Here is a 144,179-nt window from a genome sequence, read left to right on the forward strand (position 1 = left end):
TAACTTTTTTTTTTTTTTTTTTTTTACAGTTTTACAGTTTTAAATCTCATTGCAGAAGTGGAAGTACACAGGAACTCCAGGCGATTTAGAAAGCTCGAAAAACATGCAATAAATGTATAGTTTTCCTATGTAAACTAAAAGTTTCCACCAGGAAATGCCTCTAAAGTGAGAGAAAAAAAGCTTCTTGCAAATTGGATGTGACCCTTTAATGTATCCTTTTTGTCCTGTTCCCTCCATATAGGACTGTGTATTACATCTTTTTGATATAACCGGGCCCACAAACCTGCAATATGCCTGTTAATATTCCCTCTACATGGAGACAGACAGACAGCGCTAACCTTTGCTCTGTAGGAAGGAAACAAATATGGAATATACACCACCATAAATGAAAACCACGTAAAATCATTGAATTTTTTTTTAAATCATTTTAAGTAAAAATGTTAAGTTACAAAACAGATATAAAGCAAAACCTTTCTATGTCTACATATGTAAAAGTATCTTTCTGAGAATCTTATTTTCTTTACTTATCGGATAGGAAGGAGTAGAATCTGACCAAACAGAACTGTTCCTTGTCCAGTGGTTTTCACAAGCAAATATGTTTTTGGGATACGAGATATTTATGTTTTTGGATGTGGAACTTGGCCGTGTTTAGAAGTAAGTGCTGGACTGGTCACTGGTGGCTAGCTGGAGGTATTCCAATGTACCATTTCGGTAACTTGCCACTCTCGTTGGTATCCTGTTTTTGTATCCATCGGCTTCCCTCCTCTGCAGAGATTCCATTATCATCTCGGCAAAATCAGACTGCAGGCGCTGCTGGTTTTCCCTGTTATGGTAGGTTTTAAGATTGAATTTAGAAACTGGAACTGTTCTTTAAACTATTTGTATATAATGTTTAGAAAATTTGTTCTGCATAGATATTATGATTACATTATGGGAGATACACTAGTTCCCAGTGCTCAGCACCCAAGAGCTGGAACTTCTCCCTCCAACTCTCTTTCCTTCTGGCTTCTCATTGTGTGATTCTCTCTTCTCCATTACTTCTCCACTCATTTCCTTCTACTTTAAACCTTTTCCTCTGCTCCTCCCTAGGGATGGGCGAATTTTTTCGCCTTCTCGAATAGAAGCAGGCACTCAAGGGCAAAAACTTCCACCAGGCAGATGTTCCAAAAGTGAAAAAGTTTGTGTGAAAACAGCCTGACGCGTTTCGTGTTCCAAACACTTAATCATGATTAAGTGTTTGGAACACGAAACGCGTCAGGCTGTTTTGACACAATAAACTTTTTCACTATTGGAACATCTGCCTGGTGGAAGTTTTTGCCCTTGAGTGCCTGCTTTTATTCGAGATTTCGGTTTATCCGCCCCTTGTGCTGAGGGCCAGGGGCGGTGCACCTGGGCCACTTTCTTGATGTGGTGAGTAACCATTGTACTACTAAGAGACCCTACTATATATAAGATTTTGTCAAATTTTTTCGGCTTGTTTCGCTGCGGAATTGACGCCCATAGAGTTTAATGGGCATCAGCGTCATTTCGCCAGAGGCAAATTTTTTAACAAAACGGGTCAAATTCGCCCATCCCTACTCCTCTCCTCCATGTTACCCACCATTCTTTACCTTTAAACCTTAATTTTTCACATGTGGCCCCATGTCCTAGTGTCTCTCTAGACCACTGGTCCTGAGGATTTATTTTTTAAATGCCTCTGCTAATGGGGAAAAGCTTACTCAGTATTCAAGCCCTGTACATCTGACAGTTTGTCTGGCTGCAACTGGCAGCTTGGATTGACAGTTATGCTGGGTTGAGTACCCCAGTTGCGTTATTACCGGGGGTGTGATTGGGCCAGGGCCCGCACCCCCTCAGGGCCCCCCGGCAGCTCGCGCACCACTGTGTTTTTACATAATGCGGCTGTAAATGCAGCCGTTTCAGGGTGTACGGAGGGGGGCGGGGCCCGGCTGCACGTCCCGCCCCCCTCTAGTTACACTGCTGGAGTACCCAATTACCTTTTAGGTGGTTGTAGCTCTCAAAATAGAATTTTTTTACCCAGTGGGTACTGGACATACACTAGAACCCAGTTTTTAGGCCCATAACTTAACCCTCTGCTGATACACATGCGTTGGTTCCTGACATGATGTGTAAGCCAGTGTTGTATGTCTATCTTTAGAATATTTTGCAAGGGATTGTTGTCAGAGTTCATTGTATTTAAGTTTTGCCCTTTTATAACCTGTGATTTGTGTTCATAGTACTTACACAGATGGTGGTGTGGGTATGTTATATTTTTGCTCTGTCTCCCCAGTCAGCCAGTAGGTAGTCTCTGTGCCTTTTCCCTAAAATGTAAAGCTAAATGTCTGAGAAATGCAGATAAGGGAATAAAACAAACTGACACAAAGCTGATGTTCTTAGGATACATAGTAACATACAGTAGTAAGTTAAGTTGAAAAAAGACACACGTCCATCAAGTTCAACCTTTGAACTCTATTTTAACCTGCCTAACTGCCAGTTGATCCAGAGGAAGGCAAAAAAAACCCTCTTCAATTTGCCTCAGAGGGGGAACAATTCCTTCCTGGCAATTGGACCAGTCCCTGGATCAACTTGTACTATGAGCTATCTCCCATAACCCTGTATTCCCTCACTTGCTAAAAAGCCATCCAACCCCTTCTTAAATCTATCTAATGTATCAGCCTGTACAACTGATTCAGGGAGAGAATTCCACATCTTCACAGCTCTCACTGTAAAAAAAACACTTCCGAATATTTAGGCGGAACCTCTTTTCTTCTAATCGGAATGGGTGACCTCGTGTCAGCTGGAGCTAATAGTAATTAAAGCATTAGAGAGATAATTATATGATCCCCTTATATATTTATACATAGTTATCATATAACCCTTTAAGCTTCTTTTCTCCAGCGTGAACATCCCCAATTTGGCCAGTCTTTCCTCATAACTGAGATTTTCAATACCTTTTACCAGCTTAGTTGCCCTTCTCTGGACCCTGGATGGTCTTATGCTAAATTCCCTTTAGATTTTTTAACTGCCATTGCTCTTGACTTGTTTTCAGAATAAAATCAAGGTTTACACATCTGCTGTTGTGTTGCTTTGACTTATGCATTCAAAACCATATGAAGAAAGCAAGGCCTTGAAATATACTTGGCTTTTAAAGAGAGACATCAGAAAATAACCTTTTTCATTATCTATCATAACATTGTCTTTGAATGCTATTCATAATTTTGCCATAAAAGTATTTGCCTGATGCTTTTACATTACCTTTACATTACCTTTCTTACTACCCTGTTCCTCTATGAGGGGGCTGCCATATTTGTGCAGCAGGAGTCCGTTAGCATTAGAAACTGACAGGTTCATAAGGGTCAGTCAGGTTGGCAAAACAGTCAGGTTTAGGAACTTCAAGTGACAATTACTTACAAAAGCAGAACTATCAGCAAAAAATTATCAACATGACCTATAGGCAACTTTTAGGGTCACACTGGCAGATTCGGGGAGATTAGTCGCCTGGCGCCAAATCTCCTCTTCTTCGGGGCGACTAATCTCCCCAAGCTGCCCCCCTGCCTTCCCATCAGCTAAAATGTAAATCGCTGGTGGGATGGCACTCTGAGCGCTTCGTTTTCCGAAGTTGCCTGACGAGGAGAACCAGTAAACAGAGAACCAGTTAATGCTGGAGGTTAATTATTTATTTAATTTTTGTCCCACAAGGCATTTCTATTCAATCAGTATTTTAGTTTTAGCCAGTAAGTTTCCCCAGGGTCACTATATAATGACTATTTCATACCTTTAGGTAGGTCTCTCCTCTTACTTCATACTGGAATTCACAGTCTGTCCTTTTCAGAATGGAAATTGTTGATTTATTCACATGTATTCGTAAAGCTGCAATGCAAATTGAAATTAAACGCATCCATTATATCTGGTCTGTTTTCAATAAAAAACTTTATATCAATAGGTTTCCTCCAGGCATTCTGGTTTTCATCTCACGATGCAAAAAGCTACTGGTTGGTAAACCACCATTAGCTTCAGCATACTGAAATAAGAAACTTTCTAAATACAATCAATTAAAAAATTCTGTACCATTTCTGAAATAATCAAGTTTATCTTCACTATCCCTCCCTCATTATCTATTTCTCTTCATTCTGTCTTCATGCAGGAGTTGGGTGTCAGATGTACCGTACACTGACAGTTAGATCCAATATATCTTATAGGGGGGCTCCTTTTGCCTAGAACAGTGATCCCCAACCAGTAGCTTGTGAGCAACATGTTGCTCTCCAACCCCTTGGATGTTGCTCTCAGTGGCCTCAAAGCAGGTGATTATTTTTTAATTCCAGATTTGGAGGCAAGTTTTGGTTGCATAAAAACCAGGTGTACTGTCAAATGGAGCCTCCTGTAGATGAGGAGTCCACATAGGGGCTACCAATAGCCAATCACAGCCCTTATTTGGCACCACCCTGGAACAATTTTCATGCTTGTGTTGCTCCCCAACTCTTTTTAAATCTGAATGTTGCTCATGGGTGAAAAAGTTTGGGGATCCCTGGCCTAGAAGAGGTATTGGAGCTAGTGATGGGCCAGGCGCGAATTTGCGTAATTCGCCACCAGCGAATAAATTCGCGAAACGCCCGCGAAAATTTGCGGCAAAAATTCGCCAGTGAGACGCTGGCGCCGTTTTGCGAATTTTTCGCTGTTTCGCGAATTTCACGGCGAAGCTCGCGAATTTTTCGGCGAAGCGAAACGGCACAAATTCGCCCATCACTAATTGGAGCTTGTTCTATTAAAATCACCAGACATCATGTCTCTCTACATGCAGAATTTGTGCAAAAGGCAGTTATTATGTGAGATTTTGTTTGTACTGGAATCAGTTATTTGAGTGAGCTCTAATATATCTGCTAGAAAAGGATCATTCATCTGACACCCAACTGCTACATGAAGACAGAATGAAGAGAAACAGATGCTGAGAGAGGGAAGTGAATATAAACTTGATTATTTCAGAATTTTGAATTGATTGTATTTAGAAAGTTTCTTACTTCGATATGAGGAAGCTTGTATTGAATTTTCATTTTCGCAATAGTTCTCAGATGTTGTGTTGATGCTTATCGTAAGGGTATATAACGGATGAGTTTAGTCATTAAAAAGTGTAATGTTTTGTAAGACTTTGCTGTGTATTAATAGTTTTGTTTCAGTTAGGACATAGCCCTGCCCTTCCAGTATTCAACATAAATTAGTGTAAACTGACTCAAATTCACATCCACTAACCTCACCTAATAACCTACACCCCCTTTACATACAAACCGCATTTACTTAAAACATAGATAAGACCGGTCATATGAAAGATAACTGGACATAATGTAATGCCTTATTCTTACGCAGGCCTGTAGATTCCATTCGTGAGGCAGTGTTCACTGTATCCCCAAACAGACAATATCTTGGCATTTTAATTCCAACGACCCCAGCAGCGCATGGCCCTTGGTTAGAAAAAAGGGGGGGGGGGAGAGAAACCCTCTATTTTAGTACAGGTATAGCTTTTAAATATCAACAATATCAGTGAAGGAGAAGCTTCTAGGCATAGAATTAGCACAACAGTATCCTTCATAGAATAGAAAGACAGTAGGGCTCATTACAACTGCAAGCTCAGTGGGCAACTTGTGCTTTTCCATGTTCTCAGTTGCACATAAAAACACTTTCATTAAAGGCACATGTTTCAAAATGTGCTAAACGTGCATCACTTGTGCACTGAACACTGGAAATGACTCCAGACGGATGGGACATGCACAATTGCGTTAAACTGGTTGTTCATCTTCCAAACACTTTTTTTCAGTTCACTTAGATTGTTAGACCAGAAATAAAAAGATTTTCAATTTCTTACCATCTTTTATTTTTTTTTACAGTTTTTGCAAAACTGAAGTTTAATGTAAGATAAGAAATGTATCAATTAATGTATCAATTTAGAACAGTTATAGAGTCAGCGACCTCCCCTCCCAGAGCTGCTTTAGAATGTGAAAAATTAAAATTTACATTTTGATATTAGAAAAACAGTCACAAATAGAAAATAGAAAGTAATTGGAAAGGTATTTATTTCTTGTGAACAATCTAAAACTAAATGAACACAGTGTCGGACTGGCCCACCGGGATACCAGGAAAACTCCCGGTGGGCCCTCCTGCTTCTAAACATTTGGCATATTTCATAGCAATTATCTCTTTCTCTGAGAACAACGAGGCTAAATAGATGGAATAATAGATTAAAGTATGTAAAGAAAAGAGACTAGGAGAATAGAGTTTGAGTGAGGAGAGGAAGAAAAGACTGCTGAGAGTGGGCTCCTGGTCAAATACTTTTTTTGAAAGGCCGTCTCAGGCAGCAAAAACCCCAAAAACGACCCTAGGGATGAAGCAAAACAGCAAATGTTTGTGTTGAAGATCATGTAATATTTGTACCTTTCTCCTTAGCACTCATTTTACTCTTTTTAAAATACATCACATCACCACAAATCTAGTATTAGCAGTTAATGGTAAAATATGACATTTACACAAAAACCACACTGGTGACCCGTCACACACTGTACTTTGCAGTGCTGCCGCTGGAGACCTGCTGTTGGGAATGCTTTTATATGATTTCCATTTGAAATTGGATTCATGTATAAAAAATGGAATGGTATATCTTTCCCATAGATCCCTTACAATTAACAATAAAGTGCTGGAAAACAATTTAGTCTCTGCAAACAACCTTAATTTCAGATCTCAAAGAAGTCCACAGGCAATTAAATCAGGGCATCGATTTGAGCAAACTGATGAGCTAATTTGATCTATTCAATCAAAATATGTTCTGAAAAACTTACAGGGATTTATCTCAGACCCACAAAATAACAATAAGTGTTAAGGTGGCCATAGATGTAACAATTACGATCTTTCTTGGAAAAGATCTTTCCAAGAAAGATTGTTCGTATCAATACACACGTGTAGAGCTGAATCAACAGATATACACATAGAAACAATAGAATTCTACCTGTATCTGACAATTCAGCACTAACAATTGCTGATGTTTGGGGCCTTCAAAGGCACCCGATCAAAATTTTCTATCCAGCCTGATCGACGAGCCGACCGATATCCAAGTCTTCTGCCGATATCGGTCAGCTCATTTGCCACCATACACGCAACGAATATTGAATGAAAATTTTTCGTATGATATTATCTGTGTGTCTATGGCCACCTTTAGGTATTGATTCCCATGTTAGACTATGGGTAATGTTAATTAGTTCTTTCTGGTTAAATAGATCAATATCAATAGACATCAATGTAACAAGGTTTCATTGAAGTAATTCAGAATATTTTAATATAAATCTGTCCCTTGGACACAAAACGCGTAAGGCTTGAGAGATGTGAGATATATATATATATATATATATATATATATATATATAATATATATATATATATATATATCCTTGACAAAGAGCACAGTTGGTGTTCAAAACTTTGGATTTTTTCAATAAATCTTGGGGGTTTTTTTCACAAGTATCCCCGTTGAGTGCGGTACTATGTTACTTTATTTACCTTATTTACCAGCACCCGGGCAAGTTGCTAAATATAGTTCTGAAAACTATAGTGAATGGGAACAGGCATTTTAAATATTAGACTCAATAAATTGCACCCATGTACTTAATAAAGGAGATAAGTGTGGTGATAAGGAAAAATAACCATCTCTTATATATCATGTGCCTGCTCCTCTAGGTTATATATCTTAGTGCATAAATTACTGTTAATAATAATAATACATTAACAGCCAGGTGCTTTTCAAGCACCAGATTCAGAGAAAGGCACAACTCTGTGTACTCCATCTTGTTAAAAAATTCTGAGCAGATGGAAAGGTGCAAAGGTGAAAAAATATATGGCATGTTTTGTAATAAAAGGCACTGTTTACCCAGGAGCAATAACCCAAACCAATCAGCGGGTAGGATTTACTGGTCACCTGTTTAAAAGCAAACTTCTAATTGGTTGCTATAGGTTATTGCTTCTTGGCAGACTTAAGCTGGCCATAGACGCAAAGATCTGATCGTACGAATCGAGGATTCGTACGATTTTCGAACCGTGTGTGGAGAGTCCCGACATTTTTTGTCCGGCGGAGATCGGTCGTTTGGTCGATCGGACAGGTTAGAAAATTCCTGTTGGCTGCCGATAATATCTCTGCGTGTATTGCCGATCGTAAGATTTTCAGTGGGAGACTGTCACTAGCTTTGGTTGGACATAGATATCGTACGATTGCTGTCAGGGGCAGAACATTGCTGATCTGTTCTTTTACTAATCTGACTGGTAAGACTTTGATCTGAATGGTTAGTGGCGGGTCGGGAGATGGGAAAGTCCGATCGTACGATGATTCGTACGATCGGATCTTTGCATCTATGGCCAGCTTTTTAGGGAGAAATGTAATAAAATTCACAAAGAGAACAAATGTGTGCACAAATAAAAATCTGCATGTTGCAATATAATATTCTTCATTATGCTTTAATTGCATTGTGAATCTTAATTGCACATTGTGAACTTTTAACACCTGCTGGAAGGCTGAAGCTTTTGGAGCAAATGTAACAACTTATTCATTAAGAAGTTTTATTTCATATACTGCTCACTATCTTAAACGATAACATTTGCAAACTCTAACCTACTTTCGTGTGAGGGGCAACGTTTTCGCAAAGGCAAAACTGTTCACATTTATTCACGTTGCAAACGATTTGCAAACGGTTTTTGCGTCAGTGAACAATATTACATCACCTCATTAATGCCTATAACATATGGGAGTATGTGCCTATTTTGCACTTTGCAAATACTTTGCACTACTTTTGTAAATGAGACTCACCATTGTGGATGAATTACTGGATGATGACTTATTTGAAAAAATCGAAAATATTTATTACCTTTTCCATCTTCTTACTTTATATCGTTTACTATTAACAAGATTCATACCTGAGTGAATTCCGATCCTTATCCAGACAGGTAAACCGGGTAAGTGTCGTAGCTCAAAAGAGCCCATGAAGCAGAGGATATCTAAAGCCATCCTTGAAATATCCACTGCATGGTTGTTCCCATTTCGATTTGGCAAGCCACTCACCACCATATAGGCATCCCCTATTGTTTCAACCTGCAGAGAGACACAGTCAGGTACAAACAAACAATGGAATAACCAAATTCTTATTATTAAACACAATATTATTATTAAATACAATTATTGGCAGATTTCGTTATTGGACCTATTTGTACAATTGCTTTGTTTCATGAAAATCTAAATCTGGATCTACTGAATTGTATGATTGTTCTTTCTCTCTACATTTCCTGGTATTAATTCTTCCTTTTAATCACCCTCCCTATACATATGGCAATTGGATTGGGGCACTAGTTATGAGAGAATGTTATTTTACATTGATACACACAGATATACAGTATCCTACCTTGTACACATCATGATGGTCCAAAATATGGTCAAAGTTCTTGTACATATCATTAAGCATGTCCACAACTTCCATCGGTGCACTGTACTTGCAGATGGTAGTAAAGCCCACAATGTCGCTAAAGTAAATGGTGACCTCTTCAAAAAACTCTGGTTCTACTCGGCCTGTCTCTTTCAGTGACATAACCACAGGGCTGGAATTAATTCAGAAGGATATTGTCACCTTCATACACGGATAACCAAAGATCTGTATGCTTTCAGCGAAAAAAATGTGCCCAACTGAATGTACATGGCAGTAGTAACGATGACTAATATTTAATCAGTTTATATACATGTATGGGATCCGTTATCCAGAAAGCTCCGAATTACTGAAAGGCCGTCGCCCATAGACTCCATTTTAATTAAGTAATCCAAATTTTTAAAAATGATTTCCCTTTTCTCTGTAATAATAAAACAGTACCTTGTATATGATCCAAACTAAGATATAATAATTCTTTATTGGGTTTATTACGTTTATATGATTTTCTAGTAGACATAAGGTACGAAGATCCAAACTACGAAAAGATCCATTATCCAGAAATCCCCAGGTCCCAAGCATTCTGTATACAGATCCCATGCCTGTACAATCTTTAAAGGGATACTGTCATGGGAAAACATGTTGTTTTTTTTCCAAAAACACATCAGTTAATAGTGCTGCTACAGCAGAATTCTGCACTGAAATTTTTCAAAAGAGCAAACAGATTTTGTTATATTCAATTTTGAAATCTGACATGGGGCTAAACATATTGTCAGTTTCCCAGCTGCCCTCAGTCATGTGACTTGTGCCTGCACTTTAGGATAGAACTACTTTCTAGCAGGCTGTTATTTCTCCTACTTAATGTAACTGAATCAGTCTCAGTGGGACTTGGATTTTACTATTGAGTGTACCTTCCCATTGTTCTGTTGTTAGGCTGCTGGGGGGGAGGAAGGGGGTGATATCACTCCAACTTGCAGTACAGCAGTAAAGAGTGACTGAAGTTTATCAGAGCACAAGTCACATGACTGGGGGCAGCTGGGAAACTGACAATATGTCTAGCCCCATGTCAGATTTCAAAATTGAATATTACAAAATCTGTTCGTTCTTTTGAGAAATGGATTTCAGTGCAGAATTATGCTGGAATAGCACTATTAACTGATGCGTTTTGAAAAAAACATGTTTTCACATGACAGTATCCCTTTAATATTCAAGCTCAATATTGGTGCATACTATTTAGACTGCTTCTAGTCTGTACTTTGGCATTATTTGAATAATGATATTATTATATGTATCTAATACATTTTTCAGTCATTTTCAGATGTATTTTTAACATGACAAGTCTCATATACATAAATATTAGTTTATTTTGAGGAATCAGCCAATAAAGTGACGTGTACAGTATTGAAGCACAGGTAAGACTGTGTAAAAACTGTGACTAGCACCAGGCTCTAACCTGCCTAGGGATCTGTCCCAGTTGTTAAAGCAGAATGACCACTTTTTTGGCCTGAACCTTGATGACCCATCGTATAGGATTCAGGTGTAACTCCGCAACAGTATTATCCAGGCAGCTACGGTGGAAATTGAACACAAATGTTCTTCAGTCAGAGTCCAATGAGAGATATAATCACCCAGCTATACCTTCTCAAAACTATAGTGAATGGGAACACACATTTTAATATTAGACTCAATCAATTGCACCCGTGCATTAAGCAGTGCATTACTGTAAAATTTAATTATCCTTTCCCTCATAATGAGATATATGAATGTTTTGTATTAACTTGGATTGAACTGCCCTTTTTTCCCATTAGAACACTCACCCAGGCAGCAGCAAGTAGTTCAGGCGATCAGCACGGTCTCTTTCAGCCTTATAAAGCTGAGTGCGCTCCTCTACCAGATGCTCCAGATTTTTGGAGTAGAGCTGAAGTCGCCGTATGAGGGTGTCCATGTAACTCTCAGTGGTTTGGCTATGGAAGTTACTGCATTTGAAACATGAATGGGAATAATGAGCTCTTCTTAACGAGGCGTTTCATCTTTAAATTAACTTTTTAGTATGTTATCGAATGGCTATTTCAGTTGGTCTGTACTATTTTGTTTTTTATAGTTTTTTTTAATTAATTCTTCTGACTCTTTCCAGCTTTCTCCTTGTAAAAAGCAAATGTTCTGTAAGGCTACAAATGTATTGTTATTGCTACTTTTTATTACTTTTTATTACTCATCTGCTTCTATTCATGGCCTCTCCTATTCATATTCCTTTCTCTTATTCAAAGCAATGGCTGCTCGGGTTATTTGGACCCTATTAATTAGATATGATCCAAACTATGATATAATATTTGCTGGGAGGGTGCCCCTAGGTCGCGCAGTCCTAGCGCCTGCGCACACTACCTCACGCAGGCGCAAGAGCGCTGGTGTGCAAGTGCCGGAGCACTGGGGAACAGCGCATCCCAGTGCTCCCCATAGAGCGGCTGGGCGGCATGCTGCCCCGAAAAATGTGCCGCCCTAGGCCTGGGCCTATGTGGCCTCGCCACAAATCCAGACCTGACTCCATGTTTTTTGCACTTTGCTGTATTCTTGAGGAGCAGGCAGGGTTTTGCATGTAAAACTCCTGTAGGGACAATGCTGCTTTGCAGCTGATGAAATACTTTTTGAATGAGCACTAAGGGGCACAGTTTTGTTGGGGTACCAGGTACAACTATACAAAGTGCATTTTGATGCAAGTGAGAGTTTTCATGCAACTGACTGAGAATAATTTAGCAGCCCAGCAACTGCACCTCAGCTTATAAATGACCATTATTGTGTGTATAACAGTATTAAAAACTAAACATATTGCCTTAGTCTACCTTAGTCTTTGTCATTCTCACTCTACCTCAAGGTATTATCATGGGTCACCAATACTTTTCTTTCCATCCTTGTAAATTGCATCTATAGTCTGTTGATCCCCCAAATCTCTCCTCTTCTAGGCAACATTTTATTGTTTTTTTAAAGATTTTTCTATTGCATAAAGTATATTCTAACCAAAACTGACTTTGTACTAGGTCTCATTTGCTCCATCGGTCTCTGATCTTTAATCAGTATTAAAGAAAAACAAAGCAGTCTATTTATCATGCTGTGTAAAATGTGGAGTGAAACATTACCAGTGATCTTGCTCATAGGCACCAATCAGATCTTTGTTTTTGTTTTCTAACTGTTGAAATCTCATTGCTGGTAGTTTGCTGTGGGTTTCACTCTACTTTTTACACAACATTATAAATAGGCCTCTTAGACCTCAGTTTTATGCATCAGACTAAGGCACTACATACAGTAAATCTGCCTAGTTCTCACTACAATGACAGCTAACACTTTTATACATTCTCCAAACAGTAGACTTCTGGCAGTACTGTAGATTAATTACCTAAATATCTTCGAAAGAGTATTCTCGATTTTCTTAAAGTCTGGTCTCCGCTCAGGATCTTCCTCCCAACAGATCTTTACCAGCACATAAACCTGAAAAAACAAACATTAATTTCAACTCACTGAAATAAATAATATAGATTTTGTTCTGTAAGAATAAGAGGCAGAAATAATTTATTAATGCAATCCTAATTTTTTTCCCCTTAGGTCGAATATAGTATAAAAGATAGCAAATGGATATTTTTATTAGTGGTGCACAGGCCAAAAGCCTTCCTTTGCAGCAGTATAGTGTATAACCCACAGTCTCTTGAGCATTGAGTAATAGTAACCAAAGTCAGGTTTACTTTAGAGACCTTGAAGCTTGAACTGTTTAATACAATTACATGTGGATATATATATATATATATATATATATATCTAAATATATCACTTTGAAAAACACCCTCACCTCAATCTCTTTTTCGTTTGCTGTATCCAGGTTTAGGTCTGGTCGGAAGGGACATGCTCCTTTATAATTCTGAACTCTGGATATTTTTTCTGAATGTCAGTAGACAAAATATTATAGATAGACAGATAGTGAGAGAGATAGATAGAAAGATAGATAGATAGATAGATGTAGATAGAGGTAGATAGATGAGAGGTAGATAGATAAATAGATAGATAGCGTGAGAGAGATAGAGAGATAGAGAGATAGATAGATAGATAGATAGATGTAGATAGAGTTAGATAGATGAGAGGTAGATAGATAAATAGATAGATGAATAGATAGATAGCGTGAGAGAGATAGAGAGATAGACAGACAGACAGACATACAGATGATAGATAGATAGTGAGAGAGAGAGAGAGAGATAGATAGATAGATAGATAGATAGATAGATAGATAGATAGATAGATAGATAGATAGATAAGGTAAAATAATAAAATGAAACAGTTTGCTTATTATAATTATTCATATTGCTTTACAGCACACATTTCATTTTGCAGCCTGTAAGGTAGGCATAGTTTATTCATAATATAAGACAATAAAAAGATGTGGTTCTTGCCAGTCAGTCACCTATGCAGAATGTCAGGAGTGAAACATGGGGTTTAGTGGTTGTTCTCCTTTGTTTTTTTAGATCTATAGGCCCAAGGGGTACTGTCTCTGCAGTGTGTAAACATATAGTTTTAAGTAAATCCATTGAAAAAGACAATGGGCCAATGACACAAAACCTAATTGTAGAAAAATACATTTGCAATCCATTGCTGAGCTAGTGGCCTACATGTTCCTAAGAGACAAGAAAGGTGTTTGTTCCTTAATCAATACAATGCCACTGGTACAGAGCACACTTCACAACATATCTGAATTTGTTACTACTCTTTCTTTTGGTTCTTCCAAATATTAATATTTACCATTACCTTTTGTATCATCACACTGTTCAGTGTAGAATGTCTCTTTCCTTAGGATGATCTCTTGTGCTATCACACCATAGCTGTAAACATCTCCCTTTTGAGAGAGGCCTTCTTGACGTAGGTGCTCTGGAGAGGTCCACAGGTCTTTGTAAAAACAATATTGACCGTTAGATATAAAACAGTATAGGTTTTGTTTTGCCTTTTTTATTGCAGATTATCCCTCTATAACAACTACAGGATTAAATAAACTAATTTTTAAACAAAAGAAAGCTTCCTTATAATTATTTAACTATTTTTATTAATTACAATCTTTATGGAGTAAAAATAAATAAAATCTGCATAATGATATTCATGCTGCTGTTAAAAAAACATTTTACCTTTTTTAGGATTGAGTATTGATTTCCCAACAAAGTCAGTGATTTTTACAACCATACGGCCATCTACTACACAGTTTGTTGATTTCAGGCGACCATGAACTTCACTCTTGCTGGCATGCAAATAAGACATACCCTGCAGAAAAACATTACACTTGATATGCTACGTAAGTACAGTCTACCAGATACTATTCTGGTTCATTCCTGCAGGTGAGTGAATACAGCTAATAATAATAATAAAAAGTATTTGTGAGCTTTATTGTCTGGTGCCTATTAGCGATAGGACAAGACTGATGAAGACTGGCCAAAGTAAGATAACATGGGATGGTTGTCTTGTGTAGACTTATTAGGAGGAGAGCATAAGTTAATTAGTAGATTCAAATTATAATCAATTATAATGGTGTTCTCCATGCCTTATGTATAATACAAGTTAATGTTTTATTTGGAAATCTGAAATGCTCACTTTTCATTGTGAATAACACGCCTACAGTTGAATGCAAAGCTTTGGGCACCCCTTGACAAATTACATATTTATTTAATTTTGTAAGAGAAAAGCAGTAAACAAATACACCAGGTATTTATAAATGTTAATGCACAATTTAAGAGCAGATTTACTAACGTTTAAATTCTAATTCGAAGTTTTGAGTTGGGATTTTTGGTAAAAATTCACAATTTGAAGTTATAGATTTCCCAGTAAGATTTATCACAGTTGAAACCTTCAAAAATTAGACTTCAACTATTCTCCACCTAAAACCAGTTCATGTAGAAGTCAGTGGCAGAGGTCCCTTGAACTATCTGCAGATGTTAATAGTAGTGATGAGCCAAATTTTTGCTAAGTTTCACTTAGAAATTGACACCCCATAGACTCCAATGGGAAAAATTAAAGTCACCTGTGAAAAAAAAATTTGACGCCCAAAGTTGAGTTCTTATTTTCCAGAGTAAAACTCGATTCGAATTCAATTAGAGTTTTCAGATCGGGACTATTCGATTGAATTTTAGACAGTCACATTTTTTCATAAATAACTTACCATCGAAATGTAAATAACATTGAATTTATTAGTTTTAAAAAATTCACATTACTCTAAATTTTGACCTTTGATAAATAACCCCCTATAGCGATCCCCAACCAGTAGCTCGTGAGCAACATTTTGCTCTTCAACCCCCTTGGATGTTGCTCTCAGGGTCCTCACAGCAGGTGCTTATTTTTGAATTCCAGGCTTGGAGGAAAGTTTAAGTTTTAAAAACGAAGTATAGTGCCAAACAGAGTCTCCTGTTGGCTGCCAGTCCACATAGGGGCTACCAAATAGCCAATCACAGCCCTTATTTGGCACCCCAAGGGACTTTTTCATGCTTAGGTTGCTCTCCAACTCTTTTTACATTTGAATGTGGCTCACGGGTTAAAAAGGTTGCAAACTCCTGAAAACATATGATATATTAATTGTGGCATATGCAAATGTTTGGACACCCTTCCACTTGTCCTGTGATACCACACCATTCCAACAGTTAAAGGGGATCTAAAAAATGAAAATTTAATACAAGCTTCATCATCGTGGACTTTGGTCTTTTTTCAAACCAACTTATCTAAGCCACCATGAGCTGCCTAAAGAAAAGGAAGCTGAAGGTTTTGGAATAACCCTCATACTCCCCTGACTTTAACATGACTGGAAGTCTGTGGGTAGATCTTGGAATTAGAAGGAACATACAAGAGAGTGGGCAAACATCAAAAAAGGCATTTACCAGCTATGATATGTGTTACTAAATACTGACTTACTGTGGTGTCCAAACTTTTGCATGCTGCAATTATTATTTCCTTTGTTCCTATGTTTTAACATTGAAATAAAATGTGACTGTGAATTTGCAAATGTGTTGTTTTGTAACTCAGTGATTCCTGCAGTAGTTGTAAACTATGTTTAACTTACAAAATTAAATCAATTTGCCATTGGCAAATGTTTGTATCCAACTGTATAGGATGAAAACGTTTTTCTTATACAAATAAGATGGTTACGTCCAAGAAATGACAGAATTGATCTCAATAACAACATAGGCAATAACTGCTATAGTTTCTTACCTTTGCTATATCATACATTACAGAGATTTTAAATTCCCAATCCATAAATGTTCCATCAGGATAGGAGATGTTATCATTGAGAACATCCTGGGAAGAGGAATATTATGTTGTCTGTTAAATATGTACAAGTTATATGATTCATTAGCTGGAAACCCACTAGAATGTTCCAAGTTATGGGTTGGCCATCTCCCATATAGTTCAATTTAAGGAAATAATTATATATCTTTTTAAATTGTTCCTTTTTCTCTGTAATTATAAAGCAGTACTTTGTACCCGATACCAATTAAAGTGGTTGTTAAACTTTAAATGAACCTTGAGTATGATGTAGAGATTGATATTCTGAAACAATTTGCAATTGGTTTTCATGTTCTATTATTTGTGATTTTTGAGTTATTTAGCTTTTTGTTCAGTGGCTCTCTGGTTTGCAATTTCAGCAGTCTGGTTGCTAGGGCCCAAATTACCCCAGGAACCAGGCACTGATTTCAGTAAAAGACTGGAATATGAATAGGAGAGGACTGAATGGAAAGATGAGTAATAAAAAGTACCAATAACAATACATTTGTAGCCTAACAGAGCATTTTTTTTTTAGACAGGGGTCAGTGACCCCCATTTAAGAGTTAGAAAGATTCAGAAGTAAATAATAAAATAGCTATAAAAATAAATAATGAAGGCCAGTTAAGGTTGCTTAGAATTATCCATTCTATAACATACTAAAAGTAAACTTAAAGGTGAACAACCCCTTTAAGATATAACCAATCCTAACAGGGGGAGAAATAATCATATTGGGTTTATTTAATGTTTAAATATTTAGGGGAAGACCATTTATCCAGGCCCTGAGAATAATAGGTTCATATTCATGCATTTAGCATTTTGTGTTTTCATCAGTAATCTAGAAATTCCACACCATAAAAATATTTAATTTAAATGTTTAGTTCAGAAATAGAACCATTTGTTTTCGAGGCTTGTCTGCTATGAACTTCAACCTTTGTAAAATGTAAATCCAATCTTTTATGAATCTGAGGTGTTGGTACGGTATTTGGCCAGAATATATATAGAGTAAATTCACATTCCACATTAAGGCTCGTTATTATTTGAATTCTTCTCAGATTGTTTTCTAGTGACTTTCACAGTCAGGGTAGGCTGCCATAAGGCAAAGAGAAACACTGAAGCTCCTTGACAGCTGTAGGGATTGTGCTAAGACAGTTCAATTATTTGATAAAATTTAAGTTTTGTTGAGAAAAAGGAATCCTGGTTGTGGTTTTAAATCAACATGGCTTGATCTTTCCTTTCACAATTACCAGGCCCATATTTCTGGCAGGCCTCAAAAGCCCGGGCCTAGGGTGGCAGCATTTCAGGGGCGGCCTGCCGCCCAGCCACATTCAAATACAAGCATTGGAGACTGGTGTGCAGAAGATTTGAAAATCTCCAGTATGTTTCCAATGCCGAACCAGTTCTGTGTCTGCCTGTGCACACTCTCACACCTAAAGGAAGTGGACAGATAGGAGATGGGGAGGGGAAGAGGAAGTTACGGGGAGGGGAAGAGGAAGTTACGGGGAAGGGAAGAGGAAGTTACGGGGAGGGGAAGAGAAAGTTACGGGGAGGGGAAGAGGAAGTTACGGGGAAGGGAAGAGGAAGTTACGAGGAGGGGAAGAGGAAGTTACGGGAAGGGAGGTTACAAGGAGCGGAAGGCGAAGGTACAGGGAGCAGAAGGAGACGTGGGAAGGAGAAGGGGGAGCGGAGCCGGCCTCAGGGTGCCTGAATAGTAAGTCCTGCCCTGACAATTACTCATATGCTTACTTTAATAAAATAGGGCCCTTGTCACATTTATCCTTTGCAGTCTACAAGCACGAATTAACATGTGCTCAGATTTCTATTGTAAACATGGTAAAAGCATTTAAGTTAATAGCTTGTCCTTACTCTGAGTGATCCTTTATCGCAGTACTCAATCACAGCGTATATCATATTCTCCAACTTCACCGTACCATAGAACTTGGTCAGGTTGTAGTAATCTATTTGTAAAAGCTGCAGGTAGAGAGAAAATTCAGTGGTTTTGTCATTTGTCTGCTTAATTAAGTCACAGGCAGATTACAGAACTAAATTACAATTTAGGAGCAAAGTATCTGTTATGTTTAAAAGTTATATTTCAATATTTTAAAAAGGGATGCAGAGTTGCAGCCACTGCCTTTTATTCTAGCGCATGTATGGGACCTGTTATCCAGAAGACCTGGGGCTTTCAGATAACGCATCTTTCTGTAATTTGGATCTTCATGTCTTAAGTCTAGCATGAAATCATGTAAACATTAAATAAACCCAATAGGCTGGTTTTGCTTCCAATAAGGATTAATGGTATCTCAGATTGGATCATGTACGAGGTACTGCATTGTTAGTATAGAGAAAAGGGAAATAATTTTTTAAAATGTGGATCATTTTGATAAAATGGAGTCTATGGGAGTAGGCCTTTCAGTAATTTGGAGCTTTCTGGATAACGGGTTTCCCGATAATGGATCCCATACCTGTATTGAAATCTGCAGAGGAGTAGCCCAAGACAATTGTGTTACTACTGTTTCTAAGGCTAGAGGAACAAGGGGCATCCATTATCTGGTGGAAAAAATGTGGTGGTCTGCTGCTGAATTTATTAAAAGATCCAAAAAAAAGTTAGAACAGATTTTAATTGACAGTTAGAACCAATATATCTTTTGGGGGGAGGTTTCCCTTATCTTGCAGATGGGTTAGAGCTTACTAAGATAACTGACTCCAACACAAACAAAATATCTGACTTTTACACAAATCATGCATGTAGAGAAACAGGTGATTTTAAAACAGTGAGCTCTAAAACTTCTTCTAGGCAAAAGGAGCCACCAAAGGCTGCATTGAACCTAACTGTCATTCAAAATCAGACTGCCAACTCCTTCATTGAAAACAGAATGAAGATAAACAGATATTGAGAGGAGGAGAGTAAAGAGTAACTTCATTATTTCATAAACAGGTCAGAATTTTTAATTGATTTTATTTACATAGTTACATAGTTAAATCGGGTTGAAAAAAGACAAAATCCATCAAGTTCAACCCCTCCAAATGAAATTTGCATTTAATTATAAAATGTCTTATTTGGTATGACGAAGCTTATAATAAATGTTAATTTTTATGATAGTCTCCCTTTAAGCCACAAAATCCATTTAACTTCTGTACAAAACAATGTCACCAACAAATCCCCATCCCTCTCCTCCAGGAAAACTGCCATCATTGCATTGTATAAAGTGCCTAGACACAGGACTGTTTCTAATACTTCTTTACAACTGTGTCCAATATGCTCACACATCCTGCATTATAGAGACTGAATTGTGCAGCCACATAGTGAAAACCACAAGTTGAGCATGTCAATAAATAACATAATTTGTAGTACAATTAGAATAGAAGTGAGTCTCATATGTTTTTCCGGTCAATGTGCTCTTGTGAACACTTAGGGCCTTATTTATCAAGATCCCAATTTTTCTGAGTATTTAAGTTAAAAAAGTCCAGCCAAACTAGAATACATGATTTGACCTTATTTATTATTAAAAAAGCACAAATTAATCGGTTAGAGGGAAAACTCCGAATCATACGATTTTTTTTGGATCTTTGCACGAAAATTAGTTGGATTTTCGAGCTTATTACAGAGCAGACCACAGAAATTTCCAAATAGGATAGGGACCTCTCCCATTGGCTTATATGTCTGTGATGCTAGATTTTCGGATTCTGACTTTTTGCAGCCTCGGGGTTGAATAAATCCTGAAAAATTCAAGTTTTTTTTTTTCCAATAAAAATTCGGATTTTATAGCTAAAAAAAACTTGAATTTTTTGAGTTTTTGGCATTCGGACTTTGGTAAATAACCCCCCTAATATCGGTACAAGTTACACAGCGATGAGCTCCTCATAGACCGCCAATTCGTCTTCCTGGGTTCAGTTCGCAATAAGGTCGGAAACAACATATTGCCCAAAGTTGTGCCCTCTGTGACATAAATTTGCAGGACCTTTGAAAGGCCATAATCATTGTATAATACCAACATCTCAATAATTTTCTTATTTTGTAAGTGACTTTTATCTATCTATCCGCAGGGCTTTCTGAAATGCCCCCTTCAACAGATCTATGGCATAACCACAATCTAAAAAGTGATCACATAAGTCAATGGCACATAATAAACATCTCGCCAGTACTGCAATTCCACCGTAGACTATAGAACTGTTCCAAAGAGATTCCTTTAAATAAATATCCAGGATGACACGAATCAGCCCTTAGAAGAGAATTGCCAGTGCAAGCCTTAGTAGAGATATAGTAGTGATCGTAAATATTGAATTAAGTAAATTATTGATGAGCTCTGATACCAAACAAAAAATCGAAAAATCCACATTATGAGGGGGAATGTAATTAAAACTCACAAGTGTTATTTAAAATGGCATTTCGAATGTTTAACATTGCTCGCAATATAAAATCATTCGCTGGCGAATATTACATCACTAAGAAAAAGTTAGTGTTAACTCCTGCTCAGGCGTTTCGGTTCAAAATATGCTTGAAATTTAATTTTAATACTATTTTTTTAATTTTATTATTTTCACTTTATTCACTGCAAATGTTCGCAAAAGCCATTTGGTTGCAAACTTTGCAAGGAAGTCAAAAAGGACACAAACATGGTTGCTAACATTCGCAATGGTCTTTGCAAACATGTTTTGTGCTAATAAAAAATATTACATGCAAGTGCTATCGGTTAAAGATGGTGCTGGGTACCTCCATGGATGTGGGACTCCTTCAACCAAGCCATGTTTAGGTTGGCAGATGTGAGCGTGAATTTTGCCCACATCAAGGTCCTATATCTCTGGAAGTATAACACACCATCAAACTTGAAAAAGTTGTGAGACAACAGATATATAATCAAATCATAATCACTATACCTGTCCAAATGGTAAGTTATAGCTTGTATCCCCTTGTCATGTGGGATGTAGGAATATAAAGAAGCAACTTCAAACGTACCCCAAATATGTATGTCGCCATTTAAACTTGCACAAAAATATGCTTTGTGTCATGATAACACCAATCATTGTACTAACGGCTGCAAATATAGGGCTATAAGCTCAGAAGCCACTCATTCAAAGATGCAATGCCTGAAATGATTGGTCTGCCCCAAGGTGGAGGTTCACTTTTATGTACTTTGGGCAGGTGATGGAAGTCAGGAATCCTGTGATTCGCTGGAATTAAATTATCCCTGATCTTTGCACTAAATAAACCATTTGCATGTGCCTCACTAACAAGTAAGAAAATCACTTTTGTGAAGGGCACAGCAGTATTTGACTTTAGGACTTGTTATGTAGAGGCGTCTGTTAATTGTCGCAATGCTTCTATGTTATACATCTCCCTATCCATAACCGCAACCATGCCCCCTTTATTGGCATCCTTAATTATAAGAGACGTATCACTCCTCAACTGTGAAAGAGCCACTTCACGTGTATGGCGACAATGAAATGGTCTACCATCAACTTCTGCTTTTAGAGCCAAAAGGCTCTTTCCACTAAGTCCAGAAATGTATCAATCAGAGTGTTAAGCCATACCTCATCATTAAAGTCTAAGGCCATCATCGTATCGTTCACAACAATGCCTGTCTGTTCAAAACCCATATTAACAAGGGACCCATTAGCATCTTGTGTTCCTATAAGGTTATCCTCCCCTAAGAAATATTTATTTAAAGTGAGTTTGAAAACCCCCGCTCATTGAACACACATATTTGAGGTCACTGCCATTTAATACAGAAAATAAATATGTTAGCTGCTGCACTAGTCATGGGATAAGGAAGTCGATAGCTGCAGACAGGGACTCTGTATGAGGATACTTTTCCCATGGACCAAGGTTTTGAAACACTATATTATTAACACCTATGACATCATAACAATCACATATTAAGTGGTAAAATACTATACACACTGCCGCCTTCTTTATTATGTCAATCAGGACTGTTAAATATGCTTAATTCACTGACTGAAGTCAAATACACAGCATCACATTTCTCACTACAATCTTGCCTTGTTCAGTTCCATTTTCTGTTTTTCTGTGAAGTTTCCATCATGTTTCAAGTCTTTGAGTATTACAACCTATAGAGATAAAAGGTTTAGTAAAGATAATATGGCTGACATGTTACTACCATCATTTGGGTTTTGAGCTGTGAAATTTATTTTCTACTTAAACGATGCACTTTTAGGATGGCAAATCCTATAACGTCACTCATTAGAAATCCTCAGCTGTGCGTAATGCACATTTTTATCTTTGAGCTTCTGTTCAACCTTTGAATAATTGTGAGCGTCCCTGGCAATAATTTGGCACATCCACGTAATCTCTCATTCTACATAATCCTACAAAAACCTAATGGAAGACAAACATAATAGTAAGTTCTGGACAATGTATTGGAATGACTGGGGGATTGGCAGCTGTGCTCTCGATCTCAGCAGGGCACCCCCGCTCCAGGTGTAGGAAATGAAATCAATTAACAAGAGAGCTGAGAGAAAAGCAAACGAAGAGGCAGAACTTGCTGCTAGGTGCTCTTAATTACACACAACATGTTTCGGGCCAAGAGCCCTTTATCAATAGTAAGTTGTCTGAATTCACATTTTACCTTTTTGTCATATTTTCTTCTTTGTAATCTGGGCCCAGAGTCTCTTCTCTTATCATCATCAATCTAATAAGCAAATTACAAACCAGATAAAATAGTTTACTACCGTTCATCAAATAGAAAATAGAAGTATTTGTATGGTATTTAGGTTGCTGAATCAGGGCCGGAACTAGCCCTCAGCACGGGGAGTGGAAAAATTGAAAAAACTTTTTGGAGCAGACACTCAATGAAGGCAATCTTCCACAAGGCAGATACATTTCAAAGTGAAAAGTTTATTGTGTCCAAAGCCTTACGCTTTTCGTGATAAACACTTAAACAATAAACACTATGATTAAGTGTTTATCTCGAAGGCTGTGGACACAATAAACTTGGTGGAAGATTCATTGAGTGCCTGCTTGAAAAAGTTTTTTCGGTTTGTCCACTTCCCGTGCTGAGGGCTCAGGGCGGTGCACCTGTGCCTCTTCCCTAGTGTGGTGAGTTATCAATTTCTACTTGCAGACCCTAAACTACAGATTTATTGTTGACAGAAGAGGCACCTGCCTAGGGCGCAACAACAGAGGTCAAGTTCCCCTCCCATCTGTCAATCACCCTTTGTTCCCCTGACTTCCCCTCTGCTACTTTGCATAAATGAAGTTCGTGTTCGGGTGTGCATGCTTGCATCCTGGGGGGATCAGGTAGGCCGGCCCATGCTTAGGGTGCCTGGTTGGCTTGGCTGGGCACTGTGCTGAAAAAGCAGAATGACTCACACTAAGGGGCCAATTTAATAAATGTCAGGAATTCAGTCTACAGGCTGACCATGATTCTACATCTGGCCCAGAACATTATATATAATCACAATTTATAGAATCTGTAACATCTTAGTACTATAAGTATGTTAAAGTGGACCTGTTACCTACACATAAAAAACTGCATATATGAAAGCCCTTTCCAAATTAAATATGGAACCCCAAAAAAATTTTTCATTAAAACATCCATACCTGTTATAAAGGTGTTTAAATATCTAAACTGTCAATCAAATATTACCTGCCCCGCCTCTATGCCCGTGGCATAGAGGAGGGGCAGTCAATTACTTTCACTTTCCATTCAGCACTTCTTACATGTCACTGCTCTCCCCACATTTCCCCTTCCCTCCTCAGGCTCTATAATTGTGTACGGCACTGCACATGGACATTAGGTCCCTCATTCTGGTTTATACACAAGATTTTGGGGTGATATACAATTTCCCTTAATAACCGTGTCCACAAAATGGCAGCTGTGATTGTATAATTCCAAAACAGAAGGAAACAAAATTTAAATAATAAATACAGTGTAAGTAAGGTCCCCTTTAAATAAAGTGCGTAACCTGATTAAAAAGTGTTTATTGAGTAAATGACCTTTAAGCTGACATGAGAGGTCTCTGTCATATTGAGAGGTAAAATCTTCTCTGCTGAGATATGAGACCACTTCTTCTGTCTGAGCTCATTTTCTAGACGATATCTTCTAAACAGCAAAGGTGATAGGGTTAGCGAAAAAGATGTCTTTATCTTAACAGTATATCCAAAAGTCTGATTACATTGATAAATATTCCACACAAAAGTAGAGTGCTCCACCTGTTGTTCAGTTAAACCTTTGCAGGTGTCAGGCGCTAAACAGCATCAAAGACCCCCTGCTTAGGGACAGAAAAATCTGCAACAAAATCCAAAACGCTGTAGCACACTATTCTTTTTAGTGAATGAAAAAAGTGATTTTTTAATTGACTTCAGTTGCCATGTTTTTGAAGTGAGCCAATAAAAAATCACTTTTTTCATTCACTTAAACGAATAGTGTGCTACAGCATTTTGGATTTTGTTACATTTATAAATATAACTATGTACACTGCACATCTTATAATATGAATGTTTTCCCATGTTCTTTGCTCTCATTCAGAGATAGTCCTTTCTCTAAAGTGAGGCCACCTGTGTTTGCTTTTGATCCATCTCACAGACATCGCTTCAGGTTGTAGCACCCACGTTTCCAGGGGGGACAATAACCAGCTTCTGGTAACTTCAATAGCCGAAATTTCAATGTACTAGCTATGCAGCCCTAGGGTTGTTATCTGAAACACTGCCACGGGCCCAGGACCACCCCTGTGTATTTCTGTAAATGTTAAATGAAAAAGCATAGAGATATTGAAGAGATGCATGCACTGATATTGAACTATTCACCTTTAAGTTAACTTTAGGTATGTTACAGAATGGCCAATTCTAAGCAATGTTTCAATTGGTCTTCATTTTTTATAGTTTTGAATTATTTGTTAATTCCGACTCAGCATCTAAAACCAAATGCTCTGTAAGGCTACAAATTTACTGTTATTGCTACTTGTATTACTCATCTTTCTATTCAGGCCTCTTCTATTCATATTCCAGTCTCTTTTTCAAATCAATGCCTGGTTGCTAGGGTAATTTGGACCCTAGCAATGAGATTGTTGAAATGGCAAACTGGAGAGCTGCTGAATAAAAAGCGAAATAACTCACACCACAGACAATACAAAATGAAAATCAATTGCAAGTTCACTCTCTACTACTATCATACTGAAAGTTAACTCAAAGATGAACAACCCATTTAAAAGGGACACTTGCAAAAATGAAAATGAAATTTAAATTTCATCCCGTGGAAATAAGAATCTTTCTAAATCTAATCAATTAAAATTATGTTTTGTTTTGAAATAATCTAAATACCCTTTAGTATCCCGCTCTCAGCAATCTGTCTGTTTTCTTGTAGCTTTGTGTCATTTGTTTTGAAAAACAGTTAGTTCTACTACAATGTCTAGGCAAAGGAAGCATCACATCAATCTATTTGACCACCTGCTTCTCAGAATGACTCCAATGTTTCCATGACAAGAAACAGACTACTAAAAGGGTGTTCTGAAGGGAAACTTATTTCAGTAACGCTACATCATTTTGTATAATTCCATGACATGAAGTTCATATTAACAGAGTAATTTATTAGTTATATTATAATAGTATTATTTTATTAGTCCAAATGCAAAAATACTATTTCACACTTTTCGGGAAAAAAATCAAGAAATTTGGGGGAAAAATCTGAAAACAATTAAGATTTTCGCTCAATTTTAGCGAGTTTTCGCCAGATCCGATTAAATTGTGTTTTTTTAATAATAAATAAGCTCCAATCGTGGGTTGTTTTTTGTTTTTTTTATTTAAATACTCAATCTGAAAAATTCAGGTTTTGATAAATATGGCTCTAAATGTTGATTTTTGTAAAAATTCGAAATTAAAGGAAAACTACAACCTCCCCCCAACCTCAGGCCTCCTCCCAACATCCCTCCCACTCCAACCACTACTGTTCAAACTGTCTCTAGCTTTGTTCCTGCTATAAACATCAACTAGGGGATGAACAGTTGAAGCTTGGTAAAGATAGACTTCAACTCCTTCATGCTCAATGTCAGCTAAAAGACAAGAATCTGAAGCAATATGTGATGGAGCCTGCCAATAACACTGCACAACTCTATATTTATACAGCAGGTACAAAGATAAGGACACCTTTGACAGTAATGGCTGGTGATGGGATGAGGCCAATGGATAGGCCTGGGATTAGGGGGAGGGTTTAGATCTCCTTTAACAGAAGTATATCTTTCCCAGGGAGAAATGGATAAATACCAAATGAATAATAAGCTAATATCAATAGGAACTTTAGGATGATGAAATCTCTGATGAGTCACTATATCAAGGCCTTGCTAGAAACCTCATGTTAGATTGCATCGCTGGACTCTTCTTGCATGAAAAGCTTTAGGACTGACTTACCTGAATACAAGAAGCCCAATGATGAGAACAAGAATGACCACTACAGTGAGAGTGAATACAGCAATAGTCAGGATATTAGGTCCTTGAAAACAAAAATTTCAGATTGTAATTAAAGTCCAAATTCATATTTTCTTGAGTACTGTTGCCTGGTGTTGATGAACTTTTCCTACGTTAAACAACCTTCTAATATAAAATCTGCCCAAACTGTTAGGTCCTCTGTGATCTGATTGTCCCTCCCTTCCTTTTATCTGTAACTTTGTACATACTGTGGGCTATGTAGGAAAGGTAAACCAGTACAGTAACCTAGCAGGTTGCGATGAACTAGAAATCTGTAGTGTTGCCAATGCCATATGTGCCGATGCCAGAATTATCACTATTTTGAGCCCATACTTTTATCTTTGGGCTTAGTGTTTTAACAGATTTAGGATTTTACAGGATTTCCCCCATATGTAATATAAGGCACTTAGTTTTGCCCATGAGAACTTACAATTAGATGTTTGTTTTTAAACAGATGACCAGTAAATGCTACCTGCTGATTGCTTGCTATAGGTTACTGCACCTGGGCAAACTTAGTGCCTATGATTAAGTACCAGGGGTATGAAACACGTAAAGCGGAATACCATGTGGTCTGTATATATATCTTTTTAACATGATTTTTGAAAAAAGACTATTTTTTAATATAATATAGAGTTTTGGGATAACTTGTTTTGGTTTTGAATGATTATACCTTTGTGAACTGGGTGCTTTATCCCAAAAATCATGGGCCCTTTTTGACAGGCCCTGTAGAGATTAGCATCCTACTAAATACATTTTTCCTTTTATTTCATAACCCCAAAAAAACGCAATTGCTAAATAAATTAGAATTATTATTATCTCCATAATTTATATGCTATAGCTATGCAGTGCTTTGCAACAATAGTATACATTATTCTAACAGGGGACTTAGCATAAGTAAACAAACACTGCTTATAAAATGAAATAGGAAATAATAAATTGTTTTATAACAATTGATACAGAAGGTTGTTGGAAAGGATTGGTGATTTTCCTTTAAGGTACATTGATTTTGGATTAACCATGGTGGTTATCCAAGAGGTTTCTTTTATTTCTTTAAGTCTTAAAGGGTTTGGAGGGAAGACGAAAATCGAATTGATCTGGTTTTAGCAAGACATGCCAGAGACAGGTAAAATCTCAGCATAGAGAGTAGTAGGGCGTATAAGGAGAATGAAGGAGAGTAAATAATGTGCAGGTTGGAAACCCATGTACATAAATGTATTAAAAATGTGCTGATTCCTGCACTTAGTGGAAATGCAGAATTTTGGATTCTTCCCTTAAAACCACAGACAAATATCATTAACCTGCCTTAAAAAGTTGCTTAGAATTACATTTCCTTTCATTATGCCAAATCATTTAATGGGTGACAATCCCCTTTAATAACACACAATGCAAAAACTGCAGAAAATACCTGAATTCCAATATACTGTATGTACTGTATATATGCTTTAAATATCTCTTCATGCCTTTTTACCACTATTTCTTTTTGACTCTGTTTCACACAATAAATATCAAAACTAACTGTTAAATGAACTCCTGAGAACTTACCACTTTGAGGAACGTCACTAGGAAGTTGGTGGTTCTTCCAAATAAAGTTAGGGATGGTGTCCATCACAGTGGTTTGGTTGGTCCTTGTGTCAAACTGAACAAGTTCTGTATACTGCAAAGCAATGGACACTGGTCTGAAAATATCCTAATATGAATCCAGAGAAAAAATTGCACCCAATGCATCTTTCTCTCCCCATATATGCCACACCACATTAATTAATATACCATCACTACTGCACATATTGACAGTAGACTCTTCTTTGTAGCATTCATTGCCTTAAAGGGTCACTTCTTCCAATTATCTTTATTTATGCAAATCAGAATAACTTAATAATGTGTTTATTTTTATACCCAGCTCATAAATGTAATCAACAACAAGTTGTAGCATCCAGTCTAAACTAACAGCTAAAATCTTTGGAAACCATCCCTTCTCAGTGTTTATATTACTCTACATTTATATACGTCTTATGTTACCAGCACATGAAGTGTTTTGGTGATCAGTGCCCTCTATTTGAGAACAGTGGTGATCAGAGCATCCCACACTCCCCCAAATATCACTTCTTATGTTGCTCAGTGAGAGAAGATGGTTCCAGTGCCTTTTTTTACACCATATAGCAGTGATCCCAATCCAGTGGCTCGTGAGCAACATGTTGCTCTCCACACCCATTGATGTTGCTCCCAGTGGCCTTATAGTAAGTGCCATTTTGAAGTTCCTGGCTTAACTATCAATTTTGGATATACAAGTTTACTTTATCAGAGCCTCCTGCAGGCTTGCAGTTCACATGGGTCTATCAATGAACCTATCACAGCCCTTATTTGGCATCCCCAAGGAATTCTTGCTTGTGTGGCTCCCCTGCAGTTTTTACACTTAAATGTAGAACTCATGGGTAAATAAAAGGTTGGGGATCCCTGCATTATACAATACAAAAGTTATACAGAAGTAAATTCAAAAGTAATAATGTCAGTTTTCCACTGAAAAAAGTGAAATCAAAAGTGAAAGCTTTATCAAACCAGATAATTGTCTCTTGTTTTTATATGGGTTTTTTTTTAGCAATGGCTTATCATCATTCTATTATAAAAACAGTTTTGTGGAAAATCCATGCTAGACTTGTCCTATGGACAGTTTCTCCTAAATCAATTGTGGATCTCTCCAGCTTCTTCAGAGTTGCAGTTGGCCTCTTTTTTTTACTTCTATGTAGCAATCGTTACACGGTCACTGACCTTTGGTGTAAAGTTGTTTGGTCTTTTTCCAGAACTTTCCCGGGCATGTTTTGATAACTAAGTTGTCATAATGCTGTTAGTTTATATATGAGGTTTTTAAGTATTTAGTATGCCACTGGAATTTTAATTTTGGCAACAGCAGAAAATGCTGAGCCACATCATATGTTTATGCCATTAGGAAACATTTCTTACATTATCAGTAGCAGATGAACTGTAGAGCAGGGTCAAATTTAGCTCTCGATCACCAGCCGCATCCAATATAAGTGGCCCTAAAGCCCCTATTGGAAAAATTATGAGTTATCATACAGATCGGGTAGTTTAAGTACTATAAATATAATAGTAGAGCTATGCAATGTTATCCAGAAAACATCTTGTTCAGAAAACTCAATTTAGGTTGATCTAATACATTGTACATTTTTTGTACATATATACAGACATATATATATATATATATATATATATATATATATATATATATATATACACATACACTTTTATACAAATTTATTTTTTCAGATGCACAAGTTGGGGGAGGAGTCTCTAAAGGAACAGGGCGGTATATTTGCATATAAAATAGTGTAATGGTTAACCTAATATCGATATGTTCCGAAACTGATCAATGAAAGTGAAAGGTCCCTTGCTGTTGGTTGATCCAAGAAACTTCTTTAGGATATGGCCAAAGAGAAGGACCCCATCCAAATACCCTGCTGCATAGTCATTCTCAAGCTGAAATTAGAGAGTACAATTAGCAGCTGTATGAGCACAGACAACACTGGAGACTTGCATGAAGTAGAAGCCTAACCCCCTTATATAAGGTACTATTGGGGGAATGTAATAAAAGTCGCAAAGAGCAAAACAATTTGCACAAATAAGAATAAAAATTCACATTTCACAATGTAATACTCTTCCTTAAAATCTTATTGCATTGCGAATTCTAATTGTGCATTGCCCACTTTTAAGAAGTGCTTGAAGGTATCGTAATCTTTTGGAGCAAACATAAGAACTTTTTCAGTAAGAAGTTTTATTACATTCACTGTGCACTGGTGCAAACTATAAAATTTGCAAACCTTCTCTCCCTGTTGGAAGTGGTTGCTAAACAGTTTCCAGGTTCGCAAAAGCTATATTAAATTTGCATCAAGGCAAATTTGTTCGCACAAAGGCATAACTTTTCACATTGCAAATATTTTTTCTGTTACCGACTTTTATTACATTCCCCCATATATAAGGTACTGCCCAGGATCAGTAACCTATGGAAACCAATAAAATGCTTGCATTTTAAACAGGTTACTAGTAAATTCTAACTGCTGAATGGTTGCTATGGGTTACTGCACCTGAGCAAACTTATTGCCTTTTATTACATAACTCCATAAATCACTAATAGGTTAGAATACATTTCAGGTCAAGTGAAAATTTATATTTTTTCAAATACTGGTTCAATTTTATGATTTGCGTCAAATTAGCTAACAGCTAGACACAAGCATCTGTACAGGATCAGACAAGTCTTTCCCATGTTTATTTGTCTCATCCAGCCTGGTTACAGATTAGAGAGCAATCCATTGACTGGGAGTCCCAGTGTATCTCTGGGAGAGGACCCAGGCAAGTGCCTTGCTTTGGAGCCAAATGTACAGGGTTACAGAGTGCTGATAAAGGGGCCCCTGCTGCTGCAGCCAGCCAATGCCTGAGAGAGGCTGAGAAAGACAGCAGAGATGGTGCAAGTGCTGCTTGGTAAGAGTGCCCAAGGAAAGCTTAGAGAGGGCTGCAGTGTGCTCTGCTAAAAAGAGACATAAGAGAAACCGTTTTTTTGCGAGTGGCCATGTGTAATCCCCAGGGTGAGGACAGGTCTTGCTTGTGTACCTGCCACCTGGGAGCGGCTGCTAAGTCCAAAGGGAGCGGTACCTTGGGGCAGGTAGCGCTAACTGGGGACATAAGAGCTCTTGCGGAAGGGGACAAAGTGCCACGGTGCCGCTTGCATTAACATTTAATATTTCTTTGCTATATAAAGTTATAGTTGTTTTACTGCAAACTGTGTGTTTTATTTTCCTAGTGAAATTCCCCCTGAGGTGCGCTCCTCAGTTTTCCCTAAGTGGAAGCACTGCACTGTAACTCCCAGTCCCCAGTAGCTTTCATATGCAAAGAGAATTCAAGGCCCTGGATTACAAAGAGTAAATTGCTATTTAAGAGAGAGAGTACCAAAATAGGGTTATACCATTTTTCCTTCATAAATTAATATAATTATTCAATCGTAATGGAGCTTTTTTCTGGATCTACTAGCAAAAAAATGTATATAAATAGAAGGACATACAATTTTAACGATTCCAGTCTTGTTAGATAATTTGCTCATATTGGACGGACGCTGTGTCACCACCAGGACATTCTGCATATAGCGAGGAGACGACTTATTATCATAGTACACAGTGCTGTGAGAAGAGTGAAAGAAACAGTAAGTGCTTGTTTTACCATCGACAGATGTTTGGCCAGTCCTGTCTGTTTTCATGGAAAAGTTAACAGGTTATACAGTGATGGAAGTTTTTACATTTTGTAAAGGCTTCTGAGACAATGCAACATACATGATACCTGCAAGGTTTAATGGTCATCAGTATTCTGTTTATCCATGGACAATGAATGGGCCGAAGGACTGAGTGCACAGTACTGGGGTTCTTAGCAACCAGCGATCAGTGATTAGCTTATTTTTCAGATAGATGCATGTAGAACAGTCAGATAAAAAATTTGATTGGTTGCCATTGGTTATTAACCAGGTGCAAATGTAGCCAGTGTTTATAATTGAGCCCCAATAAAATCCTTTTTTATGCAGGACACAGTGTGCAAAGTACAAGACAGACAGCAGAGTACTGCAGGTGGTGCTCTTCCTGCACAGGGCAGGGGGGGCATTTAGGCACACAAGTTAGGGATCAGCAATTGCTACATGAACAGACCCTGATGTGCCTCTGCAAACTGTTCTCTGCACCAAGTGCTGGATTTTTAATCTGGTGTTTAGTACAATGAGCAGCATTCCCCAGGGTACAAGTGTTTGGTATGTGAGCAGTAAAGGGTACACTCTTGCACCCCTTACCACTCTAGCACTTGCTCTCCAGGGATTAAAGACCCCTTAAATCTTTGGTCAAACAGGTGACTAATACTTCTATTTGGGGACATAATGACAAGTTAACTTCAGTGATATCAAACCTGTTGAAACCATGTCTGGGTCAAAATCGAGGTATTTGGTGCAGGTATATGCAGCCCCGTGCTAGCTTTTCCTGCTAGAAGTGCTACACACTCTCCTGAAGTGTACACTGGACAGTATGACAGATTGTTCCCTTGCTTGTTTTACACAATGATTTATGTTTGCAGAGCCCTCCTATTGCTTGACTATCCTCATGGATGATCCACTTATCATAAATTTACTGCATGAAGATAAACATTTGCACCTCCTATCTTTGACTAGTCCAAGAGTGGCTTCTGTTTGTGCAGGGCAAACAGGCAGACAAAGGAGCACTTCACAATGTCAATGATAAGGTTAATAGGAGCAGCTGCTTTCTCTGCACTTCCAGTCATCTGGAAGCACCTTTATGCATTACTCTAAAAAAATTGACTTACAATTCGGCATCTAAAAACTGCCGATTATATAGTATATGTAGAAGTCAATGGGAGTTCTGATGCAAGATCTGAGTTTTTTTTTCAGTTAATATGCTCTATTTGAGTTGGGTGAGTTTTTGAGGGGTTTTTTTTCGACATAAAAATCCTCACAATTTAAAACTTTGATAAATAGTTTTCCCAATCATGGTAGACATCAAGAGAATCTAAGGATTTGCGATGTAAAATGTATTCAAGTTATGTTTGAAATAGGAACTGTGAACGACATAGCTCATCCAGTTTTATGCATGTCATGTGCATGATGGGGGGGGGGTTTCCCTGGTGGTTTAATGGTAGAGAAGTAGCCATTTTTATCCTCTTGCCCTCTGCTTGTGGAGAAGTATAGGCGGTCCCAGGATTCTGGGTCACAAAAAGCAAGAGTGGAACCTTGATGGAAATTGGGAAGGAGGAACCTATCTAGTAGTAATAAACTTAGCTCACTCTTGAAATGAGAGATAGATTATGATTATTTAGCAGCACGATCAAAAGTTCCACCACTCCATATCATATCGACTTAAATTCCACCTAGATTTGTTTTATGTGTGTGTTCTGTTTATTTGCATAGAACCAAATGAAAATCAAAAAACTGGACTAAAAAATTACTATTTTAATTTGTATTTTAATCCTCCATGATCTCCAGGGCCTGTGCCTAGGGCGCTAGTTCTCTGGTGCCTATGTTAAAAAAGCATTTACAAATAACAATCCCAACCCACCACCAACCACTAGATTCTAAATCTGGCAATGGAGCTGAGGGTGGGTACCCCTCACCAGGGAAGGAAAGGGAGTGGCCAGCCAGTGATGCCTAGAGCAGCATTGGCTGGAAATAAAGTCTGATGACCTAAAAATTCTATGTACAAATTCCCAAGTATGTAGATTACAGAACTACATGATCGTGACTAACATTTCCCTTCCCTGCCTGCCATTCAATATGTTAGAGGAAATGTAGCTTAATACTTACTTAAACATATCAAGCAGAATAAGGACCATATCTTGAGGTATTGCTACTTTGTTGTGAAGGTTCTTAATGTCATTGGGGGTCCCACACATTATAATTACTACAAAACAGAAAGAAATGTATATTTTAATTAAAGCTGTACACTTCAAGTTTAGGTGTATTAATCTACTATACATAAGGACATAGCCATGCTATAAAAGAAATTCTGAACACTTTTCAATGAAATATACATCTTTTGTTTTACAGCAAGGTTTAAGAGTGCAATGGTTTATTTATCAATTTGCTTTATTATATAGATTGTATACAGGTTATATATACATACGTGCATTGTATAATAATGTGTAGCTCATACCATTGCTTTTGGGGTTATTTTCTTGGAGCACCTTCAGTAATTCACCTTCTGTCCTTAAGATCTCTTTGAAGTTTAATGCGTTATTAAAATAAGACACTCCAGTATCCAAAGCATTAATATACCTATAATATAAGTTACACAATAATACATTACAGTAAAGTCAATTGTATCATATTGCTTTATATAAATAAAAACAAATAACGTCTTTAACATTCTTAAGGAGGAGGAGGTTTCCAGATAAGGGATTTTCCCATAATCATATAAAATCATGTACATGTTAAATAAACCCAGTAGGCCTACAATAAGGATTAATTATATTTTAGTTTGGATCATGTACAAGATACTGTTTTATTATTACAGAGAAAAGGGAAATGGTATTATGTATTATTTGAATAATATGAAGTCTATGGGAGATGGCCTATCCTTAATTTGGAGCTTTCTGGATAACGGATCCCATACCTGTACTGAGTTTGCAATTGTGAAAAAAACAAAAAACATTCTTAAAGAGATATTATATAACTATTTCCTTGCATCAGTCAACCATGCAACACCTCTTAACAGGGAACTGATGGACTGTAGGGGACGGCTTACAGACGGTGCAAAAGTGATGAAAATAGAAGAACATTAAAGAAGGAGTTTAAATGAGCAATTAGGATTATTGAATGTTATTCAAGAATATAATTAAGATATTATACAAACTCAATAAAAAGAATTTGAAAAGAAAAAGATATTATACATGGGACAAGGAAGATGAATTGGTATTAACGGGCAAATTTGCAAATTTACTAGTGGAAAAAAAAAAGCACAAATTTTTTGGAATTTATTATACACGAATGTCAAAAACCTGAAAAATTTTTAGTGGAAAAAAAAATTAAAATTTTTGGAATTTATTATACCCTGTGGATGGAAAAAGTCTGAATCCGAAATCCGGCATCTCAGACCAGCCGAGGTTGCATATACTGTAAGTCAAGTCCCAAAGATTTTTTATCTGCGCTGGGTTTCATGCAAGAATCTGAGTTTTCAGGTGGAAATAATTCGTAAAATTTGTACTTTTCATAATTTTTTTGAATTTTTTCCCGCAAGCAAAATTTTCGGGAAAGTATATTAATAAATAAGATGAAAAAAAACAGTGCGGATTTGGTCTGACTATTTTTAAGAACTAGCCCCTAAGGTTCGAATTGTAAATTCGTTTTTATTTGTCAAAACTCACAAATTCAAATTTAAAACCACCAACTCAAATGTGAGATTTATTACACCTCGACCCTGTGAACAGTTTTAATTAAACTATTCTCCACCTAAAACCTGCCGAGTTCATGTAGAAGTCAATGGCAGAGGTCTCTTGAACTATTTGAAGATGTTAATAGTAGTGATGAGCCAAATTTTTGCCAAGTTTCGCTTAGAAAATGACATCCCATCCACTCCAATGGGAGGGGAAAAAATGTTGCGCATCAAAAAAAAATTTGACGTGCAAAGGTCAGAAGGAAAACTTGATACAAATTCAAATCGAGATTTCAGGTTGGGACTATTAGATCAAATGTTTTTTTAAAGATAACATACCATTCGAAATTGTGAATAAAATCAAAATTTATCTCTCTGGGACCATAGGTGGATCTATCATTTAGTTTGTTATTTGTTATTAAAATATACCTTGTGTTATTAATATGCTTTATCACGCAGGACTGGTTATATTCTGTTAGCTACTGTGTTTGGTCTATTTGTACAGATGAGATCCTTTGTATCCTATTACATGTTATCTGTATGTACCATGTGCCTTTCAATGCAGTATTCTTGATTTTACATCTGTATAATGGCCGTCATTTCCATTTTTACTGCTGTATGCTACCTATGTATCCTATGTTTTGTAAAACACAATAAAAATTATTGAAGTATAAAATCAAAATTTATCAGATTTTTAAAAATTCACATTACTCTAAAATTCGGCCTTTGATAAATAATCCCCTTCCAAGAACTCGTAAAAAGAGATATGTGTGTTTATATCTTTTTCATTTATTTAAATACTTTGTGCAAAGTGCTGCAGAAAACATAAGAATATTAAATGTCACTGAGGAGTTCAAAGACCGTAAAACAAACTTCAAGTTGACTAATATTCTTATATTTTAATCATAAAGTACATTATTTTTAACAACTATTCAGGTAAGTCAGACTAATATACCAGAAGCAGGACTCGGTGTTACCATCCTTTTTATAAATATATACAGATTGCCATTTCTTTGGTTTGATAATGCCTTCAAATTGCCAGAACTCTTTAAAAAAATAAGCCATCTTTCTTGCTGGCAACAAGATTCGGGCCAAAGATCCGTGGAAGTCACAGGACAGCCCAAAGCTTCCAGCTGAGATTAGGGGGACACCAAAGGTATTCTTTAACCTGAAACAGAAAAAAAAGCAAATAACTCAACACTCTGCAGAAAAAAAGCCAAAATGTTCACAACAGTACAATGGTTATGCCTTATTACTCTGGGGAGATTGTCCGAAAGTGTGGCAATACAAAATAAAAAATTATTTCTACAAAACTTCTTGGCAAACCATAGGTTCTTGAGAAGAACAGGGGGTGTTTATACTGAGTAAATCATCACCAAGCCAAAGTTTTTATATATAATTTATATAGTGCGTTCTAAGGGGCAGATTTATAATGTGGTGTAAAAATCGGCCGACTAATGCACCACTGGTCACCAGGCATTGCAGAGTAAAAAACGGTGTAAAAATTGTGTAATTTTTTTTACAAGCTTTTTCTTTGGACAACTTCCGCCAGAACTTACTTACAAAGGTCTGAAGCAGTGTAAAAATCTGGAGCTCGCATGGGGTAAAATAGAACACACGTTGGTATGTTCGTCATTTATTTTACACTGCTTTTTACACTAGTTTTTTCAGTGAAATTCGTTTTAAACAGCATAATATATAGGCCCTAAATATTTCTTTAGTTTAAGCAGCAAATCAGTTTCCCCAAGACCCTGCTCATCTTAAATTGTTACAATTGCTTCTTTGCTTATCTTAAATAGTTACAAATGTATCTATAAGTGCACCTGCCACATATTCTGGTCTCTCTGCCAAAAGCCAATTAAGTTAAAAACTATGTATCTTTTTCTGGCTGTTCAGTGCAGGAGATCAAAGAGAAAGTCGGGACATTTCAGTAACGATTGGAGACTGCGGTTCAGCTGTCAAAATCGGAACTGTTCCATGAAAAACAGGACAGTTGGGAGGTATGAGACAGTGTATATTGCCAGTAGTACACAAAATTCCACAGCACTTTGGGAAATGTAATTTAAAAGTCCATGTTTACAGTTCTTATTAAAACTATTACATGCCAGTAAACAAAGAGTAAAAAGGGACAGCCGTTATCAAAGTATTTTTCAAATAATAATTGTCCTGGCTAATTAATAAAACAAAATGCTAACTGTCTTAATTTGAAATTTAATAGCATAATGTTATATTGAGCAAAATTGTCCTCCTTAATTGTATTTGCCATGCCAAATTTCTGTTTTTTCCACAAATCTCGAAAAAAATTGTATTTTTTCGTAAAAGCTCTAAAATTTAGAAATCTATTACATGTAAAAAGCATGAAAACCTTGAGGTGCTATGGAAGTCAGTTGGGAGCTGCACTGAACTTATTGGACTGCTTTTAATCAATTCAGACTTTTCAGAGGTTTTTAGATTTTTTTTGTCTAGGAATTAAAAACTCACATTTTTTAAAGCTTTTAGAGATATTTGTATTTTTACTTTTTTTTTTGTTTGTACTTTCGGATCTTTTAATAAATTCCATGACAACCGTGGTTCTAGCGGCTGGGAGTTTAGTTGTGGTTTAAAAAAACCTCTATAACGACTAAAATTAAAATGATGATAAATAAGCCCCACGTATGAATGTGAGGGATAATGTTTTAAGCAAGTGCTTTATGAGATGCAAAGGATTATTGGACTTTTTTCACTTCTGAGGAAGGGGCAGGATAACATAAAATGCATTTGTCAGGTCTGGCCACAGGTGAGTGATCAGGAGGTAGGAGTATGTGCTGAACCCAGGAAATAGGATTTAATGAGTGAAAATAAGGAAAGTAACAAAACAAATTGAAATGCAGACTGTGTCCAAATACAGGCCTGTGGTGAGCTTGACAGAAGACAAAGGCAAGGTCCAGAAACAGGCAGAATGGGTCAGGTCTGTAAGGCAGGCTGAGGTCAATGGCAGGTAGCAGATAAGCAAGGTTGAGTAATCAGGCTGGAGTTTAAAACCAAGAAAATAATAGGAACAATAGGAATTGGGTAACAGACGAGTACAGGAGCAAAAAACTGGGCAGGGAACACGGAACAGGCAGGAAGCAGGTGGGGACACAGTAACGAGAAGTTCACAGGAACAAGGAATCAGGAATCACAGGCAAGTTCAGGCTCGGGAGCTTTGATGTTCACACAACTGTGAGTTGCACTGGGCAGGCTTATAAAGGTCCTTAATTACTTGATCATTAACAATCATTAATGAGGCAGGAGATGAGACTATGATGCAGGAAGAGTTATGGTGAGCTTGTTCAGGAAACTGGCCATCATGAATGCTAAACCCACCAGTAGGTCACCACAGTAAGGCTTTGGGCACTGGCGTAACTATAAAGTTCCAGACCCCACAGTCGCAGGGGGCTAAGGGAATAGGGGGCCCCTGCTTCCTCTATAGTTAATTAAAAAAAAATCTCCTCCTTGGCAGCTCTCTTACCTGTGGCGAGGAAGGGGGATGCAAGTTTGGCAGGAGTGGGTGCAGTAGGGATAGGAAGGCAGGGTGATGTGGGCAGGGCGGAGGCGGGGCAGTAAGTGGGCCTAATGCAGGAGCCAATCACGCAGTCCTTGAGTTTAATTCCTTAAAGTTCCTGATAGCATTAATTGTATGGTCCTTTTTGTTCCCTGTGCATGGGCACGTGATGTTTTTAAGGTGGGCTTTTAAATTACACTTCCTTCTTGGCCTCTGTGGAATTTTGTTTAGTTAACCAACTGAATCACAAACAAAGAATTATAGTTTCATTCTGGTGGTATATGGAGCCAGAAGAATGATTAGTTCCGGGGAAATAATAAGGGCTCTTACACACGGCCGTTCCGACCTGCGCTCCCCTGCGTTCCGTTTTTTGGCGTTCAGCCGCAGGGGAGCGCAGGAATAGACGCAAGTCATTATTTGAAATGGGGCTGTACTCACACAGGCGCGTGTAGGCGCCGAACGCAGGAAAAATGCAGCATGTTGCGTCTGAACCTGCGTTCGGCGCCTACACGCGCCTGTGTGAGTACAGCCCCATTTCAAATAATGACTTGCACATGTTGCGTCTGAACCTGCGTTCGGCGCCTACACGCGCCTGTGTGAGTACAGCCCCATTTCAAATAATGACTTGCGTCTATTCCTGCGCTCCCCTGCGGCTGAACGCCAAAAAACGGAACGCAGGGGAGCGCAGGTCGGAACGGCCGTGTGTAAGAGCCCTAAGAAAAGAAATACCCTGTCTAAAGCAAAAGGTTTGTTCCATGAAGAATGTAAGATTGTTTTCTTAGACATTCAGAGGAAGGTTAAGAAAAGGTAATATATATATATATATATATATATATATATATCTGTAATAAACCATCATGAACCATCCTGGTGGAAAATGTCTCTTCAATTCCATTTACCGGTATTCCATAAGGCTTTATACTCACGAAAGCATTTGGTATGTGGCATAAGTGCATGTTGGACCGAGGATAACACAGCCGAGTTTTCTTGTATCCTGAGGGAAATAAAAGGTGAATGCTAATTGGTCATACTGAATGTTCTTCTGTAAATCAATATCTCCATAAGCTTTTAACAAGCGTATTAACTTACACGAAGATTCTTGAGCTTCTCCACGCCTTCACAGCCACTGGATACACATCCGGGATTTGCATACAAGTCAGTATTAAATGTTTGAAAATCAGCCTTGATAGTCACATTAATACCTATAATATACCACAAATAAACACAAGATGAGTTAAATGCGAAAATATTTCCAAGTTGTGTTTGTGAAATGATAAGTGCTCTAAATGAAAACAGCGAAATCAGACTTATTTGACTAAATCTGAAACTGGATATATAAATAAATACATTTATATACATTCCAAAATTATAATACATGAAACTAAATGTATTAAAACTTAACCCAAAAAATAGCTCAAGATAATAAAACAATAACCAAAAAAATGCAACAACTTAAAGGGACCTGTCACCCTAAGAAATAATTCCAAATCCTTTTCTGTCAAGTTAATTGAGAAAATAAACTTTACTTACACTATGGGGCTCATTCACTGTCAATCGAATTGCAATTTTTCCATGTATCTTTAAAAAATTTCTGGTTTTCCTATATTTCTAAAAAGCTCTAAAAATACAATATTTATTAAGTGTAAAAACCACAAAAACCTCTACGCAAAACTCTGCCAAGTAAAAATTGTCGAGGTCCCATACAAGTGAAAGGAAGCTGCAATGATCTGATTGGACTTATTTAAATCAATCTGAAGTTTTAGAAGTTTTCAGATTTTTATTTATTTTTAAAGGATTTTGAGGTATTCGTATTTTTTAGAACAACATAATTTTTTTATTATTTGGACTTTTTATATTTGGATCTTTTAATAAATTTGATGACAATTGTGGTTTTAGAGTTTGTGAGTTTAGTCGTGGTTTCAAAAACCATTAAAACCACTAAAATCAGACCTCTAATAAATAAGCCTCTACATACATTATTAACATTTTGTTCCCTTTAGACTTTCAATTTACAGTCACAGCATACAAGTGGGTGCCATTTTGTTGACACTGTTATTAAAGGAAAACTATACCCTCAAACAATGCAGGTCTCTATAAAAAGATATTGCATAAAAAAGCTCATATGTAAAACCCTGCTTCATATAAATAAGCCATTTTCATAATAATATATTTTTTAGAAGTATGTGCCATTGGGTAATCATAAATGGAAAATTGCCATTTTAGAAAATAAGGGCCACCCCCTGGGATCATAGGATTCACTGTGCACACAAACTATACATGTTAGGTCACATGAATCAATTAACAGACAGAGTTCTGTCTTTTGCTTCAACACTTCTTCCTGTTACAGTTAGAGTTGCATAATTTCTGGTCAGGTGATCTCTGAGGCAGCACACAGACCATGGTGGTTCAAGGCAAGCAGGGGCGCTCCGCCAATGAGACGAGCTGAGCCGCTCGCCTCAGACGGCAGCGCCTGAAAGGATTCCAGGGGCGGCAAAAAGCCGCTCCTGCACCTTTAAGAGCCGAATTTCCGGTTTTTAAACCGGAAATTCGGCTGTTCTATTGCGAGAGAGCGCAATTGCGCTCTCCGCAATAGTGTTTCTGCCTCCCCTCCCGACACGTAAGCTGGTGAGGGGGGGCGGCATTGCAGGAGCCGCCTCAGGCGGCTCCTTAGTCAGAATCGGCGCTGAAGGCAAGAGATTAAAAAGGGCAATATTTATATATATATAGACCAGTTTGGTAAGATTCTTTAATATTCCACTTAATTTGATATAAACTATCTGTTGCTTACTTATTCATTTTGGGGCTATAATTTTTCTTTAAAGGAGACGGAAACCCTGTAGAAAAAAAACCCGTACCCCCCACCCCACATAGACCCTCCCCCCAGGCTAACTGCCCCCCCCCAGGGAAATGCCCCATACTTTAAACTTACCCCTCGTCGCAGATTCTGGCAGCGGACTTCACAGCATCCATCTTCCGGGTCCTTAGTAAGGTGACTGGGAGATCGGTATGTCGGCACATGCGCAGTTGAAACAATTTGCTGGTTTTCGACAACTGTGCATGTGCCGAAATTGACGGAGATTGCCAATCTCACAGTCATTTTACTGAGGACCGGAAGATGGATGCCATGATGTCCGCTACCAGAATCTGCGCCGAGGGGTAAGTATAAAGCAGGGGTGTCCAAACTGTGGCCCGAGGGCCACATGCGGCCCAGGATGAAACGCTTGGTTCCCAAGGAAATAGGAGGAGGGGGGACTCTGCCCATTGCCCAGTTTGTAATAATAATATAATAATACGTCTATTTAATATCCAGGTGTCCCATATTCCAGTGTTTAGCTCCATCTGGTTATCCAACTGGAATTGTAGTTCTTTTCTGTGTATTTGCTTTACTTTTACAAATCAAACATGTTTGTGTATTTCATGTGTGGCCCAGACAATTTTATCTTTTTCCAATGTGGCCCGACGAGCCGAAAGTTTGGACACCCCTGGTATAAAGTATGGGGCATTTCCCCCGGGAGTTTTTTTCTACAGGGTTTCCTTCTCCTTTAAAGAGGAATTTCGGCTTACAAACCAAAATAACACAGAAACCCCCTAATATATCCATCACAGCTACCTGTTTCTCCAAAAAGTATGAATAAATGGCATTTTCTATGCTGCTGGTTAACAGTTCTTCTCTTTCTGCATCATTTGAAATCCTGGCAGGGAAGGAGGGACTAAAACACTGATGTTACAAATTCCACAGCTTACAGACATCATGCAGGAACTACATAACCCTCAATGCATTGCATTGTAATGTTCTTTTTCTTTTTGAAATTACTTGTGCAGGGAAATGTGGGGTTTGGAGGATGCAGGCTGAGGACAGATGCTGATACAAAGTAATGTAGTCGGCCAGCTCAGCAAAGTAGTCAGACAGATCAGCAGGAAAGCAGAGGCTAGGCTTAGGAAACTGTCAGAAACCATTACAAATCGTGAAAAGTCTGCATATTTTTTAAATGATGAATATTGCAAAGTTGCTTGAAATTATGTTTCCTTTTCCAAAAGTTTAAGTTATGTTTTTGTAGAGTTCCCCTTTAAAGTAGCCTGGGGGTGGGGGAAGAACATGACTTTTGCTTGTTGTGAAAATTCTCTTTTTTCCTTATTTCTTGCACAAAACAAGCCAAAATGTGAAACTGAAACTACTTTCCTTTTTGCAAACTCCTGGATCTTCAGAATAATAGGAAGGAAGACATAATATCAAATTATCTTTCCACTGTAAGGGCAAGGACACACATAAGGGCTTGTGTGGCGCTACACAGAGCAGACATAGGAGCAGAAATACATAACTGAGCTCAATGGTGCTAAGGGGATGACCACATTAAAGCAAATCCAATTTCGTCAGCTTGTATACAAACACAGGTGGAGGAAAGAGGATAATCTACTATGTGTGTCCATGCAATGGAGCTATGGAGTCAATGTGCTCTGAACAAATGAACACCCCACCACCACCACTGTAGCTTGTGTCTTGGCTTTGCAGATATACATTAGTTTCTTAACAATAGCTTGTCTGCTGGGAGCACATTATTCTTCTGATTACAGAGGTAGCGATGGTAGGAGGAAAAGGAAAAAAAAAACATAAGTATAAAAAAAGGAAAATATGTATTTTTAAAATGAAAAGAACTGAATATTATTAACACATGCTCAGTCAGTCAGTATCATCTACTTTTTTAGCAGTACATTGTATTATTATATTACAGTGACATCTATTGGTGATATTTTGAATTGCATCTTATTAATAATGTTAACTTATTATTGTAATGACCAGTGGTTAATTGAATACATTTTCTTTCTTTCTTTTCAATTGTTTTTATTAGCATTTTAAAAAACAGAAAGAACAAAGAGCAGCAAAGCAATAGCTTAGCATAACATTAGCCAATTACACAATAATAAGAAATATTATGTAGCAGTTCAATTGTTAACAAAACATCAAGTAAGGACATCAACAAAATTCATCAAAGAAAAACAAAATTAAATAAAATAAAATAAGATAAAGTCTTCCTCTCTATCAACAAACATAATAAAATAAAATAATTACCCAAATAAACAAAATTATCACATCTTCAATCAATCAATCAATCTTAGACTTACAATGTGCCAAAGAAGAGGAGTTTTCATCTGAAGAATACATTTTCTTTCTGAGTGAGAAAGATTAGTCTGATACCTGAAAAGGCTGAATACCCTCCTGCTGGATACTATTCATGTACATTATATCATTCTATGGTTAAGCAGAATCGTATTTCTTCCACTCGTTTTGAGTCTGCAACCTCTGAGGTCTGACCAAAAACTATTCAAAACTTATTCCAATAAAACACTTTTGTTTTGTTACTAAGACTTGTGCGTTGGGTATACTTTGTTAATATATATATATATATATATATATATATATATATATATATATATATATATATATATATATATATATATATATATATATATATATATATTCTAAATAACAGGAATGACATCTTAATTATGGGTTGCAGTTTATCCCAAATACATTCTCTATACAAAATTATCCCTAGGTCTCTCAGGGTACATAAGTATTTGTGACCATATAAACAGATACAAAAATGTACAAAACAAAACAATTTCTATGAGAGAATGAGAATAAAATCTGGTTTGTGCACAAAAGGATGTTGTTATATCACAAACTCTATTCTGTAATTCTGTTAACAAGCGCTCTGTCTCACAAATGTATAATGTTGATATAACAGAAGAATACAGTTATGTGTAAATTTACTTACAGAATCGATTGCGTAAATATATAATGGTGTAACTAACTTGAGCATGACAAGCTAGATTTTTATGACAAAATAGATGCTTGTGACAGAAAGCAAGATTTTATAGCACAGGATTCATTCTATCAACAAAATGATAAAACTGATAACATATCAATTCTGTGAAGCAATACTGGCAGTCACATTACTGAACCAATAAGAACAAAGCTGATTGCCCTATAACAAACAAGATGAAAAATCGCCAAATGACTGCATCATCCCTAATGCATAGGATACTGTGTGGCCTGCTATAGAAGGCTTCCTGCAATGTTCCCTATGCTGCATAACAATACACAAAGAGAAAAATTTCCTAAAAGGGCTGCTGTTAAACACCAAGGGTTCTAAATTATACAAAAAAAGCATACAAAGCATATTATAATTTTATTTGATACCGTATGTCTATTCTTATTATCTTGCAACCTTACCCATCATTATAATAGGCCTAATAGCAACTTACTAATGTCTGACAAATACTCAAAGTCAATAATAAGCTGTGTAGATGATTGTCAGACTCGAATGTCTCCTCCTAGCTGTAATCTTGTACCAGTGAGCTGTTAGCAGTCCCTAACAAGGGTAAAGCTGGCCATAGACGCAAAGATCCGATCGTACGAATCAACGTACGATCCGACTTTCCCATCTCCCGACCCTCCACTAACCATTCAGATCAAAGTCTTACCATTCTGATCAAATAAAGTAGAAAAGAACAGATCAGCCGATGTTCTGCCCCTGACAGCAATCGTACGATAGTTATGTCTGACAAAGCTGGTGACACTGAAAATCGTATGATCAGCAATACATGCAGAGATATTATCGGCAGCTGACAGGAATTTTCTAACCTGTTCGATCAACCAAACGACCGATCTCCACCGGACAAAAAATGTCGGGACTCTAAACACACGGTCTGAAAATGGTACGAATCCTCGATTCGTATGATCGGATCGTTGCGTCTATGGCCAGCTTTAGATATCCTGGCACATAATACAGTGAGAACAATGGGTGCTGGCATACTCTGAAATGCAGTGTCACCGTGGTTAGAGACTGTAACACATAACTTCAATCAGAATGTGCCACAGGGCAGAAAGGTGTTTGCAGTGAGTTGTGTATACTGAACTATGGATAAACTATTGGTACATCACTCACAGGGACCTGAACTAAAGAACACATGGCAGTCCACAGCCATAAAAAATACAACATCCCACGAAGAGTCTCCCAATATTCTTACACATTCAGTACTTTGTTGCAAGTTTAATGTGAGTTTTTATGACACCTTTTTATGTTTTTTTATATTCCATCCTTTTCCTAATTATTGTAGCTTTTCTAAACTTTAGAGTATGTCCATCCAGTTACAGGTTATTCTGGTCTATTGTAAGACTCCACTGTTGCTTCCTCCCTCTCACCTTCCTGCTCACGTTCCCCTTTTCTACTATTTCTGTTTGTCACCCCTTCCTCTTGAAGTTTTCATTCCCCCAACCTTATACTTTGCCTTTTAAACTATTCTGCTCTCTCCTTCTCACCCTTCTTCTCTCCTCCTCCACTGCTCAAGGGTCTCTTTCCAACCCCACCAATTCCCTTCCATATTTGTTGACTTTTCACATATTATGTCTTGTCTTTCCTTGCTGGGGTTCAATGGGGAGTGAACACTGGATGGCTTGGTACAAAGGCTATATCTTCCAGCTAAAAATGCCTTGCTTTGTTATAGAACACACATTATATATACATTTTATAGTATATCCTCCAATGAGTTATGCAATAAAATACACTAAATTTGCCCAGGAGTAGTAACCCATAGCAACCAATAGGCAGGTAGGATTTACTGGTCAGTTGTTTAAAAACAAACATCTTATTGGTTGCTATGGGCCACTGCTCTTAGGCAAACTTAGTGCCCTTCAAAGGATCTCCAAAGGCAGTGTCTTCTTTAATTGGGGAAAGCAGTAGTGAAATCTTTTGAGAGGTTGCTGTGAGAAGGAGATTTGGGGAAAATTCAATCATGGAAACTGCAGCGCCTGTCGAAGGGTATTGGGTGGCCTATGGTGGTAGGATAGCCAATAAAAATGTTGAAATGTTGGCTTATGAACATAATTATAATATTGTGTAAAATTAGAGAGAGAGTTTCATTACAAGGAATTTTTATAATCCATTACAAAAGAGCGAATAAAAAACAAGAAAATATGGTATTTCCCCCCACAAAAAAAAGCTGCACTGCACATGAATTCTATTGTATATTTAAGAATCAAGGATTGATGATACTGTACTTGCAGTTCTTTGCACTACACAGTCCCTATGCCCCGTACAGACAACAAGCCTACCCAGCACAACTAGTGCTCATTTATCAACACTGGGCCTGTTTGTGCCTGTGGGCAGTAACCCATTACAACCAATCAAATTGTTGCATTTATTGTTTTACCTGCAGCTGGATGAAAAGGACAGTCACTCACTGGTTGCTATGAGTTAATGCCCATGAGCTAATTTGCCCAGTGTTGATAAATGAGCCCTGTATTTTGTTTTGATACTACACTGTGCCCCTCATATCCTGACAGACATGCTGCAACAATGTATAAATCCCACCATCTCCTCGAGCACCATGGCCTGTCATAAGCACATATCTTCCCTACAGTGCCAGTATGTATAAGCTAAACCCTGTGGTCAACATATCACCAAGCCATGTGCTTCCTGTATGCCAAATGTGCCATATTAAAGGAGATGGAAAGGCTTGGTGCACTTAGGGGTGGCAAACGTTAGGCACCCCAAGTGATTGTATTGACTTACCTGAGACCCCAGGCTTGTGCTCCTATCAGCAGAAAACTGCACCGGCCTGGGGTTATACCAGTGAGCACCACAGAACGATCCTCTTCTGTCTTCCTCCTTCTTTGCTCGGCTGCACATGCGCAGTACAACAAAAAACTTCAACTAAAAGTTGGCTATTTTGTTCAACCGCGCGTACGTTTGCCCAGGGAAATTTGAAGAAAGAAGAAGCTGGAAGAGGATCGCTGCGTGGTGCTCACTGGTATAACCCCGGGCTGGTTCAGTTTTCTGCTGATAGAAGCACCAGCCCGGGGTTTTAGGTAAGTCAATACAATCACTTGGGGTGCCTAACATTTGCACCAAGTCTTTCCTTTTCCTTTAAAGCGTTAATTAATGACAAGGTAATCGTAATATGTTTTACAAAACTCATTACAGACTCATTTTAGCACATCACCTAAGCTTTATATACAGATACATGGTAATATACAGAACCATATACTGCCTGCAATTATAGCAGTTATCCCGACTGTTATTATGTACAGATGCTGCAGATATGAAAATCAAAGCTTTTTCAAAGAAAAGAATATTCCAACTCAAACTGCCTTGAGTGCCACGGGTATGCCATAAAAGTTACTGTTTCCTGAAAAATGTAAATCTTTACTAAACACATCCAATAAATAAGCCTGTCAGCCTAACAGACAGGAGACCTTCGTCATCACACACTTATCTATGTATTGATTTAAAAAGCTCACGTGACAAAATACTGTCAAATCTCCACCATAAAACTGAATGGTTTAGCCACTAGATGACTAGATGTGTGGTCAATTAGCCAAACTTAGGAACAGTTGCAGTCAACAGGCTGTCTGTATGACCAGGTCAGAAGGCTACCATGTAGCTAGGATGACTACTGACTCCACAACAGTGTCTATGTGATATTTGCTCAACGTTGATTTTTAAGCCAGTGTGACGAAACTCTCTGATTTGTCAGACTGATCATGTGGAGTCCCATATATAGTGAATAATGTACCACCTCTTGTAAATTATAAGGATATTATAATATAACAGGGGGTACTTTATTTATTATAATACAGAAGATTCAGTGAGTCATGTGACAAAAATGACATCACTACTCACTGTTAATAACTGATGACATCAGAACTCAGTTTATTGGGATATAATTTACAAGATATTGATGGCTTTTGTGTATTATAACGCAATATTGGGCAATTTGCTAACAGACCAGCAATTATTATATGTCAGATCTAGCACACAGCACATCTTTGTACTGTACAGTGCAAGCACATATAATAATCCATACTCCCATGTTCAACCAGTGACCCATATTCTCCTGCACAGAAATACATGCTGGTACGTTTTTTCCTAATTCTCATACGAATAATAAATATGATTTGGATGAAATCAAATGGCCATACCCTCTCGCTCCAGATCCTTGGTCACGACATGAATGCCAGTGTATACTGCTGCTTGAACTGAATCCATATTCCATTCTGTCATTGAGTCATTCAGCATGATGATATTGATAGTGAAGCTGCCATTCTTACAGTTTGCTTCTAGAAGGTCTGTCAGCCATAGTACAGTTTGTAAGAAAAGCCACATCTGTTCCTTCCACATGTTTCCTCTAACTTAGCTCTTCTGCATGGCATTAGTCTGGAGAAATAGAGCAGATGCTCAAAGGCAACTAAGGAAAACAGGAACTCATCCTAACACGATGATTTTATGTCCCTCCCTACTACTGCCTCTTCTTGCTAATCTGGTCAACTATTAACCGCCCTACACAAATGAAAGATGAATTCTGTTTCTAGCTGAGCATTGGCAAAGAGAAAGGTCAGAGCTGTTAAAGTTGTCACAGATGTGTACATCTTCCAATAAAAATGTCACATTTAAAGCAGCAATACAACTATATCTAAAGAAAACTGGCGTAAAGGTCAACGTATTTATATGGTACAGATATAGAATCTATTATCCAGAATGCTTGGGACCTGGGGTTTTCTTGATAAGAGATCCTTCCATAATTTGGATCTGCTAAAATTAATTTAAACATTTAATAAACCCAATAGGATTTTTTTTTGCCACCAATATAGATTTGTGCGGCTTAGTTTGAATCCAGTACAAGCTAATGCACAACCCATTTTAAATACAGTATATATATATATATGTGTGTGTGTGGGTGTGCAGAGAGGACAACCCTGCAAAACTGCCCTGATGGTCAAATAAAAGGAATAAAGAAACAGAGTACCGCACTCACTGGGACTTAATACAAAGAAAAAAGTTTTATTACAAAAATTCCAACGTTTCAAGCACAAAGAGTGCTCTTCCTCAGGGGCTTTCAACAGAAATTTTGCAATAGCTGGAGTGACTGCCATGACTGTTTTTATGCATTATTGAGATTCTGGGGTCTCTAAATGCCAGATTCTCTGGTAAGTCTGATTATACTGGGTCTTAACTGTTAAACGCAAGCTTTGAGGTGAGTTTCAGAATTTTCATTAAAAAAATCAAACTTTACCAAAGCTTTGTGGCTTGGTAGTATGTAAAAGAAAGACATATTTACTCATTTTGGATTTGGCAGAATGTGTACTTTCTAAAAATATATGTAATTCTGGGGTGTATCTATTTTTAGTGGCTTTTCCCCACATAAAATGCAGTAATATGTCAATTTTTCAGCTGCTGAAATGACAACCATGACAGTGTGTTGGTAAGACCCTGGCATTCCTATGTTTTATCTTGGATCTTCAGGTAGAAATAAGAATTGGGAAAAATGTTAGATGGGCCCCTGATCACAATGGGCCCTAGGCTATAGCCTAGGAAAGCCTGTGCATTAATCCACCCCTGGACAAATGTCATTTAGATGCCTTTAGATCTGCTATGTAATGTATTTTCGGGAAAATATGATAATAAATAAGCGCAAAAAACCTGAGCGGATTTGATCGGAGTTTGTAGCAGAAAATACTGAGATAAATTTGGACTTTGATGAATAACTCTCTAGTGCTATATTTGAAAGAGTATAATGCACTGGCACATTCTTGTTTTCAAACAATGTCGCCTTTAAAGGGCACCTGATGCGGGTTAATAGAGCCCTCACTCCGGTTGCTGAAGATGTGTTGTAGCCCAACAGCTGACAGCCTCACTGATGATGCCAAAAAACTGTAAAGTTTGCTGGCAGAAGAATAATGGTCATGGGATGTTTTCCATGGGTTTATATAGGGCTCTAGGATTCCCATTAAACTGACCCTTAATGCTAAAGCTTATCATCAAATTCTTGACAATTCAGTATTTGATATTTTCTGGTAACAGTTTGTGGAAGGTCATTTCAGATTTCATAATGACAATTAGGGATGCACCGAATCCACTATTTTGGATTTGGTCGAACCCCCGAATCCTTTGTGAAAGATTCTGCCGAATACCGAACAGAATTGGAATCCTAATTTGCATATGCAAATTAGGGATGGGAAGGGAAAACATTTTTTACTTCCTTGTTTTGTGACCGAATCCTGCTGAAGAAGGCTAAATCCCGAACCGAATCCTGGATTCTGTGCATCCCTAATGACAATGTCCTGTTCACAAAGCAACTGAATTGGATTACAGAGTACAGTCTGATCACTCTAATACCAGTACCAAACCTCACTAATGCTCTTGTGCCTGAATGAAAGCAAGTCCTACAAATATTGTTCCAGTATCTAGAGCAAAGCTGTTCTATGTCTAATTTTACATCTTTTCCAACCAACTAGCCATCTTGAAGTGTAGGTGCACTGTTTTCATTGAGCTTCAGCACAGCCCTTAAACAAGTCTGTAGCCAAAAGCAAAATCAGGTCAGTTTTTGAAAATCCCTCCATCCTATAATATTGAGACATATACAGATGCAGCCACTTTGGTTTGTCTGTTTGACACAGAATAACTAAACACAGATATCCCATTTATCTCATTTAACACAGAAAACTGCGTCACAACATCCCATCTAATTAAAGCATTCACCATTGTTCACAATGGTGCTTTGGTATGCTAATGGAAAGGTTAAATGCATTAAATGAGTTAAGATGACTTTAGATAACGCAGTTTCTTCAATTAACCATGAGTCATGACGCATTTATCTCACAAATCCAAGTGGCTTCATCTGTATTAATCTCCCTAAATTTACGCTACTTTCTTCATTTATCATGTTGCATGTGTACCCTGGAATACTTGCCTTTAGCTTTTCATCTATTTTTCTGAATATTTTTACACTTTTATTTGTACTATGACCACTCAATCTCACTCCCCCCCAATAACCTATCCTTATTCCAGAGGTCCCCAACCTGTGAGCCACACTCAATTCTAATAAGAGATGGGGAACAACACAAGCATGAACAAAGTTCCTGGGGGGGTAGGGTCAAATAAGGGCTGTGAGTGGCTATTTGGTAGCCCCTTTGTGGAAAGGAGCAGTTTAAAGAAGACTCTGGCAGTACACAAGGTGCCAGGAGAGCATGACCATAAATTAACTCTTAGCACGGACAATTCCCTATGTTTTCACATAACCTAGACATAAATTTTCTACACCAAGAGAAATACTTTTATTTACTACAGAAATAGTAAGGGTGTAATGGCCCTTTAAAGATTTTTTAGAAGGCATAGAAACTAAGCAATATGTTGCCATCTCCAAGCATATGGCTTTTTCAGCCCTGCCTAATTCTAAAGGATTGTATCACAGATACAAAGCTTTCAGATTGTAAAAGCAAATTAATCTGCGGTGCCTAGGATCTCGCTGATCCTCTGCAAACAGATTTCTTGTTTGTTTTTGTTTTTTTTTTGGTCAACTTCCTCAGTTGTATGATAATAAAACTTCCGCTTTTATTCTATCACTGTGAGAACATTGTTCAGTTATGCATTTAAAGTAACATGAAATATACTAGGGATGCACTCAATCCAGGATTCGGTTCCCTATTTGGCCAAATCTGAACCTATTTCCAAAACCGAACCAAATCTGAACCCTAAAAAATCTAAGAATTTCTAGGCAGAAGAGTCGAGAGCCGAGGCTGGGACTTAGAGGTTTTTTCTGGGTTTGGGATACTTTACATAACAGTTAATGCCTTTAAGAGTGACTTGGATGATTTCTTGGACAAACATAATATCAAAGGCTCATCAAAAGAATAGTGAAAGGATGCCATAGACTGCAGAGCTCTGCTGCGTTAGTGCTTTATTGTACACAGGACATGTTTCGAGTCACACGGACCCTTTCTCAAGTGTAACAATCACATGCTCAAAACACCTCTTATAACCTTAATTACCACACAGTGTTCCTCCTCCCACCAATTACCTCATTAGTCCAGGGTAATAGTAAAAGTGTAAAATAGGTAGAAAACGTAAAACGTATAAAACGTTTAAAAGTCCCAGTGATCTCCAGTGAACAGGTAGTGTCCAAGTGCCAAAGTTCCATATCCTCAGGTTCACTCTATAATAAAAACAAAAAACCCAAAAACCCACATCACCTTAGTCCACTGAAAAATGGACAACTGCTATTTAGTTTAAAAACAATTAAATATACATATTCACATAAGAAAGGTGGTACTATCCTTTTTTGGATCTACCTGTCCTGACGATCCAAGACTACATGCATAACTGTGCCTTTCCACAATTATGCTAGAAATACATTCATATTCGACTATTACACTTTACAATACGATTTACGTATACGACTGTAGCCCGACATTTTAATAAGACAAAACATAGCCACGGGCAATTGAAATGGGTGGTCCTCGAAGTAGTACAACCATTAAGTCGAGGTGGTAATTTCAAGCAAAAGATGCTACAACGTGAAGCCAAATGGATTTCAAAATTGAATTCACTAGCCCCAGTTGGGCTTAATGATGCCTGGAGTTTGAAATGCTTTTTATAAGAATTGTAATGATGTACTCTTATTTATTTCAGATATTAATTGGTGCCTATCCTCTCAGCTGGGGGTAAGGTAAGGGAGAAGCTATTGTTTTAATACGTAAATCGTATTGTAAAGTGTAATAGTCGAATATGAATGTATTTCTAGAATAATTGTGGAAAGGCACAGTTATGCATGTAGTCTTGGATCGTCAGGACAGGTAGATCCAAAAAAGGATAGTACCACCTTTCTTATGTGAATATGTATATTTAATTGTTTTTAAACTAAATAGCAGTTGTCCATTTTTCAGTGGACTAAGGTGATGAGGGTTTTTGGATTTTTTGTTTTTATTATAGAGTGAACCTGAGGATATGGAACTTTGGCACTTGGACACTACCTGTTCACTGGAGATCACTGGGACTTTTAAACGTTTTATACGTTTTACGTTTTCTACCTATTTTACACTTTTACTATTACCCTGGACTAATAAGGTAATTGGTGGGAGGAGGAACACTGTGTGGTAATTAAGGTTATAAGAGGTGTTTTGAGCATGTGATTGTTACACATGAGAAAGGGTCCGTGTGACTCGAAACATGTCCTGTGTACAATAAAGCACTAACGCAGCAGAGCTCTGCAGTCTATGGCATCCTTTCACTATTCTTTTGATGTTAATTGAGGTCTATACGGTGTGACCTTTGGAAGGAGTGCCTACTATTGCAAGGATTGGGGATAAACTGATAATTCGTTTGTTGGATAATATCAAAGGCTATAGTGATACTAAAATCTACAATTAATATACAGTAGATACTGGTACAGGTATGGGACCCTTTATCCAGAATGCTCAGGACCTGGGGTTTTACAGATAACAGATCTTTCCGGATCTTCATACCTTAAGTCTACTAGAAAATCATTAAAACTTTAAATAAACTCAATAGACTGGTTTTGCCTCCAATAAGGATTAATTATATCTTAGTTTGAATCAAGTACAATGTACTGTTTGATTATTACAGAGCAAAAGGAAATCATTTTTAAAAATTTGGATTATTTGATTATAATGGAATCTATGGGAGATATCCTTTCCATAATTTGGAACTTTCTGGATAACGGGTTTCTGGATAACGGATCCCAGAACTGTATATATAGTTTTAGTGGGTGTTTGTAAGTATTTGCCCTGGGTTTTATTGGAGGGGTTGTGCTTCACAGACTTTGTGTTTTTTCAACCCAACTTAAAGGGATCCTGTCACCAGTTAATAGTGCTACTCCAGCAGAATTCTGCACTGAAATCCATTTCTCAAAAGAAATGACAGTATCCCTTTAACTATGTTATATTTTCATTACCAATCAATGTCCCTGCACAGGTAAAGCACCAACTTCAAAGTAATCACCCATTTGAATGGAGAGATACCTACATCACGTATTTAGGGATTGCTCTTACTAAAGACCCAGAACTACTATACAAGTACAACTATATCCGCCTCCAGAAGTCTATTCAAGAGAGTTACTCTAAATGGAAACCTCTGTATATTTCTTGGGTGGGTAGGATAAATGCTGCCAAAATGAATATCTTACCAAAAATGTTATATTTATTTAGGACAATACAGATTGCTCTTCCTTTGTACTATATTAAAACATTGCAGAAACAAATGAATGTGTTCATATGGGCAGGGAAGAAACCTCGTACAGCTGTTAAAGTACTACAACAACCGGTTGCAGTAGGAGGATTGGGGCTTCCAAATGTCAACAGCTATTATGGAGCATCATTACTGGACACAGCCACGAAAATGTGCAGTCCAATCTCTTGCAGACAATGGTTAGATATGGAGAGAGCAGAATCATTCGCTACCAGTATTCCCCTACTACTGTGCAACCCACCGCAACTCAGACCTAAGCAAAATCTGACCCTACCCACGACTGAGTTTATAATGAGAACTTGGGACAAAGAAAGGTCTAAGACAGAACATGGTAAAATCATCTCTCCCAGAACTCCATTATTAAGTCTTCAATTCTTTCTACAGGACTTGCCTATACAATCGTGGATAACTAAAGGACTGACCCTAGTTAGAGATTTATATGGTATAAACAAATACCTACCATTCCAAGACCTCCAACTAAATACCAACTTGCAGACACTGATAGATTTACCCACGTGAGAATAACGCATCTGCTTATGACTCACATACCTAACTATAAAAGTTGCCCACTGCAATCCAACTTTGAGCGGCTAACAGCTTTAGGGTGGTCTTAAAGAGGAACTCTTTCTAGCAGCTACAAGCTTTTAGTTACGGATACTCCAGACTACAAATATCCCTACATGTTAAAATGGGAAAGAGACCTACAACTATCCCTAAATGTGGATCAATGGCACGATGCAGCGCAGATATTATCTGGGACAACCAGATGCACAAATCATATTGAATCTCATAAGAAATTGTTATACAGATGGCATCTGACCCCAATGCGACTACACAAGATCTCGAATACACATTCACAGTTGTGGTGGAGAAACTGTGGGAATAATGGAACTTTACTACATTTGTGGTGGGACTGCCCACTTTCCCAACAAATATGGAAGTCGGTATTTCATTTTATATTAAACAACCTTAAATAGATATTCCTTACGAGCCACATGTAGCACTATTGCTGCTGTTTCCAGAACAAATCCCCAAACCTACTAAAAAATTGCTCTTTCACCTGCTTAACTCTACTACAACTATGATAGCTAAATACTGGAATCCAGGGGGCCCCATCCAGTTAGAACAAATTATTGCAGCTGTTGATACCAGAGCAGCAATGGAACATATGGCGGCCCGTAATGAACAAAGAATGTCAAAGTACGAGGAAATATGGACACCATGACTAACCTACAGAAAAGGGCAAACTACAACCTTGTGATATCGTTGATATGTTATGATAAATGAATCCACTTCTGAGTTTGGATTTTCAATACCATAATGTGACTGAATGCAGCCTGGATTAGGGTTTGGAAATATTTGTATAACTCTATAATTTTCTATTAGAATGCTTTTTGGGTTTTATTTTATTTTTATTTTCGTTTATTATTATTTCCATTTTTGTTATCAATGGCGATAGATGTCTCTTCTTATCGACTTGTTTCCTAAACTTGATCTACAGAATATTGTACCTATTCACCATGGTGACCTTACTTTTCCCAGTGTGTATAAGGTCTAATACATGTAAACTATGCTATTCTGTTTTTCACTGATTACCTCCAAATAAAGAGAAGTTATAAAAAAAACTATGTAATATTTTGTGCAAGGTTTTACTTTGAAAAGGTATAAATTCTTTGGCTTCATATTAAAAACCTTGGAAAACACAGATTGAAAATGTCATGAATTGCCTGATATGTGGCTAGTTGCTGAGGAAAAGTTTCTCAATTGGAACTGAAGGATTTTAGTCATTTCAAAGAAAACCAACATCTAAGTGGTTCATTTATGTCTTAGCACTTGAAGAATAACACCACAAAATTAAAGTGTTTTAAAGTAATTAAAATATAAAGAACTGTTATCTTGCACTAGTAAAACTGATATCTTTGCTACTATTGTTTATATATCAGTTTATATATTAGTAGTTGAAATAGGGCTACATGGCACAGATAACAAATAAGCTCTGTAGAACACCATTATATTTTACAGAGCTTATCTGATATCTGCAATGTAACCTGAGTCCCTTCTCCTTTAAATGACTGCCTCATGGCTATACAGCAAATTGTTTATATAAACTATAGTTGTGTTTCTGAAGTGATATCACTCCAAGAGCAGTCCAGCATTAAAGAGTGACTTAAGTTTATCAGAGCACTAGTCACATGGCTGTGGGCACCTGGGAAACTCCAAGAGCAGTCCAGCATTAAAGAGTGACTTAAGTTTATTAGAGCACTAGTCACATGGCTGTGAGCACCTGGGAAACTGACAATATGTCACCATATCCCCATGTCAGATTTCAAAATTAAATATAAAAAAATCTGTTTGCTATTTCGAAAAAATGGATTTCAGTGCAGAAGTGTGCTGGAGCTGCAATAATAACTGATGCATTTGGAAAAAAAAACTGTTTTCCCATGACAGTTTCCCTTTAAATGGGAAAGAAAGTCGTTTACCACTTGGGGGTGCCAAATGTTAGGCACCCCAAGTGAATGTATGTAGAAAGAAGAAGCCGGAGGAGAAGCGCTTTGTGGTGCTCGCTGGAATACATTACATTGGAGTCTATGTGGGACATTCACTAAGATTCATAGTTGCACCAGGCGTAACTTCGCCGCACTTCGCCAGGCGTAGTTTCGCCAGCGCTCTGCAAATTCACTAAAATCCGAAGTTGCACTCAGGGGTAGCGTAAGGTTGCGAAGTTGCACTAGCGTTGATCCGCTAAGCGAAGCGAAGTTACGCTAGCGATGGTTAATTTGCATACGGCGCCAAATTCAAATTTCAATGGAGGAATATGTAGCAGCACTACAAATGCCTGGGAAACCTTCAAAACATGAAATAAAAATTTTATTTTGCCCTACACATGTGCCCCCTGTATAATTAAGTTGCCATGAGTTAGGAAATGTAGGGGGGAAGGAGGGGAGCCCCAAAATGCCAGCGTTTTTTGGGACTTAGAAAAAATTTAAACTTTTTTTGAAGAAATCCCTATATACTCTATTGCGCTTAGCCTGGTCTGAGGTGGCGAAGGAAGTCTAGCGTAAAAGGTAGCGTTCAGAACAATGCGCGCGTTAGTGAATTTGCATAGTTACGTCCGTTGCGCAAATTCGCCAGGCGTAAGGGTTCGAAGTTACACTAGCAATGTTACGCCAGCGTCCGTTAGTGAATTTGCAAAGTAACGAAAATGCCCAACGCTAGCGAATTGACCCTAGCGTTAGGCGCTTCGGCGCATAGTGAATTCGGTGAAAATATTCGCTCATCCCTAGTGCCTAACATTTGGCACCCCCAAGTGGTAAAGACTTTCTTTCTCCTTTAAAATACTTTAATTGTTTGGTGTTACTGTTCCTTTAAAACATTTGAGTTTTTTTAGCCTAATTGAAAATGAATGGAACAATGTGATTCTGCGCTTTTTTAATGAGAAACACAACATGTGGGAATAATTAGACACATTTTTTTCTTATATAAGCCAGCATTCGAGAAAAAAAGCTGCACAAACATTGGCACAGTTTTTTTCTCAACCTCAAAAATGAATAAATAAGCTTCTTAAGTTGCTTCTAGCACCACAAGAAAAACACACTTTTTTTTCCTTGTGACATGGGAACGCCCAGGAGATACCACACAATATGCTTGCCTTTTCTTTCTTGCCGATTCACTGCTGAATTACTTGGAGACTGAGTTTTTTGTGATTTATACAATTTATAGTTCTAGAGACACCAATAAAAAAAAGATATAAAATACAATAGCTTGATGCATCTTCTTTCATTTGACAAGTGGAATGAATCATGTGACAGATTAAAAAAAAGTTAATCAAATGTAAAATTTTAGGCCAGACTACATTCCACACAATTGCTTTTCCCAACATCGCCCCTTTTGGAATCAGTTAGCCTAAACCCATGAAATATGTGTTAGACCTCCAGGAAAGAGACAACAAAACACAAGAAAAAGTCAAAGCACTATTTGATAATGCAGAACCCATTGATATTAATCGAAATTGACATTTAGATTAACTGAACATCTAACTCACTGTTCATTTTATTCCATATAGCTCTGTTATCATCTGCAGGATATATAACGCCACAGTAGCATTTACTTTTTATTCTCAAAAGCTGGTTTCCCATGTTATTCTATTGACATATTTAATTACATCTTCTTTACATCTCTTTTATAGCACTGCGTGTCTGTTTATTGCCCTTCCTTTTGGTATATTGCTCTGATAAGACTGATAGTATATTGCCTGGGTATATTATCATGTATATTATATTGCTGTGCATGATGGTATATTATCCTTTATCTTGTTTAGTGCTTTGCAGTTCTCGTCTTAAATCACAGTAATGTTCCTGTGCAGTGAAGAAACCCATATCTTGTTGCATCCTGTCTTTATCAGTGTTGCACAACCTGCAACAACTGAAGGGCCATAGATCTGACAGGTCTTCACTGTCTAAATAATAATTTCCTGCAAAGTCTATTTCCACCCCAGGCCCCATATTAGCAATGCAGTCTCGGAACTCAGTAGCAATAGTGATCTCATCCTTGAGGGAGTTATAGATCGGAAAACTACTATACTAAAAATGGATAATAATATATTTCAAATCAATCTAAATGTGTATAAATAAGACAGCATTCAACAGACACAGAAATGTAATTTACACCTATCAACTCATAATATAAGGGTACTTTGCAGTCTCTTGTTTATTAAATTAAAGTTACAAATTATAACAAACATCTTTGATTATATTATATCACACCACTCAATTTGTAGGCAGCACTTTGTCATCTAAAATGCATAGGGGTAAATTTATCAAGGAGTGAAGTTCCGCCACTAGAGTGAAATTCCGCAGCTCTCAATTCATTTCTATGGGATTTTGAAAGGCGTATTTATCAATGGGTGAAAGTTCACCCTTTGATATATACGCCTATAAAAATCCCATAGAAATGAATGGAGAGTGGAGGAATTTCACTCTAGTGGCGGAACTTCACTATTAACTTCACTCTTTGATAAATATACCCCTTAGGGGCAGATTCACTAAGCTCGAGTGAAGGATTCGAATGAAAAATACTTCGAATTTCGAAGTATTTTTTGGGTACTTCGACCATCGAATTGGTTAAATTTGTTCGAATTCGATCGAAATCGAACGATTCGAAGTAAAAATCGTTCGACTATTCGATAGTCGAAGTACTTGCCCTTTAAAAAAAACTTCGACCCCCTACTTCGGCAGCTAAAAGCTACCGAAGTCAATGTTAGCCTATGGGGAAGGTCCCCATAGGCTTGCTAACATTTTTTTGATCGAAGGATTTTCGTTCGATCGTTGGATTAAAATCCTTCGAATCGTTCGATTCGAAGGATTTAATCGTTCGATCGAACGAAAAATCCTTCGATCGTTCGATCGAAGGATTAGCGCTAAATCCTTCGACTTCGATATTCGAAGTCGAAGGATTTCAATTCGAGGGTCGAATTTCGAAGTATTTTTTACTTCGAAATTCGACCCTTAGTGAATCTGCCCCTTAGTGTCCTATACTACAATCAGGCTGCAAGTGCCCTATTAATACAGTGATCCACTAAAACAACAAACAAATCCCACCTTTGCTTAAATCTGCTATAGAACCAATATTAGTGCATCATCTACCTTTCCTACAGTTTAGAAAACTGTCCACTAAAGCCATTCATTCAATATACTATCATGTTTACATTCAATAGCAGAGGAGGAGTCTTGCTCACTTTCAGCTATGCAGGGTAAAGGGGTTGTTCACCTTTAAATTAACTTTTAGTATGATGCAGAGAGTGATATTTCGGAGACAATTGCAATTATTTTTCATTTTTTATTTGTGGTATTTGAGTTATTTAGCAGCTCTCCAGTTTGCCTTGGCTTCCTTGTGTTGGCCAGGGCATAGGATTTAATAGGAAGGGGCTGCCAAGACTCCACCTAGGGTTGCCACCTTTGCTGATGGCTAAACCTGAACATGGGTGATGATGACATCAGAGGTGGGCACAATTATGTTGGTGGAGTTGTGACACCAGGACAAGGTTATTGCATCACTTAGATGCAACTGGCTGGATTTCTATTCAGTATTTCTATTCAGTATTTCTATTCAGTATTCTCAATGTTTAGTGTTGATGCTCAGTTCAAAACCACACAGGTGGCAACCCTATCTCTAGCTATATTGTGCTTGATGATTAAGCCCAATCCTTTAATTACCAGTATGAGATCTATTATACAGAAATCAGTTATCCAGAAACTCTGAAATACAGCAATACTATTTTTAGAAAAAAAAACATTCTTATTTTTGATTGATTTGCTTTTTTTGTATCTGTAATAATAAGAAATGAACTGTACTTGATAGTAACTAAGCCATGTGAGTATTTTAGTATTTAAATGCTTTTCTTGTATTGGGCAGATTATTGTTCGGGTTTCATAAAAACCGAACAGAAAGTTCAGACCCAAACAGGCCTTACAAAAACTGAAATGTACGGGTCAAAACCGGTGGCAACCCTAACTCCACTTGGGAATGTACCGAAGTTTCCTGAGGCTGCTGCTTTTCGAATTTACCATGAAATTCTGCAGTAATCGTACTTTGGAAACAGACGCGTTGGTTTTTATAAATACATCTTTCCTCTTCCTACGTGATGCCTCACCTGAGCATATGCCTCAGCACCACCTGACGGAACAGGTATAACAAAGGCTCCAATTAGAGTTGCCACCTTTTCTGGAAAAAAATACCAGCCTTCCTATATATTTGTCTTTTTTTCCCTATTAAAAACATTGGGATCAGTCATCATTTTGTAAATTAGAATTTTCTAATTTTTTTTTGGTCAAAACTCACTAATTTGAATTTTGAACCACCAACTTGAATTTGAATGTGAGATTTATCCTCGTAGTAAGTCTGCTGCAGTTGCTGTCAGACAATCCAAAAATGAAGCTTTGACTATATGATTACATATTTGAACATGGATGTTATTTAGAATCTCAGATTCATTTTTTCATGGCAAAGAGCAGGTTCATGTGCCCACACCTGCCCTTTTCCAAAATATACAGTGGTGCCTGTGTTCACCCATCCTACCCCTAACTTGTGGCCTATATAAGAGAAAACGGGAAGACTCAATCGAGTTAAGTTACAATATACAAGAGAAAAAGGGAAAATGTTATGGAGCGCTGTTACAAATACAAAAGCTTTTTATTAATATATGTTATTGTGTGCACAGAATATTTGACTGTAAGAGGGAGTGGCCCTACATAGAATACCATACTATTTGTGTATCACTGTCTGAGCTGCTGAATTGTGTTCAGAGTCAATCCTTTGTGCATTTGCCATTGTACACCAGTTATGCAATGTCTGCTACATTCATTAAGAACTATGTAATTAGCACTTGCCACAAAGGTGGTGGTTATGTGGTTCTGTGTGGGTATACCTGCTACCATGTTAGGTGTGTGTTTAGGTAATTAGAAGCAGGGCCCTGAAACTTTGTATGTCACCCCATGTTGAATAATTTTAAATTTTAAAAAATAATCGTTGATAACCTAAAAATATTGCCTTGTGCTACACACCACCACCAGGTAGCAGTTGGCTGAGGGTAGGGAAATTAGTAGAACATTGTATAATGATACTGATGCTTTCCTGTACAAATATGAAATTGTCATTATCATCCAGTTTCCAAGCCAACTGCTCCAGGAGTAGCATAGTACACAAGCTTGTTGCCATATTCAAAAATAAGGTTTCAGTCCATATTTTACTTTTTTCTCTAATACTGCAGATGTGACTTGAATATAAATGCATGTTATGTCTTCATTACTCTTGTAGTTCTGAAGATGTCTGTTTCATAAAATTTAAAGCAGTACAAATCTAGGACACCATATTCAGTCCCATTCATTGAAACCTTTAGGTTAATGCCACATGTGGGCTGATCTCCGCCTACATTAAAGAAAACTGGCCAAATATAAGACTCTACGCTGGCAACTTCTTTCTTCTTCTCCTGCACCCAGAACAGGTGCAGACATAGGCGACACATTTTGGTGAAGAACTGCAAATTAAGAAATGCCTTTCTTTGCCAAAATCTGCTGTGTGTGACTTCACCCAGTCAGATGTAATTGTTCCAGGTGTAGGCGAAGAAGAAGGAAGCTGCAAGCGTTCTCAGACAACTAATGCCCTCGTGTGGCATTAATGTAGAAAAACCTCACGGCACTCAGGTCTGCATGAAAATGCTCGTGTTATTGATCCTAGCCTGTTATCACATACCCTTTTTTCATTTCAGATGCTGTCACGAGCCAAACCGGCTGTAGGCAGCGATGTACAGCAAGTAGACAAGAGAAAGAAACAGGGAAAGAAAGTACCAAAACTGGATGAGCTTCTTGCTCAGAGAGACTTTACTGGAGCAACCACAATACTTGAGGTGCTGCTGTAAATAGCTGAGTGTTGGCAAACTTTTATTTTTCAACTTGCAAAGCTGAGCACAAACACTTAGGGGCAGATTTAGAAAAAGACTAACCTGGGGAAGTTTTCTGACTGTCAGAAACATTTTCCTGATAAAAGTGTCAATTTCTAACATTACCACTAGTGCTGAGCAGCGTTCAGGTGAATACCTCTCTAAGTTGTTAATATCTGATGCAAACTAAATGCAGGGATTGACTATTCAGACCCTTATTTATGTTAAACCCAAAAATCTTGTTTTGCATTTTCCAAGCTGTAGGGTTCAGCATCCCTCATAACAACATAATGATACGTAGTAAATTGGGCCCTAGATCTTAAAGGGATTCTGTCATGATTTTTATTATTTCTAAATTACACTGTTTACCTGCTTTGTTCTGCTGCTTTGAGCAGTCATACATAATTCTGCTCTTTGTTGTTAGAGATCAGTTCTAATGCAGAATTGAACATCAGAAATTATTTTTTAAAATATTTCAGTGTTTATATATCTAAATATTAATCTAAAGCTGGCCTTACATTGAAAGGTCCCCTCATCTGGCGAGGTCACCAAATAAGAAGATTGATCTGGCAAATGATTGGATAACAACAATAGGAATTGCAGTAATAGCCCAACAAGATTTTCAAATCTGTCCAATCGATACCTGACTATTTTTCGGCCAGATATCAATCAGGTTGGTATGTTGGAGTGCCACATACACAATAAGCTCCCAACTTTGACTGAAGGAGCCAAATTGGAACCTTAAATCTGCCCATGTATGGCCACCTTAAGACTGCTGATATGTAACTATTTTTAAGGCCGTAGGTATATAAAGAGGGGAGCAGGCCCCGGGTTGGGGTCGGGTTTAGGCTGGGGCACAGCGGGTTAGGGTCGGGTGAGGGTTGAGTATTTCTCGACCGGCACATCACTCAAACACAGTATGATATAATAAGAATAACAGCCTTCAGTGTTAAAAATGTTCAAAGCAGAAATGTCTTGCCTGTGGTACTACACCCATTCAGAGCTAAAAAAACGATCCGTTACAAAAATAGGGATGCAGGATTCGGTTCGGTATTCAGCCAGGATTCCGTCATTTTCAGCAGGATTTGGATTCGGCCGAATCCTTGTGCTGGCCGAACCGAATCCGAATCCTTAAAATCATGTGACTTTTCGTCACAAAACATGGAAGTAAAATGTTTTCCTTCCCCCTCGCTAATTTGCATATGCAAATTAGGGTTCGGATTCGGTTCGGTATTCGGCCGAATTTTTCACGAAGGATTCGGGGGGTTCAGTCGAATCCAAAAAAGTGGATTCTGTGCATCCCTAGTTACAAAACTGATTGTGATATGTTAGCAAACAAATATTATCAACATTTTATTCAATGTTTCTATTAACACTGATATCTTGTTTTGTTTTTCATAGTTTAAGTGCCAGGTTGGGGAAAGTGAAGATGACACAGAATTGTGGACTGGATACTGTTCATTTCATCTGGGGAGACTACAAAATATCTCTGGAGGTATAGAACCATATACTGTCATATCAATATTTATTCCAATAATTTGCAGATAATAATGAGGAAAAAATGGTGCCTTGAGATAGCGGTGACAAATCTTGAACCTGTCTTGAAAATGATCCTGGATGTGATTCAAGTTTTTGAAAGGCCGATTTATATAGCAAATAAATTCAGTAACATTTTAATGGGAATGTACAGTCATTTATGGTGTATTTCCTGTAACTTTACATTAACTTGCGATTCTCTCTTGCTTTATAGCATGTAGTCAGAGCTAAAGTCTTGGATGATATTACCCATTTCCCATTAACCTTTATGCTCATTCACATTTAAAGCACTGCTTGTTTTAGGTTAACATTTCCAATTGTCAGGCCTGAATGGATTTTTTGCTCCTTGTATTTATTTGTGTATTTGCTTTGCTCCTCACTTGATAAACTCTGACTCCTTTCATATGCACTGTAGCACGATTACTAGGAAAATCATAGTAGGATTTCTGTGAAAGCACTGGTGAGGTTTGGAAGATGGTGCCGCTTTGTTCTGAGTAGTCCGTGGCTGTGTGAGAAGCTAAGAAAATCCCTAGTCAATGTTCATGCCTCCTTCATTTCAGTAATCATGGCTTTGGAAAGGGCTAGCTACTCAGGAAGCCAGGATTTTCTGTTTGCTACCACAAAGATGGAGTGAAGTGCAAGCTGTTGCTGAGAAAACTCTGAGTCTGAATGAGCAGTGAGTGCAAGTTATTTCTGTTGAACTTTTGTTACTAGAACATTGGTTGATGCCCAGGGATAATGTTCTTGATTTATTAAAGCTGCAAGTAGTTGATCCTATTGGGAGATCAACTAGGCAAACCTATATGTGTTTTGCTGTATGAAAGGAACTTTCACTTTTGTTTGCAGCTTGTGAATAAATCAAAGGCACAGTCCAGCACGGATTATACATGGTGTCTTTGTCTCATATATATGGAAAAGGTGCTGTTTCTACTACCAAAGAGTGATTCCCCTACAGCACACAGTTCAAACACACACACACAAAAAGAGAGAAAATCGCCAGAGCTTAAATCAGACCTGTGTAGGATTATTAAAATACATCTTATAAACAAGGTAATTATCTACGTGTTCTGGGAGTGCCCAAAAATACAATGCTTCTGGACTTCAATACTTACCTTTATAGACTCTACCTTGGGCCTGCCTAACATCCAGACCCCGGAATTTTGTTTATTGGGGCACGTTGTCTCTCCCCCCCCCTCAGTGACAGACTGTGCCTCCATCAGATTCTCCATTATGCCAAAAAAGAAATACTCCTGACATGGAAAGCTATGGAACCACCTACTCTGGGCTTCTGGATAACTAATAGATGACACTCTTCCAAGACAAAAACTAACATACTTCGCCCGGGGGTGTCCAGCGAAATTTGGAAAAGTTTGGGACCGCTGGTTGGCTGATACACAAACTAGTACTGCAAACCAAGAATAGAGACATTGGATTATTACAAAAGACTTTTGGCGTATGAAAACTTGCACTGAGAACACCCATCATTCTTCTCCTCTTGTCTATACTTCTTCTTTTCTTTCAACCTAAATAGAAAAGAAAAAAGTTAATAAAGAAAAAAAAAAGAATACATAAATAAAAATTGAGGTGTTTAGTACCGCATTTTGGGCATACTATGTAAGCATGTCCAAAGCCTTTATTTAACTGCCTACACTGTCTGCTGTGTACTAAATATTGAAGTGAATTTAAAAACATTTAAAACATTTAGGGCGTTATTTAATAAATGGCTCTAAGTTTGCCTGGGGGCAGTAACCCATAGAAACCAATCAGCAGGTAGAATGTAATGGTCACCTGTTAAAAAGCAAACATCTTATTGGTTGCTATGGGTTACTGCTACTGGGCAAATTTAGTGCTTTTTATTACATGTGGGGGTTAAACCCTAACAATAATGTGCAATATGTGACATATAAATACATGTCTCACACCATTTTTTCTTTTTTCACACTATTATTTCTTGGAGGCAAATTAGAAGGAGCCAGACCAAAATTAGCTTCCCTGTGATTCTGAATTAGATATTCTTTAAAAGGCAGTTCTGTTAGATCATGTAAAGTGATTGAAAATGGTTTCCCTTTTAGAAAAATGGAGCTTTTGTCAAGAACAGGTCTACATATATATATATATATATATATATATATATTCTGCTAACTACACTATGGGGCCGATTCATCAAGAGTCGAATATCGAGGGTTAATTAACCCTCGATATTCGACTGGGAACTAAAATCGTTCGACTTCGAATATCGAAGTCGAACGATTTTGCGCAAATCCTGCGATCGATCGATCGAAGGATTTTTCGTTCGATCGAACGATTAAATCCTTCGAATCGAACGATTCGAATGATTTTAATCCAACGATCGAAGGAAAATCCTTCGATCAAAAAATCACAGGCAAGCTTATGGGGACCTTCCCCATAGGCTAACATTGACTTCGGTAGGTTTTATCTACCGAAGTAGGTGGTCGAAGTATTTTTTAAAGAGACAGTACTTCGATTATCGAATGGTCGAATAGTCGAACGATTTTTACTTCGAATCGTTCGAATCGTTCGAATTCGATCGAATTTAACCAATTCGATGGTCGAAGTACCCAAAAAATACTTCGAAATTTGAAGTTTTTTACATTCGAATTCTTCACTCGAATTTTGTAAATCTGCCCCTATGTGTTCCCCATGTATACTTTTCAGCTTGGCCACTCAATTTAAAATACATAGCAGTGTATTTTGTAACTTTCAGAAAAATGCATAAAATATCAACCATCTTATCCAGTTTAATCATCCGTAATACTAGTGAGAGGGGCCATACATGGAGAAAAGATCATACAGTTTACTGTCAAATAGTAGAAAATGTCAGACTGTTAATGGCTGTTAAGGTTCCATTGATCTTAGTAACTGGATAGTCATTTGAATGGCAGAATGGAAGGTAAATAGCAGAGTGCCTGAATAGTTAGATGATTAATAAAAATCACAATAAAATAAAATTTTAGCCTAACAGAGCAACCCTTTTGCTTTTTGTTGACCCCCAACAACTATTGAGCATTTTTAAACTGCAAGCTTGAAAGTACCAGAATAGGTAGGGAACTCAGTAACATTACGGGGCAGATTTATCAAGGGTTGAATTAAAAAACCCTCGAATGATCCTCGAAGTATAATCCTTCGAATTCGAATGTCGAATTCAAAGGATTTTAGCGCAAAATGTTCGATCAAACGATTTTTAGCGATCGATCGAATGATTTTTATTCAATCAAAAAAAACTTAGAAAAGTGCTCTGGAAGGTCCCCATAGGCTAACATTGCACTTCGGTAGGTTTAAAGTGGCGAAGTATGAAGTTGAAGTTTTTTTTAAAGAGACAGTACTTCGATTATTGAATGGTCGAATAGTCGAACGATTTTTACCTCGAAACGTCCGAATCATTCGATTCAATCGAATTCGACCAATTCGATGGTCGAAGTACCAAAAAAATTACTTTGAAATTCGAATATTTTTGCATTCGAACTATTCACTCGAGCTTAGTAAATCTGCCCCTACAAGTGGGTTTGTTATGGAAGAATATAAGCACAGAAAATCAAGTGTAATAGAAAAGTAATGAGAACTAAACAGGACAAATTTGTCAATGGATGATTATGCCTGAACATTTCCCTTCTTCTTTCCTATATACAGATACAATTCCTGGGAGGCAGTGCATGGCCTCTTGCTTTTTCCTTTTGCGACAATTTGATGATGTTTTAATCTACCTTAACTCTGTAAAGGTTAGTGATGTGCATTTCTTCATTAGTTTCCGGTTTAATTTTGGTAATCTGACCAGTCACTGTACTACAGTTACTACAGGAAAATATTGTATCGGTGATCTTAATGTTTTTCTATTTGTTTATATCTGTAATACTAATAGTGACCTGAGCTTGTTGGTTGCCCTGCTATTTATTCTTCAGAGTTACTTCTAGATGGAAAAAAACTGAATCCGAGGTTGCATATAAGTCAATGGAAAAAGTCCCGAAGATATCTTGATCTGCGCTGGGTTTCGTTCAATATTCAGAAAATTTCGTGATGTTCGGGCAAAAATCAGAAAGAAATCTGAGTTTTTGGGCGGAAGACCAAAAAAATTAGTATGATTTGGTTTTTTTACGTTTTTTTCTGTTTTTTTCCCGCACAGGAAATTTGCGGGAAAATATATTGATAAATAAGGAGAAAAACCTGTGTGGATTTGGTTGGAGTCGTTTTCAGAAAATAATGAGATTATGCATTATGGATGCGGGGTTTGGTTTTATTAAAGGAAAACTATACCCCAAAAATGAAAACTTAAGCAACAGATAGTTACATCATATTAAGTGGCATATTAAAGAATCTTACCAAACTGGTCTTGTTTAATTAAATCTTGCCCTTTTACATCTCTTGCCTTGAACCACCATTTTCTGACCAGAAATACTACAACTCTAACTGTAACAGGAAGAAGTGTGGAAGCAAAAGACAGAACTCTAATTGGCCTAACATGTATGGATTGTTTGTGTGCACTGTGAATCCTACGATCCCAGGGGGCGGCCCTTATTTTTTTTAAAATGGCAGTTTTCTATTTATGATTACCCAATTTCACATACTACTAGAAAAGTATATTATTATGAAAATGGTTTATTTACATGAAGCAGGATTTTACATATGAGCTGTTTTATGTATTATATTTTTGTTTGGGGGTATAGTTTTCCTTTAATGAGTTTTATTTTTTTTAAGGTCTTCCTCTTAATTCAGAATGACAAGATTAAAAATGACTACACATATCTAAGCTGGGTTCATAAAAGGGCGAGGTCACAGGGGGCGTTTTTACTTTGAGTTTTTAAAATAAGGGGTCAAGTGTAAATATGCACAAAATTAAGCCCTACTGAAAATAATGGAATACACACTATAGCAATTTCCCCAGGGCGTTTGCGACCCAACATCCACCACAAGATGCCAGTATTTGCGTTTTTCAACAGAAACACCAATATGCCAATGAAAAGCCATATTATTGAACTCTATGAGATCCGCAGGTTTGGAAATACACACAGCTGAAATATGCCACATACTTTCAAAATGTCGTCCAAACTCTTGCGAGATGGATTGTGCATATACGTATTTGCGGCATTGTTTGCTGTTAATGTAATTACGTTGCATATTGATGATCAGTCTGGCTACATTTTGCATGTAAATTGCTTTGGCTATTTTTCACAAAAGTTTAATACAATTCTTCAAAGCGATATTGTGGGGAACAAGAAAAACCACAAATGCATGTTGGGAAAAGAAATCTACAGACTGAAAAATGCACATTATCACGCACAAGCACGTGGTTTCATTGGCGTATTTACATTCGATTTGCGGTTTTTAAAAACGGAACATAAAAATGCCCCTTGTGACCTCGCCCTAAGAAGAGGGGCACCTTCACTTACATTGTGAACCAAAACGCTTTTTAAAGTTTATATTAAAGCTATATTATATATGTATGAAATTAATATGGGATCATGTTGCCATGTTGCTCATTGATTACAGATATAAAATACTTTTTTTTTTTAAATACTGTCTCCAGTCCCAGCTATAGCTCTGTGGAAAGCTGAACAATACTTATAAAAGGCAAATAATTTCCCTTCATATTTCTTTATTATAGTTTTATTATTTATTTAAATAATATGATTTTATTATTTACTATTTTCTGCCTCTTTTCCAATGGGGGTAACAGACCCCTATTGCACTGTGAGGCAACAATGGTATTGTTCTTGTTACTTTTTTTATCTTTCTATTCAGACTTTCCTACTCATGTTCCAGTCAATTATTCAAACTGCTGCTGAACAAAAATAAGCTAAACAAAATACTTAATTATTTAAAAAAAAAATAATATACAGTATGAAGACCAAATGCAAATTGTCTCAAACTATTGCTGTTTACATGATGCAAAAAGTGAACTTTCCCTTTAAATTAGCAGTCATTATTTATTCAGGTTATCAATTACAGATGGGCCACTTCTATTATGCTGCCAAAGCATTTGATATACTTGAAAGACTGGATCCCAGTCCTGAATACTGGGAGGGGAAGAGAGGAGCTTGTGTGGGAATCTTTCAGATGATTTTGGCAGGTTGTGAACCCAAGTAAGTAATCATGATGTGAACTAAAATAAAATCATGTACAGTAAACTGTCTCTCTCTGTACAGTAAAATAAAAATGGAATCCTTTTATATAGAGAGCAGTTTATACAGAGCATATTTTTAAAAGGCTTAAGTTGACCTTGGTGTAAAAGGAGTCTGTCGGTCTCCACACAAAGGATAGAAGGGTATGGAAGAGCACTGGGGCCAGCAAAAAAAAAAAGTTCTGATGACTTTTAAAACTAAAAGTTATGACTTTTACATTTAGAAATCTGACTGAAAAAAGCGAGTTGATGATTTTGCTCGATCCGAGAAAAACACGGAGAAAAACCACGGATGCGGAAAAAACACGAGTATATTCTGAAACCTTGAATAGTCTAAATATATTAAAGAAAAAGTGAAAAGTTGCTAGAAAAAACTCGCCAAGTAAAAGCTGGCAAGGTTGTATAGGAGTCAATGGGAATATTCTCTAACAACTTTATGTATTTATTTTCAACATTCAAGATTTTCAGCCTTATTGAAAATGAATGGGACAATGAGATTCTCGCTGGCATGAGATTCTAATATTATTATTATTTTCCACAAAAAAACCTGCACGGGAATATTTTGTTTAGTTTTTTCTTAAATACACTAGCGTTGCGTTTTTTTTCTACGTGGGTTTTTTTTCCCACAAACTTTGGAGATCGATAAATCTGCCCCTAAATCTCATGATTATCACTTTTAGTGACTGAAACTTTAAGCTGGGCCAGATCTCATAAATGGAAGCTGGGGTGGAGCTATATACATCCAGCACTTAAACTTTCTAATGCAGGAATATAATAGGAAACAAATTAATGATAGAAAGCCATATGTTATATACTGAACTTACTGCACCAGCCTAAAGGTACAACAGCCCTATATCTTGGATTTTCTTAGTAGTGTCAGTGACACGCACAATTGCACTGGTTTCTGAGTTGCCATGTAATGAGAATCTGAATGAACAACAAATCAGCCTTCTATTGTAAATTGTATATTCTATGAGGCCCATATACTCACAATTCGACTGGGTGGTTATTTAAGTGTCAGTCCTCTGTTTTCTCCATGCTCCCCCCCCCCAGCCTGACAATTTTTACAGCGCCATTCTTCTCTTCTACTGCTCCCTTAATCATATATCAATCGCCATTCTCCTTTAGATAATAAACCGTCTGCCTTTCACTGCTACTCCTCTTCCATCGTCCCCTTCGGCTTTCAACTTTCTCCATGCATGCCTCCTACGCCCTGCGCCATCCCAAATATGCCTGTTGCTGCATTCTCCTGTTTACCCTCCTCCCTGCGGTGACCCCATTATTTATTACTCTTCGCAGTGGCGATATAGAGCTTGCTTAAAGGGGTGGTTCACCTTTAAGTTGGCATTTAGTATGTTAGAGAATGGCCAATTCTAAGCAACTTTTCAACTGGCCTTCATGTTTTATTTTTTATAGTTTTTGAATTATTTGCTTTTTTCTTCTGATTCTTTCCAGTTTTGAAATGGGGCTCACTGACCCCATCTAAAAACAAATGCTTTGTATGGCTACAAATTATTTGTTAATGCTGCTTTTTGTTACCGACCTTTCAAATGGGCCCTCTCCTATTGATTTCACAGTCTCTTATTCAAATCAATGCATGGTTGCTAAGGTAAGTTGGACCCTAGCAACAAGGTAGCTGAAATTACTATCTGGAGAGCAAAAAGCTAAATAAGTCAAAAACCAAAAATAATAAAACATGAAAACCAATTGTCTCAGAATATCACTGCATCATATTAAAAGTTAACTCAAAGGTGAACAACCCCTTTAAGGGAGGGAGCATGAAATTACATAGGGAGAACGAAAGTCGGACAGGGGGGAGTGTGAACAGTCAAATTAAAACTGGTCCGTTCTGCTTTTGGATTTTCCCTATCACAGTCCCCCTCCTCTGTCCCATCCCACTTTGCTCCGTCCACCCGACAACTAAATTAAATAATTAGACTGCGCATGAGCCAGGAGGAGTTGTGGCTTTGTCTGCAGGAGGAGACGACGGCAAAGCTGGTGACGTTATGTCGCAGACAAAAAGCATTTGGATTGTGGCTGTACATAGTTATAAATAGGATGGTTGAAAGTTACAGAGTGAGTGAACAGAATGTTTTATTTTTACAGGACCATCATTTTTATTGCGTATATCTTTCATTAATACTATAAGCAGAAACATACAAGATGTGATTTCTGATGACAGTTCCCATTTAAGCTACAATTCAGTTTCCCCAAAAGACCTGCTTATCTTATATTGTTACAAAAGTATCTATGTATCTATTCTGGGCTCTCTGTCAAAATCCAATTAAGATAGAAACTTTGTATCTTTTTCTGGCTGTCCAGTGCAGGAGGTCAAAGAGAAAGTTGGGAAATTTCAGTAACAAACCCAGGACTGTGGGTTGAGCTGTCAAAATCAGGACTGTCCCCAGTGTCGGACTGGCCCACTGGGATACCAGGAAAACTCCCGGTGGGCCCAGGTGTCAGTGGGCCTCTTGCTTCTAACCATTTAGCCTATTTCATGGTCATTCCCTATTTCTTTATGGGAAAAATACTTAATAATGGAAGTAGGTAGATATAAAAAACTAGGAGAATAAAGAGGTTGAGTGAGGAGAGGAGGAATAATAGTTTGGAAAGTGGGCCCATGGTCTTAGGTTTTCTGGTGGGCCCCTGGCATCCCAGTCCGACATTGACTGTCCCGCTCAAAACGGGACAGTTTGGAGGTATGTGACTCTGCTTATTTACATCATGACCCACCCCCCTCTTGGCCGTGCCCTTCACCTTGAATTTTCACAATAAAAATTATTTTCACAATAAAGGTGGTAACACTACCCTGGCCCCAACCTTGTTCTGAAAATTTGTAACAGGTGCACTCACCTTTGTACAATGCCTCTTCATTCATGCTAGAAACTTACCACCACAGTGTTGCATGACTTGCAAAGCTCAGGCAGGCTTTCTGATAGTCCTGCTGCAGGCCTCCCATCTAGGGTTGCGCCTTTTAAAATGACTATTACCAGTCAGGGGCACTTCTGGCAATAGAGGGCAGCCATCGATGTGAAGGGGTGATGATCTAATCAGGTAGAGCAATGATGTGAGTGGGTGGGTAGATGACATGCAAGAGCATCTTGATTGCAAATTTTCCACGATTGGGCTGAGAAATTGTAATAAGTGTGTGGGCCAGAGCAGAAAATTAGGGTATTATAAATGTATCAGCAATATATTTGTAATACCGTATAGGAGAAAAGAAGAAAAGTATCTACTTAATCAGAAAAATTACAAAAGAATATATATTATCACTGTGTGATCTGTTTTCAGTTAAACCATTAGGTCACGTGATCCAATATCTATAAATTCCCTCTTTTTGTTTGAATAATTGATCCCACAAAGTGCTAGTGCTTAACCTCAATAAGTTAACATTAAATAGGGTAAAACTAAAACACAATTAATTTTCCTTTTAATCATTGTGTATATTAGGTAATTTCTAACTCATGAATAAATAAATAAATAAACATTAATTGATAAATTACTAACAACGTCATTACGCTGAGCGTAAGCATGCGTAAAGACGCCGGCATAATGACGCTGGCACATGTTCGAAAGATTATAAATATTTGGCGTCCGTGGCAGCACACACAGCCTCGAAAAAGCAATTTTGCGAAACGCGCGTTGGCTTGCCATTCTCACTGGTTTATACCAATTTTAGATAAAACCTTGGGGGGTTCTTTTTACAAAAACGTTTTTTTATAGTGATCTGGGCGCTTCTCTCTGCTCAGATTATAGGAGATTCCTCATCTGTATTCTTGTTTACTGTTTTCACTATAAGTGCTCTGGAATTTTTGTGTTTTTTAGACAGACAGCTTCTCAATCTAGCCAGTTAAAATAGAATTGAGACCACAGTTCCAGAAGCACTGACTTCTCCTCCTTTGTTGGGTCCCGCAGTTAGTAAAACAATCAGCTAGACAATACGGGACTTCTCCACCATTCTACCAATTTCCTTTTCCTACCTTTTCTTGGAATCAGAGATGTTCATAATTGCACTTTAAGTAATTTATATGTGAATTGATCACATTTGGTGGCACGTTACCATCCTTATTGGTGTTTTAGCGGGTTGTTAGTAATTTATCAATTAATGTTAAATGAATTATTCATGAGTTAGAAATTACCTAATATACACAATAATTAAAAGGAAAATGAATTGTGTTTTAGTTTTACCCTATTTAATGTTAACTTATTGAGGTTAAGCACTAGCACTTTGTGGGATCAATTATTCAAACAAAAAGAGGGAATTCATAGATATTGGATCACGTGACCTAATGGTTAAACTGAAAACAGATCACACAGTGATAATATATATTCTTTTGTAATTTTTCTGATTAAGAAGACGGGGATACTTTTCTTCTTTTCTCCTATACAAAATTAAATACTGACGGAAGTCAGATCCCCTCCTTTTAGTCAATTTTATATATCTGAAGTTAGATCATTCCTTTTTTTATTGGTATATTTGTAATACCTGCATCAGCTGGTGCAGCAACCCTACTCTTAACAGGCTCTGGCAAAGGTGGGCCCAAGTGCAGCTGCAGTAGATGTATATAAGGATAAGGATCCAAGAATGTGTCTGGCGTATATCAACTTTATAAGAGTATAGGATGCAGGAAATAGCAAGAACAAGATGGCTTGTGGCTGGAAACATGTATACAGATTAGATCTAGTAAAGGGTTTGCAGCCTGCAGCCTATTCCTTGATTTTTTTTCTCAAGCCAAACTAACTACAGAGACAGTCATTACATAACATACCTTCCAACTGTCCTGTTTTTAGAGGGACAGTCCCTATTTTGACAGCTCAACCTGCAGTCCCTTGTTTGTACTGGAAAGTCCATTTTTTCTCTGCACTTAACAGGCAGAAAAAGAAACACAGTTTTTAACTTAATTGGCTTTTCGCAGAGAGCTCAGAACAGCCACAACAGAAGATAAGATACATTTCTAACAATCCAAATGTATCTAGATAAGCAAATAAGTAATTGTAACAATATAAGATAACAGGTCCCTTGGGAAAACTTGCTTAAAGGGCAATTTACCTTCATTAGCAAAACTCTAATAACTGGGAGGAAAAAAACACAGAAATATGTTCCAACTTTTATAACCTGCCAAATTGAATAAATGAACATGGTAATTAGGAGGTGTGGCCACAACTGGGCGTGGTCAAAAATCACCACGTTATGTGCAGCAACTTTTTTGTCCCTAAATGCTGGGAGGTATGCAGTATACAACAAGATCCACGAATACCATATAAATGATATCCTTATAAACGGTGCTTAGTGATGTAACTTCTGTCACATGACCTACGGAAACGTGTGTACATTCCCTATAGGCCCACGGTATCCCTTTAAATCACTATCCCTTCAGAGCTCAGCGTCCATGCTACCATGACAACCGAACTTAACGTAGAATGCGTAGATTACGTAGAATGTAAAACAAACGCAAAGAACACAGCACGTGTAGCGTAATGACGTCGAGTTATCCGCCCACATCCGAGGTCCCAGAGGCGCTTGCGCCATAGCGAGTGGCCCTGTTATTATTTATGTGGGGTCCCAAATGGCAGCAGCAAATAGAGAGGGACTGTTGGAGCTGGTGGCGGCCGCAGCACTTAGGGAACAATTATAAGGGAGCCGTCACCAGCTGAAGGCAAGTTGCACCGGGTACGGAATAAAGTAGAGGAGAAGGCAGGACGCGCGAGCACATTTTTAAGCGGCAGCTGTGAGTGTGTGAAGAAAGAATGGCGGAGCCGCGTAGGGTTCCGTTTGTAAGTCTGTCACCCATGAAGCCACGCGAGACCGGGCCAGTCTTGTCTGTGGAGCAACAGAACCAGCAAACTCCACCTCCACTGCAGCCGCCGGCACAAAGGCCACCGCAGCCCAGGGCCGCGCACCAAGTCATGTTCCAGCCGAGGCCTCCTCCGCAAGCGCTCGGGCACCGGCTGCAACGCGAGCCCTCGTCTCCTGCCCTAGAGGCCGGCATCTGTCATGTGCTGGACAAACCCCAGGGGGATGACACTCACCAACTGGCCGGCACTGTGAGGCTGCAATTGGCACTCACCGATCCCACAGAGGAGGGCTGTGCGGAGTTCAGTTATCCGGATCTGCTGCAGAAAGAGCAGAAGGCAGGACGCGCACTCATCCCCGTTACACGCAAGGAAACCGCTGGACTGGTGAGATTCGATCCATCCTACACACTGGGACTCTTATCAACACTGGGCACATTTACCTATAGCAACCAATCAGGGATTAGTCCTTTAAAACCAGCTGCAAGTAGAACAACGATTGCAACAATCTGACTGGTAAATTTGCCCAGTGTTAATAAATGACACCCGATGTCTCTAATGTGCCCTTATTCATGTGCCCTACCTCAGCGATACAATCTATCCACAAGCTGCTTCTTTCCAGCGCTTAGACTACATCTCCCAGCAGCACCTGCGAGCAAGCCACTCTTAAAACTTTTTTTGTTGTTGTAAAATGTCATGAGGCATGCAGATCTGTAACTCCAAAACGCACTGAGACCCTTTTCCGAGCGATTTATCAGAAATAGCATGTTTTTAGAAAAGCACTGAAATCTCCTAGACACGCACACACATACAGATAAGTAGCAGCAATTGTATTCAAATTACAATGCGAACGCAAGCACGTAAAGACGCCAGGTTACAGCGGGAAGCACAAACCGTTTCCGGTTTGGGTGGAGCACGTACCGCACAGAGTAATGGGATACAAATTGCTCTGTGCCAATAGTCGCTGTGAATCGACTGTTCAAAAAAGACGATCGTCTTGTCGCCGCGATTTACTTTTTTAAAACGTTGGCGACAAATCGTCGAGTGTGTCCTTAACCTTAAGAACTGAAATGTGGTAGGTTTATGCTTGTTAGCGCCAAGCATGTTTGTTTGCTGACTATAATAACACTTGAATGATGTGTAAATAGTTACTGGTTAGTCTTATGTTTATATTTTAAAGGCACCAGTCGTGTCAAAAACAAGTATTTGCCTTCTTGGAAAATTGGAAGGAAAGTGACTTTTAAATGGGTTAGGGTAATTTGGACCCTAGCAACTAGTGATGTGTGGGCCAGCCCGATACCCGCGGTTCGGGCATGTTGGGGCCGACCTCGCACTCCTCTTCACTGGTGTCGTGCAGGTTGAGCTCTTCTCCTGCTCTCCACGCCCGCCACCTTCAAATGCCAACTACCAGCTTTAAAGGAGAAGGAAAGGTTAAAACTAAGTAAGCCTTATCAGAAAGGTCTCTATAAATACACCAGTAAACCCCCAAAGTAATGTTGCTCGGAGTCCCCTGTCAAAAGAAACACAGCATTTCTTTCCTTCTATTGTGTACACATGGGCTTCTGTATCAGACTTCCTGCCTTCAGCTTAAACCTCATTGCCCTGGGCAAGAGCATGCTCAGTTTGCTCCTCTCCCCCCACCCCTCCCTTCTCTACTGTAATCTGAGCCCAGAGCAGGGAGAGACTCAGGCAGGAAGTGATGTCACACCACATTAATACTGCAGCTCCTATCCTAAACAAACAGAGAGTTTCTAGAGCTTTTTACTCAGGTATGGTAAAACATTCTACAGAATAAATATAGTATTCTAGCTTGCACTATTGCAGCTAATCTATTGGCAATAAAATGCCTCAGTAGCTTTCCTTCTCCTTTAAAGTAATACTGTCATGGTGAAACTGTTTTTTTTTTTTTTTTTTTTCTTTTTTTAAAATGCATCCATTAATAGTGCTGCTCCAGCTCTCTTCTGCACTGAAATCTGTTTTTCAAAAGAGCAAACTGTTTTTTTTTTATACCTAATTTGGAAATCTGACATGGTGCTAGACATATTGCCAGTTTCCCAGCTGCCCCCAGCCATGTGAAATATGCTCTGATAAGTTAAAGTCACTCATTACTGCTGTAAAGCAAGTTTGAGTGATATCCCTCCCCTCCCTTCTCCCCCCCCCCCTCAGCAGCCCATCAGCAGATAAATAGGTAGGTAGCCAGATAACAGCTCCCTGGTAGATCTTAGGGCAGGGGCACACGGGCAGATTCGAGGAGATTTAGTCGCCAGGCGACTAATCGCCTCTTCTTCGGGGCAACGTTCTCCCCGAACTGCCTTCCCCCTACCTTCCGCCTGTTAAATGAAAAATCGCCTGCAGAAATGCACTCGCGGCACTTCGATTTCAGAAGTCGCCTGAAGTTTCCTTGTGAGGCAGCTTCGGAAATCGAAGCGCCGCGAGTGCCTTTGTGTTGGCGTTTCTCTCTCATTAAAATCAATGAATGGTTACTAGGGAAATTTGGACCCTAGCAACCGGATTGTTGTAATTGCAAACTAGAGGGCTGCTGAATAAAAAGCTAAACAACTACAAATAATAAAAAATTAAAACCAATATCAAATTGTCTCAAAATATCACTCTCAACATCATAATAAAAGTTAACTCAAAGGTGAACAACCCCTGGGATGACAAAGGTTTGCTGCTAGAGCAGAAAGAAAAGCAATGGACATTTCCGTAGATTTTGACAATAGAACTCTGTACTGTTAACTTTGTAATAAGCCAAATAAGGTCAATTTTGTGATGATACCGTCCTTATAACTCATGCTGCTAATGTCAGATTGTCTTTTCTTGGTAAGGGTAGAAAATGAAAATGCAATATTTTGTGGTACTGATCAAATTATTTTTCTTTTCATAGTCAAAGCCTCCAGCATCAAATGATCCATTTAATGACGATGAGCGAGAGAGGCAAGAAGTAGAAAACTTGGCTAAGAAGTTTGAAGCCAAATATGTAAGTATTTTGGTAATGCCATCTTTCTGTACTCCTTCTGTAAATAAACAGACTTTTAGGGGCAGATTTATCAAGGGTCGAGGTGAATTAGAGGGAATTTTCAAAGTAAAAAAATTCGAACTAATTTTTTGGATACTTCGACCATCGTGTTAGGATACTACAACTTTGAATTTACTTCGAATTCGATTTGAAGTAAAAATAGTTTGAATATTCGACCATTCGATAATCGAAGTACTGTCTCTTTAAAAAAACTTCGACTTCAATACTTTGCCAAATTAAACCTACCGAATTGCTATGTTAGCCTATGGGGACCTTCTACAAACTTTTTCCAAGTCTTTACACATCGAATTAAAATCCTTCGATCGATCGCTGAAATCCTTTGAATCGTTCGATCGAACGATTTTACTTCAATCATTCGATGGCCAAATTCGGTGTAAAATACTCCAATAATACCAATAATGTTTAATACCAATAATGTTTCAATTCTCAACCCTTTCTCTTCAATGAAAACGTTCAACCAAAGGCAACTTTAAATAGATTTTCAGTTATCTTTAATATATACGCTTGTGCCATATGGGTTGTACACAGGGCTGTATTTATATATAGGCACCTGAGGTCCGCCCCCAAAAGCTGTGGGCCTAGGTACTTATATATTTGAATTTTTTTTTTTTTTTTCAAATTGCCACTGAATAGACTTACTGCTTATATCCAGCAGCGCAGCTTCATGGGGGGGGGGGGGGGGGGTGAGGGGAACAGGTCCCATTTTGGAGCTCGAAGTGATGTCATACACTGTGCTTTTGCTGTCATTCTGCCCATCTGGAGATGCTCTACAGTCCGATTCCTATGGTGTCACTGGACCTAAATACATCTCTGGTTGTAAATTTGTAAATCTATATCTCTCTCCTGGAAAGAGGCGAGCACTCAGAGGTCTTAAGATGCAAAAAAATCGGAGAAATTTATTGAAAATAAATAGACGTTTCAGCTAATCTAAGCCTGACTATAGCTGGGAAGGGTGGGAGCTACAACATGGAGCTGGTCACTGCTCCTGTATAACTATAACAAACAAGGGAAAGTTCTGCTCACCACTGATTTTTAAAACCATTAGACGGGGGTGCAATGAGGGTGTGACCACAAAATACATATAGACAAATACAAGAGTCCTCTGCACTCAACCCATTATCTATATATTTAAGACAGAGACATTTTGTGCATACTGCTACTGAAAAATGCCTTACCCTTTAAACAAAACAGGGATTGTTTGTTTGTAATATATTGCAATATATTTAAGCTGGCCAACTACGTCAAAGTCATCCCATATCTGGCCAGTCCTATGCTCAATTTTCATCTGATTCATTAAGAATTCTATTGCTTCATTATACATTTTACAAAGGGACTAAGTTTTACCTGCAACTTACTAGCTGCTTTCAAAATAAAACTCCCAAACTTGGTTGCCACAACTCGTTAAGAGGTGAACGTTGCCCGGGTGCAACAAGCCCAAAAATGTACAGTTGGAACAAAGGAAAAAGCTTGCGTACAAAAAATTAAAGGTGTTCATTGAATCAAAAAAGAACTAACGTTTCGGCTAGCACTCTAGCCTTTCTCAAAGTGCACATACAAACAAGCACCAACCATTTAAACCTCCAGTGGCGGGAAAGAGGTAGTAGTGACGTCACTGTGACGTGTTATCAAAGTGGATGTACATAAAAAGAACTAAGATAAGCTGAAAAGTCAAAATACATGTATCTACAAACAAAAACATAACTCTGTATTATTCTGTTACATATATTTAGGACAATGTATCAAGTTTGTGATAAGGGTTGCAACATTACTAGACCGGATACAAAATCGTAACTAATATAAAGCATAATCATGTACAAGCAAAAGTTCTTTGTAGTGCAGCACACTCAGCGTGAGGAGCTTTCATCGTCTCTATCAAATTTAAAGGGAAAAAGGAAGCGCTGTTGATTACCAGTATATTGGGGCGCATACACCTGCTGGGGAGAGGCTGCTTTTTAGTGTAGCGAAATGGCGGCTCAGTAACTTCAGTTGGTTAGGCGTCTCGGTAAAGTCTCTCACATACAGTGCAATGATGCCGAAACTTCGTTGAACAGACAGCGCTTCTCTGGCCAGACTGTAGTGTAGTAGATGGCAGCAGGTGGCGTGCTTGTAGGCGTCACAGGAATGGGAGCGTTGTTAGGGGGCTCTCACATAGCAACCAATAACTTAAAACAGGACTGAAAATACAAAGTTGCAGTTATCTGCCTATTGTCTGAAAGTTGTTCAAAGTGACAAACAAAGCGTTACTGCGTCACTGCAGTTGTCTAAATGATCTGTATGGTGCAGATCCATTTCTAGGTGGAGGAATGGATTGGTAGCTCTGAAGGGAATAGATACTGGGAGGGACAGCAGGAACAGGAAGAAGGGTGGCTGAAACTAGGTTCCATCGGGGTGGCCTTTGGTTGAAACTAGGTTCTTTTTTGATACAATAAACACCTTTAATTTTTTGTAAGTCCTGCGAGTGCCGCGTCTGCATCCGACAGTCATGCCGCGTCAGATCAACGATGCGACTTCATCCGTCATTTCTATCGATTACCTTATTTCCGTCGCATGCATTTTGTTGCAGTGCGCCGGATCTCGTTGAAAACGTCCGTGTAGTCCTACCCAAAAAAGTAGGGTAGCGATCCTACATGTTTATGTTTTTGGTTTCTGGACCAGCCCATGGCCACCATAATTCTCAGCAGGGAAGTTCTGTGCCCAAGTCTTATACTCCAACATGGGGAGCGCATGTGACAATTTGAAGGCTTGAATCATTACTGTTATAGATATGCTGAACCTTTAGGCTGGTGCATTAATCCCATTATATAAAATGTCATTTATAGTCTTTACTTTAACATTCGCGTATATATAAAAAGCATAAACAGTGACCTTTTGAACAGCTGAGATAATACATTCTTATAATGTTACCCTTTCTAGTAAACAAAGATTCTTTCACGCATTCAGTCATAATAATATGGACACCAGATTTGCCAGTAATGTAGGTCTTCTGGGCATGTTTTGCTGAAATTTTATAGATACTAAATGTCAATTATAGTTTGTTTTCCCTTTAATTTGCTCCATTTATGTAATTGCATTGCTAGACTAAATATATCTGCATTGCATAAAGGGGCTGCTATGCAGGAAGGACTTGAAACCCAGCAAGCTGTATCTGCACTTTTATTCAATACTTCTGCAGTAAGTGTGGTGTTGTGTTTTTCAATTAATATTCTATGTTGCCTCCTTCTGCTCTGTGGTATGTCCTCTTGGTTTCTTTATTTAGGTTTTTGAAACATAGAAAGAAATCGCCAGCGCTGGTCTAACCCTGCGATGTTGACCAGCTGCTAGAAGCACCCTTGTGACCAAGCTCAGTCTAACCCACATTCTGGAGTTGACCAGCAGCTATAAAAGATAGAAATATTTGTACACAAAAGAGGAGAAGGAGGAAAATTTCCAGTGTGGTACAAACACCTCATTTTTTGTAATAATTCTTTTTAAAGGCATACTGTGTGCTGGCAATTTTCTCCTTTTTTTTGTACAAATATTGACTTTTTATTGTTTATATTAGCTGATGAACTCTAGAATGTGGGTTAGACAGAGTGCAGACAAACCATACACTGGCAGTTTTTCTCCTTCTTTACTTAGGTTTGCCTGCTTTTATAAACCATCATTCTTGCCCAGTCTGGAACTCACCTCAGGCTTTTTCCTCTAGTACGCTTTTTTAAATTCTGGCTACTTTTTGAACCAGGCATGACTGCCCATTGACAGCACATCCCATATGACAGGGATTTTTATTTAAGTTTACCTGGTTGCTCTGATCGCCATGGCACATGGAAATGTGACTTTTGAAACAATATATATATTTTTCTGGGGTTAGTAGTGCTCAAACGTCAGATATTCTATTAACGTGGTGCTAATCGCTGTTTGTTACATTATGTACATTTTTGATAATCATGTAAACTATAGTAGGGTTTTGGATGATGCTAAATTGACTGACTACAGTCTTGTAACGGAATACAAACCAGGGTAGCTAAATTCATGCAAAAGCTGATGGAACAAGGGACTAGAAATGAAGGGGAATTCATTTGGTCACAGAACATAAAATTTAGTGGCAAATTAAATGCGCTGCAGTCAGCAGTAGTTTGTACACAGGGATTAGATGGCTGCAATGCATTAGCAGAAAGTATTTGAATAGGTAGACCTTATCTTGTTGGTAGTTTACCTTTGAAAAACATAATGTGTAGAAATTTCTGCTTTTCAATAGGGTGCATGGGGAGTTGTGAGGGCCTATATATTTTTGAACAGAATTGATGATTTCTTTTTCTGAGTGATGTTTATAAACTAGTATGAAAAGTTATTTTGTGCTTATTTAAATATATTTTTCTTTCAAGGGAGGGAAAAGTCATCATCATCGTAAAGACCGTGTGCAAGATCTGATTGATATTGGTTATGGCTATGATGAGACAGACCCCTTTATTGACAACTCTGAGGCAGTGAGTAGTGTCTGCAAATTGTTATTTAGAATTCCTGATTTTTTTTCCCCCTACCTTAACTTTCCAGTTTACAACTCTGTCCTCTCTTATTTCTTCATTAGAACTGTAATGCTTGCACTTTAAGCATGTGTATTGGTGTCCAGTGTGTTCTATTTTGGGTTTTCACACGTCTTTTCATTATGCCACTTTAGAAAACAATTGTAAAATATATAATTTATTTATCTTATCAATGTAACATATAGCAATGTCAATATCTTATTTGCATCTTTAATAGTTGTTGCTTTGACTTTTTTAAATTGTAAAATAATTGAAAAGTAGTTTGCCTATGTTTTTTTTTCCATTCTAGAAAAATGGAAACGGTATAAATATATACTGTTTTATTTTGCTCTTCTCATCACACTTCTTTCTAGTATGATGAATTGGTGCCAGCTTCGTTGAATACAAAATATGGAGGATTTTATATCAACACCGGAACACTGCAGTTTAGGCAGGCTTCAGATTCTGAGAATGAAGACTTTGTTGAGAATAAGAAGCACAAAACATCAAAAGTGAGTTTTTGGGCATCTCTTGTTCTATTGTTATCTGTATACATGCTGTTAAGAGCAGCAATAAACTACAAATGTTTATTACATTTTTTAAATTACAATTATTTTATATATACAGTCTAAAAAAAAAAAAAGTAGTGTCAGTTGAGTATTTGGTGATATTCATTTAAATCCAAGTTTTGGTTTCAACTATAATGTACTTTTCTAAAGGTATCAAAAATTAAAGACGGTGAACGATCCTTGAAGAAACGAAAGAGGAAAGAGGAGAACACCGAGAAAGAAAAGCCTAAGAAAATGAAAGCTGCTAAACAGATAGGGTATGTTTAGAGATAAATCTTTATCAGTTGGAATGGTAATAGTCTTATTGTAATTAAGTCTACTGGCTAGTAATGTACTGTTCCATAAAAAAATATTCTTTATTTTAAATTTGAGTTTTGCCAACTGAGAGATATTATATACTCTGAATTTTAGGTACTGTATCATCCATGGGAGAGGATATTTCCCAGGAGTGATCAGACACCTGTCTGTCAGGGCCCTCATTTGTAATGGAACTGTAATATTTCCATTATTTGTTATTACGTTACTAAGCCATGCCTTGCAAAATAAATGTAATTTCTTATTGACGACAAAGCAGGTATTTTGTATATAGAAATGTTTTTAGTAGACTATACATTTTCTGAAATTGTTAATCCCAAATTTACGGATTGCAGGAAATCTGCAGTGTTCCCATTTATTTATTGCCATTATAAATGACATCCCTGTTGCAGGCAATCTGACAAAAGCTAATGGTGCAACTAAGAAACCATTAGAACCAGAGACCCATGTCTCCCTGGAGCAGTAGCTGTAATATTTTATTGTACTTTTCAACACTACTCTCATTCATAAACATATAGTTTATAGTTGTATTTTCCAGCAAAAACATGTTTTTGTTTGCATTTTTGTTTACAGTGTCATGGCCTTCAATTCCCACAAACCTGACAAGAAGAAGAAAAAACTTTATAAAGACTCTGTGGCCCTTGCTGCCATGCTGCGGAAATTTCAAAAAGAGAAGGATGCCATACATAAAAAAGTAAACAAACCAAATCCACCGACTGTAACTGTGGTAAATACTGCTCCTAAATTAGTCACTGCTGCTTCAAATGATTTGTCTGACCTTGGCCTTGGCGCTGATCCAGTTCTTGCCATCTTTGGCAGTGAGAGGGAGCTCATGCAGGAAGCAGAGAGTGCTCTGGAGATGCTAAGTGACTTTGATTTTGATAAGCTTTTGGATTCTGCATCTAATGACAGCCCGGCAGGTTCTGGTGAGAACAGTAGAGTTGGGCAATCCCTAAACCCATCTGAGGTGCAGCTACCGAAACAAGTGCCACCTCTTCCTGAAGGACTTTCAGCTCCGTTGGAAAAACGTATTGCTGATTTACGAGTGGTCAGTAACAAGTGGAGTAATTATACAATTCTAGCATTTTTCAATTACAATGCAATTATGTAGAAAGGCATGTTTTTTTATTATTGATATTTCAAAAAACGTACATTCAAAACATACAGTCCCTCGTAGGAGGTGGGGGCCCCATACAGTGCATAGCCATGATTTTTCTTGCATCGAATAGTGTAGAAAGGCATGTTTAGTGCTCCCCTAGGGGTTAAGCTCCATTCTCCAGGAAGCAGGACATTATTAAAATATTGAAAAAGGGGCTTGTCTGGTGGTCACAGGGACCGTAAGGGGACTTAGCAAAGCAGCCCCAGAACAATGGGTGGGAATTTAGTAGAATTGTACTGACCCATTACTGCATCACAGTTTCAGCACCTTGCAGCTAAATGCGGCTGAGGAATATATGTCAAGATTGCAAAATTTTATGAATGTGTGCACAGAGGACCAGGTAGCCGCTCTGCAAATCTGCTCTATTCAGGCGTGGTTGCGCCACTCCCAGGAAGCTCCAACTGCCCTCGTTGAGTGTGCTCGAACATTTACTGGTGGTGTCTTCCCTTTTGCCAAGTAGGCTTTGCTAATTGCCTCTCTGAACTATCTTGCAATGGTTGACTTGGAAGCTTCCTGACCCTTTTTAAGGGCCCGAAGGTATCCAGAACAGGGATGTAGAGTGTTGATAGGGTTTAGACCTTTCTATGTACCAGCGAAGTACTCTAACTACGTCCAGCTTGTGTAGCCGACATTCTTTTATTGTTCTTTGCCTCTGGGCATAGTGTCGGAGCTACAATTTTCTGATTCACGTGAAACTGTGATACCACCTTTGGTAATATAAAAAAAAAAAAGGTATAGTCCGTAGAACAGCTTTGCTCCTTATGAAAAATCAGGAACGGTGAATCGCAAGATCAACTCACACTTTTCTGGCTGAAGAAATTGCCACTAGAAATACCACCTTTTTGGTAAGAAATGACTCCGAAATGGATCCCATGGGTTCGAATGGTGTGTCAAGTAGTATTTCAAGTACTAAGTGTAGATCCTATCCGGAACTAGTGAGCGGAATGGAGGTCACAAATGTTGCGCTCCCTGTGTTAACGTTCAAATGGAATCATTTAACACCACTCTTACAGTACTGATAGTGCTGATATCTGTACATTTAGAGAGCGGAGTTTTAGGTTTAATTGGAGTCCCCATTGTAGGAAGGAATAGGATTCTAGGAATATTAAGTTCTAGGAAGGATAGACCCCCTTCAGTACATCTTTTCTAGTATGAGTGCCAGATTCTATGATAGGACCTGGATGATGTTGGTTTGCGGGCTTTCAGCATGGTAGCAATGACCTCTTCTGCTAGTTATTGTTTCCTCCAAATGGCTGGTTCAACATCCACCCCGTCAAAAGGAATAGTCCTGGATTTGGGTGGGCTATAGTCCCCTGAAGGAGTAGATCGGACCTGGCAGTTAGTCACATTTGTTGATCTATTTACATGTCCTGTAGGTCTGAGAACCATGTCCTCCTTGGCCAGTATGGTGCTACCACATTTATTGTGAGCTGTGATTGTCTGATCTTCTTCAGTATCCGATGAAACATCTTAAGAGGTGGAAATACATAAGCTAGGCCAAAGTGGCAGTTCTGCGTGATTGCGTCCGTTCCTGCTGCCGGATCCTGACAGCATGTGAAAAACGATCAACTTTCCAGGTGGTTTTGGATGCCATGAGTTCTATCTGTGGACACCCCTGGTGATGTACTAGCTCTGCGAAAGCTTCCAAGTGCAATTCCCATTCTCGAGCATCTAATCCATTTCAGATGAGGTAATCCGCCTTTGTCTTTGATACCCTGGGAATTGCGGAAATTCTCTCTTTGTTGACTTCCGTCCAGCCTAGGATCTGCTGAGCCTCTGCTAGGACTGTTCGGCCACCGTGGTAGAGTTGCTTTGTATCTGTACCACTTTTGTCTGAAGTGGTTGTGACCATTTCTCGAATGCCAGTCTGACGGCTCTTAGTTCCAGTGTGTTTATTGGAAGTTTGGACTCTTCTGGAGACCATGACCCTTGCGCTGATAGGTTCCATGTCGCTCCCCATCCTCGGAGGCTGGCGTCTGTGGCTATGATGCCCAGTTCTGTCCCGTGTTTGGATTTTTGGGTTTCAACCACCAGAGAACAGACTTCCTTGTCGGTTGGGACGGAGAAGGTTCAAGATAGAGCTCCACCTTTCCAGACTGTAAGGATGTTCGGTAAGGATGTTCGCTTGCAGGGGACCTAAATGCATTTGAATGACTGGGATTTAGATTGGATTTGGACTAATTCACAGTCCATCCAAAGCTCTGAAGTAGTGAAATTGCTAGACGGAGATCCTCTGTTGCTCTCTCCACTTTTATGAGTAAGTTGTCCAGGTAAGGTTTGATCAATTCCCCTGTAATCACAGGATTGCTGCAGATACCGCCATCAGTCCAAATGGACTAGGCATGTGGGGTTAATATGGACCACCACACACCCCTTTTTCAATATTTTAATAAGTGTCCTGCCTCCTGGAGGATGGAGCTTAACTCCTATGGTGCCTGTGTCCCCATGAGACGACAGAGAAATATGGCTTGATTTTTCCCACCCAGTTATGTAACATAGTGGTTTAGAGCCAGGGATATCTATGAAAATGTAAGATTTTATTGTACAGTGTAATGGGTTAATTATATAGAACTCTAAACAAGAGTGCTTTTGATTATGTGACCATTATACTTCTTTTACAGGCTGCAAAAAGTTTTGATGAAGGAGGTCGGAAGAAATTTTTCACTCAAGAGATTAACAACATTTTATTAGAGTATGTATATTTTCTTTGTATCCGTATTCTGAAGAATCAAATTTTAACAATTGCAAAGATGATCTGCATCCCAAAACATGTGCCCAAAATATTGCCTCTTACACCACTTTTTTGGTTGTAAAAACGTGCTACTACATTGTTATGCTGCTTGTATACTCTCATAGTAGTTGTATTTTCAACAGGTGTTTTTAGAAATCTTATCTTAAAATTACTACGTGATATAGCCCTTAAAATACTATACACAGCAGAAATCTGTGTATCTAAATCTAATTCACAGTTATTTAGAGTTGTAATCTAATTGCTACAGATTAAATGCCTATATCGGGATCTTCAGGAATAAAAAGATGTACATTGCATACATACAAATGTATAACTATATTGTATTTTTTAATATGATACAGAATCTCATTAATCTGAACGCCAGTTATTTTCTTTGGCAGTATTGAACTGCAGTTACAAGAACTAAGTCCAGGCAACAGGAATGGTGTATATGGACATATAGAGGCTTTTGTGCCATGCAGTAAAGACACACTTGTCAAGCGCTTGAAAAAACTTCATCTTCATATTCAGGTAAATGTGCACTCCATAACAATCTTCAAAGGTTCAAAGACATTACTAGGGATGCCACATTCTTCTGAGAAGAAAGTAGTATAAAGGGGTAATTTGCTATAACTTCTTCGTCAGAACTTTTTATCTGAAAAGGTTTCCAAATAGCCTAAAGCTGACCATTCAATGTAAGATATTCATGTTTGTCAAGGATCGTCAAACAAGCGTGCTTTGGGTAGGTGATACCAGGCTAATCCAACCGTTGGTCCTATGGCCAAACAATTGAATTACAGCCAATATAATTACTACAGTAATTTCATTGTTATTCACACTCCAAAAACACGCCATGGTCTCTTCAACCTCCAAAATATCAAGATTCACAATGCATGTTGCTGGAAAAATGAACAAGAAATATATATATTAAGCCTTAACTTTTTCTGGTCAAGTTTTTAGATTTTTATTATGCTATGAAGTTGCTAAAAATCAAAATCCGAAAATACTCTAGCTAAAGCCTGTCGAAGTCCAGTAAAAGTCAATGGCAGATGTCCCAATTGGTTGACGTTTTTTGCCTTTGTGGCTTTTGAGGGTTTTTGGGTTGTTTGACTCTGGTTTTCATTAAAAAAAATTTGTGGTTTTCTGGCAAGGATTCAAAAAGTCACCCGATTCACATTAGGGACGCACTGAATCCCAGGATTTGGTTCAGGACTCTGGCTTTTTCCGCAGGTTTCGGACGAATCCTTCTGGCAGGCTGAACCAAATCCTAATTTGTTAAAAAATGTTTTTCCTTCCCACCCCTAATTTGCATATGCAAATTAGGATTCGGTTCGGTATTCGCCCGAATCTTTAATGAAGGATTCGGGGGTTCAGCCGAATCCAAAATAGTGGATTCAGTGCATACCTAATTCACATTGTCCCATTATTTTGTCGCAGCTTTTCCCGCACATACACTTTTTGTTAGGATTTTTTTTGTGAATTAAGACAAATTGTGGTGTTAGGTTGAATTTTTATTTATAAAATAATGACAAAAATCTGAGTTCTAATAGCCCCCATTGCATAGTGTAGTTAGTGTTCTCCTAAATATACACACCTTTGTGCCATTCACTCACCCCATATCAGTGAAAAAAGGATCCAAGAGATATACTGTAACTCCAGGGAGTAACCTGTGAATATTACTTACAACCACAATGTGAATTAGTGTCAATCATAGAAAAGGGTATAGATATGGTAGCCATCCACTTCTCTGCATTAACTGGTAGTAGATTATACTCCCAATCATATAAATGAGAATGCCCTTATCAAATCCCTTCCTATGGTCTGGAATACCACCCAGGCTTGAGATCCAAATAAAACACTTGTGTTTTAGCACATTTGCAATAGTGTGTGCCATCCTACTTCTTTACTACATGCCACCCAGGCTTTTCTTTCTCCTGTGCAGAGTAAATCAATAGCGGACTAAGCAAGCGTTTAAGTATCTTGTAAATCTGTCTTTGGCAATCTAGTGCTGCCCTGTCAGTACAACATGTTAGAAACTAAAGCTGGCCATAGATGCAAAGATCTGATCGTACGAATGGAGGATTTTCGGACCGAGTGTGGAGAGTCCCGTCATTTTTTGTCCGGCTGAGATTGGACAGGTTAAAAGATTTCTGTCGGCCGCTGATATCTCGTGCGATTTTCAGAGACTGTCACCAGCTTTTGTCAGACTTAACTATTGTACGATCGCTGTCAGGGTCAGAACATCGGCTGATCTGTTCTTTTCTACTTTATTTGATCGGAATGGTTAGTGGCAGGTCGGGAGATGGGGAAGTCGTACGATCGGATATTTGCGTTTATGGCCATCTTAATGGGCTCCACTTACTCCTATGTTCCTGTGTGGTAGAATGCATCAAAAAGCCACTGCATGGAAACACCTCATGAAGGGTCCTTAAACGTACCTCGTCGGAGCAAGGACCTCATCAATGAGTCGATGCAGCCCTCGATCCAACTGGAAAACCAAACCTGCCTGATGGGATACCTGGTGATTTTTGCTAGAGGGCCCCATACAGGGGCAGATAAGCTGCGAAATCTATCTAAAGTGCTCAAGTCGGCAGCTTGAATCTGTGTATGGCCACCAAAAGTTTTGCTAAAAAAAAATGTTGAAATATGTGTTCAGTAAATGAAGCCGGATTCCTCCATTTTAGAAATCTTGTTTGCTAATGGGACTTAGTTCTTTAGGACTCCAGAGAGCTCATTTGTTACAAACTTTGGAATATACGTTTATCCTTTCTTTCATGAAACATGGCCTGTCTAGTGACAATCCGCATTACTCACTTGGACGCAGAGCTTTATTGTAAAGGACTAAAGAAGTAGGGCAGAAATATTGTACATTTTGTTTTGGGCTTCTGTACCAGCCCAGGCAGCCCCAGTCCTTTACCAGTGAAGATCTGTGTCTATAAAATGCCCCCAGTAGCTCCCCATCTTATTTTCTGCTGATTCACTGTAAATGCTCTGTGTGGCTGTCCGTTTCTGAGCTTAAAGGGGCAAATTCACTAAGACGCGAAGCGCCGAACGCTAGCGTTAATTCGCTAGCGTTTGTCATTTTCGCTACTGCGCAAATTCACTAACGAACGCTGGCGTAGTTTCGCTAGTGTTACTTCGCAACCTTGCGCCAGGCGAACTTTCGCTAGCGACGAAACTACGCAAATTCACTAACTTGCGCAGTGTACTGAACGCTACCTTTTACGCTAGACTTCCTTCGCCACCTCAGACCTGGCGAAGCGCAATAGAGTAGATAGGGATTGTTTAAAAAAAAAAGTCATTTTTTTTTCTAAGTCCCAAAAAACGCTGGCGTGTTTTCTACATGATGGCTGATAGGCTGAAAAAGATCGAAAATTTTTTGGGGCTCCCCTTCCTCCCCCCTACATTTCCTGACTCATGGCAACTTACCTAGACAGTGGGCACATGTGTAGGGCAAAATAAAATTTTTATTTGCTGATTTGAAGGTTTTCTAGGCATTTGTAGTGCAGATACGTGTTCCTCCATTGAAATTTGAATTTCGCGCCGTATGCAAATTAGCCTTCGCTAGCGTAACTTCGCTTTATATAGCGAATCAACGCTAGCGCAACTTCCCAACCTTACGCTACCCCTGTGCGCAACTTCGGATTTTAGTGAATTTGCGGAGCCCTGGCGAAACTACGCCTGGCGAAGTGCGGCTAAGTGCGGCGCAACTTCGCATCTTAGTGAATTTGCCCCATAGAGCGATTTACAATTTCCTTTTGACAGTATATGCATGTTGAGGCAGTACATTAAAGGGGTGGTTCACCTTATTTGCCTTCCTCTTAAACGTTCAATTAATGGCCATCCCGGCAGATATTTCAAGGGTGAACAACCCCTTTAAACCATTCAATTTAAATTTAAAATAGATTTATTGGTAAGTATTTCTCTTTTTCATAAGGTATATGGAATTTTTGGAGAGTAAGCTTTTCTAACTTTAAGGAAGACATTTTACAACCACCAAAAACGTTGTTCTGAGAGCATGGAAAATTGGTAAAATTAAGAACCCATAGGCAGATGGATGGATATTTCCATATTTTACTCTGTATTAAGTATTTATCCATTGTTATGCAGATGGCCCTAAAACTGCATGGTTAAGAAATCCTTTTAACCTGTTCATGTGCACGTGCCACATTTTATATTGTCTTAACCCCTTAATGTATATATGTTTTAATTTACACGAGAAAGTTGCGGGTTTGCCATATGTTGAAATAGTACTTCTCATTTGTCTTAGGACGATCTTTTAAAAGAGCCTCTTCAACGGCTGCAACTGGCTATTAGTGGTGTTATGCCTGGTCAGCTAAATCGATATCAAGAGGATTGCCAAGCACACACTCAGGCCAAAAATGCTAAGTATGTACCTTTAATTTTCAAACCAAAATATTTGTGCTTTGTACTTCAAATTAGAAAGTGATATAGGTTTGTCCACAGTGCCCACACATAGCAGGGACTATTATGCTCACAGGTGCTTACAGGTTCCATTCCGACCCCAAAAAGTCTGCTTCTTCTTGTAAATGCCTTCCTTTTTATATTTCCTGACCATTAACTTTTATTACTGGAATCTGCTGGATTATAGAAGACCATCAAAAGGAGTGGACTGGTATATTATATATATAGTGTGTGTGTGTGTGTGTGTGTGTGTGTGTGTGTGTGTGTGTGTGTGTGTGTGTGTGTGTGTGTGTGTGTGTGTGTGTGTGTGTGTGTGTGTGTGTGTGTGTGTGTGTGTGTGTGTGTGTGTGTGTGTGTGTGTGTAAGGGAGAGGGGAGTGAAGAAGCTCGCACTCACAGGACTTATCAAAATCAAAAATGGTGTTTATTTCAATATAAGTTACTTATATTGAAATAAACACCATTTTGGATTTTGATAAGTCCTGTGAGTGCGAGCTTCTTCACTTCTCTACTTAATTTTTGGGCATATTGCACCCAGGCAGCGATGACTTTTTGACGTGCTGTGCTGGCTTCCTGATTATTATATATATATATATATATATATATATATATATATATATATATATATATATATATATATATATATATATATATATATATATATATATATATATATACTCACACTCACACACACACGTACATTTTTTTTCTCTCCACCCAAAACGTGTCTATATCTTATTTTTCTTCATACCATCAAAAAAAGTTGTCCCTTTCTTTCCATAAGACTCCAAGCCGAGGATGATAAGGATCGAAACCCATCAGAAGAGGATGACGAAGAGAAACCTGGTAAAAGAGTAATGGGGCCAAGAAAAAAGTTTTGCTGGGATGACACTTTAAGGTAGGCGGTAATGTTATTTTGTATTTTTTGTGTCTTTAATAAGTTGATGGGTTTATAACCGTTTTCTATATTGTTTAATGTTCTGTATTTTTATTTAGAGATTTGCTCTGTAATCTTGTAAGAATTAAGATTGGATGTTATGAACTTGAGCCCAATAAAAGCCTTTCAGCAGAGGATTATCTAAAAACTTTCATGGAGACAGAAGTGAAACAATTATGGCCCAAAGGCTGGATGCAGTCTAGGTAAGAAATCTCACTTTAGATATCCAAGAATCATCTAAGCTTTCCTGAAAAATATAACATGCAGTAGTTCACAACCATGTTTGTTTTTATTATATATAGATGTATACAAGGCAATTGTATGTCATTCATTTCTCATACTATGGAAACAATTTATGTATTGACTCCTCTCTCCTTCTGCTACAGTATTATCACTCACTGACCATTTCTTAAATATGACCATTTTTAACTTTTTAATGGATTCTGATTTCAGTAATGGTGATGGGCTGTGTAAGGTGAGAAAATGAAACCGTTCTTTTACACTTGATAAGTAGGCCCACAAGACAATTATTTTGCTAGCAACAGCTTTAAAGAAACAGTAACACCAAAAAATGAAGTTTTCAATGTAATGGACTGTTGACTTGCCCTGGTAGAACTGGTGTGTTTACTTCAGCAACACAAATATAGTTTATATAAGCAAGCTGCTGTGCAGCCATTCAAGCACTAACAGATAAGGTTTCCCTGCATTGGACAAAACTATAGTAGTGTTTATGAAGCAACAAACACCAGTTATAAAGTGTTGTTTTATTTATTTTGCTTTATTTTTTCAAATGCCTCTATTTCTACACAGCAGCTTGTTTATATAAATGCAGAGAAGCACGGCGGAGCTCCCAGTCACCATCTTCTGCTGATTGGTATTGTCGTTGCGTCTCAACGCTGACTTGCACATGCACTGTTGAAGCAGATTTCTAACTTGACTCAACTGTGCATGCTCCCACAGGCTTTGTGTCAGCAAAGAGACCCGAAGGCAATACGAAGTGAAGGAAGATGGTGACCGGAAGCAAACAAGCTGCTTTGTAGAAATGGAGGCATATGAAAAAAGTTGCTTTAACTAGTCAATATTTTATTGTAGGCTTGATCTAAAGTGGGCATTGTAGTCTGCTTTCAGGATTTTACAAATATTGAATTTGTTGCCGAATAATGTGAAATATAGAATTTGTTCTTTATAGGATGCTGTTTAAAGAGAGCCGCAAAGTACACAATCATCTTACTTCTGCACCGTAAGTAGAGAAGAATTTCTCCTTTCTAAATCTGTAAATATTATGTATTGTGGTCAGGGCAACTCTTCTGCATATGCAGATGTCTACCAAAAATAATTATTCGGATGCCCTGGATAGTTCGTTTTTCGATTATTATTTGTTGGTAATATAATTGTAGGTGTTTATTTGTCAACCTGTGTGTGTAGAAAGATATACAGTTAAATGTGGGAATCTGTGTTCCCGCACATCATTTATGCACAGTTAAATTTTATTTCATGTGCAGGTACGAGACCTGTTATCCAGAATGCTCATGACCTGGGGTTTTTCAGATAAGTCGTCTTTCGGTACTTTGGGTAACCATACTCGGCCCAATGAAAAATAATTTAAACATTAAAAAACCCAAATAGGATTATTTTACCTCCAATGAGGATTAATTGTATCTTAGTTAGGATCAAATACAATGTACTGTTTTATTACTACAGAGAAATAGGAAAAACAAATTTTAAAATGGAGTCTATGGGAGATGGCCTTCGCAAAATTGGAAGCTTTCTGGATTATAGATCCCATACATGTACTTAAAAACATAGCAACAAAGACAAAAAATTGCAATTGTGGCATGTGCCAAAGTTTCCCTTTTAATTTTTTTCTTTCCCTCCACAGTGCCAAGAAAAAAGTTATCCTGGCCCCTAAACCCAAAGTCAAGGCAAGCTACACTTAATGAAGGATTTTAGTTACCCAGCTACATTTAAATACAATGTTGCACTGATTTTTACAGCTTTCTATACTCTTGTTAAATATTCTAAACATTCTTTTCCTTTGGTTTGTATTGTGGTGCCATTTATGAAAAGTTTTATCTTTTTCCCTTTTAGGAATCTAGTCCAAAAAAGGAGCAAAAGACATCCACACCTATCTCTTCCTTGGTGCATATTCCTACTTCTCACACACTTACTCCAGTTGTTGGACTTTCCAGCTCCAACTGTACCCCCACCTCAGAGACCATTTGTCTGGATGACTCTTTGGATGAAGATCTTTCTTTAAAGCCACCTTCATTAGATTCTATCTCTGATGCATTGGCTGTACTAAATAGTGGAGCTAATGCCCCTTCATCAAGCTCCTGCATTGAAACACCCACCTCAAGGCCCAGAGTTTTCTTAAGAGAAGAGAAACTTGCTTGTATTATGAGCAAGTTGCCATTAGTTGGTCCTAAAAAAGCTGATCAACCTTCACACACATCTAGTCTAATTGCAGGCCATTCAGCCCCTGTACCAAAGAAACCCCAGGATCTAGCAGCAGCCCATTCCACGGTGGTCTCTGGGCTTATTGCAGGGTCTTCCATTCAAAACCCCAAAGTATCTTTGGAACCACTACCAGCTAAGTTACTTCAACAAGGAATGCAAAGGTCTCTGCAAGCTGAAGTTTCTTCATCTACACCTGTAAAAGTGAAGGCTTCATCAGCAACTCAGGCCAAAGCAGTGTGTTCTTCATCATCCAACCCTTCAGTATTTGTAATATCATCCTCACAGACTCATGTTTCTTCCTCATCATCGCAAGTCCAGAATGTTCCCTCCATGCAAACAGTCAAAGTTAATCAGCAATCTCCAGTTCAACAAAACTATGTTACACCCTTACAGGCAACTATCAGCAAATCGCACACTAACCCAGTTGTAAGACTAACCAGCAGTCCTCAGATATCTTCCACTTCTCCTGTTCTAAAGACCCCTGAAAAAAACACTGGCTATCGACCTCCTTCTTCCCCCTCCTCTGGCAACCAGCACACACCTGCTCCTCGTACAACACCCTTGTCTACCTCGAGTAATTTTTTGGTGAAAAATATGGGTGTCCAAGGATCAACATCTGCGTTTAAGTCCCCTTACACTATAGTCCCATCTGGTAAACCCAATACTAGTTCTTCCAGTTCTGCTGTCCTGGTTTCCCAGAATATAAATCACAAGGTGCCAAGTGGACTTAATATTGGGCGTTCTTCACCCACAGTAAGTCTGTTGCCTGCTGGTAGAGGTGCAGTAACAAAGCAACTAATAAAGAGCCCATCTCTTCCTTCTAAGGTTCCAAACTCTTCTCCCAAACTAAACCCCCCATCTCCCAGACAACTTAGCCCTTCCTCAAAAATGCTTGCCCAACCCCTAAAAATACCTAGTCCTTCACCAAAAATGCAAAGCCCTTCTCCCAAACCACCCAACCAGTCTCCAAAGCATTCAGTTCCATCTACAAAACCACTTAATCCTACACCACCCGGAACTGTTAAAACTACAGTGGCCAATGCTGTCTTGAATATTCCAAACAGCAGAACAATTTCTAATTCAAGCTCTATAAACAGGACTAACCTTACTCCTGGTGCAGGTAATGGAACTCTGGGTACTACCAAACAGCCAACGCCTCATCGACAACCATCTGCCTCAGGGTCTCCAGTTGCAGCTGCCACTGTGCAGGTGAGAGTTGAGAAATCTATGTTGAAATTTTCATATCTAAATATTTTATTTTCTGTGTAGATTTATTGTAAAATGAGCGTAAAAATTTAAGTTTTATTAAGTTCCTGTTTGTGCTTTTGGAGACCACAATAAATACATCCAAGTAGAATAGTGAACAGATGCTGAAAAGACAAGTCTAGTAATGTTCACCGGTTTGATATAATTCTCACGTTGTTCCCACTAACTTTTTAGACCTGTATATAAAATGGAAAGTCAAAATAACACTAAAGAGTAAAAATGTTGTTGGTTTGTCCTTGGATAATCAGTAATGTAAAACCTGACTGGGAGTATTTTGATTTAAAAAAAAAAAAAAAAAATACTCCATAATTTTTTCAACTTGCACTTTGTTTTTGTGCCCCTGAAAAAATGCCCTTACTGTTTTGTTTTTTTTTGGGGGGGGGGGTTGAAATAGGTAGGGTTACTATGTAACAAAATACATTTTCTATATCTAAGTGCCCAGCTTTTTGCATTTATTTCTGGGGAGCCAACCAGTGACCCCTGTAGTGAGGACCATACATAGTTTATGGGAGTGATTAGGTTTGCACTCCTAATTATTATCCTAATACTAGCATTGTCCCAGATAATAGATGCCATTCATGTATTTATTTTTCTCTAAGGAGCCTTGGACAGATTCTAATGAATAAGTGACTGAACTTTGACTTTTAGGCCCATGTAAAACCCAAATGATTGCTTAGCCAGTGCATGTCTTTGTTCAGGCTTTCTGCCATGGGCTTGAATGGCAACAGCATATCACTAGCTGCACCAGGCAGTTCTTGTCCCCCAAAAAATAGTGGGCCCCAGGCTCTCACTACTGACAGCACTCATTCTGATATGACTGCAACTAACTGTTACTTTACATTTGACTTACACACTCTGGTCAATCTCGACATTAGCCATTCACTGATCCTTTAGTAACATTATGTATGTATAAGGCGTCGGCATATTCCACAGCGCTGTACAATTGATGGCTTTCAATACTTTGAGACTCTTCTACACAAACTCTGCAGATACCAGTTGCTGTTTTTGGCCATAGGCTACCAGTGGATCACAACTTAAACACAGTGGGTGGTACTATAATAATATAATACTATGTTTGATGGGGCAAAAGAATATCCTATTTGCTACTGAGTTCAAGTCAGTATTTTATCTATAGGGGACTGACTGTGCTTTAGAAACAAACTTATCTATGCTATTTCTAACAATATCAGTGCTTTGTGTCATTACATCAAAATCTGTTTGCTAAGAATCTAATCTATCACTCCAAAACAGAAATGATCCACGTCTCAAATATAGCTCCTGGAACTCTCTTCTGTGTTTGATGGGCCGACTCACTCGAGCAAAGGACATGCTCAGTACTTCTGTAGAGAAGAGAATCTTAGATATTATTATAATTGTATACAATATTGGGTTAGGCCTGAGTACAGAGCTAAAATTTACACGGATTGTTTTCCATGAGTTGGCTGTGCCCAGGTCTAGCCAACATATTTGTATTGCAGTATTTCTTTGCAGGCAATAGAGAACAGAACACATGCTCTGACAGCCTGATAAGCTTCTAACCATGCACATGTCATTTTATGATGTTACCACTTTGTTTTCCAGGCATGGTGAACTATCTCTGTGAACATAGGCCTACCGAGAAAGTGCTTGTATCTTTGCGTATTAAAAATACTGGAAAAAAACCCCCAACTCTTTAAAACGATTATTATAAAAGTATGTCTCAAATACTTTTCTCTATTAGAATATCTCCCTTTGTATTCTGGTCATTATTTTAATCTTCTGTATTGAGTTTCAGTACCGAAGTGCAGCACACATCATAGTACTTGTTAGTATTGTCCTTCCTCAAGCAGGGTGTCTGTTATATGTGATGATTTCACTTATTTTTTGTTTCTGGCTATAGGTGTTGCATTACAACTTTTAATATTAACAATCTCTTCAGTCTGCAGCAGCAACCTCTATTCTTGCAAATGCTTCACCTCTGACCCTTATGACATCACCGCTCCCTTTAACCAATCCCAATGTGACGACTGCTGCACTTGGTCCCTTTGCAATGCTTGGCGGCTTGGTTCCAGTCACTATGCCATTCCAGTTTCCGTTGGAGCTGCTCGGTTTTGGAAGTGACACCCCTAGTGTGGTAACCGCTCCAGGCTCTACCTCTGCAGCTTTCCATCACAACCTCACTCAAAGTAAGTACTCTTGTTTTGCTTTTTTATAATTGTTATATTTAATGAGTAAATGGCATTATTAACTTGTACCTGATGCAATGAACTCTTAACGGTTTTCTTTTATTTTAATTTTGACCCATAACTTAAAAAATACTGTTTAGTAATCAAATGTACTTTCTCCCAATGGGTTAAGCATTGAGTGAAAATTAGAATCCTAAAAAATATCCCAATAAAAATCCTTGAAAATTTTCATTGTAGCATGTTGGCAGAAAACTCATCATCTCTGGATTCTTGCCATTCCACATAGACAATCGCTAAGAATTGGGTCTTACCTTAGACCTAATCTTTGAGTCAGACCTGAGTTTATAGTATTAGAATGCAGATAAAACACCTAGCTTATGTATTAATGGAGAGCCAGGCTTCTGCCTAGGCATGCCTACCTCCTCCTTAAAGGGAAACTATCATGAAATTAATCATTCTGGAGATGTTTCATCAAGGTTAAGGTTTCTAAATGTAATTTATTAAACATTTCGTACCATTTTTTTTTTTTTTAAATATTTCAGTTTTTATAGTGTTGCCACTGGGAACTGCGTCTCTCCTACCCGACCTCAGGCCAGCTCTAAGGTCATGGTTGGATCATTTGCATGAAAAGTCTGCCCTTTATCGTATTGGCTGTTGTGCTGTCAATCATAAGCCTTTAACTGAATGCCCAGCAACCTTCCTGTTACATACCTTCCAAGTCAGCATTGGTAATGTAGTGGTTTGAAAGGCTTCCTTCTAGTGATGTGCGGGTTGAAAAAAATTTGATCCGCACTCGACTGCCGGCCTCTGTGTATCTACCCTTGCCCGTCCTGCCATAACATCACAAAAGGGGAGAAGCTGGAAGCCGGCAGTGTACGGTTGCCAGCGACCTGCAAATAGGGCACCGCGGTCGACCCGAGCCCACCCAACCCGCGGGTATCGGGTCGCCCGCACATCAATACTTTCTTCTCCTTTCCCTGACCTAAATACACACATCTTCTGCTTTCTTCTTCGACCTCTTCCTCCTAAGAGACCCTCCCACACGCAATCCTTGTGAGTCCTAAGCATAACTAAAAGTGCAGCATGGAACAGCAAAGTAAGCCAGTGGCTAACGATTCTACCTCTCTGAGGGTGGAAGGTTTTGTAGCAGGAGTTCTTTGGGGAGCAGTGGAGGAACGAAGAAGGGGATATTTAAAGCCACACTGAGCGTGTCGGCCTGGACAAGTTGCATAGACACTTCTCTGGTTTTTATTACATGGAGGGAAACCTAGTCCTATATTCGGCCTGTGCCTCTGCTACACTAACCATAAGCTCATTTTATTGCCCTGTGGGAGGCTGTAGCTATTGGAGACCATTGAAGGAACGTTGGGATAGGACTTTCAGTTGTACATTCTATTGCTATGTCACTCTCCTTAGGGGCATAATGGGAGTTGTAGTGCAACAGCTGGAGGCAAGACAGAAAGGACATGCAAAATAAGTATTCCATTGTGCTACTGGTGCCTTCAATATATTCATCAGGCATGCCCAACCTGGGATTCTGGGAGTTGTAGTTCTTCAACTGCTGGAGATGCTGCAGGTTAGATGTTCTACCTCACACATACTGCTGTACTCATACCATGCCTTTTCTTGGGAACTTTTTGCTCTAGTTCTTCTTTCTTTCCTTTTTTTTCTTCCTTTCTTAGATTTACTGAAAGGCTTACAGGCCACTTCTCCGCACACACCCACGATATCTCACTCCAGTTTGCCTCCTCACTTGCAACAACAGTTCACAGGTAAGGGATGTTTCTAAACAGCTGTAACATGGCTGCGTCTGCCATTTGCAACAACTTGCCAAATCTAAACTCTTTACATCAAATTACATTTGGGAAGGGGTCGTGAATTTATTTCCTTCAGGTTTGTCTTTCTGTGCTATATTGCTTTTTTTCCACAGGAATTATGGGCAAGTTCCCGTGAATTTTAATAACTGGTGGCAATTATATCCACCCAAAATCAGTGTTTATTGCATCAACCCATAGCCAACCAATTTTCTAGTTATTTCCAGGCAGTATTACCTAAATGCTAGTTACCCATGAACATATGGAAATCTGTCAACATTTTGTTGAGCAAAGGAAGCTATCTAATGGGTGATCGTGTTTTCTCATAGCAGAGATTTCTTTAGCTTAACTCTGCTCTTAGATTTTGCATAAGGCCTCTGTTTTTTTTATTGCAAGCTTCCTACTCTATTAAGGGACCAGGGAAACAAATGGAGAAAGTAAAAACATAAAACCAAACAGGATAAGTCCACTGAACTTTTTTTTTTTTTTAAATAGGTTTGAGCAAAGTGATCTTAAAAAAATAAATAAATATCTAAATGTGCCCGTGGTTATGAGAGAGTTCTATATTTTCCCATAACTTGTAACATACTATACAAAATACATATAAAAGGCTAAAACCTGTACAGAATAACTTCACACAAAAAAAAATGATTTTTAAAAGCACTGAAAGGGATACTGTGAAAGGTTTTTTTTTTTTTTTACAAAATGCATGAGTTAATAGCTCTCCTCCAGTATCACGCACACACCTACACACGCACCTACACACCTTGAAAAGTTCTTACTCCCCAAGTGCCCTCAGCCATGTGACTTGTGCTCTGATAAACTTCAGTCACTCTTTACTGCTGCACTGCAAGGTGGTGTAATATCACCCCTCCCTTTCCCCCCAGCAGTCTATCAACAAAACAATAGGAATATAAGACACCTGCATTACTGAAAATGCTATACCTTTTGGTATATATGAGAATAGCACTCCATAGTAAATCATCCAGTCTGGCCATGACTCCTCCAGTTACATTGAGTAGGAGAAACACTAGCTTATCTGAAAGCAGTTCCATTGTGAAGTGCTGGCTCTTTCTCAAAGCACAGGACAGGCACGATGACCAGAGATGGCTGCCTACACATTACTATCACAACCAAAAAAAAATACACTTATTGGTTCAAGAATAATCTTTTTAAAATGGAATGGATTATTTGCAATGTACCCAGTGTAATTAAGTTATAAAAAGCATGCCATAAAAGTCTCAACAGAATCAGTTTACAGCATAATTGTTCATTCAACCCTTTTGTCTAATCTATATATAAACTCTTAATCTACATTTTGAGGCAATTTCCTGTTTTATAAGTGGATTTACCCTGTAGAGTAGTTTTCACCCTCATAGAAATTGTGACAGCAGAAACACTTCATATTGGTCCTGTTATTTAATATACTCTACTTGGTAGAATGCCATGTATTTTTAGATATTTGAACTACAAAAGTAATTCCATGCATTTTCCCTGCTTTCATAACAAAAATAGCCTATTAACACATTTCCAATATTTTTTTTTGTTTTCTTTAAAGTTTATTTTTCTGTTTATTATATCCGCCTGTGAGTTTTAAAATTATTCCTCAAATTTGCTATATAAATGGATTTTAAAGGAATCTTTAACGCATCGGTGCTGCTCCAGCAGAATTCTGCATTGAAATCCGTTTTTCAAAAGGGCAAAAAGTTTTGGTTTTTTATATTTAATTTTAAAATCTGACATGGGGCTAGACATGTTCTTAGTTTTCCAGTTACCTTTAGTCATGTGACTTGTGCTCTGATAACCATCAGTCGCTCTTAACTGCTGCACTGTAAGTTGGAGTGATATACCCGCTCCCCCAGCAGCCTATCAACAGAGCCATAAAACAGCTTCCTGACACAAGATAACCGCTTCTTGGTAGATATGCGAATAGCACTCCATTGTAAAAAATTCAAGTCTTTCTGCAACTCCTCCAGTTATATTAAGTAGGAGAAACAATAGCTTATGTGACAGCAGCTCCATTGTGCAGCGCTGGCTCATTCTGAAAGAAAATGACCAGGTAAACAGTGTCATTTATATAAAATTTAATGTATTAATAACAATAATTAAATTATGAAGGGCACTTCATGTATTGAGTAAAAATCATTATTGAAAATAATGCATATATGTAAATCAAAAAATATTTAAAGGGGAAACTATCGTAAAAATCGAAATGTAATATAAGCTTCAGCATACTTAAATAAGAAACTTTCTAAATACAATCTATTAAATATTCTGTATCGTTTCTGAAATTATCAAGTTTATCATCACTATTCATCTATTTCTCTTCATTCTGTCTTCTTGCAGGAGTTTGGTGTCAGATATTCATTGACGGTTAGAGCCAATATATTTTATAGGGGGGCTCCTTTCCTAGCAGAGGTATTAGAGCTCACTCAAATAACTGATTCCAGTACAAACAAAATCTAATGCTGAGAGAGGGATAGTGAAGTTAAACTTGATTATTTGATTGTTGTCAAGTACATCATTTTTAATTGATTATATTTAAGTATTATTTCAGTATGCTGAAGCTTATATTACATTTTCATTTTCGCAATAGTTTCCATTTTTAATGTGTGGGTTTAAAACAAATCTCATATAGATTACATTTTAGGAGGTAAAAATAGGATCTGCTCTGTAGAACTCTTCTTTAGGATTGTGGCACATGGCGCATTTATTTACCCAGGGAAAATTGCAGGAATATAATGCACTGTGTACTATTCCTCTTAGGCATGTTTTTTCTTATTACATTTTGAAATGCTTTCAAACACTGGATCTTACTAGTCCTCATTTTATTTTCTCTTTCTGCAGATGGAGGCCAAAATAAAGGAGATTCTAAAGTACCACGTAAAAATCGGTGACAACTAAAACTGTGCAAGTAGAGATCAACGGTTTGTTTTTCTGATTGGCCAGGAGCTGCCCTATCAGAAAGTGCTTTTCCAGCAGCACAAGCCGCCGTGTGCTGTCTATGTTTACATTACTCTTATCCCAAGCACTGTGGGGAGCGGAAGAATTACTTGATCAAAAAGAGGAAGACTATGGATAAAGACCGGGCTGTGCATGTCGGGCTATAAGACGGTGCTACCAATCCACAAAAGGCTTTTTTTTATAAGGCACAAAATGATGGAAGCATATTACCCCCTCCCTTATACATTAAATCCCTGGTCAAAAAGATTCTTATTTTTGTTGCTGATCATAAAGACCGTGCAATCGATATTCAGAAGTTTGCATTCCACTCTATTTTATGGAACGGATTACAGCACAAGCTTAACCATGTTCAATTACAAAAAAAAAAAACTGAGAACATGTTGTCCCCATCCCTCTCTTAAAATATCAGGTATTAATGAAACGGAGCAAAATAAGGAGTGGAGACTTATTTTTTCAATAATAATGTAATTGTTAGAGAAAGTTATTATATATATATATATATATATATATATAATTGCGCCCACCCTTGTCTGTCTTTAGTTCTTGCCATAATAGATAGCTATATCCAAATCATCCAAAAATCATATTTTTCAAAAGTAGCTTTTTTTAAACATATTAGAAAATTCCTTTACAAATCATGTTTTAGTGTGGGCATTTTAACTCCCTGCCTTGAGCAGGTAATTTATTAATTCATCCATACGTTGAAGCAAGTGCTGCATCGGCAGTAAAGTTATATGTTCACATTGAAATAACCAAGCTGTAATTTGCTTAGGAAGGTTTGCACTGATGTAACAGGAACTGCACTTGTTAGGATTACTTACCGTGCTGGTTTATTTTCTATCCAGCTACACAACAGTGAAGGAATCGTTTTAACCTTACAAGAGGAAATTTAGGAAAAGAGAGGACTGGAATGGTGGATACCCTGTTCAATTAAATATAGGTTTGAAAATAGGTTTATTTAGCTGTTACAGACCATCTAATAATGAAGCTTTATGGGTAGGGTTGCCACCTTTTCTAGAAACAAATACCGGCCTTCCTATATTCTTGCCGTTTTTTCCTATTAATAACATTGGCATCAATCGTCATTTTTACTGGCCAGGCCGGTAAAATACCGGCCAGGTGGCAACCCTATTTATGGGTCATTTTCACTGCCTAAATTCTTGAGAAAAAAAACTTAAAGCAACGTTTCAATGCAAGTTACATTCTTTCAGATATGTTATTTTACAGTGTTCAGTTAAAGGAAGGATGTTGAGGAAAGTGCAAAATCTTCTACTGGGCTTCAGACTGGTGCTTGGAAGGTTCTCAAGTCCCAAAAATGCTCTGCAGTGTTACTTCAGATTCTTCTGCTGCATTTGGATTTTGGCTGGAGTTATCACTTGTAATTAAATATCCCAAAGGGACATTCAATAACACTTGCATTTGATGGATTTATGTGAATCGGACATTTCAGATAATAACATGGAGCACATAAGACATCTAGGATTGGACATCCTCCGGGATCTATGAATTTATTTACATTTAAAGGTTGGCTTTCTCCGTTGCCTTGCTTTATATGACTTGTTACTATTATCTGGCCATCCTCTTTCCTTGATTTTTGCTACCAAAAAGCAATAATTCTTTCTTATCCCTCAATAGTATTTATTTGTGTAGACTCATCATTATCATTGCTGATCTTTCTCTGATTGTGTATCCATATGACATTACAGTGGTTTTTGTTCCCCTGCATCTCTTATAGCCAATCAAGCTGAACACAGTTTAAAAACTTTTAGTAAGCGTAACTGCTATGAGCCAGTTATCTTGCTTGGAGGGCAATAAAGGGATGGACTGTTTAATATATTTAAATATATATAAATATATATTTAACCACCACAATTAACACAAGAAGACCTGTATTTCAGCTGACTATTGGAGAAATGCTGTGTGCAGTTGTGGACTTTGGGAAAAAAAAAAGTCATCCTTGTTGCTGCTATAAGTTTTACCTTTGCCGAATTAGAAAAACCTTCAAGGTAGTTTACATCTGTTTCACAAACTGTTGTATTGAATCCAATAACCCGTTAAACTAACATGGCGTTAGATCATTGGCTGGTATCATTTCCAAATGGATTCAAAAAAGGGGGGGGGGTTGTTTTTGTCTTTCACCAGACCTAGAAATTAATAGTATGCTGCTTTACGCAAGACCGGAAGTAACTGTACGAATTACATAGAGGAGCTGGTGAAAATTTCAATTAGTCTTTGGTCTGTGTCTTTGACATAATGCAGATGTTGTACTACTTTGTTTGTCTCCATCCACCCTTTGAAATTACAGATCACTATTTAAGTGCCTTTTATTTCTTGTACTTTAGTTTAAATCCTCATAAGGGTGCCAGGTACTTTATAACCCTGTCTTCTCCGAGGGAATTTGGCATTGATTTTTCATTACTTGTCACCAATACTAGTGAATGCTCTTTTTGTGAAGAGGATCCTAAATAAAATTACCTGACATTTTTTACATGCTTTTCAAGTGATCCAGGTAGTCTCCAAAAAAAAAAAAAAAAAGTGTCCTGTCTACTATGTTTATGTAAATGTGTCAGTAAAAGAGGTGCCTTTTCTGGCAGTAGGGATACCCAAAACACTGGCAATCCCGTAAGTAGAATCCCGTTGATCGTGGAAACGCAAAGATTTTTTTTCCTTGGGGGGGGTGCCATTTTGAGGGCAAGAGAAATGTGCAGAAACTTAGTATTTAAATATTAAAAATTATTAGAACTGCATTGTGTTCTTTTTTTTTTTTCTACATTGATGTGTACATTTTTTTTTTCCTTTGGGTGTTATTATTTATGACTATTTCAAAGAAAAGGTATTTTCTGTCTCTGCTGTTAAGTCACCACTTTTTTGCTATTTTAATTTGTGCTCTTTCCACCTATAATAAACTGCGGTATACATCATATTAACCTGCTTTGTGCATGGTTACGTCGTACCTTCACCATAGCGCAACTTCGCCTGGCGTAACGGTGTGAAGTAGCACTAGAGTAGGTCCACTTCGCTAGAGAATTTGCGCTAGCCACTTCGCGTTTTAGTAAATTTGCCCCATAGGCTTGTCCTTTCGTAATAGTGATCATTTGATTAGAAATGGCTAGAACTGAATGTAGCCTAAATGTCTCCAGGGGTCCCTTCACACCACACTCTTATGTGGCCCATTAATTCTGTTTTAATAAGGAATAAAGCTTGCAATATTTAGCTTTTTTAAATGAATAGAAATATGTTATAGTGTGGTGTATGGTAATCTAGGGTCATTGTTTTTAAAATTTTACACTTTCAGTTAGGTTTCAAACGTTTTTGAACCCTTATGAATTTTCAGTGTTTCTGAATAAATGTGGCCTAAAATGTGATCTGTTTTTCCACACAAATTCTGAAAGTACATAATGAGAACCCATCTCTACAAATGAGTCAAAAACATTGCACTTGTTCATTTATATATTGAGGAAAATGATGCAACGTGAAATATTTTTATAATTCTGTATTATAATCAAGATTATTAGGTTTCAGTGTGTGAGCCCCTGCTTTGTTTAAAGAACAGAAATCTGGCTCTTCAATATCCAAATCTGATCAACACAGGTCTGCGGAAGTATGCCATGGCACATTAAAAAACGTTATTGATGTTCTTCAGGTTGGACTAAAGAGTTTGGACTCTCTCAGTCCTCAGGCAGGCAGATTGGGTACAAATGGAGGCAATTGAAACCCATAATTAACCTTACCAGCAGTAACCAACCCACACAGATCACACAAGAGCAATGAATTTTTGAGAGATATCCAAGAACACCAGGCTAAAGTCTAAGTATAAACTAAAGGCGTGTCTGTTAGTGGTTGTGAGCCCACCATCAAAGGAAAGCTTAACAAAAAGACCATGTGGATAAGTCTGAAGGTTATTCAAGGAATGTCCTGTGGATTTATGAGATCAAATTAGAACTTTTTGGCTTGAAAGAATGAGCATTATATTTAATGAAAGGTATAATAACCTTTTCCATAATTGATAGAACTATGAATTCTGAAATATACCAGCAAATTCTACAGAAAATATCAGGGTATGTTTGAACTAAAGTTTAAAAGACTGCTCCATGCAGAAGAACAACTACCATAAATAAACAGGGTAATCTAGCAAAGATTGTGTAATGTGGAAAAAATGTAATGCTTTTGAATGGCAAAATCAAAGTTCTGACCTTAATCCTATAGACAAGTTGTGAAAGTACCATGAGTGAGTCCATGAGGATGTCCACCATCATCTCTGAGTTGAAGTTGATCTGTAAGTAGAAATGCACTAAAATTCCTTCCGGCTGACCTGGAGAACCAATCGACCGTTAACGAGAATGTAGTTACAGTTCTTCCAGAAGTGTTGTGTGTACCTGCCTGCCCTATTATTTAGCTGGTGCATCACCTGGTATTTTTGGTAATCCATCTGACTTGACTGTCCCAACACGTATTACAGATGCTAGTAGCATTGTGCACTATATTTATAAATCTTTTCCCAAGCTTTATTTCCCCCAGCCAACAGAAACATTTTTCTTGGGAGAACACTGTATGTGATGATCATATCCTTTTATGCACCAGTATTTTATATTAAATCTAGTGTTAATTTGATTAGGTGTACTATTTTAATGACTTTGTCCAGTTATTGGCTAATATAACCTAGAATGTTTGTGTCCCCTTGGTTTATGTGTCAGCCCAGTGAACCATATGAGGCAGGGGGGGGTCTTTTGTAATTAAAAAGGCAATTTTCACATAGCCATATCACATTTAAATAGTGCTTTGATGTCTAATGAGCACTTGTTGAAAATTTGAGCAAAACTCTTTCTTTTTATAATAAGCTGGGGGTTAAAATACCCCAAGGTATATTTTGCAAACTGAGATATTTAGACAAAGAATGGCAATCAATAAATGTTTCAAACAACTTGAATTTTGTTCGCGACATGAAGCAATATTGCTAATATTTTTGCTGGAGCCCTAATGGAAACTAGACTGTGACTCGCCAGTTACACCATGACAAAGCCCATGTACAGACTTTGGACTACAGGTTCAAGAGGTACCTGACTAGGGAACAACTATTGAGGGGCACTGGGCAGGTCGATCATTAGAAAGAGACAGCACAAAATTGGATGGATCTACATGGGTGGCTTGCCGTGGCTTGCCATGAGGAAAACTGCTGTCCACAAAGCTCAACATAGCAAGGCAAAAGTTTGCCCATGAACATGTAGGCAAAGATGAAGTGGGACATGATTCTCTCTAGACAAATAAGGCAAAGATAGAATTAACAGGTCAATAAAGGGCAGTGAGGCCTCTGGTGCAAGGGATTGCAAAGTCTGCAACATGGTAGTTCCCACTCCCCATCTCTACAAACTTTGCTGTGTGCTGGCATTTATGCTTTTGTGTTCAGGTTGGTAAAATAAAACTTGAATAAAGAAGAGAAAATAGTAGAGAAAGGGTGAGCTGGGGGAGGGATATCATGAGTTGTAAAGAACACAGATACTGCCATTTCTTCAGTTAGCATCTAGATCTCCATTAACTTGTTATGTTTGCCTCCAGCCAAGATCCTCAGATGGCCTCTAACTTAGCAGGACATCCACGGGCTTGGTATACGAGTTTCTGATTGATAGTGAATCATTTATAAGCTTTTTCCAGAAGCTCAGTGCAGGTGGCCCTGCAGATGTTCAGTGTAACAATATTGCCTTTTTGGCATAATAAAATAGTTGCAAGTAACAAGGAGCCTCAGCTGTAGATTTTCCGTGATACCCAGGCGACATAGTTTGGGTGACTGTAAATTAGTGAGTGCTAGAGCCATTTCGGCATAGTTAAAGAGCTGTCACCCCAAAAAAATATTCCAAATCCTATTTTATAAAGTTTGTCAAGCCTGATGTCCATCCCCATTCCCTTGCTAAACAATTAAATGTATTTGGGCAGACAATATTTGACTGACAGCTGAGATTTTTAAATGAGCTTACAACAGCTATGAATGCTTTAATGATAATAATTTGAAAAGTACTTTTATTATACAGTTTTTTGTGTCTGAGTGACAGGTCTGCTTTAAGCACTTCTCGCCAGAATCGCTGTATCAACAGACATTCCTAGAAGACATGGAAAAATTTATCCACCGCATTAAGGCACTTTGGACACTGGTCAGTAACCCCAGGGTATATCCTAACTAGCCTTTGTGGGGTGAGATATACTCTACTGAGAAATGTATCTATCTCTACTGGAGATGCATCAGTATATATTAATCAACTTATAACTGCCCATAATTAACTTTAAACTTACCACTCATAGTAGAATAGGGCAGCGGATTTGTTCTGTTTTACTTTATCTGTAAAAAAAGGGAGAAACCATATCAGTCACAAAATTCAAAAAAGGTTCACAAAAGAGGTACAAATCTCCAGTACTCATTTAACCCCATTGGAACAATAATGGGTAATCCGCTTCTTTATCCACATTGCCTCCCTTTGGAGAAGCAACTTCTTAAGGTCCCCACCTCGCTGGGGTTTACATACCACTTCAAGGACTAATAATTTCAGTTGGGACTGATTATGTTTGTTACTCCAAAAATGCCTTGACACAGAAGTGTCAGTTCGGGGAATGCACATGTAAGTTACATCCGGCCGACAAAGATATAGCTTCAATGTAGTGTCTGTGACCACTATTGGCCTATGGGGGATTTGGGACTGGCAGGCGTGTTTCAGATGCAGGAATCTGAATAGCAGATTATCTGGTAGTCTGGGAGCCCCACTATTTCTATATCATAGCACATTTAAATTGCCAGCAGCTCAATAGCCAGAGCAAAAAGCATTGGTGATAGTGGACAACCCTGTCTGGTGACTTGCTTAAGATGTATAATTGGTGAGAGAATACTTGCCACCAGGACTTTGGCCTTGGGTTGTGCATACAGTGCCTTGACCCAACATATGAAACTGGGCACCAGGCCAAAGCAGCTAAGGACTTCCCACAGATAGGGCCAGTGCACCATGTCAAATGCTTTCTCTGTGTCTAAAGATACCACTATTGTATTACCTGTGTTTTGATGCCTGACCCAGAGATTATTGAAAAGATGTCTAATATTTATATCAGTAGCCCTAGTTAGCCTCTCTTTCATTTTGCCATTGCGAATGTGATTTTGTGACCGTAACACCTTAACCTTAACACAAATGTAATTTATAGATGAAGTGACAGCCAGGAGGTCTGTATGTGCCACATACTTTGCTAATGCTATGCATTTCGTGCATCAGTACTGTAAACAAGATCCCTGACGTTCATATTTTTGATGTTTTTTAGTAGCTAATGATGTGTAAACTTTGATGCAATTTTCAAAGATGTTTATGAAATATGTGCAGTTTCATGGTTTGGAGTAGACAGACACTTTGCACATTCAGATAATTTGAAATGGTTATTTTCCAAAAATATATGGTTTTCTGTAGGGGGCATTTAGGGCACATAGAGTGCATGCAATATGTTAATTTTACAGTAGGGGACGTGGCTGTCATGATAACTAATATGCACTAATCTAATTTTTGGGTCTATAGTCAACATACTTTGGTAATTCTATTCAAATTGAGCATCAAATTGTTAATAATGAGGATGTTTTATCATACTACCCAGTGACATGTGCAAGATAAAATGCTAAAAAATGGAAGAGATGAGTAGATTATCAGAAATGTTCTGAAATGCTAACAATGCAGTTTGGGGTAGAAAGAAATATTTACCTACATGTATAATTTCCAAAAGTGCTTTGACAATTCAGAAATGTAATTCTGTGGATTTATTATATACACAAGCCAGGATATTAATATATATATATATATATATATATATATATATATATATATATATATATATATATATTTTCTATAATTCTATACATCTTTAGGATTGCCATACTTTGGAAACATTGGACATTCCAAATATGTTGTATTTTCTTTGCATATAATAAAATATATTTCCGATAAGTTTCTTTATAATATGAAAATAAGGTACATAGTTATTTAGAATCTTTTATATTGTTACAGCATTGGAACTACACAAAAATTCTGGCAAATTTGGAAAGCACAGGTTGTTGAGAGAAAAACTTTTATTAGATCAACGTTTCGGTCCTCACAGGGATCTTTATCAAGATATATCTTTTTCTGAATAGCACCTGGGTCCTTGTTCCAGTAAGTGTGTGCCACAGCCTTTCTATATATATATATATATATATATATATATATATATATATATATATATATATATATATATATATATATATATATATATATATATATATATATATATATATATATATATATATAACAAACAACGGGGGTGCAATGAGGCTGTGACCACAAAATACATATAGACAAATACAAGAGTCCTCGGCACTCAACCCATTATCAATATATTTAAGACAGAGACATTTTGTGCATACTGCTACTGAAAAATGCCTTACCCTAATAAGTTGCAGGTAAAACTTAGTCCCTTTGTAAAATGTATAATGAAGCAATTGAATTCTTAATGAATCAGATGAAAATTGAGCGTAGGACTGGCCAGATATGGGATGACTTTGACGTAGTTGGCCAGCTTAAATATATTGCAATATATGGACAAACAATCCCTGTTTTGTTTAAAGGGTAAGGCATTTTTCAGTAGCAGTATGCACAAAATGTCTCTGTCTTAAATATATTGATAATGGGTTGAGTGCAGAAGACTCTTGTATTTGACTATATATATATATATATATATATATATATATATATATTGCTGACTGAGGGAGATTAACAATTTAAAGGAGAATTAAACCTTAAAAAAGAAGTAGGGCAGAAATGCTGCACAATATGTTTAGGAATTGTGCACCAGCCATGGGGGCAAATTCACTAAGATTCGTAGTTGCACTTCGCCGTAGTTGCGCTTCGCCGCACTTCGCCAGGCGTAGTTTCGCCAGCGCTCCGCAAATTCACTAAAATCCGAAATTGCGCACAGGGGTAGCGTAAGGTTGCGAAGTTGCGCTAGCGTTGATTCGCTAAGTGAAGCGAAGTTAAGCTAGCGAAGGTTAATTTGCATACGGCGCCAAATTCAAATTTCAATGGAGGAATACGTATCAGCACTACAAATGCCTAGAAAACCTCAAAACATCAAATAAAATTTTTATTTTGCTGTACACATGTGCCCACTGTATAGGTAAGTTGCCATGAGTCAGGAAATGTAGGGGGGAGGAAGGGGAGCCCTAAAATTTTTTTCGATCTTTTTCAGCCTATCACCCATAATGTAGAAAACATGCCAGCGTTTTTTGGGACTTAGAAAAAATTTTGACTTTTTTTGAAGCAATCCCTATCTACTCTATTGCGCTTTGCCTGGTCTGAGGTGGCGAAGGAAGTCTAGCGTAAAAGGTAGCGTTCAGTACACTACGCGCGTTAGTGAATTTGAGTAGTTACGTCCGTAGCGAAAATTCGCCAGGCGTAAGGGTGCAAAGTAACACTAGCGAATCTACGCCAGCGTTCGTTAGTGAATTTGCGAAGTAACGAAAATGCCCAACGCTAGCGAATTGACGCTAGCGTTCGGCGTTTCGGCGCTTAGTGAATTTGCCCCCAAGTCTTTTAGGGGCACATTTACTATGGGTCGAATATGGAGGGTTAATTAATCCTCGATATTTGACCATCGAAGTTAAATCCTTTGACTTCGAATATCGAAGTCAAAGGATTTACTGCAATTCGTTCAATCGAACGATCGAAGGAAAAATCCTTCGATCGAACGATTAAATCCTTCAAATCGAAGGATTTTAATCGATCGAAAGATTTTCCTTCGATCAGAAATTACTTAGAAAGCATATGGGGAAGGTCCCCATAGGCTAACATTGGTGCTCTGTAGGTTTTAGCTGGCAAAGTAGGTGGTCGAAGTTTTTTTTTAAAGAGACAGTACTTAGACTATCGAATGGTCGAATAGTTGAACAATTTTTAGTTCGAATCGTTTGATTCGAAGTCAAAGTAGCCAATTCGATGGTCGAAGTAGCCAAAAAAATACTTTGAAATTCAAAGTATTTTTCCTTCTAATCCTTCACTCGAGCTAAGTAAATGTGCCCCTTAGTGTCAGTATCACTTTAAGGCTACAGCCACGCTAGGTTGATTCTCAGTCTGCGGATAAACACAGGCAGAGAATTAACCCCTACACTTGATTCAGTGCTCTTTGTAAGCCGTATGCCTACTCACGCATTTTAATGCAGAAATGCACTCGTTGTGCTTGTACCCAGTATGATGCAATGGTTCCATGTACAGAAACAGAAGAGCACTGAGTTAAGTGTACGGGTTAGTTCTCTACCTGTATTTACTCTCAGGCTGAGTTCAGCCCAATGTGGCCGTAGTCTAACTGTGATGGATTGTATGTAGTTGCAGGGGATGCACTGTGTTTAAAGCAATAATGGTGAAATGGTTAAGAGAGTTACAGTACTAGGGGAAAGCAAGTTTAATTACATACATGTGATTAGATTTGGGGCACGGGGCTGGATAATCCTAGTATAAACATAGTCAAATGGGCAGCAAAGTGGCAAATAAAATTAAAGGGCCAGTTAACCTTCCAAACATATTTTCGCTTCAGCTGATTTCAGTTTCTATTTTTTATAATTAATTGTTTCTGTTTTGTTTTTTTACTGTTTTCTAAAGTTTAATGTCCTTGACTGGTGTTTCAGTCTGGCAGCTCAGTGATCCAGGAGCAGAATCTGAACTTTTACAATTTGCTACGTTTAGTTGATACATTTCTGTGGAATACTTTTCAATATCTGTGGAATATTAGAAACTATTGTATCAATTATAACAGCCACCTTTTATGGAAAAGAGAGTGAAAAATGAGACAATATTGGAAAAGTGATCAAAAATAATAGAGGATAGAAAGCAATTAAAAAATTCGGAAATAACTGAACTAGAGAAAGTGTTTGGAAGACAAATCTAAATATGCATTTCACCTTAAACCAACGTGATGGCTGAATAAATGACTGAGAAGAGTTCAGGAGTAATTTAGTGTCCAGTTCATAGAAGTTACACTACATAACTAGGTGAGTGTGTGACAAAGTTAATAAACAGGATGGAGAATCAGTGCTAAGAAGGCAAGATGCCCCTCAGGTTTGTTTGAACTGGGGAAGAGGCACCTATGAGGTATAAAATCATTTATTAGAGAAGATTGATTACCTTGGTATATTTATTGTACACTAGAGGGCAGTGCTGTATATCTTTGTAATTGGTTCTTATTTGAAAAGTAACCAGCTGAAATATATCTGATTATTTTATAGCACAAGACAGAACTCTGGTTTTGTAATTACAACATTTTTTGGCCTTATTATACCCAAAAGCATACTAAATGCTTTACTGACATTCAAAACATACCTATATTGAGATTCTTAAGATATTATCCTTACATAGCCCCTGCTTTAAGATAAGCTGAAAAATTAATTGCACACCTTTCATTTCTTGTAAATATTTCTGGTATTGAAATGCAATGTTTTTTTCCTTTCAAGGTTGTACAGTTCTCCTGTAACTTTGTGTTCCAAGTGCTCCACCCATAGAAAATGCAGCCAAAGGGAAGAAGGTTGCCTGTTACAAGCATAATCTCTAGTTCGTGAACTATTTAAAACCAGGCCTCTGTATACAACTACCTACCAATGACCCCCTGCCAGACCTCATCATTTTGTGAGTGGAAAAGGAAATGTGCCAAAGCTTTTTTTTTTCTGGAATTGTGCACCCCACACCCCACCCTAGCTAGCCTACCTCTAGTTCTGACTCTATCACTAGTACATGCATTTGGCTGTTGTGTTTTGGGTGTAAAAAGTTGGCAGTGAACACCTCTGCAACATGGAGTAGCACCTTACAAGTTCCTACATCATCTATTTACTTTACTGTTCAATGCTGTGTAGGTGACCATAACAGGAGGAGCAGTGCATGCTGGATAAGGCAGCATAGATATGTATCAGGAGGAATTTTAATACTGCAAATCCTGCTGATGCAAAGTCAGTTTAAATGTGAGTATGGTTACTGGATTTTACTATTTTACTGGATTTACTAGTGCAGTGAATTCCAGGCTTAGATACAAGTGTTGGTTTCATAAAAAACACTGACAAACAGAACCTCGTGTAGGCTACCAGTCCATATATGGGCTACCAAACAGCCAATCACAGCCCTTATTTAACATCCTCATGGGCTTTCTCATGCTTCTGTTGCTCTCCAACACTTTTTACATTTAAATGTGGCTCACGATTAAAAAAAGATTGGGGACCCCCTTACTAGTGTGATAATGGGATGTAAGAAATACATTGCTATTTGCAGCTCGGTTCTTTGCAGACGTTTGTACAGATTCAGTTGTTGAGGCAATGGGGATTAAATTTGCTACAAGGGTGTTAGCCTGGGCCTTGTAGACTGAGAATTATCGCACAGCGAATTATCTGATTGAGTAGAGCATGGCAAATGTGGGGCTGGGGGTTAATCCTGCTGCATAGCGTTAGGAAGCCGTGGCACCGGTGGGTTAATATTGGCAGAAGCGAGAGATATGACAGAGGTGAAGTACTGTTACCAGTGGTGTAAATAGAAATTGCTGGATCTGATATCAAAATCATTTTAGCCCTGCCTAAAACCTTGGGAATAATTTATACTAAAACTGCTTATTATACTGAAGCAGGATGTCAAAAACCAAAGGCTTGGTAGGTTATCCTGGTTTATAGATTTAGCTGTTAGATAGTAACAGTCAGAAGCTGTAGCAGGGGCTGATAGTTGTAGGAGCTGCTGGGACAATCCCTCCACCAAACACTGATAGAGTGTGACAGCTGGGTGACTTGGGAGTTCTAGCTGCTGCAGGAGGCTTATAGAGTCATCTGGCAGATGGGGAGGTTCTTATATGTAACTGACAGCTGGAACATCTGGTTTAGGGACAAGCAGTGCTGCAGCAGAGGGACGACTAATCACTGGAGATAAAACAGCTGTTGGGAGCTGAACAGGCACTGGGGGATTTGTTGGTTGACATCAACAGCTTTTGTACTGCTGGGGTAATCGTGATAGAAAGATAATGTTGTGTTTAGCAATATACATATGTACACTGGGGATGTGTGTGATGCCATGAGGCTGACTGTCTCTGTTGCTAGACTGTAACTGGCAGCCAGGACTATAACTGACACTTGCATTGTGCATGTGGCCCCATGGTGCATAAGGGCAGCTGTAGATAGAGTTGTATAGGAGATTATGATTATTGTGGGGGGGGGGGGTACACTACAGGTTGCTACTGTCTAAGCAGCACACAATGTCCACTTGGAATTACTGGCACACATTGCACTACAGCCAGCACGTTTTAACAGTGTTCCTACAGTCAGTATATTGGAAGTGACAGCATCCTGCTAGGCAACTAGACAATTATCTCATATGTTGGCTCCCCAAGCAAAGGGGTACCCTGTAATAAGGTGGCACAGTCACATTTCTTTCCCCAGGAAAGGACCCTTCTATGTACCTCCAAAATATAGTCAATTTTTCCAAATATGCTTATGAAGTACTGCAATGAAAACCCAAAGAGCACATAATAACTCACTATTAAAGAGTAGATTTGTCAGAGAAACATGGTGAAAGGTGGGAGACTCATTTGATAAGAGAAGGCCATAGATTTGTGTAATATTTTTTATATAGTTCTGATTATACATTTATATCAGTCTCTGTCCCATCACAGCATGAAATCTAAAGCCTAAAGGTGACCATAGATGCAAAGATCCGCTCATTTGGCCACATCGCCAAACGAGCGGATCTTTCCCTGATATGCCATTAACAAACATGACTATATCAGGGGTAATCTGACTGTTCGGCCGTATGGCCGAACGATCCGATTACGATGTGCCATGGGCTCCGGCGGGACCGGTCGGGTCAAAATCAAACCTGACTGATCAACCAAATGACTGATCTCCGCAAGACGAAAGATGTCGGCACACGATCTGAAAATCGTACGAATCCTCGATTAGGATCTGTGTGTCTATGGCCGCCATAAGGTTCCCAAAGGCAAAGTTTTGCAAAACTTTTTTAAATTATGAGGTGGGTGCAATAAGGATCTGGCCACATCATTCTCATAAAGATCATCTACACCCATATCAATATACAGTATTGGCAACATTTGGACAAAAAAGGTTTACAAGAATTGTTTGATGTCCTCTGGGAGACCAGCCTAACTCCTTAACTCCTTGCTTGGTCCCTGGACTTCCTTGTGCAAACAGGCTCCAGTATCATGTGTGTATGCACAATGCCTTTTATGCTGCGTTATGACATCAGGGGTCGCAGTGATGTCACTTGGATGCAAAATTATGAAATAAATAATGTTTTCTATGGAGTTTTACAGCCTGAGCTTGGTCAAGCCCTTCTGTTGATTGTAGTTTTGGTTTTTGACTTCTTCCTGGTTTTTGACACTGAATCTTAACTGCCTGCCTTTGAGTCAGATCCCTGTCAATTCCTGCAGCAGAAAGTCCCGGACCCCAAAAGGGTGTTGGTGAAAACTGGGGTTGACAGGGCTCTCCTGCTCGCCTAAAAGGTTAGTACTGGCAGTATACTGGACTTTCTAATCCACACTGCATAACAAATTGTTTGCCCACAAACTGGAATATATATTCATGCTGACCAATCAAAAGACGACAGTTGTGGGGAACAATGCAACTGGGAATAAAAAAATATGATTGCAAATAAAAACCTGTGAAACGTGGCAAATACTCAACTTGAAAATGAATATATTTGCCAATTAACGTTGCCATGGCTTAAAAGAGTGTGGAAACTGATGTAGTCGAATATTTCCTAATCTGTAAATAATAGCTAGTATTCACTATTAAGGAACTCATTTTATTACCCATCAGCCGTTGCTGCGTGGAAAGCTTTCAGTTATGTTCATGGCAGTGCAGATCTTCAGTATAGCGATACTCTACTTTCTATGCACATCCTTCTGAAGAGCAGTGTTTGTTTACATGGAGCCGTAGGGTATCCAGCACCTCACAGCTGGCCTGAACCTGACTGACCCGTGGGTAAACCTGAGAATTTCTCGACCCGCACACCACTGTGGTATGGAGGTCCAAATTACAGAAAGATCTCTGGTCCAGATATCACATCACTACCATACCATAAGTCTGCTTCAGACATTTAATTATTAATTAATAATAATAGCATTGTTTTACCCCCAATAAGGATTAATTATATCTTATCAGGGATCAAATACAAAGTACTGTTTTATTATTACAGGCAAAAAGGAAATCATTTTTAATTATTTGCTTAGACTCATGGGAGATGGCCTTCCTGTAATTGAGCTTTCTAGTTAAGGGATCCCATACCTGGAGATTGATGCATTTGTTCAATAATTTTCATTAAGTAAACCCTGTTTAGTAACAATCTAGTGTAATAAATAGCTGCTCGGAAGGCAGACATCCTTGTGATCCATCACTGCCCATTTTAGCAGGGATAGTTCTACGTACCACTACACAACATATTTGCATAATTACGCATTGCCTGTGCATTGCAAACACAATAGTAATATTAATGATGAAAAATTCCCAGAATGTTTACAGTGGTATGGAAGATATACAAGTCCAGTTAATCATTGACAGGACTCAGTGACCATTTTGCCTTTCCTAATAACCCGCTAGAGAAAATCCAAATAATTGGTGTGCAGCTGAGTGTTTGTGAGACACAACCAGGGTATACACAATTCTATGGGTGAGCATTATCTTCCCTTTCTATAGAACACAGGTCCCCAACCTTTTTTACCCGTGAGCCACATTCAAATGTAAAAAAAGTTGGAGAGCAACACAAGCAACAGATGAAAAAGTCCCTTGTGGTCCCAAATAAGGGCTGTTGGCCATTTGGTATCCCCTATGTGGACTGACACCCTATAAGAGGCTCTACTTGACACTATACTTCGTTTTTGAGGTTGAAAAATACTCACTTTCATCAAGTTCAACCTTTGTTTTCTAAGGGAACCTTCCTAATTGCTAGTTGCCTAACTTGTATTAAGCCTCTCAGTCCCCTCGTTTATTGACCTAACAAATAAGAGATTTTGACCTAAAAATAAGAGCGCTATGAATTATGGTATGGGTAAATGGTGATTGGGACTAGGGGCCCTTAGAATAGAATGGAGTTCAGGTCACAGGCATTCACACACTTCACACAAGGTCAGTATATAAAATATGGCATGTTTAGTCATGTTCTTTTTTTTATAATTATTTCTCCTGAAGGGGGCCATATGGGCACAAAAAACATGTGATCTTTTCCCAAAGAATAAAAGACAAATGCCACGTGAAGGAGCAAAGCCACAATTGCTAAAGCAAATAAAGGCGGCTATAGATGCTTTCTATTCTTTGCAAACAAAATATTAATATTAGTGATGAAAAATTAAATTTTCAATCAGTCCAGTTATTTATTTATTTTTTTTTAATATATTTTTATTCTTATTTCATTAAAGAAAAACAATCATTTTAAGTTATTTATTGACAGGACACAGTGACACTGCAGGTCAACATTTTCCATCATCAGATCTCTTGTCTTTAATAACCCTTGAGAGAAAAATAATTGACGTGCAGTTGAGTTTTCATTGAGTTAATTAGAGCTGTATCTTGACTACTTTGCTACATTTTTTTTAACACTGAGAATGAATAAAATTCTGTGTTGGCAGATTCCCCTGGGAGCCCCCCTGACTTGGATGGATTCTGTTTTTGAGCTAGCCTTGGTGCTACTACCTTGACCTTGAGAAAGAACCATCTGATTGGTTAAATGAGCAGTTCTTTGTTTTTCTGTGCTATGAAGAAATATCCGGATGCTCTCGCAATCGTTAAGCCCATAAGTTCTTATGGCAAAGTTTATAATAACTCTGCTATTTCTTTGTTCGGAGTTGTGACTCTTTGGGAGTTAAGAATCCATGGAGCTTGTGTCAAATAAACTTTATCATTTCACTTCAAGTAGTGGTTCTTAAAGTTTCACAACAACACTTATCACCTCCTTATTATCAGATTTAAAGAAACATTAGAAACTCCTTATCGGAGTAGTTAGTGGTAGTCATAATAAATAGGATTGGATATTCATCCTTAGGGGCAGATTCGTTAGCGACAGACAATTCGCTCTGGCGGATGGACGTTACTCTGCAAATTCACCAAAATGCGGATTTTACTAAACGTTACCTCTTTCGCCAGTCTTGCCTTCTCCAGCTCAGACCAGGCAAAGTGCAATGGAGTGCATAGATCTTCCTCAATCTTCTATTACTTACATCATATTCTGTGAGTGGAAAAAGCATCATAATTTAGAAAATGCTGGTGTCTTTTCCTTTTTTCAGACTGATAGCCTGCAAAAGTCCTAAAAAATTTTTTTTGGGGGTAACTGGTTTCCCCCATACATTTTCTAACATATGGAACATTAACTTTACAGTGGGCTCATGTGTAGGGCTCTATTGTCTTTATTAAGGTTCCCTGGACTTGTGTAATTAACAGTGGAAATGTAATGTATTTGCTGCAATATATAACATAAAGACGTCCATTCAACTTTACATTTCCCACCATATGCAAATGAACCTGAGCGCAAGTCCTCTAGCGAATTTATGTTAGGCAGAAATGAACGCTAGCGCATCTGCATTTTGAATTGCTCGCATTGCTGAAGTAACGCTAGCAAAAATTCGCCTGCATCCGGCGCCCAGGATGAAACACCGCATTTTAGTAATTTAGAGTTGTCTGAGCGAATTTTCGCCTGGCAAAGTGTTGCGACGTGTGTGAAGTGGACACTCGAATTTTCGCGAGTTAGTAAATCTGCCCCTTAGAGAGAAGTCAAGTACCAGTATGGCTAAGAATTCTAGATCAACAGGGTCTGGGTTTAACTAAAGGTTGTTAAATATACGGAAACCCTCATTACAGTTTGCAAGGTGGGAACCTACAATTCCACACAGCAACGGAAAAATATATGTGGATCGAGTGGGTGCGGTGAGGAAACTAATGATATCTTGGGTGAAAAGTTTTTTTGGGGGGGCATAATAGAAAGGGTGGTCCAGAAAAAAGTTCTCCATGGAGGATTGACTTCTAGTAGTGCCAACATGGAACAGGTATAATGCAATACATAATATATGCTTGGAAAGTATGAGAAACAAAACTCCTAACATTAACATAGATAATCATTTTGTAAACCTGTAAACCACACTTTTGTTTTTATTCTTTTCATTCCGGAACTAAATTGGAACCAGACAGTTGTTATTTAGTTTTATAATATAGCATAATACCATTGGTGGGGGGCTGTGTTTCTTGCTGTAATAGTTTATCTGCAGCATTGCTAAGTAGTGCTTTATCTTTGCTTCATACTGTCCATGTAGAAACCAGAACACAGCTCTAAACAGATCCGTCATTAGGAAACAGATGCAAGTCAAATTAGGAAACTGTTCACTGGGCGTCTGCATTCTCTTTCCCAACAAATTTATTCTCTGCACTGATCTCAATCATTTCGTTCTTTTCCTTTGTATATCCTGGAAATCCAGCATTCGTAAAGCACTGGTCCCTTTATTCCCTCAGTCTCTGTATTCTTTAATCCCATTGGAAACCAGCCAGAAGAATCAAAGGTCTGTGACATATAAACGTCAACAGCCTCTCTCCATCTGTCATGATGGGATGTGAACAGCAGTGCGTTTTTGGCATCAGCCTTCATGAGAAAATACCCCTATGTGTCCACAATAATATATACACTATTTTGTAATAAAACTTTTCAGACCTGTCGCAACCTGACCAATAAGAACTCAGGACTTGCAATTGACCAGTAATGCAGGCAGATTTTATGGACAGATCTTCATTTAAAGTCATTATACCTATAAAATGACATTGAGTTAGTATTTAACCAGAGTCTAATCAGATTATGCAGGAGGCAAATGCTGCCGCAGTTCATAGCAACCAAACATTTGCTTCTGTTATTGTTACTGCACTAGACACTGCTGATAACTTCCCATGGGCCACAGGACATTTCCCTCAACCTTAGTTAATACATTAATCCCATTTTCTTACTGGTATTATTTGACTTTATTAACTAAGATGCCTGTTTTATGGGATTAGTTAATAGAGGTATGTGTCCTAAAAGACATATTGGAATAATAGGTCTTAGTGTAAATATATAATAGGTTGAAGGAGTAGCTCCCCTTGAAATTAACTTTTGGTATTATTATATTTGGGAATAGGTATTCTAATCATATAACAGGAAAGAGCATGTTTAATACACATTTAAATACATAAAAACATTATAACCAAAAGCAATAAAACCTCTGCTGGTGCCAAGCCTGATGCAATATCTAAATATTGGAAAAATGCATGTGCTTTCCATATGTGAAACGCTACGGGGCACATTTACTAAGGGTCGAATTTCAAAGTTAAAAAACGTCTAAATTCGACCATCGAATTTGATACTTCGATAGTCGAATTATTTAGTAAAAATCGTTCGATCGATCGATTAAATCGTACAATTTTACAAAAAAAAAAAATGCTTTGACTACTCAAAACTTAGCCAATCAGAAAGGTTATAGGAGGTACCCCATAGGCTAAACAGCAATTCGGCAGGTTTAAGGTGGCTGAGTGTGGAAGTCGAAGTTTTTTAAAGAGACAGAACTTCGATTTTCAAAGTCAAAGTTTTTTCAATTTGAATCGAATTTTGGCCTATTCGATGGTCGAAGTACCCAAAAATTACTTCGAAATTCGAAGTTTTTGAATTCGAAAATTCACTTCCACCCCTAGTAAATGGGCCCCCAAGTGTATAGTGCTGCTGCATTTCCAAGAGCATGTCTGCATACTGACACTAGTGAGAGGGAGTCGTCTGAAGAATACAATGTAAATTCGCCTACTGAATCCCAGTTGCTACAAAATGATCTCACAAGTTACTATCTAGGAAGTCACGTGTATGTAAACAAGCTAACAGTATGCCATTTGTTACAAATAGTATTTTATACACGTCTGTCTGGGAAGTCACATTTTTTGTATATGTTTTGTATCCCATGTCTGGCAGTTCACCTATACAGTTTGCATTGTAGGGGATCAGCAACCAGCCAGATCCAGATCTGTGAAAGTGCAGCATATGAGTAAAGGAGCTGCAGTAGAGTGAAACTGCTCATCTTGGACAAGGTTTGAGCTTCAGATTAAACAAAGAGATTACCCTGTGTCCAGTTCAGTGGTTTGGTGCTTATTTAGGTAGAGACGGTGGGTGCTAAACAGACCTGTTTTTCCCAATGCAGGAATAATACTGCATATAAAATTTTCAAACTTGTTTTTTTTATTTTATATAAAGTTAAATTGGTTCACTGCAAACTATGGAAATTCGCCTGCGACGCTTTGCTCACAACGACACACTTTGCCAGGCGAAAATTCGCCAGGACAATGCTAATTCACTACAATGCAAAGTTTCATCCAGGGCGCCGAATGATGGCGAAGTTTCGCTAGCGTTAATCCGGCAAGCAAAGTGAAGTTGCGCTAGCGTTGGCTAATTTGCATACGGCGGGAAGTAACATTTCAATGGACGTATATGTTGCAGCAAATACATTACACTACACAAGCCTGGGAAACATTAATAAAATAAAATACAGTTGAACCCTAAAAAAAAAATTACGATCTGAAAAACTGAAAAGTCGCCAGCGTTTTTCAAATTTTTTTTTGAGGACCTCCTATCTACTCTATTGCACTTCGCCTGGTCTGAGGTGGTGAGGGTAAGTCTGGCGCAAGAGGTAACGTTCATTAAAATCCGCATCTTAGTGAATTTGCGTAGTTACGTCCATTCGCCAGAGGGAAAATTCGCCTGGCGTTAGAGTGCGAAGTAGCGAATTTACGCCAGCACCTATTAGTAAATTGGTGAAGTCCCGAAATGATGTCACGCTGGCGAATTTTCACCAGCATTTGTCACTTTGCCCTTTAGTAAATTTGCCCCTATGTATTTTATTTTCCTAGTGGAAATCCTGTATTCAGCTTCAATCCAGTGCAAGTCACACAATGGCCACCTCCATCTGTTTACTTCAATATGATATTCACAGACAGCACCATAAACGAAAACTCTTTCATTTAAAACACCTTTATTTGAATATGGGCTCTTACCCAGACACTCAGCAACGTTTCAGACCGCCATTGGTCCTTTATCAAGCTCAAGTCTAATGGTACCGACAGAGGTAAATTAAATTTTTCTGTTTTATCTATTTTTATACCAAAAGTGCATATATTATTAGAGGCCTACTTAAATTATATGTTTCTGCTACTCCTCTGATTTGTTTTTAAAGTTATGTGTATTTCACTTTATGACTACATATTTGAATGCACTCTGTATACACATGGTGAGTAAATGATATTCGTAACAGTGTTTTTTTTTGTTTTTTGGCTTTTGAATCTTTGCATTTTTGTTATGCAACTGGTTGTATGGTTGCTTGGGTCTATTTTCCCTAGACTGTAAGAAGATTGGCTGAGGTGTGGACTGATAAATAAGTGGTAGAAAAACATTAACAATAATTATGGGGTTAAGTATTAAACTCTCATTTTTTCTGGTCAGAGTTTTAAAGGAGAAAACACAATTTTTTCATGGGGAAAAAAACTAAAATTTTTTTGAGATTTATACTACCACAATGCTGCTAAAAGTCCGAATAAAAAAAAAGACTCTGTCTTAAACCTGCCGAGGTCATGTAGAAGTCAGTGACAGATGTCACGTTTACAATTGGAAGATATCATGATCTACGCTGGGTTTCGTACAATAATCCAAAAAAACTGTGGTTTTCAGGCATCAAATCTGAAAAAAAATTGTATGATTCAGATTTTTTTACAATTTTATCGAGTCTTTTCCCGCACCAGATTTAATTTATCGATAAGTAAGGTAAAATTGTGGGTGGGAGTTTGGTCGAAGTTGTTTTAATAAAATAATGAGAATAATTCAGGTTTTAGTAAATAACTCCCTTAAAGTTTACGTTATGCCTACAGACTGCAGTCATGCTTACAGGCAGCACTTGATCCAGCAGGCATTTGTTCTCTGAAAAGACCTGAGCCAATGCAGGTAAGTCACTGCACATTGTGGCCTCTTTTACGCACTGCAGGATGCTTTGTAATTGTAAATGACCCCTAACCTCTCCAGCCTTTTGGATATTTTTTCCTGCCTCAATTTCAGAATATCAGCTTCAGCCACAATGTAAAAAGGAACATTGAAGCCCAACATTCCTCCAAGCAAGAAACACGTGGGAGTTGGAGGTGGAGGGAAAGGTCTCATTTTAGAAAATATGTATAATGCTAGATTTTGAAAGTGACATTGACACAATCCTGTGAAAAGGAAACAGTATCACGTAAATGGAACCGCGGTATGATTTCCCCAAGGGGCCCACATGTTAATGACAGACAGTAGAAAGCAGAGAATTGGTTAGAGGAATGATTTTGAAGCCTACAAAGCACAAATGACGTGGGTTTATAAAGTAGAAGAGTTTGTTAAGTCCTTAAATACTGCAATTTTCTCCGGTATAAATGCAGCCCTCACTTTCATGAACTTGCCCTGAGGATATTGATGGAACCATCAGCCCCATTCGATTTTTTTAACCTGAAGGAAGAAAAACCAATAAATGTTGGATAATGAAGAGGGGAAGCTGAATGGAAAACCAGCTATACAGTTTTATATTTACATACAGAAAAATATTGGACTTTTCTATACAGGTATGGGACCTGTTATCCAAAATGCTCGGGACCTGGGGTTTTCCGGATAACAGATCTTTCCGTAATTTGGGTCTTCATGGCTTAAGCCTACTAGAAATTAATTTAAACATTAAATAAACCCACTAGGCTGGTTTTGCTTCCAATAAGAATGATTTATATCTTAGTTTGGATCAAGTACAAGCTACTGTTTTATTATTACAGAGAAAAAGGAAATAATTTTTAAAAATTTGGTTTATTTGGATAAAATGGAGTCTATGGGAGACAGCCATTCCGTAATTCGGAGCTTTCTGGATATCAGGTTTCCGGATAAGGGATCCTATACTATTTCTTTTAAATACAATGGTAAGCAGCCAATGATTTGGCCCCGCATCTTCATACCAAGATTTCTAAGAAAAGAATGTCAGATTAAGTATTTTGCAGATGTTTAGGTCAGAAATTTGCAGTGGGAGCAAAACTGGAGGAGAAGTCACAGATGACGTAACTGGAAATTAAAGAAATGTTCCTGAAAAGAAAGCACACAATTGCTGATGAGAGTAAATGCTTCTGTGCTGTTGTAAAAATTCTGACGTTGTTTTGAATAACCTAATGTACAAAAACAACATATGGCATTTGGTCAGTCATAGCAATAAATCTCATTGTCACATTTTTCCTTTTATTCTTTTATGTAGGAACACAATCCTGCAAATAGGCGTATAAATGAATTTATTGTATGCGTTTGTTTTGCACTGTGTGTATATATTTAATGTAACACATCAGCAGGTGCAGCAATATGACCTTGACTCTGATTGCATAGCTTCCATGATTTTATACACAACGCATTTCCTTCAGTGTTACTTGAGTCAACAGTTGCCCTCAGCTGAACTGAAGAAGCAGGATGAGTCGTGAGATCATTGAGTCCAGTTCTTTTAGACTTCAGTTTATAGTGAATATCATGATCAGGATGGATGAAAGTCTTTATAGGCATGTTGCTGACCTCAATACTTTGTCCCAGCTTTGCTATGTTTTTGTACTGTAACAATGGACACAGCCACATTAAAGGGCTTGTTCACCTTCCAACATTTTTCCTAGTTCAGTTGGTTCACCAGAAATTACTTTCCAATCACTTTCTATTTCTATTTGTAAACGTTTTTCTAATATTGAAGTTTAAAGGTTAATTTTTCACCTACTGTCTTTCTGAAGCTTTGGGGGGGGGGGGTCGCCAACTCTGTCTTAAACTGATATAGTAAGTGTGAAATTATATGAAAGTATATGAAAATTCAAGAAATCTTATTTTTAAAACAGAATTGTTTGTATAATGTAAATCAGCTCACTATACCTTATCTCCACTGCAGTTCTAGTTGAGGCAGGCATCTTGAATTTCACTGGCTCCTCCTACCTATATCTTCCCAGCCAATTGTAGCTCTGAAATCTCGCACATGCTCAGTTGAAATTCCTTGGTTGCCTAGCAACCCTTCTAAGCGGTTTTCAAATTAGCCAAACCTCTGTGTTAGCTGCTGTACAATAGTGCTGCCACCTTCTGGAACTTAGTGTGTGCCCTTCATTTGCATAATAACATCACCAGCAGGGGACAAGATAGGGAAATCTCATGATACTTCTAGTGGAGGAGTTTACTAAAGCTAGGCATTCTGGGTAGAATACTCAGGGCAGTGCTACAATCTGAGCATGCTTGTGAGCTAATTTGCATGTTATAGTCACAGTATGGACTCCCTCAGTGAAAGAACCCATTTAACAAAAACTGCTGTTTTTTTTTCAAAAAAATATATATGTAGTTTGATTAAACATGTTTAGGTTGTACTGGTCAGATTGTTAATACGTGTTTGATTTTGGCTGTGATAGGTGTCCTTTAAATTTTGGAAAAATGGTAAAAAATAAAAAATGGGAAGTACTTGAAAAAAGTCTTTATTTCTGGTGAGCAATCTGAAAACAATTGAACTGAAAAAAGTGTTTGGAAAGTGAACAACCTCTTTAATACAAGAGTGGTGTAATGCTTAATAAGCACAGCGTCTTTTGTGATATACATTTTACAGGTACACCTTGTATAATCAGCATTTTTCGGATAAACCATAAAGTGAACTATGGTCCTATATCCTACACAACTAAAAAAATTTAATAAAAAAATGTAATATAGTTAGTTAGCCAAAATGTAATGTATAAAGGCTGGAGTGACTGGATGTGTAACATAATAGAACACAACTTCCCGCTTTTCAGCTCTCTAACTCTGAGTTAGTCAGTGACTTAAAGGGGGGGTACATGGGACATAACGGTTCAGTGAGTTTTGCAGTTGATTCGCAGCATTCAGATTCAGATTCAAAAGCAAACACCCATGTGGCCCCCCTCAAGTCATTGATTGGTTACTGCCTGGTAACCAATCAGTGGAAACCAAGTGAGCTGCAAAGCAGGAAGTTGGGTTTTGTTATGTTATGTTACACATCCACTCACTCCAGTCTTTATACATTACATTTTTGGCTAACTAACTTTATCTGTTTTTTATTTTTAAACAGCCTATCTATTTACCCAGTTTTTATTTTTACCCTGAACAATTCCTTTAATTGCAGAGTTTAAATTGCAGACATGGTGCTCCAAATCCACAAATACTAGGTCCTAAGCATTCCAAAAAAATAAGTACCGTGACTGTATCATCTTTAACTTACAGTGTGGTCCAGGATGCTTGTTAGATGTGGCATTGTTGGCATTGGCCAACCCTGGAATTGCACCCTGCTGTGCTACTATGTATCAATTCAAAAATTGTATCCAAAGAAAAAAATAAAAACTATTTGTCAAATAAGTTTATTAAGCATCTAACTTGGTAAATGTCATTTTAATTTTTTGAAATGACACTTCATATTTCAAGTTGGACTGCTATTTACCCATATGGGAGCTACAGTCTTGCTTGATCCAAAGAGGCACTGCCCATAGGTGTCCAATGCACCCCTAGTGGCAATCACCATGCAGGAATTATCTCTCCAAATAACAGAATTCAATGGCACATCATTCTTGGGGTTTTATCTCTGCAATTATTCTAAGAAACAAACAGCCATAAACATGACCTTGTCCTTAGAGAAATACTGTATATTTGTTTTTTTCCTATTATTTATTTTCCTCATGAAATTAAACTCATCCTGTGAATGAGAGGATCATGTTTTCATTTGAATCTCATTTTTGCTCTGTGTGCCACTGAGGGAAGTCTCTAGTTGACTGGAGAGGCCCGGGCAATAAAGCCTGCCTATCGTGTTCAGCTCTGGGGAAGCTGAGCTGTCAGTTATTATTGCAATTCATAAAGTCGTGCTCTACAGAGCTTGGATTTTTATGAATTACTACAATGACTGACAGTCTTCCTGCCTTGGAGACTCCGGTTCGTTTTTAGCTTTTCACGCTGGTTTGGGAACTTGTGGCTTTTCCAGGCTTATCCATCTACTCTATGCAAATGCAATAGCTCATAATATCTTGATTTCAGGGGCCGTAATATTTTTTTAGTCATTTAGTCATTTATACTTGACACTAAATACAATTTAACATATTTACATGCAGACTTAAATGGATTAAGAAAACAACTGTGGCAGCCCAGAAACATAAAATTACCATGCAGATTTAATTTGTCAGATAATGCAAATATCCACAGTCCCCTATGTGATGCCTTGTATTTGCACTGCAGGGGGGCCGGGTTTAATGCTAGTGTAACATTCACAGGGAATAATGCAACCGGTGCAAATGCAGGGGTTATCTTATGTTTTTACCTTTTGCAGAAGATTTCTCCAAATTATAGGCATGACCAACATGTTGCCCTCTTGCTGTTGAGAAATAGTTTCTAAAATTAAAAAAAAAAATACAGAAAAGCAAAATAATAAAATCAGTATTCAAATGACTGTCTCGGGCTGTCAGGAATATCACCACTACAGAATGGGTATATATGGTGTTTAGCTAACACAGAAGAGCCATGGAGATCCCATAAATGATATCCTTATAAACAGAGCTTAGTGATATCATCAGTTACATTTGGTGCTTAGTGATCTAATTTGTGTCACATGACTCACAGAAATGTGTGTATTATAAAGAATAATGTAATAATATAAAAATGTAAGAATATTAGAGACCACCTATGGTTTCCTTGTGAGGTAACTTTGGGAGACTTCAGAAAACGAAGCGATGTGAGTGCCATCCCACCGACGATTCACTTTCTTGCCAGCCGGAAGGCATTTAGGGGAGATTAGTCGCCTGAAGAAGAGGAGATTTGTCGCTGGGCGACTAAATCTCCCCGCGGAATCTTAGCATGTGCCACCACCCTCAGGCTCCTCTTGTCTCAGGCTGTCAAGCCCATCTACCTCCTTACTTTGAGTCTAAAGAAAAAGGACCATGTATGTGTATAGGTGCATTTCTGGACAAAAATAATTTTGGGCTGAAATCTGGCTTTAAGAACAATGTCTCGGTGTGGCTTTAAGAACAATGTCTCGGTGTTGCCTTAAAGTAAGTGGTATGTCGTTTTGGATGTTTATTCACAAAAGGACAAGATTTATCAATGTTCAAATTTAAAAAAATTTTAACGAATCGATTTTTTTGCCGCTAAAACTTGTGAATTTAAATTGTGCTTAGAACAACTTGTAGCACAGTAAGTTAGGTTGAAAAAAGACACACGTCCATCAAGTTCAACCTCTGAACTTTTTTTAACCTGCCTAACTGCCAGTTGATCCAGAGGAAGGCAAAAACCCCATCTGAAGCCTCTCCAATTTGCCTCAGAGGGTGAAAAAATGTCTTCCTGACTCCAAAATGGCAATTGGACTAGTCCTTGGATCAACTTGTACTATGAGCTATCTCCCATAACCCTGTATTCCCTCACTTGCTAAAAAGCAATCAACCACTTCTAATGTATCAGCCAGTACAACTGATTCAGGGAGAGAATTCCACATCTTCACAGCTCTCACTGTAAATAACCCCTTCTGAATATTTAGAAGGAACCTCCTTTTTTCTAATCAGAATGGGTGGCCTTGTGTCAGATGGAAAGACCTACTGGTAAATAAAGCATTACAGATATTATTATATGATCCCCTTATATATTTATTTATTATTTCATCATAGCTAACATTTTCCATACCTTTTACCAGCTTAGTTGCCCTTCTCTGTACTCTCTCTAATACAATAATGTCCTGTAAGAGTGATGGAGACCAAAACTGTACGGCATATTCTAGATGGGGCCTTACCAGTGCTCTATACAGTGGAAGAATAACCCCTTCCTGGCGTGACTATGCCCCTTTTAATACAGCTCAAGACCTTATTTGCCCTTGATGCTGCTGACTGGCATTGCTTGCTACAGACAAGTTTATTATCTACAAGGACTCCAAGGTCCTTTTCCATAATGGATTTGCCTAGTGCAGTCCCATTAAGGGTATAAGTGGCTTGGATATTTTTACATCCCAGGTGCATGACTTTACATTTATCAACATTGAATCTCATTTGCCACTTAGCTGCCCAGATTGCCAGTTTGTCAAGATCATGTTGCAAGGATTCCACATCCTGGATGGAATTAATTGGGCTGGATAGTTTTGTGTCATCTGCAAACACTGATACATTACTTACAATACCCTCCCCTAAGTGGGATATATCCACTACTTACCTTGTAGCTAGGGTTGCTAGTGTTACAAATAGGAAAAGAAGAAAGAAATTATAGGATTTTTTTCCTACAAAGTGTGGCACCCCTACCCATACATAGTAACTACATCCAGTAACCACATTAGCGTTTTTGACCAATTGTATTTCCCGTCTTGACAATGAAAATAAATGACAGCACAGTGTGTTCAGCAGTCCTCAGCGCATCAAGGGTAGGTCTAATTACTGAACACCATCTTGCATTGTGATTCCCATGTGGTCCACTAAAGGTATCAAACAGCCAATAGGAGACTGAAATCAACAAAATGTACTATAACCTATTAGAGTTAGTATCAAAGCTGTACAAGAGACAGAATGTTTTTTAGGACATCTTGGCTGAATTTGTGCAACAAATTTACCCCTAAGGGACTGTTGGTTTTCTGGCATGACTTTCATCTGCAGCTGGAGAGAATGGGGGGCTGAACTGTACTGTTTCTCAGAGGGGGTCTGGAGTGGAAAAAAAGCCAAACTATGTGTCCTTTAACGATTTGTCTTGTTTCCTTTTAAGGCTGCACCTCGCAGTGTGTGACTGTGTAATAAAATGGCCAAATATACAGTGTTTTATCTGAGCATCATCGGAAAATTTTAACTAGTGCTCTTGTCCTAAGGGAGTGAACCCTTTCTGCTGGGATATGTGACTTCTTACACAACACAGAGGCTATAGATCATTACTGTCCACATTCGAAAAGACAGAGGGCCATGTGGTATTAAAGTTAGATGCTGGAGAACTGATCACATTAGAAAAAGATTCATAGAACTCAACTTTTTACTTTAAGCCCTATAGATTAAAGAAATGTATGTTTCCCATATGTAACAAGCACATTTAAAGGCAATCTGTGATGCCTGTTGGGGCTAAAGGGCTAAAACCACTAACCATCATATCTTACAAAGGCACTAAGTTTGCCCAGGAGCAATAACCCATAGCAACCAATGTTTAAAATCAAACCTCTTATTGGTTACTGCACCTGGGCAAATTTAGTGGTTTTTACTACATATGGGGGGTAATAGAGTTAAATAACAGCCACTGTAAGGTCTATCAATATTTAATTCCGCTCTACATACTGTGAGTATTATGGTCCTTGGACAATTGCCAATGGTAGGTGCTGTGTTGTATTGAGGTATCTGGGCCCACCAGAGAACCTGACCCCAAGATCCAAACACCCTGGCAGAATGAATGCTATCACAAATTGGTAGCAGGCAAGTGGATCCGACAGATAACCATGGGTGGCAGGCCCACTGATATTTCTTCCAGTATCCTGGTGGGTCAGTCTGGGTAGACTCAGTGGCCCCATAAATTTATGTAGGCAACCATTGGTCCCCAAGCATCCTTCACTTCCTTCTCTTCTGATTGTCCTATTCTTCAACCGATCTATCTTTCATGTCTATCATGTCTTCTGTTACTTCCAACCCTTCTTCCTTTTGTTTTTTTATTTTCCCATCTGTAATTTTTTGCACCCAGACCCGGTTTTTTCTCCTTTCTCTTTTCTCCTCCTCCCAGAAACTGCATAGTCTATAGCCTTATATGTTTTCTGCCTTAATGGCATTCAGTCACTTTCTCATTAGTTCTGTCTTTCTCCTGTATGTTCCCTTTCTGTCTCCTTTCAGTTTCACTCACAACTTCCATTTCCTTTCCTCCTTTGTTTAAAACGTGAGTTAATGTAAACGTTTTACCTTCCCATTTTTTTCATTTTGCTTTTGTAAAATGCCAAGAGATCCTGCTTAGCACAAACAAAGGAACAGCTCAGACTAAAACAGCTGTAAAACATCTACCGCTGCTCCACCATTCTGCTCTGCTTGTTCAGTTTCCACCAGGAGTTCTCTTACTATTTCACTCAAACAGGAATACAATAAATGAGGGGATGATAACATGCTTAAATAGCGTACAAGCCAGCGGGCCACAGAACAACCACCTGCTATAGATTATTCCATGACCTGATCTAAAAATTAGAAAACCAATCTAGTTTGTTTTAATAGTTTCTTTCCTTTTCAAATGTCTTTATTCCATAAAACACTGGGTCAGTAAAAGTTTAGGTTAAATCATCCATTAATTAAAATCACCTTGATTAATATTTGGCTTGTCAAATCCTTCTCCATGTTCAAGTTGTAGATTAGGCTATCATTTTCATGGCAGGATTTTATTTATGTCCCTTTATAAATATTAATATTGTCTCAGCCTTCGTTCTAGGGATTAAACCTGTCATATATAGTGTCCCGATACATTTCTTGATATTATGGTTTAGGTAAATGCCTTTGGTCTATTTACACTGAGCCCTTTCTGCCACTCCCTTCCCTACCTGCCATAAAATGCCCAGTGATCGCAAATGCCCATTTCCACTTCAATAATTATAATAATTTTGTGTTTGCAGCAAATACAATAACCTAACCATGTGTCTAATAAATAATAATAGATATTCCGAGACTGCACTGTTTCCTACCCTACTAGTAAAATATTAGCTCTCTTGGATTAAAGAAATATGTTTTGTGTTTAAAAATATTTTGCTCGTGGTCATCCTTATTTCTACTAGAGTACAGACCCTTTCTCTTAGGCCTAACACCATCATTTAATGCATGATTCTATTACGTTGAATAGTATAAAAGCCCTTAGAGAAATCTAATTATATCACATCAACTGCCTTTTCCAGATCCAGTTTGCAACTTACTTCCTCATTGAAGCTAATTAGATTTGTTTGACATGAGCAATCATTCATACCAAGCTGAAGCTCTGCAATCAATGCATATTGTCTATAATATATCCCTGAACTGCATCTCCTAATCTTATCCTTCCAAGATTTTACCAGTCACTGCTGCAAGATTACACAGTCCATATTTTATTTGTTGGGGCCTCGTTGCCTTACTTGTATATTATATTATGGAAAGTATTAATATACCTGCTTGTTCAACATCTCTTTAAATGGGTTGTTCACCTTTAAATTAACTATTAGTATGATGTGGAGAGTTTTCATTTTTTATTATTTGTGGTTTTTGAGTTTTTTAGCTTTTCTCTCTACAGTTTTTCAAATTCAGTACTCTGGTTGCTAGGATCCAAATTATCCTAGTAAGCATGCCTTGATTTGAATAAGAGACTGGAATATGAATAGGAGAGGCCTTAATAGAAAGATGAGTAATAAAAGTGGTAATAACAATACATGTGTAGCCTTACAGAGCATTAGATGGTTCTTAAACGTTTATTGACCCCCCCATTGAAAGCTGTAAAGAGTCAGAAGAAAAAGGCAAATCATTTAAAAACTAAAGTTGTTTAGAATTAGCCTTTTTTTTTAAAATGCTAACAGTTAAAAGTAAAGGTGAACCAACCCTTTAATAAATCAAGGGATTGAATAGGACGTTTAATCTCCCTTCATTGTTTTAACAGTATCTGCACTCCTGGGAAGGCTTAAAGCAAAAACACACAAGGTCTCAACACACCAGGCAGTTGCAAGGGGATCAAGTCCCTCGTGGTTATTGTATTAGAAATTGGAGAACCACTAACTCCTCTTACTTAAATTAATTCCCAGACTTTTCAGGCATACAAGGACTTTTTTTTAACAGTTTATGATTAAAGAGGAAAGAAAGAAATCCTTGTTTTATGTCTGTATAACAAGCTCTATATAACATTCCCACTTAGAAGATAGGATTTTTAATAAAAAAAATTATGATTTTATTTAAAACCAATTAATTTAACAATCACTTAATTAAGTCACTTATCGATCACCACCCTTCTTTCAACTTAATGAATTATGGGTACTTGATTAGACAATTAATTAACTAAAACAAATAAATTCAGTGTTTCTATAGAATTAATGACAAATCAATGTGTCAAAATAATCCTTTCGCTTAAAAAAAGGGTTAATTCTTATATTACTATGAATTACTTATAAAGTGCCAGTGCTTTATATCCCACTCTATGAACTTAGTGCATCCAACAAATCAATTAAAATGTTTTAAAATAAATTCCTATATCACTGGGATTATTTATAAAGTGCCAGTACTTATCAATTCATTAGTTCAGTTGTCTCACTTTATACCCCACATCAATTCATTACACATTTTAACCATAGTGACCAATGCCAATAATCCAATAAATTTGTATACTAAAAAGTACGTCTTTTATGTCAAATATCCCAAATTGCTCCTTGATTAAGGACAAGTAAAACATAAATAAATAGTTGATGGAGTTGCTCCTATAGAATCTAACTCGTATTTTCTAATCCCTAGGAGCACCACAAAGTGGTTATTGTGTCAAAAATCAAACAACATTTTGGGATGTGCTCCTTCGTCAGGTGGTCGTGGTCCCCTTGCAACTGCCTTATGTGCTGATACCTTGTGTGTTTTTGGCTTTACTGCCTGGGGGTGTGTTGTCTTCCCAGAGGATCAGACAACAGACTATAGTTGTATTCAGAGGCCCAGGAGTGCCTGTATTATTGGGCTGTGGTATACATTTTGGGAAGGCTTCCCACTATATGTTGGAACTTGCTTCCATTCAGCCACAAGATCCTTAGGTTAACGGACACTATAGAAGACCTGTGCCAATCCCCCCAGGCCCGGATTTGTGGTGAGGCCACAAAGGCTCGGGCCTAGGGCAGCAACATTTTTGCCCCCCAGCTGCATCCTAAGGAGAGAGTGCGTTGGTGCGTGGGGTGGTGGGTTCTGCATGTGGGGGGTGGGTTGCGCACATGAGGGGGTGGGTTGCACACATGGGTGTGGGTTACGTGCGTGGGGGGGGTGGGTTACACACATGGGGGGTGGGTTACACACATGGGGGTTGGGTTACACTCGTGGGGGGTGCATGAAACGACTGGTGCTGGGATCATGCAGCCTCATCAAATCCGGCCATGAATCCCTCTCCCACCACTGAGGACCAGAGCTAGTTCTTAGAGGGAAAGAGAAAAAGGTTGGGGGTGCCAGTGAGTATTCTATCTAATGTTAATAGTTATTTCTATGCCGGCATATAGATTTTGGTGCAAAATACTTTAGAATTTTTCTGGTGAAATCCACTCTGTGTGTGTGCTGATGGACTAATCCCGTGCCGGTTAACGCACACACAGGCAGCGGATCATATTTTTTCTGATGGCATATATTTTTCCACATTTGCAGCCATGAGTGGGAGTTGCATGTGACACAAATGTGCATGTTTTGATTAGAAGCAGGGATGCCTCATTTTTGGGCATGGCATCTGTCTGTGATTCTTTAGGTGCAAGTTTAGCACAATGACTCAGGCCACAGTTGGAACCCTGGAATTACCACCAGCTTGAGGTTTGTAGTAGCTCCAGGGTAGAAGGAATGCACTCAGCGCAACTATATTCTCACAGTCTGGTAGATATGGACCAAAGAGGCAGTCCTTATCCTCAATACACAGCTGTGGAAAGAGAAGGGAATGACTAAGCTATGGCTTTAATATATGATTGTGTATACAAATTGCATCTTAATAAGAGAGACTAGTTGCCTAGCAAGCAATTACTCAAAGTGATAAAATGTTAAAAAAAAATTACAGTTAAAATGTAAAAGGATAGTATATAAAATTCATCTTTCAATGGTTGTGCTTTACAGGTCCTTACAACTGTTTTTTTTTTTTTTTAAACACACACGTGACTACCTAAATGATCCCTTTAGTTCACTCTTTTGTTTTCCTTTTAACAGGGAGACCCTCAACATATTAACATCTGTGTCACAGGATCTGCATTTTTAGAAATCAAGCAATATTCCTGCCAGATTTTTATTTTCTCATACAGAATGTGGCGATTAGAGCTAATCAGACTCCCAAATAAGCAGATAAGTCATTTCTACTCGGCTGCCACCAGTTAGCTCACAGGCAATGGCAGAAGCTCAGTAATGAGTGCGTTATCCTCTGATAGCTGGAGCAAACCAAGCAATGGAACAGTTTGTGTGTTCCAATTAGTGAGTCAGTCTCCTGGGAGAAATTGTGCAGCTCTCGGGCTGTTGATGTAACTGTTGTACGGTACAAGATATGGTAGAGAAAGCAGGAAAGCTTGTTTAGAATGCATAGCTCATTAATATGTAACTGTATTGTTCACTCTAAGTAAGTATACTTGGCATTGTGATAATGTATTTAGAAGCTACTGGGTTACAGAAATATCTTTTTTTGCCCCCATTCAAACCTTGGGGCTAATCAAGCTCACAAGGGTCTCTCTTCATCACACCTCCACTAACCGCACTGTTAATACAAGAGCCATTTAGACTACCAGTATGGTTTTGGGCTGTGGGAAGAAGCCAAAGCAATTTGGGCATCTACTGTATGTGCATCTCCATGTTGCAGAATTATCCAACTGATCAGCCAAAAGGCTATTTGTTTAGATGTGCTACATATTGATATCATGAACTCCTGTGCCTTTGAGTTAATAAAAGTAAACTCTACCTAAAATCTAACTTCATCTTCCATATACTGGGCACTAACAGCAACAGATCTGGTAAGCGGATGGGAATTCTTACCTCCTGCTGGTTATGCATATGCCAGTTGTAAGGATACTATGCATATAGACTTGAGGACAGGATTTTAGTGTCTGTATAGCAGAATTGCAGTCTGGTGCTTTGGGAACAAAATAGCTTAAACAGATACAGGATAATTCTGACGGCTCTCAGATTCATAATGATTGTCAGGTACAGTATGTGGGAGAAATAAAGAAGGCAAAAAGGGGGGTGAGTGCAAAGAAGTGCACGTAGTTTAGCAAGTTAACATCTGCCCTGGTGTGACCCTGGACCCGGGAGCTTATGAAATGACTCTGCACTGCAAATATATGAAGGAGACTTTAGTTCATTTTAGATAACGTCTAGATAAATGAAATTATATCATTTATTATACAGCACTGACATCAATGGTGGAACTGTGCGGGCCCCAGGCCCCTCCCACCCCCTTAGCAAAATCTCGGGTCACATGCAGCACTAAAAAAATAAAGTCACCAGCGACGTTGAGACAATCCTTCCTACTGTAGTTACACCACTGACTGACATATTCTGCAGCTGATGTTATTTAATACATATATATTATTCATATCAGTCCCTGCCCCAGGGGCCCTAACACATAAGCACTATGATCAGTTTTATCAGGAGTCATTTAAGATAACTGTCTGGTTTTAGAGTGTGTCAGAAAACCAGAGTAACCCCTGACAATGAAGGGCTGGAATCAAATGTTCACCTACTGCACCACCACTTGTCACCTATATGGAGTATGCCCTCCCATTCTATATACATTACAAATTGGGCAGGCCCCACAACGCTGCAAACACTCGGGCGTATTTACTAACACTGGGAAAATTTGACCCTTGACAGTAACCCATGGCAACCAGTCTCAGCTTTGTTTGGCCAGCTGCAAACAAAACAATGAGCAAAAAATAGTTATGTTGGCATGAGTTACTGCTTAGATACAAATTTACCCAGTGTTAATATAGGGTAATAAGTTCACCCTATATATTCAAACAGTGGAAAGTCCTGCAGGGAAGGGAGAACTGAGATTCCGTTATTGGGGGTACAGTTGGACTAATTTGACTCTGTCAGCTAAGTGGTATCTGCTATATCTTTATGGAATTCACTACACTAGTGGAGTATGGGAGGTTCGAGCAGGAGGACACGGCTGTATAAGAGGTGCTGAACTGGATAAGAAGAGGGTGTTAACACTGTCCAAATGTTGCCTGGGCATGAAGCCTTCTACATCAGTGAGATGCTTTCTAAGAGTGGGAAGGCCTGCTGAATTCAAGGAGTACATGGAGTAAAGAACAACAGGAGATAAGGCAATTAGTTGTGGAAAGGTGCCCTGCAGTTTCCAGAATATCAAGTGATGCACAAAGCTGAATTCTTGCAGTCTGCACTCTGCAGCTATTATTATGCCCCCCCTCTGATGCAGAGACAGTGTGCCGAGAGAGAGAACCTGAAATACACATTGAACAAGATTCTGCCAAGCACTGGCTGATACTGATAGGCACCACTTTGTAAATATCCAAGGATATTGATTTGCCCTTTTAATTTGCAGATCAATACAGACCACTGTTCTGCTGTTGTGGACTCATGTAACCTGTACCTATGGATGCCCTTGGAGTGCTGGAGCCTACTGATGGTGCAGGTGGAGAACACAGCAAAACCAACCATATCTGACAGAGGCACCATGCCGTCCATATTTATATGACATATTTAAAAGGGATAGTGGATAAAGAATAATAGCCTGCCCAGCTGGATACACACTCCTTACAAGTCTAACTTGGGGTCCAGGAGGCTGGTCCATGACAAGCAACAAAACTACTCAATAGTCTCACTTGTGGACACTTTTGCTATTATGTTCTTGTTTTCTATTTGCAATGGGGAACCTATAGTGAGATTAAATAAATATATATATATATATATATATCAGAGCCCCCACTGGCCCAGATCCACGGCCACCTGCCTGGCTTTCCCTGATCTGATGGAGGAGAATTGTGGGTGACTCCAGAAGGAGGCCCTGATGTTGGCTAAGGGGGGGCAGTTTGGTGTGCTGAAGTTGGCTGGAGCAGGTGTGTGCGAGCCCCTGATGTGGCAGTTTCAGTTGACCCAGCCCCTAGTGAGTACTTTATTCAATATGGGGGAAATGTAATAAAAGTTTCCTTAAATATTTTGTTGCAAAAATTGGTTTGCAATTGCGAAATTTTATTACATACTCTGCGAACATTCACAAACGATACAATTCGCAATTGTTATCTTACTGTCGTGTTAGGGGCAAAGTGTTGGCAAAGGAAAAATGTTTCACCTTGCAAACATTATTCATATTGCGAATGAATTGCAAATGAACCAATATTACATTCCCCCACATATATATATATATATATATATAATGCTGGACCTGCTCAGAGCAATTAGGTAAATAAAAGGTAAGCAATCACACAATACAGTTTGTAGAATTTGTGAAGTTGTGAGCAATAAAGAACTGAGTATCTGACTTGGCAATCAAAGTCTGGTACATGAGCAGAAAGCTAAATTTTAACATGAATGAACATTGCTTGAGCAGGGACTTACAAGTTGTCATTTAGTAGGTAGTGGTACACAGTACTGAGGCATCAAATGGAAATACAGTGTTCTTTATATCTCTTTTCCCGGATGTGTCTCTGTATGAACTGAACCTTTTTTCTTCCTGGCATTGCATTTCTTCTATTGCCTGCAAATCTTTTTCTCCAAAAGCCTATTTTGCACAACAGGAGTATTAATAGGGGTTACTGTGCATTAGGTAAGGAGTTTTCTTGGGACTCTCTCATCCTAACATAACTTCCGTCTGTCACTGAGAATTGTACCCTGGGAACCAAATAGCTTGTGGAAAGTATATTTACTCTGTAACCCTGGTTTGTCACAATTATTGCAAAACCTGCTGTTCTTTATAAATAATTATAAATAAATAAAATGACGATAATGATGATGATCGTTCTAAATGCTCTTCGCATATATTCCAATTGCTGTAGGCCCCTGTTTATAAAGGATGTGCAAAAAATTTAATTTACTACACTGCTTTTTACTGCGCCTTTTGCTATGTAAAAGTCTCTTAAATGTGTTTATTTCAGACAACTCCAACCTATTAATTTGACTTTATGTCTCCAGTTCATATATACAATTTATGTGAAATGTTTCCTGTTTGTATGCAGTGTATATGGTAACTTCTGATATATGCAGACACTTTTATTTATAATTTTCAGTGCTTTTAATGTTGCATATGGAAAAAACAGTGAAGGACAATATTTGCCCTCGTCTGACCCATAACCATCAATCACTGAATGATCTACCCTGTTAGAATAGCGAAAGTGAGCTCCTAATGGGGAACAGCAGCAGTTAGAAATTCCTTAGTTGCCAGTCATAGCAAATGATGGGGGAAAACTAAGCCTGTTTAAAGGTCTTCCACTTAGCCAATTAATGAGGGTGAAAAGAATCACTTCCACGCCTGAACTTTATAAATCGGAATCACTTACGATGGTGCAAAAATTTGTTGAAAGGGGTTATGATGAATCTAAATTGTTGGCTGCACAAAATGAGGTTGAGCTTATACCTAGGGAATCAGCATTAACTAAGAAACCAAGAATGATATCTGTTAAAT

At 38.2% G+C, this 144,179-nt stretch overlaps 2 protein-coding genes across 3 annotated transcripts; one reads left to right on the top strand and one right to left on the bottom strand.

The window, feature by feature from the left end:
* Positions 1-410: 410 nt before the first annotated feature.
* On the bottom strand, positions 411-49,820 carry gucy2c.S (guanylate cyclase 2C S homeolog). The gene is made up of 27 exons (XM_041561582.1): positions 49,547-49,820; positions 40,651-40,763; positions 40,488-40,555; positions 36,994-37,206; positions 34,821-34,942; positions 34,472-34,568; positions 32,186-32,300; positions 30,474-30,609; positions 30,076-30,161; positions 28,663-28,774; positions 27,064-27,145; positions 24,658-24,763; positions 23,288-23,350; positions 22,701-22,769; positions 18,570-18,674; positions 16,653-16,739; positions 14,588-14,720; positions 14,217-14,354; positions 13,270-13,358; positions 12,823-12,914; positions 11,252-11,410; positions 9,420-9,612; positions 8,938-9,112; positions 5,352-5,450; positions 3,773-3,867; positions 2,242-2,318; positions 411-823 (listed from the first exon to the last, which is right to left on the bottom strand). Exons 1-27 carry the CDS (start codon positions 49,743-49,745, stop codon positions 649-651), a joined length of 3,198 nt encoding a protein of 1,065 aa, XP_041417516.1. The 5' UTR covers positions 49,746-49,820; the 3' UTR covers positions 411-648.
* Positions 49,821-77,198: 27,378 nt separating this feature from the next.
* ubn2.S (ubinuclein 2 S homeolog) lies at positions 77,199-108,593 on the top strand. Of its 2 annotated transcripts, XM_018261125.2 has the most exons (17): positions 77,199-77,890; positions 80,391-80,483; positions 84,908-85,009; positions 85,420-85,557; positions 85,765-85,871; positions 86,503-86,977; positions 89,710-89,780; positions 90,221-90,350; positions 94,090-94,208; positions 95,028-95,141; positions 95,240-95,383; positions 96,370-96,420; positions 97,060-97,102; positions 97,269-98,846; positions 100,822-101,068; positions 102,751-102,840; positions 105,730-108,593. In XM_018261125.2, exons 1-17 carry the CDS (start codon positions 77,459-77,461, stop codon positions 105,777-105,779), a joined length of 3,984 nt encoding a protein of 1,327 aa, XP_018116614.1. In that variant the 5' UTR covers positions 77,199-77,458; the 3' UTR covers positions 105,780-108,593. The 2 variants fall into 2 exon arrangements, with proteins under 2 accessions (XP_018116614.1, XP_018116615.1); XM_018261126.2 differs by lacking the exon at positions 102,751-102,840 and having other exon boundaries at positions 77,200-77,890.
* Positions 108,594-144,179: the final 35,586 nt, after the last annotated feature.

The sequence above is a fragment of the Xenopus laevis genome, chromosome 4S (genome assembly GCF_017654675.1).
Source record: "Xenopus laevis strain J_2021 chromosome 4S, Xenopus_laevis_v10.1, whole genome shotgun sequence".
Classification (NCBI taxonomy): Eukaryota; Metazoa; Chordata; class Amphibia; order Anura; family Pipidae; genus Xenopus; species Xenopus laevis.

What these genes read in the sequence shown, in the direction of transcription:
- gucy2c.S (XM_041561582.1), bottom strand. Translation starts at nt 49,745, where the DNA reads ATGTGGAAGGAACAGATGTGGCTTTTCTTACAAACTGTACTATGGCTG. An exon ending in ACCATCATGATGTGTACAAG is followed by an intron (nt 9,113 to 9,419) that starts GTAGGATACTGT and finishes GTCTCTCTGCAG; the next exon opens with GTTGAAACAATAGGGGATGC. An exon ending in AAGGATCGGAATTCACTCAG is followed by an intron (nt 5,451 to 8,937) that starts GTATGAATCTTG and finishes TTTCTAACCAAG; the next exon opens with GGCCATGCGCTGCTGGGGTC.
- ubn2.S (XM_018261125.2), top strand. Translation starts at nt 77,459, where the DNA reads ATGGCGGAGCCGCGTAGGGTTCCGTTTGTAAGTCTGTCACCCATGAAG. An exon ending in CCCCTAAACCCAAAGTCAAG is followed by an intron (nt 97,103 to 97,268) that starts GCAAGCTACACT and finishes TTTCCCTTTTAG; the next exon opens with GAATCTAGTCCAAAAAAGGA. An exon ending in TTGCAGCTGCCACTGTGCAG is followed by an intron (nt 98,847 to 100,821) that starts GTGAGAGTTGAG and finishes CAATCTCTTCAG; the next exon opens with TCTGCAGCAGCAACCTCTAT.